This window comes from Salmo salar, chromosome 15 (genome assembly GCF_965601325.2).
Source record: "Salmo salar chromosome 15, fSalSal1, whole genome shotgun sequence".
NCBI lineage: Eukaryota > Metazoa > Chordata > Actinopteri > Salmoniformes > Salmonidae > Salmo > Salmo salar.
The window spans coordinates 86,638,158-86,782,336 of record NC_138305.1 but is presented as its reverse complement, the minus strand read 5'-3'; the positions used below and the strand labels follow the sequence as shown (position 1 = coordinate 86,782,336).

Sequence of the window (144,179 nt, the reverse complement as noted above, 5' to 3'; positions counted from 1 at the left end):
ATGAATTGATTCCTAATCAGACACGACTAATCTTGGCTCGTCCCTGTCTCCGTTGAAATACTGAAATGCATTCCAGTGGCTTTCCTTTGTTTACCAACCAGTCTAGCAGGGCCCCCGATAATGAGTCAAACCCAAGCCAGCTCACAGTGAGGAACAAATCCCAACTCAAATCTCATAACCTGACGTGGGCACCGGCTATTGATTCCTTTCATAACCCCTGTATCATCATAACAGTGTCTTCCCGTCCCCCATACCGCCTCTGTAGAGTAATTACTAAGTATTTTATTTTCTCTTGCATCCTCTGTATCGGGGTCCTCATATTTGACAGAAGTGGCTCAAATTAAATTATACCATCTGATAATGAAACCAATTAGGTCCCACTGGAGATCTCTGGACTGGCAAACAATGATCCATACAAGCCCTGGTTATAACCAGGAACAATGGAACCTGTTTGGTTTAGCAGCAGAAATAATAAGTCTTCCGAACACTCTGACTAATTCAAACACTTCAAAGTTTGATCTATATATAACAACATCCTTATACTTGTTCTTTGGAATTCCACTTCGGAAATGTCTCCTGCTTCTTGGTCTCCCGACTTAACATCCTTACTGTAATGTGGCTGTCAAACCATGTGGCAAGACCACTATAACAGCACAAGGCCCTCTAGGAATAACCTCAGGAGAGAATGTGTGTGTTAAATAGGTGGTCTTCCAACAGAATGCATACAGAGGGGATCAAATCTTCAGGTTCATTTGCAAAAAAATTATAAATTCATAAATTTGCTCTTAAAATGGCAATTGCTGAGCTGTGCCTAAGGCCCTGTCAGCCTTAAGTGCTTTGTAACATTGTTTAATTGGTCTCAGCCTTTCGCTCTGTTGATTACTGGATTCCAGGGAGGGAGGAAGCAGAATGCAGAGATGCAGCCAGCTAAAAGCCCTGGAATGGAGAAAAGAGAAGAATTAAAGTGTAGCTCTAAGAGAAAAGGTCACGGTAATCGCCATAAAGGGCACTGCATAAATGATTAAAAAATAATAATTTGCTGGAGTTGTTTGTCTAATGCAGTGCTTCTTAAAGTGCGAGGTACTGCCAGAAATAAACAAAATAAAAAAAACATATATATACAGTACCAGTCAAAGGTTTGGACACACCTACTCATTGAAGGATTTTTCTTAATTTGTACAATTTTCTACATTGTAGAAAAATAGTGAAGACGTCAAAACTATGAAATAGCACATATGGAATCATGAAGTAACCAAAAAAGTGTTAAACAATCCAAATATATTTTATATTTGAGATTCTTTAAAGTAGCCACCCTTGGCTTTGATGACAGCTCTGCACACTCTTGGCATTCTCTCAACCAGCTTCATGAGGTAGTCACTTGGAATCCATTTCAATGAACAGGTGTGCCTTTTTAAAAGTTAATTTTTGGAAATTCTTTCCTTCTTAAAACCTGTTGGGGCTACAGGTTAGCAATGAACCCTGAGTCGGGATTGCTAACAAGGCTGGAAATTCAAAACATCAAAAATCTAATAATTTCAATTTCTCAAACAATCAACTATTTTACACAATTTAAAAGATAAACATCTCCTTAATCTAACCACATTGTTCGATTTTCAAAGAGGCTTTACGGCAAAAGCATAAAGTTAGATTATGTTAGGACAGTACATAGCCACAAAAGTACAAACATCCATTTTCAATTCAAGGTCAGGCGTCACCAAAAGCAGAAACCAGCTAGAATTATGCACTAACCTTTGTCAATCTCCATCAGATGACACTCCTAGGACATTATGTTATACAATACATGCATTTTTTTTCCCATCAAGTTCATATTTATATCCAAAAACAGCATTTTACAGTAGCGTGAAATTCAGATTTTTTTTTTCTCTGAAATGCTTCCGGTGAACATAACAAAATTACTATTCGAAAACATTGGTAAATTATAATATTGTCATTCAAAGAATAATATATTATCATCTCGTAATTGCTACCGAATGGCCAGATCTCAAAATAACTTTACTGGGAAATCACATTTTGCAATAAACGGGGTGCTATGCTAAGAACAATAAGCTATGCTATACAGTTAGCATCATCTAATATCGATAATAACATTGTAAATATCCCCTTACCTTTGATTATCTCCATCAGAAGGCACTGCCAGGAATCCCAGGTCCGGAACAAATGTGGTTTCTTTTGACAAAGTTCATAATTTATGTCCAAATAACACCAAGTAGTTAGCGTTCATTATGCTCCCACAAAACGTGGTGGGGGGTTGTAAAATCAATTCAGAGTGTTTTCTATCCGAATGTGTTAATAATATGCATATCCTAGCTTCTGAGTTGGTGTAGGAGGCAGTTAAAAATGGGCACATATTTTTTTCAAAATTTCTCAATACTGCCCCCGAGCCCCAACAGGTTTTAAAGCGTTTGAGACAATCAGTTGTGGTATGACAAGGTAGGGGTGGTGTCCAGAAGATAGCACCATCTGGTAAAAGACCAAGTCCCTATTATGGAAAGAACAGCTCAAATAAGCAAAGAGAAACAACAGTCCATCATCACTTTAAGACATGAAAGTCAGTCAATCCGGAAAATTTCAAGAACTTTGAAAGTTTCTTCAAGTACAGTCGAAAAAAACCATCAAGCGCTATGATGAAACTGTCTCTCACGAGGACCGCCAAATGAAAGGAAGAGCCAGAGTTACATCTGCTGCAGAGGATAAGTTCATTAGAGTTAACTGCACCTCAGATTGCAGCCCAAATAAATGCTTCACAGAGTTCAAGTAACAGACACATCTCAACATCAACTGTTCAGAGGAGGCTGCGTCAATCCGGCCTTCGTGGTCGAATTGCTGCAAAGAAACCACTACTAAAGGACACCAATAAGAAGAAGAGACTTGCTGGGGCCAAGAAACACGAGCATTGTACATTAGACAGGTGGAAATCTGTCCTTTGGTCTGATGAGTCCAAATTTTAGATTTTTGGTTGCAACCGCCGTGTCTTTGTGAGACGCAGAGTAGGTGAATGGATGATCTCCGCATGTGTGGTTCCCATCATGAAGCATGGAGGAGGAGGTGTGGGGAGCTTTGCTGGTGACACTGTCAGTGATTTATTTAGAATTCAAGGCACACTTAACCAGCATGGGTACCACAGCATTCTGCAGCAATGTGCCATCCCATCTGGTTTGCGCTTAGCGGGACTCTAATTTGTTTTTCAACAGGACAATGACCCCAACACACCTCCAGGCTGTGTAAGGGTTATTTGACCAAGAAGGGGATTGATGGAGTGCTGTATCAGATGACCTGGCCTCCACAATCCCCCAACCTCAAGCCAATTGAAATGGTTTGGGATGAGTTGGACTGCAGAGTGAAGGAAAAGCAGCCAACAAGTGCTCAGCATATTTAGGAAATCCTTCAAGACTGTTGGAAAAGCATTCCACGTGAAGCTGGTTGAGAGAATGCCAAGAGTGTGCAAAGCTGTCATCAAGGCAAAGGGTGGTTACTTTGAAGAATCTCAAATATGAAATATATTTTCATTTGTTTAACACTTTTTTGGTTACTACATGATTTCATATGTGTTATTTCATAGTTTTGATGTCTTCACTACTATTCTACAATGTAGAAAATAGTACAAAGATAAAGAAAAACCCTTGAATGAGTAGGTGTGTCCAAACTTTTGACTGGTATTGTATATATATATATACTGCTCAAAAAAATAAAGGGAACACTTAAACAACACATCCTAGATCTGAATGAAAGAAATAATCTTATTAAATACTTTTTTCTTTACATAGTTGAATGTGCTGACAACAAAATCACACAAAAAGAATCAATGGAAATCCAATTTATCAACCCATGGAGGTCTGGATTTGGAGTCACACTAAAAATTAAAGTGGAAAACCACACTACAGGCTGATCCAACTTTGATGTAATGTCCTTAAAACAAGTCAAAATGAGGTTCAGTAGTGTGTGTGGCCTCCACGTGCCTGTATGACCTCCCTACAACGCCTGGGCATGCTCCTGATGAGGTGGCGGATGGTCTCCTGAGGGATCTCCTCCCAGACCTGGACTAAAGCATCCGCCAACTCCTGGACAGTCTGTGGTGCAACATGGCGTTGGTGGATGTAGCGAGACATGATGTCCCAGATGTGCTCAATTGGATTCAGGTCTGGGGAACGGGCAGGCCAGTCCATAGCATCAATGCCTTCCTCTTGCAGGAACTGCTGACACACTCCAGCCACATGAGGTCTAGCATTGTCTTGCATTAGGAGGAACCCAGGGCCAACCGCACCAGCATATGGTCTCACAAGGGGTCTGAGGATCTCATCTCGGTACCTAATGGCAGTCAGGCTACCTCTGGCGAGCCCATGGAGGGCTGTGTGGCCCCCCAAAGAAATGCCACCCCACACCATGACTGACCCACCGCCAAACCGGTCATGCTGGAGGATGTTGCAGGCAGCAGAACGTTCTCCACGGCGTCTCCAGACTCTGTCACGTCTGTCACGTGCTCAGTGTGAACTTGCTTTCATCTGTGAAGAGCACAGGGCGCCAGTGGCGAATTTGCCAATCTTGATGTTCTCTGGCAAATGCCAAACGTCCTGCACGGTGTTGGGCTGTAAGCACAACCCCCACCTGTGGATGTCGGGCCCTCATACCACCCTCATGGAGTCTGTTTCTGACCGTTTGAGCAGACACATGCACGTTTGTGGCCTGCTGGAGGTCATTTTGCAGGGCTCTGGCAGTGCTCCTCCTGCTCCTCCTTGCACAAAGGCGGAGGTAGCGGTCTTGTTGCTGTGTTGTTGCCCTCCTACGGCCTCCTCCACGTCTCCTGATGTACTGGCCTGTCTCCTGGTAGCGCCTCCATGCTCTGGACACTACGCTGACAGACACAGCAAACCTTCTTGCCACAGCTCGCATTGATGTGCCATCCTGGATGAGCTGCACTACCTGAGCCACTTGTGTGGGTTGTAGACTCCGTCTCATGCTACCACTAGAGTGAAAGCACCGCCAGCATTCAAAAGTGACCAAAACATCAGCCAGGAAGCATAGGAACTGAAAAGTGGTCTCCGGTCCCCACCTGCAGAACCACTCCTTTATTGGGGGTGTCTTGCTAATTGCCTATAATTTCCACCTGTTGTCTATTCCATTTGCACAACAGCATGTGAAATGTACTGTCAATCAGTGTTGCTTCCTAAGTGGACAGTTTGATTTCACAGAAGTGTGATTGACTTGGACTTACATTGTGTTGTTTAAGTGTTCCCTTTATTTTTTGGAGCAGTGTATATATATATATATATATATATATATATATATGTATATATATATATATATATATATATATATATATATATATATATATATATATATACACACACAACCATTCAAAGTTTGGGGTCAGTTAGAAATGTCCTTGTTTTCCATGCTTCCTGAAGCACCTCCCACAAATTGGATTGGCTTGATGGGCACTTCTTACGTACCATACGGTCAAGCTGCTCCCACAACAGCTCAATAGGGTTGAGATCCAGTGACTGAGCTGGCCACTACATTATAGACAGAATCCCAGCTGACTGCTTCTTCCCTAAATAGTTCTTGCATAGTTTGGAGCTGTGCTTTGGGTCATTGTCGTAGGAGGAAATTGGCTCCAATTAAACGCCGTCCACAGGGTATGGCATTGCATTGCAAAATGGAGAGATAGCCTTCCTTCTTCAAGATCAGCCGTTTACAGTTACAATAGTCATTTACAACATTAACAATGTCTTCACTGTATTTCTGATAAATTTGATGTTATTTTAATGGACAAAAAATGTACTTATCTTTCAAAAACATGGATATTTCTAACTGACCCCAAACTTTTGAACGGTATTGTATATGAGTATGAATATTACAAACAACAGATTAGACAAATCTGTAGAATAAGTTTAGAGGGTGTAATACAATGCAATACAATGTAATATTATTAATCTACAATTTATGTTCTTAAAGGGATACTTTTTGGTTTTTCTTACAAAGCTATATATAGTAATCAATATTTTATAAATCCGGTAATTTGACAAATAATTGTAAGAAACGTGTGCTCACAGACACCATAATGGGACAGATACAACGTTGCGATCTCTATGAGTCTCTATGCAATCTGTTTTTAAATGATTATCAGTAAAATTAACAAATGTATAAAATATTGATTAATATGTATAGCTTTGTAAGACAATACATGACCATCCAACCAGCTTTGGTGTAGTTAGCAGGTCTATTTCCCTGCTTTGGTGTAGTTAGCAGGTCTATTTCCCTGCTTTTGAGAGGAGCTGGCTAATAGTTCCTGGAGACTTCCAGCACTGAGCTAACGATTTGATATCTTCAACTTCCTTCAAACTGCACGCAGAGACATAAAAATGGTATCCATGAGTTTGTCTGACTCTGGGTAAGTATTGCCTAAGATTGTCTATTATTTTGACAAGATAGTAAAGTTACCGCTCTAACAATGGAAAAACATGTCCTCAAAGATGGAAGGCAGGCGGGAGGAGGCGAGATCAACTGGGACCATTCTAGCCAATGAGAGGGCAGTTACGAGTGTGAACAACAGGCCATAGAGATAGATAGAGGACACATCTTTGTATCTGTGGCATTATAGCATCCGTGGCGGCATGGGCAGCGCCATGGGCAGCACCATACGCGGCACGTCCATAACTAAAGTAAATTGATTTCAATTGCCAAAATTATATAGCTGAATTAGCCTACTCCTGTCTATACAGATTACAGAAATAAATACAATAATTTAAAATAGGCTACTACACTAGAAAGCAGGATTTGGCCACAGAGGATCATTATCATTATTATATTATCATTATTATTATCATTGTTATACATTACATGACTGCTGTATATCATTACTATAAACTGGGGATTGTTTTAAATCACAATACCTACTGTCGGAAAGGCCTGAAAGTTGGTGCATTGCACACGGCAAATACCAAAACTGGTAGATGATTGTTGAGTTGCAACTGTCAGTGAGAAGTAGATAGGGCCAGCCAGGCATAACGCAATATTTCAAAATACAATCGCGGGAAAACATAGTTTGGAAAATAAATGGCTATTGCTGTAAAGAATGTGCATATTGACTGTTTATCATTGTTGGGTTAGTGCCACTTGAAAGTTTGTTTTGGACAAGTATTTTCTCCTCCATTGTATTTCTTGTTGGCCTATTATATTGATCAGACAATGTCGTCAGTGCCAGCAGAGTAGGCTACCCTATCGTTTTTGTTGTATTTAAAACTATTCTGCTAATGTCTCAAGTCATATAAAATGTAGTAGAATTGCATGACGTGTTTATAAAAGGCCACATTTTTCCTGTGCAAAGAAATGAAAAGAAACACATCTGATATAGCCTATTGCACTACTACTACTCTACGCACTAGCCCAGCCATGCATTGAACTGTCTTTATTGCAAACAGTGATTGAGTTTTATTACTAGCCTAAATTATGACTATCCAATGTACTCATCACATTATGAATAGTTGGCTATCTTACATAAGTATGCAAATGCGATGATGCTTCTACTTATATCAGTGCATTCATAACAACCTAACCGTTCTGAAACTTCTAGTCGATCAAAAAAGGTAGCAAATTAGAAGAAAAAAAATTGGGGACCAAATCCAACTCTCCTTCATTGACTTCCATAGAAAAATTCCTCACTTCATGGGCTTATTTTTGTAGACAGATTTTGGGCGGAGTAAAACCTTGCACGTCGCCTTTTGCTTTGCCTCTTCCTCTCTGGTATTGCCTAGATCCCAAAGTATCCCTTTAACCCTGGACAACATGGGCCTGGGAGGCTCACAGGATATTGGTATCCACAGTACACAGTGGTAAGTACACAGTGGTAAAAACTCAATACTTCTTGCATTACCCCAAAATGTTAGATTTTTACATAAATGCACTGTAATTTTTGAAACGAATAAGTTTTCTCTCTGCCTCATGGCAAAATGTGTAGAATTGCTGGATATTGGCTTTAAAGCTGCAACAACAAAATGTGTAGAATTGCAGGAAATGTACTTGAAAACTGCAAAATTGTCTTGCCGATGCCAAGAAGTGCGCCTTTAAAATGTTCCTTCCCACTCGAGTTGTGTTCTGATTTTGAGGGGGCCCTTGGTGAATTTGCTATCACAAAAGGCATCCCCGGCCCCAAAAATGTTGAGAACTCCTGGTCTCATGCTCACTGCAGGAGGAATGTTGCCTATTGATACTGGCCTGCTGTCTGACGGAATGTGTAGGGCAATTAATGGATCATGGGATGGAAGACATGAGAGATTTGTATGTTATTTTGAGAGAATCTAACAGTGTTTTTTGAAAGATTGAAATACTTTCGGTGTATGAATTATGGGAGAAATGGTAAATATCGAAGCTCTCTGGCGTGGACTAACAAAGTACAGTATATCTCTTTATCTCTCTCTGATAATATCTGGTAATTACAGCAGATGCACAGCGAAACATACTATATCATCAGAGATAATGAGTTTAGTAGTGGTTTGTTTTTACTTTAGGGAAGGAAGTTGTCACGCCCTGATCTGTTTCACCTGTTCCTGTGATTGTCTCCACCCCCTCCAGGTGTCGCTTATTTTCCCCAGTGTATTTATCCCTGTGTTTCCGGTCTCTCTGTGCCAGTTTGTCTTGTATGTTTAGTCAAGTGAACCAGTGTGTTTTTCCCATACTCCTTTTGCTATTCTCCTGTTTCTAGTCCTCCTGGTTTTGACCCTTGCCTGTTTCTGGACTCTGTACCCGCCTGCCTGACCATTATGCCTGCCTTGACCATGAGCCTGTCGACCACGAGCCTGTCTGCCACTCTGTACCTCCTGGACTCTGATCTGGTTTTGACCTTTTGCCTGTCCACGACCTGTCTCTTGCCTACCCCTTTGGATTATTAAACATTGTAAGACTCCAACCATCTGCCTCCTGTGTCTGCATCTGGGTCTCACCTTGTGCCTTGATAGAAGTGATACATTATCCTTGGAGAAGTAGGAGACTGCTTATTCCACTACACTAACACAGTATCATCACATCTATATTCAAACAAGGAGCAGAGTGGAACCCTTAGAATGTAAACATAAAATATCCAAAGGTATGAGCAACAGGAAAATCACAGGAAGCCTAATGGTTAGAAAAGATCAATACATGTTACACACACTAGAATGGCATTTAGTCAATGCCTAACAATATGAGGTGGATTATGTTAAATGCGTAGGAACACATCGGTGAGTTAATTCTCTGTATATTCCTCATGTTTCTTTGATAGCTAATTAGAGGATTGTACTTGTTAGGGGTCGGTAGCTGAATACATTTTAAAAAACCAAGGTGTATTTAAAATAAATGTTAAAGCTATTGTTAGGCTACAAATAGGTAAATAAGACTCCCTGGTTTTTACATATAGAGAAACGTCTAAACTGTTTAAACACTATAATGGCCCTGGTTAAATCCAGACAGGTTTTTATTTTAAACATTGCCCGATTTCATAATTCCTCAGAAGTGTGAGAATGTAAGTGAATTTCAGAAGGGTTGTAACATCGAGGCAGTGAAGCCTTATTGAATCATTGAAACAATGGGTGGCACTTAAAGATAATGCATCATAATAAGCTTTTTAATGCCTTCATTCAGTTGTAGCAAAGTGGAAGCCAGAAAACACATGACAGATCTGTATTCACATTTTAAACACAACCTTATAGTATTAAGATTTGGGACTAGATTGGGACTGTTTTTCGGTATATCACCTTCTTGCATAGAGATTCACCTTCAGTCTTGTGTGAGATAACATACAGAAAAGACATTAGCCAGTTGTGAGACATATAATATAGGGGGCTCTACTTTTATTTTAATTTGATTTATTTAACCCTTATTTTGCCAGGTAAGATGACTGAGAACACATTCTCATGTACAGCAACGACCTGGGGAATAGTTACAGGGGAGAGGAGAGGGGATGAATGAGCCAATTTTAAATTGAGGATGATGCCTTTCTAGAAGTGGGATACATTCCCAAGTGATGTCCCTGATGTTTCTACTCTCATTCAAATGTGTTCTACAGAACGATGGTCTGGAAAAGTGTGTGTTAGCAGAGTATTTGTCAAACTAACAAACACATTTTTTTCATATGTCGTCTTTTCAGAGAGAACGAGAAGAAGAAAAAAAATGTCAGAGAGAAAGAATGCCTGAGAAGAAAAATAATAGAGACTAGAGTGAGGATCCCAGGAGTATGATAATGCAGGAGAATCCGTTTCCCTCTTGGTGGTGGAGGACGAGTCGTATGTCCAATGGAGCGTCACAATGCATTTTGAGGCTCCCACTGTTTGTAGATGACTGGCTCACTCCAGTGCCTTCTGCAAACTCAGATCAGACCCCCACAGTGAACAGTGTTTTAAGGCTTGGGGTCCTGGTGGGATGCAGTTATTAACCCACACCCTCTGAAACACAAAATCCTCCTGTCACACTGTGCTATAGCCACAATCATTCCCTCCCACCAAAACAATCACATCTCTCCACGTATCACTCAGTTACTGTTGTTTGCATACAGCCTAAAGAATAGCTGTATCATTCTGTTCAATCTGCATTATTCACCGTTCCACAGAAAGCCATTGACAGCATCAGTGGCACAGTGCTAACAAAATGAAGAGAACAAAACAGAAACAGCATAGGCCTACAGCCCTTAGCTCAGTACCTCGGGGTCTAGCATTAGACCACAACGTCCTCCAGAACCTCTTCAGATTCAGACATAGCCCTACATGAGCACATCCACCTGCATCCTCAGAGCAGAGATTTTGTGTTTTCCATATGGTGCAAGTGTGTGGGGGATACATCCACATAGTGGTACAGGCAACCTGTCATTGAAAATGTCCTTTCTTTTGATGAGCCGTCATTTACAATGCATCAGAGACAAGAAGATGATGGCAATTTCATTCAGCTTCACCATTCATGCAAGGAGAAACCCCATTCTAATTAACATCCCCACTGACCCGATAATAAACATTTATTTATCCCCATCTTCTGCACACGGCAGGGTTTTTTGACATTGTCCTTTCATAGCTTCTGATTTACATTTCTCCTTTTGCAACATTCCACACTCCGTAATGTATTCATCAAATTCATGCATAATTAATTTTGAATTTGCCATTAAGTATTAAAATACCAAAACAAATTCTCTAATAATAGACAAGTGTACGTCTCCCTTATTAGAAATTAATGCCATTTTTTTTTTACTTTTTGGTGCGGGATGGAAAGTACAATACAACATTGGCACAGTGCACGCTGACAATTGTTCATTTCCAGTGACAAGACTCCGTGAACTATACGCTTGATTATTTAACATTTAGGAAGGCGCTAGTTCAGCCAAGTGTCAGACAACAAACTGTCTCAACACTCAGCGGCAATCCAATTTAAAAAGGCCAATTCCGTCAGTTGTATTGTGCTCTCTTCCATTCTAAAGTGAGCACACGATTATGTAAATGAATTATGATTTATAATAGAAGACAAAGTTTCCTTTTAAAGGAAAAAGAACTGACAAGAAAGAAAATAGGTAGACACATGTTACCAGGATGTTGCTGCAAACACCTTTGTAAAAAATGCATTGCTTTATTTTAGCTAACAGTTTGGGTCAGAAAAATCTCAAGAGGATATCTAGGATCTCTGGACTTCCACAGGTGTTTATTATAGAGCTAGTGGCTGTCATGTTCTCTGTTTAGGTTACTAAACAATTGCGGTCACAATCTCCTCTGATCTAAACCCATATGTTAAATGTGAACTTATGCAAATCGTCCCAGGAAAGCTGTTAGTGTACGGAAATCCTTAAAGGGCTATTTTCAGAGATTTTCCTTAAAGGACAGTAATCCAAGAGTTTTAGAGAGGAATGGTACTCTCAGTGATACAGAGAAGAGAGTGAGACCAGCATCTTAATGAGACTGAATGCTCTAGAAAACAAACTGGGAGTGGTAATCAGATGGTAATTTCTGTTCTAAAATAATGTACTATATACAATACTCCACATATCACTGACAAAGGAGATGATTGTGGACTACAGGAAAAGGAGGAACGAGTATGCCCCCATTCTCATCGACGGAGCTGTTGTCACGGCTGTCGAAAGGATCGGACCAAAGTGCAGCGTGGTTGTAGTTCCACATTTTATTAAATCCGTGAAACTTTGCAAAACATAAATAACTGAATTTACAAAACAACAAACCGTGACACAGAGAGAAACAAACACTACTCAAAATATAATCACCCACAAAACCCAGGAAGAAAAACCCCTACTTAAATATGATCTCCAATCAGAGGTAACGAGGACCAGCTGCCTCCAATTGGAGATCAACCCAAAAAACAACAACATAGAAATAGAAAAACTAGAACTTAAACATAGAAATAGAAAACATAGGACAAAACAAAACACCCCCTGTCACGCCTTGACCTACTCTACCATAGAAAATCACATCTTACTATGGTCAGGACGTGACAGCTGTTGTGGAGCATGTTGAGAGCTTCGAGTTTCTTGGTATCCAAATCACCAACAAACTAACATGGTCCAAGCACACAAAAAGCACTCAAAAAATTTAGAACTAGGAATAGATATAGTCCTTGGTTCACTCCAGACCTGTCTGCCCTTGACCAGGACAAACACCTTCCTGTGGCGTTCTGCATTAGCATCGAATAGCCCCCGCGATATGCAACTTTTCAGGGAAGTTAGGAATAAATATACACAGGCAGTTAGAAAAGCTAAGGCTAGCTTATTCAAACAGAAATTTGCATCCTGTAGTACTGACTCCAAAAAGTTCTGGGACACTGTAAAGTCATCTCCTCCCAGCTGCCTACTGCTCTGAGGCTAGGAAACACTGTTACCACTGATAAATCCACTATAATTGAGAATTTCAATAAGCATTTCTCTACGGCTGGCTATGCTTTCCACCTGGCTACCCTTACCCCGGTCAACTGCCTGGCACCCTCCACAGCAACCAGCCAAAGCCCCCACCATTTCTCCTTCACCCAAATCCAGATAGCTGATGTTCTGAAAGAGCTGCAAAATCTGGACCCATACAAATCAGCCAGGCTAGACAATCTGGACCCTCTCTTTCTAAAATTATCTGCCCCTATTACTAGCCTGTTCAACCTCTCTTTCGAATTGTCTGAGATTCCCAAAGATTGGAAAGCTGCCGCGGTCATCCCCCTCTTCAAAGGGGGTGACACACTAGACCCAAACTGTTACAGACCTATATCTATCCTACCCTGTCTTTCTAAGGTCTTCGAAAGCCAAGTTAACAAACAGATTACCGACCATTTCGAATCCCACCGTACCTTCTCCGCTATGCAATCTGGTTTCAGAGCTGGTCATGGGTGCACCTCAGCCACGCTCAAGGTCCTAAACGACATCATAACCACCATCGATAAGAAACATTACTGTGCAGCCGTATTCATCGACCTGGCCAAGGCTTTTGACTCTGTCAATCACCACATTCTTATTGGCAGACTCGACAGCCTTGGTTTCTCAAATGATTGCCTCGCCTGGTTTACCAACTACTTCTCTGATAGTGTTCAGGGTGTCAAATCGGAGGGCCTGTTGTTCGCACCTCTGGCAGTCTCTATGGGTGTGCCACAGGGTTCAATTCTCGGGCCGACTCTCTTCTCTGTATACATCAATGATGTTGCTCTTGCTTGCTGCTGGTGATTCTCTGATCCACCTCTACGCAGACGACACCATTCTGTATACTTCTGGCCCCTCTTTGGACACTGTGTTAACTAACCTCCAGACGAGCTTCAATGCCAGATGCCTCCAATGCCAGATGCCTCCGACTGCTCTTAAACGCAGGTAAAACTAAATGCATGCTATTCAATCGATCACTGCCCACACCTGCTCGGCCGTCCAGCATCACTACTCTGGACGGCTCTGACTTAGAGTACCTGGACAACTACAAATACCTGGGTGTCTGGTTAGACTGTAAACTCTCCTTCCAGACTCACATTAAGCATCTCCAATCCAAAATGAAATCTAGAATCGGCTTCCTACATCGCAACAAAGCATACTTCCAAACATACCCTCGTAAAACTGACCATCCTACCGATCCTCGACTTCGGTGATGTCATCTATAAAATAGCCTCCAACACTCTACTCAACAAACTGGATGCAGTCTATCACAGTGCCATCAGTTTTGTCACCAAAGCCCCATATACTACCCACCATTGCGACCTGTACGCTCTCGTTGGTTGACCCTCGCTTCATACTCGTCGCCAAACCCACTGGCTACAGGTTATCTACAGTTCTCTGCTGCCAATGACTGGAACGAACTGCAAAAATCTCTGAAGCTGGAGACTCATATCTCCCTCACTAGCTTTAAGCACCAGCTGTCAGAGCAGCTCACAGATCACTGCACCTGTACATAGCCCATCAGTAAACAGCCCATCTATCTACCTACCTCATCCCCATACTGTATTTATTTATTTATCTTGCTCCTTTGCACCCCAGTATCTCTACTTGCAGGTTCATCTTCTGTACATCTACCATTCCAGTGTTTAATTGCTATATTGCAATTACTTTGCTACCATGGCCTATGTATTGCCTTAACTTACCTCATTTGCACTCACTGTATATATACTTTTTGTTTTCTTTTGTTCTACTGTATTATTGACTGTTTGTTTTGTTTATTCCATGTGTAACTCTGTGTTGTTGTATGTGTCGAATTTCTACGCTTTATCTTGGCCAGGTCGCAGTTACAAATGAGAACTTGTTCTCAACTAGCCTACCTGGTTAAATAAAGGTGAAATAAATAAAAAACACCAAGACAGTCGTGAAAAGCCAAAACCTATTCCCCCCCATCAGGAGACTGAAAAGATTTGGCATGGGTCCTCAGATCCTCAAAAGGTTCTACAGCTGCACCGTCGAGGGCATCCTGACTGGTTGCATCACTGCCTGGTATGGCAACTGCTCGGCCTCTGACCGCAAGGCACTACAGAGGGTAGTGCATACTGCCCAGTACATCACTGGGGACAACCTTCCTGCCATCCAGGACCTCTATACCATGCGGTGTCAGAGGAAGGCCCTAAAAATGGTCAAAGACTCTAGCCACCCTAGTCCTTGACTGTTCTCTCGGCTACCGCACGGCAAGCGGTACCGGAGCGCCAAGTCTAGGTCCAAGAGGCTTCTAAACAGCTTCTACCCCCAAGCCATAAGACTCCTGAACATCTAATAAATGGCTACCCAGACTATTTGCATTGCCCCCCACCCTCGTCTTTTACGCTGCTGATACTCTCTGTTTATTATCTATGCATAGTCACTTTAATAACTCTACCTACATGTACATATTACCTCAATTACCTTGACTAACCGGTGTCCCTGCACATTGACTCTGTACTGGTACCCCCTGTATATAGCCTCGCTATTGTTATTTTACTGCTGCTCTTTAATTATTTGTTATTTCTTATTTCTTATTTTTGTAGGTATTTTTCTTAAAACTGCATTGTTGGTTAAAGGCTTGTAAGTAAGCATTTGACAAATACAATTTGATTTGATATGCATGAGTATGTACTGTTGTCTTTGATGACATCCTACCACCATAGCCACTATGAGTGACCGTACCATACCAATATTAAATGTGACCTTGAAAAATGAACTGTAAAAACAATTAGGCTTATTTTTTTACATTTTACCATAGTGATAGCACCAATAAAATAACCCAGCAGTTTAGTCTTTTCATTTTTAGACTGGTTGGGGGGTGGAAGTGAAGGTGAAAGTCAAACTGGCTAGTATTCTGAGCAGGGATGGAATTATCCCTACGAAAACTACGAGTCAAATTAAAGCAGCCATGTGTCATAACCGGGCAATTAATAACCCTTCTTCCTGTGAGGATTTAATGGAGCAGAAGATTTATCAAGCATTAAGAGCTTAACACTTCCTTGCTGGGGCACAGCTATTTGTCAATCACCAAAGCACTTTTGCTCTTGCCAACTTTTGCCACTTGTTTTTTTCCTTGAATGTCACATTAACTTCATTAGGGTTTTAGGTGTACTTGTGTGATCAATCCTTTCATTCTGGCCTGTGTCCGCTGCTGCCCTGACCTCTCTATTTGTCTTCTTGTGTCACGTCTGTCTGAAGAATGGGACCAAAGCGCAGCGTGTTTATCATTCCACATATTATTATAACTGTGAAACTATGCAAGACATACAAATAAACTAATAAACACACCAACACGTGACGAAGAGGTGCAACATACACTTACTCAAAATAATCTCCCACAAACCCAGGTGGGAAAAACAACCACTTAATATGATCCCCAATTAGAGACAACTCAAAACAACTACAACCCCACATAGAAATACATAAACTAGACAAAACCCCCAACATAAAAAAAAATTAACTAGAACCAACATAGACATAAAATAAACTAGACAAAACCCTCTGTCACACCCTGACCTACTCTACCATAGAAAAATAAAAGCTTTCTATGGTCAGGACATGACATCTTGTTTGAAAAGTTGTGGCAGGGGAGAGGATATGAAGCGAAAATTGTGTTTGAATAGGATATTGGACATGTTGTAGTCATGATTGTATTGTAAAACTATTTTACCTTGAGTTGGAATTACTTGAAAATTTGTGCTCATTGTGGAGTTTTTACCGACTGTAAAGCTGAAGTGAGCTACAGTATATTATGTGTTGGATAGGGAGAGGTTACAATTCCATTCAAGGTTAAACAGAACCTGAGTAGAATGATAGAAAAAATATGGCCGCAGATTCTCAACAATGTATATGAAGAAGTGCTGAATAGAGAAAGAAATTGCATTAAAAAACAATATAAGATTTACCTCAGCAGATACATTTTCATGGAACTTTATCTTTCTAATGAGTTGGAATGAACTTGGCAGATATGTGTGGTAATGTATATTTACCGATTGTGAAGAGAGACAGAAACAGATAGTGGGAAAACATAATTTTTCTTCTTTACCGTTACATTGCCTTCTATTTTCCATTAATATGGACGTCTCTGGTGTCAGCAAACAATGTGGAGCAGGGAAATTAATGCAAATATCCCAACAAGGCCGTGCCATGCTTTTCCCTGCATCAGCGTGATGCATTTAATCTTGCGCACAAACTGCCTTCGTGGACCACAGGACCCATTTTCATTTCCCACACAAAAGCAGCAGGTGCTCTGCAGTTGTTTGGCAAGATTACATGGTGCAAGGATCTCGTTTAAACGTTTTATTCATTGTTTTGAGCTGGATGGATGATGAAGAAAGAGGGACAGCAAAAAAGAGATAGGAAATCAGGATAGAAAACATTTGTTTGAAAACAAGTGTCTTAAAATTCAATGTTCAAGACTACATATGTTCCTTTGAAATAAGATGACTGTGGGTCTCATAAGTCTTCAATAAGTGTGTGGTCCTGGTAGTCTAATTATTTCTTATGAAAATAAATAGGTTGATAAAATATTTTTTTAGCCCTCATTCATCATAAGACTGATATAACATGTACACAACTAATTTGGCAGTGAGGGTCATGCTAGTCGTTATAACAGATGACATAACGATGTCACTTGCTAAAATGTAAAGTGGCCCCTTTTATCCGTCATAATGCCCTAGTGAACTCTTAATTACTTAAAGCTAATTAGCAAGCTAGTTAATTTTAGTATGCAGACTCTGAAAGTCAATTGAAAATCAAATGTGAAAGTAATAGTTGATGACTGCCCCCATGTAATATTTATTCAATCAGACCATGTCATGGTCAAGTTGCCAATAAGTTTAGAAATAACATCAATAATTATTTTTCCATTAGGGGAGATTGGGGTAAATTGAGGTAAGGGGTAATTTGAACCCTTGTTTCTAGGAAACCATACACCAAATGAATCACTTGACCAAATATTTAGGAAAAGGTCATTATTTCTATGGCGTCTGTGAAGGAAGAAACCACATGGAAAAAGTGGAAAGCAAGTTAGGTCCAAAAAACAGATTTTCACCAAGTCAAATTAATTTACTGTGTTAGAGGTTTCATAATACTTGTATTTGAACCAAAGTAGATAATTTTAAGATTATTATTATACATCAGTTGGGGTCTCTATTAGCTACAATATGAGGTGCTAAACCTAGCATGAAAGTGCATATTTGTAGCTGAGTGGGCTAATATAGTCAAAATGTTTGCCTTGGGGTAACTTGAGCCATGGCCATGGGGTAAGTTGAGCCAATGTTTGAGCCAATGAGCAAATTGAAGTGTTTTCTTCCCAGGCGTAATGCAAGGCATTATTGCTGGGATATGAGGTTGCATCAGGGGCTGGTCTATGTTAAAAGTGTTTAAAAAAGTACAAAGTGTTTGTTAAGTGTTATAAGCCTGTGTTAAAATATATTTAAAATTATTGAAAGACAAAAAAAATTATTGTGATTCTGTTGAATTGTGTTTGAGAAATAAAGATAGACATGGTTTTAAAACGGTAGTGATAATATTTAATTCAGTACAGACATTTGTAGGCAGCTTAACTTACCTTGTCCCGTGGCTCAACTTACCCCATACCCTGGGTAAGTTGTGCCAAGAGACCACTTTTTTGGGACAAGCTATGTTTTCAAAACTGTAATGCTTACATGAATTCAGATTATTTCCAGGGATACACAACATCCTGAAATATATGTAAGCATCTTTGTTAGAAAGAATACTGTATTTCCTTTGACAGAATTATGCTGAATGTAAAAAATGGCTCAACTTACCCCACTCTCCCCTACTAATTCTTGTCACAAAATTAACTTTTGAGGAAGAGTATGCTGAAACAGATCATAATTAGAGAAAAGCTTAACATGTCAGTTTGGCTAGCTGAAAGTTATCTCCCCACCATGTTATGCAACCTTAGTTGTTAATTCCTACTGACACAAATGCCAATTTTATGCTATGCTATCACTACTTCCAATTATGTTAGTAATGAGGATAAAATAACTGAGCAATTAAGCAATAGTGTTTCAAATGTAATTTTCCAAAATAGTGGCTTTTTTTACCCACTGAACCATGTCAAAAACCATATATTTTGCCCTTTTCCCTCTTTTTAACCTCTCAGACAACATCACATTTGGGACAGTAGGCTATCTGTCCTCTCCTTACCTATACAAAAGCCTTCTCCATTCAACTGTTTTTGCCCCCCCCCCCCCCCCCCCCCCACACACCCACTCTCTCTCCCTCTCCACTAATCTCTCTGTCTTGCCTATAGATTCTCCCTTGGACTTGCCTTCCCCTTCTCCTCTGATAGAAATATATGCCTGAGCAGAGCTCAGTGCCATGTCCGCGTCCTCTTCCATTAACCATCTCCCCTGACACACGGAGGATTAGTGGACGTGTCGCTCCGCCCCCTGCACTGCTATGATATCGATCGGCTTCCTGCCATGTCATCGCTTCTCTTCCAATTAATTATCATTACATTGAGCCACTTTACTTGACTTTTCTTCTTTCATTTTCTAGCCCTGGCATAAGCACAGCTCCGGCAATGTTAATGATCAATCAAAAAACATATATTGACCAACTCAACAGAATTTGGTAATCAAGACGCTTATTGATCCAATGCATTATTTCATACTTTTTGTAACTGCTGTAACAATGGAATTCAATATTGCTTACTGGAGTATACAATCAAAGACAAGATCTACAATGCAGTTTTGCAAAAGAGAGAAAAAACTATATTCTGTACAACCCTTGTCTTTTATTATCTGTGAATAATGAAAGCTATTTAAAACATTTTTATAAACATATGTCAAGTAAAGTCTGTTCTATGAATGAGTATCAAGTGAATGTGAATCTGATAAAATCTGGAATGGTACTTGGCATTGTTTTCTATTACTCATACCTCTCTACCTGCAGGGGATGGAGAGAGATGAAGATCCTGCTGTCATTCCTCCTTCACAAGGACCCGGGGCCCGCTCAACTAAACAAATACAACAAAGCTCAACTCATTAGAGACTGTATCAAAAAGCTAATGGACCATTTACTTTGTTTATATTCACATTAGGGATTTTCTTTTTGCTTGATTTTCCTTGCTGGGTTTGTGGCTGTATGTTTGTGTGTGTGGGGGGAGGACACGTCTTTGTGCGTACGTTTGTGTGTGTGGCACAGTTTGTTCTAAATTGGGCTATCCCACCATCCCTAGTCTCTGTAAAGCTGTGAATGTAAACTTCTCAATCTCCTTCTTCCTACTGTACAGCTTATTGTGGGTCCACACTGAGAGATGGCTCTCTAGGGCTCCTTTGAGGAGGCTAATCCGGTTAGCTTGGCAAAGCCTTTTGTTCCCAAACTCCAATGAGTGCACTCTTCACTCCACCGATCAGATTAGCTGATTTAGGAATGTAATTGAAGTTGGTGAGCCAAACTGTGTCAGATATGTACTTTGTGTCCAGGAAAAGGCGTTATTGTCATTTAACATGTTATTATTCTCACCTTAGGCTGCCAGCTCTGAGGCTGGACCCCCAGTTGACATGAGAGGTGTTTCCTGTTCCGTCTAACTCACTGCTTTGCTGAATACGGAAGAAAGTTAGAGATAGTTCACCCAAATTACATAAAGGGGTATTGGTTTCCTTACCCTGGAAGCAGTCTATGGACAAGGTTAGACATGACAGCAATCCATGCATTGGTTTAGTTTCCCGGGCACTGTTTCCAAATGATAAAGTTTTTGCATTTGTGAAACAAATCCCATCCAAGTCCTAGTACCAAAATGAGCATTTTTCAGACATCATGTCCAAATCCTCCGAAAATATCTAAAATTGATTGTGAAGCTCAACAAAGTCACTTATAGAGGATTTGAACATAATGCGCAAAAAAATGCTAGTATCGGTACCAGATCGTTGATGAATTGCGGTGGGATTGCTGTCATACACTGTCCATAGACTGCTTACAAGCATTTCGCTACACCCGCAATAACATCTGCTATATGACCAATACAATTCGATTTGGTTAAGGAAAACAATGTATAATTTTATAATTTTGGTGAACTATCCCTTTAAGCTTTCAGATTGAAGGGAAGGGAAATTGTGAAAAGGTGCCATAACATACAGTACATCAAATAGGTTTTGTTTCATCAGCTCTCCTCAAATGTAAAAGTACTGATACTGAGTGAAAGGCACCTCTTAGATCCTACACATAATCAACACTTTATAGAACAGCAGTAGTCTCAAGGTCTAATGTTTAAAAAATGAGGAGCGTAAAGTGAACGTCTTTTCTAATCTGCATTAATTACTTTTTAATGTAGTAGGATTCTACCGTGTGTGTGTGTGTGTGTGTGTATGTATGTGTCCTAGGTTGCATCAAATCCCTGTCAAAGGCACAGAGCTTTACCTGTGACTTCAAGAGAAGATGAAAGGAATTTGATAGACTAGCGGTCGGTGTCTTTCATCACACAACTTTCCTAATCTCTTTATGTTAATTCATAAACCTGCTGGAATGAGAGTACATAAAGCAGGCATCAGCGCCAGCGCTTCTAGGTTTGTTTTATAGTGAAATTAAAGTGTAAATAAATAATATTAATGAGCGAGCGTCACCGCTTTAAGCCTGAAAGCTCTTCAGATTGTGACACAACCATAGGCCTCTCTGTTCTCACTTGTCAACCCACAGGCGTAATCCAGCCCCTCCACCTAAGAGCTTAGTTTTAGGTGTGATTCTGCCTCAATGGTTTCGTCTAGGTTTGACTTAGCATACATCAGCCTCATTTTACACTACTCTTTTCTCTCTCTTTTTCACCCTTTCATCTTTTGCTGTAGACCCTGTTTTTCATGTTTTTGACACATTTTTCTTTACATGTCGTTATTTAGACGTGGTACAGTAGGATGTAGTTTGGTTTGACATATGCTTGGCTTTTGGATATGAACTGTTTGACTTGAGGCATAAAAGATTTTGAAATGGATCCCTATAATGCAATGTCCTTTGCCACTCATGTAAAGCAATTGTTTGGCTTAAGAGCTATCTAAGCTCATGGCTCTGGGTTTGAAATCCACCCAGGTGGTGTAACTCTCAGCTCAAGTTAGTGAATCAATTACATGTCAGGTTATCACCATGCAAACACTCAAAAGCCATTTCATATTGTCTTCAAATACCATTCCAAATACCATAACAACCATTTTCTTTGCTCATCCTGTGAAAGAGGTGATGGAGGCAGATGATCTTGCCAAGTGCTTTATTGTCTTCCTCAGAGTGCTAGGAGCGAATGAGTGTTGGGGACACAGTATTGATTTATAAACTCAATGTTCCTGCAGAAATAGAAAAGCTCAGAGTTTAAAAGCCCAAAAGTTTGTACATTTTGGTGTTTTATTATTATGGTATGTCACTACGGTATTAAGCATTTTGGGACAAATAAGTTAATGGTCTATATTGGAATAATCTGTCAACACAACATCCCAAATGTTATAATGTAGACAATTTAGCATTACTGATTGGAATTTAATTACATTTCTATGATTAGCCTACACTAGAGGTCTTCATGGGTCCGGGGGGAACCAATATACCCCAGACCCGACCCGGGTCCGAGCTGACTACACTCTAGCCAACACCAACCTTTTTACTTCTTTAACTGCTGCAATACTTATTTTTCTTCTTCTTTTTTAGAATTATAAACAAATCATATAACACACATTTATGAGACTTAGTTGGAATGACTTCAATACATCAACATGATTGCCCCTAGTCATTTCAGTGAACAGTTATTCTGAAAAGGTCTGATTCGAAGCAAGCAACACCACTGAGAAAATATGTTTCATGGAGCAATGTCACAGCCATGTGGACATGAGTAGTATTGATGAAACAACATCTCCGTCAGAATAGGCCCATGGGAGCTTCTCCAGGTGATAATGAATTAATGAGGAAAAAGACAGACATAGACATCCTCCCAACTTTATGACAAATGTAGTCTAATTACTTGAGCGTCATCAAGAGCGCACTTGACGTCCCTTTTTCAGGACCCTGTCTTTCAAAGATAATTCGTAAAAATCCAAATAACTTCACAGATCTTCATTGTAAAGGATTTTAACACTGTTCCCATGCTTGTTCAATGAACCATAAACAATTAATGAACATGCACCTGTGGAACGTTCGTTAAGACACTAACAGCTTACAGACGGTTTGGCTATTAAGGTCACATTTCTGAAAACTTAGGACATTAAAGAGGCTTTTCTACTGACTCTGAAAAACACCAAAAGAAAGATGCCCAGGGTCCCTGCTCATCTGCGTGAACGTGCCTTAGGCATGCTGCAAGGAGGCATGAAGACTGCAGATGTGGCCAGGGCAATAAATTGCAATGTCCATACTGTGAGACGCCTAAGACAGCACTACAGGGAGACAGGACAGAGGGCTGATCGTCCTCGCAGTGGCATACCACGTGTAACAACACCTGCACAGGATTGGTACAGCCGAACATCACATTTGCGGGACAGGTACAGGATGGCAACCACAACTGCCCGAGTTACACCAGGAATGCACAATCCCTCCATCAGTGCTCAGACTGTCCGCAATAGGCTGAGAGAGGCTGGACTGAGGGCTTGTCGGCCTTTTGTAAGGCAAGTCCTCACTAGACATTGCCGGCAACAACGTCACCTATGGGCACAAACCCACCGTCGCTAGACCAGACAGGACTGGCAAAAAGTGCTCTTCACTGACGAGTCGTGATTTTGTCTCACCAGGGGTGATGGTCGGATTCGCTTTTATCGTCGAAGGAATGAGCATTACACCGAGGCCTGTACTCTGGAGCGGTATCGATTTGGAGGTGGAGGGTCCATCATGGTCTGGGGCGGTGTGTCACCACATCATCGGACTGAGCTTGTTGTCATTGCAGGCAATCTCAAACCTGTGCGTTACAGGGAAGACATCCTCCTCCCTCATGTGGTACACTTCCTGCAAGCTCATCCTGACATGACCCTCCAGCATGACAATGCCACCAGCCATACTGCTTGTTCTCTGCATGATTTCCTGCAAGACAGGAATGTCAGTGCTCTGCCATGACAGCAAAGTGCCCGGATCGCAATTCCATTGAGCACGTCTGGGACCTGTTGGATCGGAGGGTGAGGGCTAGGGCCATTCCCCCCAGAAATGTCCGGGAACCTTGGTGCCTTGGTGGAAGAGTGGCGTAACATCTTACAGCAAGAACTGGCAAATCTGGTGCAGTCCATGAGGAGGAGATGCACTGCAGTACTTAATGCAGCTGGTGGCCACACCAGTTACTGACTGTTACTTTTGATTTTTGACTCCCCGTTTGTTCAGGGACACATTATTCAATTTCTGTTAGTCACATGTCTGTGGAACTTGTTCAGTTTATGTCTCAGTTGTTGAATCTTGTTATGTTCATACAACTACTTACACATGTTAAGTTTCCTGAAAATAAACGCAGTTGACAGTGAGAGGACATTTATTTTTTTGCTGAGTTTAGATATAAACTCTCTCGCTGCTAAAAACACTCGGCCATTCACTACTAAAATGTGGACTTTACAACCGACACTGAGAACATGTTGTTGAGTGTTTTCCAGTGTTTGTTTGCGGCTTGGCGCTACCCACTGGGCACAAACTGGTTCAATCAACACGGTTTCAACGTAATTTGAAACTGTACTGTGACATGGAATATACTTCGAAAATACATTGGATTTGAAAAAAGTACATTTGGTGAAATTTCAACCACAGGATTACAGGGGCTTGTGAAAGTATTCACCGCCCTTGACATTTTTCCTATTTTGTTGCCTTACAATCTGGAATTAAAATAGATTTTGGGGGGGTTTGTATCATTTCATTTACAGAACCTGCCTACCTACCACCTGCCTACCACAGAACCTGCCTACCACAATAAAATATGTTTTATTGTGAAACCAACAAGAAATAAGACAAAAAACAGAAAACTTGAGCGTGCATAACTATTCACCCCCTCAAAGTCAACACCTTTTGCAGCAATTACAACTGCAAGTCTCTTGGGGTATGTCTCTATAAGCTTGGCACATCTAGCCACTGAGATTTTTGCCCATTCTTCAAGGCAAAACTGCTCTGATGAACTTCCTCTGATGAACAGCAATCTTTAAGTCATACCACAGATTCTCAATTGGATTGAGGTCTGGGCTTTGACTAGGCCATTCCAAGACATTTAAATGTTTCCCCTTAAACCACTAGAGTGTTGCTTTAGCAGTATAATTAGGGTCATTGTCCTCCCTCCCAGTCTCAAATCTCTGGAAGACTGAAACAGGTTTCCCTCAAGAATTTCCCTGAATTTAGCATCATTCATCATTCCTTGAATTCTGACCAGTTTCCCAGTCCCTGCCGATGAAAAACATCCTCACAAAATGATGCTGACACCACCATGCTTCACTTTGGGGATGATGTTCTCAGGGTGATGAGAGGTGTTGGGTTTGCCCCAGACAGTGTTTTCCTTGATGGCCAAAAGCAAAATTTTAGTCTCATCTGGCCAGAGTACCTTTTTTCATATGTTTGGGGAGTCTCCCAATTGCCTTTTGGTGAACACCAAACGTGTTTGCTTATTTTTTTCTTTAAGCAATGGCTTTTTTTCTGCCCACTCTTCTGTAAAGCCCAGCTCTGTGGAGTGTCGGCTTAAAGTAGTCATATTGACAGATACTCCAATCTCCGCTGTGGAGCTTTGCAGCTCCTTCAGGGTTATCTTTGGTCTCTTTGTTGCCTCTCTGATTAATGCCCTCCTTGCCTGGTCCATGATTTTTGGTGGCGGCCCTCTCTTGGCAGGTTTGTTGTGGTGCCATATTCTTTCCATTTAAAAAAAATGATTTAATGGTGCTATATATGCACGCACCACTTTTCCGTTTTTCACTTTTTATAATTTTTTTAAACAAGTTATTTTTCTTAAAGGGAGTGCTCCTAACTGCAGCTTGTCACCTGTAAAAAAGACACCTGTCCACAGAAGCAATCAATCAATCAGATTCCAAACTCTCCACCATGGCCAAGACCAAAGAGCTCTCCAAGGATGTCAGGGACAAGATTGTAGACCTACACAAGGCTGGAATGGGCTACAAGACCATCGCCAAGCAGCTTGGTGAGAAGGTGACAACATTTGGTGTGATTATTCGCAAATGGAAGAAACACAAAAGAACTGTCAATATCCCTCGGCCTGGGGCTCCATGCAAGATCTCACCTCGTGGGTTTGCAATGATCATGAGAAAGGTGAGGAATCAGCCCAGAACTACACGGGAGGATCTTGTCAATGATCTCAAGGCAGCTGGGACCATAGTCACCAAGAAAACAATTGGTAACACACTACACCGTGAAGGACTGAAATCCTGCAGCGCCTGCAAGGTCCCCCTGCTCAAGAATACATATACATGCCCGCCTGAAGTTTGTCAATGAACATCTGAATGATTCAGAGGACAACTGGTGAAAGTGTTGTGGTCAGATGAGACCAAAATGGAGGTCTTTGGCATCAACTCAACTCGCCGTGTTTGGAGGAGGAGGAATGCTGCCTATGACCCCAAGAACACCATCTCCACCGTCAAACATGGAGGTGGAAACATTATGCTTTGGGGGTGTTTTTCTGCTAAGGGGACAGGACAACTTCACCGCATCAAAGGGACGATGGACGGGTCATGTACCGTCAAATCTTGGGTGAGAACATCCTTCCCTCAGCCAGGGCATTTAGAATGGGTCGTTGATGGGTATTTCAGCATGACAATGACCCAAAACACACGGGCCAAGGCAACAAAGGAGTGGCTCAAGAAGAAGCACATTAAGGTCCTGGAGTGGCCTAGCCAGTCTCCAGACCTTAATCCCATAGAAAATCTGTGGAGGGAGCTGAAGGTTCGAGTTGCCAAACGTCAGCCTCGAAACCTTAATGACTTGGAGAAGATCTGCAAAGAGGAGTGGGACAAAATCCCTCCTGAGATGTGTGCAAACCTGGTGGCCAACTACAAGAAACGTCTGACCTCTGTGATTGCCAACAAGGGTTTTGCCACCAAGTACTAAGTCATGTTTTGCAGAGGGGTCAATTACATATTTCCCTCATTAAAATGCAAATCATGTTATAATATTTTTGACATGCGTTTTTCTTTTTTTGTTGTTATTCTGTCTCTCACTGTTCAAATAAACCTACCATTAAAATTATAGACTGATCATTTCTTTGTCAGTGGGCAAATGTACAAAATCAGCAGGGGATCAAATACTTTTTTCCCCCACTGTACAGCGCATTCAAAAAGCATTCCTTCCTTTTTCCTACATTTTGTTACATTACAACCTTATTCTAAAATTGATTAAATAAAACAAATTCCTCATCAATCTACACACTATAACCTACAATGACAAAGGGACAACAGCTTTTTAGAAATGTTTGCAAATTAATAAAAAAACAAAAACAGAAATACCTTATTTATATAACTATTCAGACCCTTTGCTATGAGACTCCAAATTGAGCTCAGATGCATCCTATTTCCATTGCTCATCCTTGAGATGTTTCTACAACTTGATTGGAGTCCACCAGTGGAAAATGTAATTGACTGGACATGATTTGGAAAGGCACACGCTTGTCTATATAAGGTCCCACAGTTGAGAGTGCATGTCAGAGCAAAAACCAAGCCATGAGGTCGAAGGAATTGTCCGTAGAGCTCCGAGACAGGATTATATTGAGGCACAGATCTGGGGAAGGGTACCAAAAAAATTCTGCAGCATTGAGGGTCCCCAAGAACACAGTGGCCTCCATTATTCTCAAATGGAAGAAGTTTGGAACCACCAAGGCACTTCCTGGATGTAACCAAGACACAGGGAGTCAAGCAGCAGGTGCAGATGGTGAGTTTAATAATAACGAACATGGAGAGTTACAAAACAAGTGAAGCATCTGGACATGAAAACAGAACAAATACTGAGTGATGCTAGGGAGTGCTAGATAAAGGGGGAGAAATCAGGGTAGTAATGAAGTCCAGGTGTGCCTCATGATGGAGTGTAGGTGTGCGTAATGATGGTGTTCCAGGACCGGTGGTTAGTAAACCGGCAACGTTGAGCACCGGAGCGGGAGTAGACGTGACAATAGAGCTGGCCGCTGGCCAAACTAAGCAATCAGGGGAGAAGGGACTTGGTCGGGGAGGTGACCAAGAACCAGATGGTTACTCTGACAGAGCTCCAGAGTTCCTCTGTCGAGATGGAAGAACCTTCCAGAAGGACAACCATCTCTGCAGCACTCCACCAATCAGGCCTTTATGGTAGAGTGGCCAGACAGAAGCCACTCCTAGTAAAAGGCACATGACAGCCCGCTTGGAGTTTGCCAAAAGGCACCTAAAGGCCTCTTCAACCATGAGAAAAAGATTCTCTGGTCTGATGAAACTAAGATTGAACTCTTTGGCCAAGCATCATGTCTGGAGGAAATCTGGCACCATCCTTATGATGAAGCATGGTGGTGGCAGCATCATGCTGTGGGGATGTTTTTCAGCGGCAGGGACTGGGAGACTAGTCAGGATTGAGGGAAAGATGAACGGAGCAAAGTACAGAGAGGTCCTTGATGAAAACCTACTCCAGAGAGCTTTTAACAGGACAACAACCCTAAGCACACAGCCAAGATAACACAGGAGTGGATTAGGGACAAGTCTCTGAATGTCCTTGAGTGGCGCAGCCAGAGCCCAGACTTGAACCCGATCAAACATTTCTGGAGAGACCTGAAAATAGCTGTGCAGCGACTCTCCCCATCCAAACTGACAGAGCTTGAGAGGATCTGCCGAGAAGAATTGGAGAAACTCCCCAAATACAGGTGTACCAAGCTTGTAGCGTCATACCCAAGAAGACTTGAGGCTGTAATCACTGCCAAAGGTGCTTCAACAAACTACTGAGTAAAGGGTGTGAATATTTATGTAAATGTAATATCTCATTTTTTACATTTGCAAAAATGTCTAAAAACCTGATTTTGCTTTGTCATTATGGGGTATTGTCTGTAGATTGATGAGAGAATTTTTTTTTTTTAATCCGTTTCAGAAAAAGGCTGTAATGTAACAAAATGTGTAAAAAGTCAAGGGGTCTGTATACTTTCCTAATGGACTGTACATTGGGGTGGCAGGTAGCCCAGTGTGGTTAGAGCGTTGGGCCAGTATTGAAATTTTGCTAGATCAAATCCCCGAGCTGACAAGGTAGAATCTGTCATTCTGTCCCTGAACAAGGCAGTGCTTCTAGGCTGTCATTGTAAATAAGAATTTGTTTGACTTGCCTAGTTAAATAAAGGTTAAATAAAAACATTGAAGTATTATTTGCAATTGTCAGTATGACATACAACGTGTGGGTATAATCCTGAATGCTGATTGGTTAAAGCCGGTGTCTATTCCATGTTACCACTGGCTAAATCTATGACCTTAAACTGCCTATTTACTCTGTTCTATCTGATTGAGCAATCCACGGTCTCATCAGCCCAGACAGGCAATTTATTAACTTGATTTTAACTATAAAAAGACATTATCTCACATTTCTTTTACACTAACATTTAGTTTTAAACAACCAAAATTGTATAAACATTGCTGTCTCTTTCTCTGACATTTGCAACATTGTTTCAATATTCAAATTCAATCTCCAGCTGTCCCATAGTAATTAATGTGTCGGGATGAGGCAGACTGGCAGGCAGCTTTTCTCAGCCAGTCAAAATTATGAATCGAGCATGTTTTCTATGCTAGGAAAAATCGTGTATCATTAGCTCATTGTTATAGATGTATCCAAATAAATGTCACTGGAAAAGTGTAAACAAATGCAGCTACTTTGCTGTTGTTCTTCCTGCACTGTTTGACGTGATTGTAACTTAGCCGTAGTTGGTTAGCTAGCAAGCAAGGGATAAGAATGTTGCCAGCCAGCATGGAAAATGAACATTTAGAACAATATAGAGCAGAAAGACTAGGACTGGGTCGTGTCTCTGGCAACTGAACCGATAGAACAAACGACCAGCCGGCTTGGGTAGCGACCCTAGATTTGTGTCGGAACTATATCTTGTGGAAGGATAAAATAGTCTGAATAAATTAATCAAAATAACATTAATGAAAATATGAAAATGTGTCAACCATTATTTGAATATATTTGTAACCCGTTGTATAAATTGATAACAGCTTCGAAGTTGGTGTCTTATACTTTTATACTCTATAAGTTTGACACCGGCGCGCTGCAAGTAAAGGGAAGTAAAGCGGAATTCGAAACCATCACCTCCATTGTTTGGCTGTGCCCATAGCAATGTTCTAAAATGAGGTGAACAGATAGTGGGGTGAAACTCACCTCAACTCCTCTAGGCTAACTTTGACACACATTCAAACCGACTAGACTAAATTAGGTTTATACTAGGGATACAAAATGGTTTGAACCAACCAATTCCAGTCCCGTTAAGTATTTCTGTAGCCTAATAACTGAGTAGCATTTGAACATCCTGACATGTGCATCATTGAACCAACAGCTGGAGGCAAATGATGGAACACCTGTTGCTAAGCAACAACCAGTCCGTTCTTCAGAGAGGGCCACATATTTGACCACATATCTGGTTGAGAACCTAGACCCCGGCTTTGAAGCCAACCCACCCCTCGCTCACATTAATTTTGTCGACTGTAAGGTGTGTAAATAACACAAATATTTTGTTTAACCAGTCCAGCGAGTTCAGCTAGTAGCCTAGATCCATAGATAGCTATATCCAGCTTTGTGTCTGGGTTTGCTATGGATGTCAGAGATGTATACAGTCCTGGAATCGAGGGGCCTCATTCCAACACTAGGTCTCAAGACTGCGCCAATGTAACAGTATAGCTTCCGTCCCTCTCCACGCCCCTACCTGGGCTCGAACCAGGGACCCTCTGCACATATTGACAACAGCCACCCTCGAAGCATCATTACCCATCGCACCACAAAAGCTGCGGCCCTTGCAGAGCAAGGGAAACAACTACTTCAAGGTCTCAGAGCGAGTGACGTCACCGATTGAAACGCTATTAGAAACGCTATAACTAGCTAACTATTTCACACCAGTTACACCAACAAGTTTCAATCAGCCTAAGCACCGGACAGAGATCAGAGGAGGTGAGTTTGTTGCCTGCGACCTTGCATGCACCACAGACAGATCACTAGTGATGGGTCTGCTTTTTTGAACGGATCTTTTTGGTGAACGTCCGGAACCGAATCGCATCAGCCGTTAATTTGTCTCCCTGATTTGCATAGCCTACTGCTACTACATTTTTGTTGTTGTTTCTAAAAGCTACGTTTTTCTACAGATAAGTTACAACATAATCATTTTAAGAGGGTCCTCACTGTAGAAACAATAAATAGGCCTAGTGGGGAGAGCGCGTCAATCTGGTCCATGCTGATATTTTCAGTGCAGGCCATCTAATAATTTGGCCAGGTAAAAAATGATTTGAACTCACATTTCACGATCTGATGTAATGGTAGCCTACATTTAGGGCTTTACGTTGTAGAGTAGCATTTTTTTTAATGGTTCTAGGTAGTTTTTTAGGCATTTTGAACGAACAACTATTTGGGAGCCAAATAAGCCGGGTCTTTTAAGTGAATGAAGCAAAATGAGCCGGCTCACCGGAAAAAATCAGAATGCCCATCACTACAGACATCTGAAATTCAAACTTGTGTTGCTGGAGCGTGCTTTTTGCATAATGCGCATTGAGCAATGTGGTGATTTTCATTGTGACTGTCCAGTTTCACATTCCTAACGTATCTGATATGATTGATTAAGTACAGTAACTTACAATGGCAGAAGCCAAAGGGTTATCATCCTGGACTCACGTGGATTCTCTAGCTGGTCTGTGTCTTGCAGTTGTCATTCATGTAAGTGGCTTATGCAATGGTCATCATAATCATCATCATCATCATTTAGAAATGTGCCAGAGGTGACCAGTATCTGCCCTTTACTGTTATTCTCCACTGTATAACATTGTCTTACTAACTTTTTCAGTGAAGAGAGAGTTAGCCTTCCCCAAGTACCACTTCAACATTATCATCATAATCCTCTACTATAAGAAAATGAATGTCTATTTTGGACTGGGAAAGGATTATGCACTCAGGGTAGGTTTAACATCTTCAGCTAGAGTAGGAATGTGGTATTGAAACTACCTGACAGTAGTGAAACTACCTGACAGAGATTTACTACAGTGCATTTTCCTCATCCATGGTAAATGACAGGTGTACAACAAGGACTTTGAGGAGACGGAGAGGGCGACCATGGAGAGCTGCAGTCTGGTCACTCACCTGCTCTTCAACCCGGTCAAGAATGAGCTCATCACATGTGGTGACTGTGTCAGGGTAAACAAATCAGCTTTCTCTGTGTTCAGTTAGAGTTGAGTACAGAGACTTGGCCAGAATCACTGAATTATTGTATAGATAGCACCAGGGGCTGCATTCATAACCACAGATAACGTGAATACCATTTTTCCCATCTGTATTTTTCATTCTAGTTCTGGAGTTACCAGCAAATGGAGACTGATATGTTCAATCAACATGTATCAATGGCAAATTATGACCTCATTCTCACTACTCGCTTAACACAGAAGCCAGCCGCACCAATGTGTCAGAGGAAACACAGTACAACTGGCGACAGTGTCAGCGTGCATGCGCCCGGCCCGCCAAGGAGTCGCTAGAGGGCAATAGGACAAGGGCATCCTGGCCGACCAAACCCTCTCCTGACCTGGACGACGCCAATTGTGCGCCGCCTCATGGGTGTCTTCTGGTCGCGGCCGGCTGCGTCATAGCCCGGGATCAAACCCGGGTCTGTAGTGATGCCGTAAGCCCTGCAAAACAGTGCCTTAGACTGCTGCGCCATTCGGGAGGCCCTCCCATCCCTTTCTGACCTCTGATTCCTGCAGGCAGGACTTTCTGCTGGCCCAGGGGTTCTGGTGTACCCGTATGGACCTGGACAAGCACCTCTACTGCTTCTCAGACCTCGGTCTACTGTGCTAAGAAATGGAGAGCACCCTGGTGTCCCAGCTGAAGAACACCCAGCAGGGCATGGTACTGGCCTAAATCTTCGCCCCTTATTCCAGGATGCTGCTCACTGCATCCGTTGGCTTTGAGAGTGGGTGACCAGCAGCATCAGTAGCCTGATCCCAGATCTGTTTGTGCTGTCTTGTCATCTCTTATTGCCATTGTCAGACGACAATTAACATAGGAGTTGGAAAGACAGCACAAACACAATCTGTGGTTTGTAATCCATCCCTCTCCCATCCTGTTCTCTCTGTAGTCAAAGCGTAGAGCGAGGCGGCCCATCTCCTCCATGTGTTTGAGGGCCATAACCGACCTGTCACCAACCTGGTCCTGCACCCTGACACCCCCTCCATCTTCATCTCTGGCTCTCTGAACGGTACCATCCGCCTCTGGTGCCTGGACACCCTGACCCAGCTCTGCAGGTGACCCCCTGCTCCCTCTACCCTGATACTCTAACTCATATGGACTCTGAATTGTAGTTCATTGAAAGGTTGACATGCAGTATATTTTGTGAACACTTGAGGGCGGACATTCATAAATGGACACAGTCTGATTAGTGAAGTCCCTTCAGCCTTCACTTTCTCTTCTCTTTCCCTCCACTCTCCCCCACATTGTTTTCACATTACTTTCTATTTTCCATATCCCTCATCTTAATTTCTTTACTTCATGTTATCACCCCTCCATCTGCAGTGTAACATGTGTGGAGGGGGTTCTAGGACTGGGGCTAACAGAGGAGGGGCTGCTGAATGCCTGGTCTCTGAGGAACATGCAGCTCTACCAACCTAACCACTTCCTGGACATCTGGAGCCACCTGCGCTGCCCAGCCCTCTCCTTCACACTGTGCAAGGCCCTGGACAAGACCACACACCTTCTCACCCTGGGGGAGGGCAACAGGTCCGCTATGTTCACCAGGTTTTATCATCATCTTCAATCTTCTTCATACAGAGTGTATTGAAATGACATCTGTTTCCTTGTAAAGTGTTCCATTCCTGTATTTCATGTTTAGATGTCAGGCTTTCTGTTCAAATGGCAATTATGGTCTTTTGATTGGCAAGGAAATTGCCTCGAATCACAATTGCAGCATTTTATAGAACATAATAGTGCGATATATATTTTATTGAAGCCTTCCATAGATCTGCCTCTGTCTACTATACAACCTCCACATCTTCTCCCGTACGGATGGTAAGAAGCTGTGCATGATGCCCCCACATCCCTTCCACTCACTGCTGAAAGTCCTGCCTAACTTTGCCTATGGCCGGGCCAGTGGGGTCATCGCCCTCCTGCTCAGCTCCTGGGAGATCTGGGTCTACACAGGTAGGTCAGAACAGGTGCTGCTGGGAGTGGGTTGAGTCATTGTAGTTCATCAATACTGTGTGATCCTTATTTACAAACTGAAGTTATTGAGGTTCGATGCAGTAAGATATAAGAGTTGGAATCCCTGTACGTGTGAGATAGTTATGTTTGTGTGATATTTGTGTAACCAAGGCAATGGAGGAATGGAGAGCTCTGAGGCCAAACATGATCACCAAGGCGCTGTACTCTCTGTGGACCCCTACTCTGCCCTGCTCATCTTTCTCATCTGTGGGTAAGAATTATACTGTATCACACACACACACACACACACACACACACACACACACACACACACACACACACACACACACACACACACACACACACACACACACACAGGACTGACATATTCCTTTTTATGACACTACTGCTGTCACTATCCCGTCCTACTCCTCCCTGTCTGTTTCAGAGCTGACTCCCTGATCAAGCTGTGGGATGAACAGCGCTCCCTGCTGGCTGAGGTACAGCTGTACTCCTCTTTGAGCTGTGCCTGTTTCCTCAACCCCCTGGGAGACCTGCTGGTGGGCTTCAGACTCAACGTCTTCAGACTGTCCCACCACCACCTGCTGCCCTCCGCCCTCAACAAGTCCAGGCCTCGCTCACAGGTGAACAGGGGGAAAAACCAAGGGAACAGTCTTCTGCTTTGGTTTTGACTTCTATAGGCCTACTCACTGATGGCAACATCCACCATCTTTGTTAGGTTCATCAAATTATTATTTTCTATTTGAATACAACCATTGTTTTCTACATCAACTCGTTGTTTTCCTATTGCAGAATCCTACATCTATGAGAATCCCTGCTTGAACTTTGATAATAAGAAGTTCAGGAAGGAGATGGATCCCATTGACATGGAAATTTACATTGTATTAATGAATCTCAGTATGACTGAATTATTTTACAAAAATTATTATATTTATTATGTTTCCATGTCTTTATTCATGATATTTTGCCTTTTCAGGAGCCTTACCAGGGGGTTGACTTCACTAGCCAGTTCACTCTTCAGCCACTAAAGGGCCTATATTTCTCTGAGGAGGATGGGCAGGAGGTGGGGGAACTCGCTCTCTCTCTCTCAATTCAGTTTCAATTTAAGCAGCTTTATAGGTATGGGAAACATATGTTTACATTGCCAAAGCAATTTAAATAGATAATAAACAAAAGTGAAATAAACAATATCAAATGAAAAGTTAACATTACACTCACAAAAGTTCAAAAATAATAAAGATATTTCAAATGTCATATTATGTCTATATACAGTGTTGTAATGACGTGCAAATAAGTGTCTCTCTCTCTCTCTCTCTCTCTCTCTCTCTCTCCCTCAGCTATCTGTGTGTGTACACATTTATTTTTGTTTTTCTCTCTAGGACTCCAGTGTGGATGAGATGATACCTGCTCCCTGACCTACCAGTCCCTGCCCAGTCCCATCTCCTCTCTGTCTGCCCTGTCCTTCAGAACCCTGCTTCTCACACCTGGACAGTCCACCACTGACCTCATACAGACCCTGGGTGAGACATAAGCCAAGGAGATAGTTCAATCATACTTTTGTTTTTATTTATTTTTACATTTTAGTAATTTAGCAGACGCTCTTATCCAGGGCGACTTACAGTTATTGCATTTATCTAAAGATAGCTAGGTGGGACAACCACATATCACAGTCGTAGTAAGTACACTTCTCAATAAAGTCAGAGTTGGTAAGAAAAAAAAAGAAGAAAGAAAATAAAAATAATTGTGAGTGTTAGTTCACAAAAGGGTTGGTTCGAAGAGGTAGGGTTTCAGATGTTTTTGGAAGATGGACAGGGACTCTGCTGTCCTACCTTCAGGGGAAGCTGGTTCCACCATTGGGGTGCCAGGACAGAGAACAGCTTGGACCTGGCTGAGTGGGAGCTGTCCTTCCATAGGGGTGGGAGGGCCAAGAGACCAGAGGTGACAGAATGGAGTGCTCAGGTTGGGGTGTAGGGTTTGAGCATTGCCTGAAGGTAGGTAGGGGCAGTTTCTCTTGCTGTTCCGTAGGCATGTACCATGGTTTTGTAGTGAAGTCGAGCTTTGACTGGAAGCCAGTGGAGTGTGCGGAGGAGCGGGGTGACATAGATAGTGTTTTACATGTGTACTTGTATTACATTTAGCTTCAATTCTCTTTCAGTAGTTTATTTAAAGGTACGCTTTAAAGCCGTGTTTCATCGTCAGACACTATGGTCCAAAACATGAGCGCCAGTCCAATGCTGTCATTACAGTAAACCTCAGGAAGCCTTCCCAGACCTCCAGCATGTGAAACTACTCACTGACAGCACAACCATCTCTCCATCTGCAACACACCAATTAGATAGTTAAAGATGGGTGTTTGAGCAGGCTCAGCTGTGTACGGTATGCACGACTGTGTAGCTACAAACTTTTGAGTTGAGCACACCAATCCCTCATTCGAGCTGTGGAAGACAGCAGCAGTCATTTCACTATGTTGTCAGACACTTTGATGTTGTGTAAGATAATGATGAGAATGATGAATTGTTATTTACTATAACTTTGCAGTGTTTTCCCCCTATGCAGCACAAGATCAGTTATTGAGGCAGCAGTCTCCCCAACCTGCTGAGTCCAACCCAGAGATGGTCCAATCAGAGGAAAACGAATCCTGAGAGGTCCAATCAGACATACTAGAGATCGCATTACAATAGCGTGTCCAGACTCTCCGAAAGAGGAACACCTTCCCACATTCCTTCAACCACCAGTCACAGTACTAACACTATTTCCTTTTTACTCAGGATAATAGTCATTACCAAAACTACAGAATTTCTTAATGAAGGAGTGTTGTGTAATCAGATGTGTCAGATTCCTTGTACTCCGTGTTACATTTCTTTGGCACTGTTAGATTGTTAGATCCTAGCCTCAAGGACATTGGCCTGTGTGTGTGTGTGTGACGCAGAATTGAGGTAATGTTAGGCCTAACTTGTCACAACATTTGACAGATATCCCCACCACCAGTTGCAGTGGAGAACATTGTGTCAATCTTTGTGCTGACCAGCATCGTGATGGAGCCGCCTGCCTCGCGCTTAGCCAACATTTTCATCACCATCCCCGACATCCACAGACCCACCGTGAAGCTAGATCGCTGTCTGCCCTCTTCAGTTCAAGGTTGTCCATCAATATTATGTCCTAAATGTTTTAATTGCAAAACTGAAATCGGAACAATGCTTTGTTTGTTCCCACAGCTGTTTCCAGACCACCTCCTCTTCCTGCTCCAGCTCCCCCAGCTGCAGAGGCCAGACAGCAGCAGAGCCCTGAGTCACAGGCTCCCCCTCCCCTCAGAGGCCACAAAAGCTTCCCCTACACAGGTCATGTCCGCTCCATACCCTGGTTCTTTGTTATGGCTATTACACTCTACTACAGTCATTCAGTGTATACCTTATCACTGACATTGTGTTTAAGGTTTAAGGCAGGTATTAAGATTTTCAAATTAGTTTTGAAATCGCTATCATCTGGTCAGGTTCCTCAGAAAGCTTGGCAGCCTGTGGTCTCCTGCCCACGTTCCTCACCAGGGACTGGCAGAGGGAGGCAGCCTGCTGTTGTCTCTAAGAGCAGGCCCGGAGAGAGCACATCTGGCCTGAGACAGCCCTCTCAGGGGCCTCAGAGGAGAGCAAGCTCTCATAGGCCACCTGCAGTCAAAGGTCAAAAGGTCAAGGTAGATAATATAGCACAACCTTTAATAATGCTTACATTACATTAGTTAATTGTTGTGATGACTTAAAAGTAATAGATACGCTTGCAGGGTGTACCTAATCAACTATAAATATCCATTTATTTTCCAGGATAAGCCACAGCATCATTCTTCTTGTGCTGCAGAAAATGCTTGTTAGATGTACTGTATGTGCCTGTTACCTTGATGTAAATGTTGTTTTGTGAGCAGCAGAAGGAAAGTGAGGATAGGACTCCCAAAAAGACAACCTCTCCATCTAGAAGGGAGTCCAGCCACACCCCCAGCTCTGTACCTGACAGAAGACCCATCACTGTGACCAATAGATTACCCAGCCCTGTGACTGACCCAGCCCCAAGCCACACCTTTACCTCAGGTAAAGCACCCATCAAAGCTCACACTGACTCAGATAACATACACTTTATATATACAAAAGTATGTAGACACCCCTTCAAATTAGTGGATTTGGCTATTTCAGCTACACCCGTTCTTGACAGGTGTATAAAATCGAGCGCACAGCTATCTCCATAGACAAACATTGGCAGTAGAATGGGCTTATTGAAGAGCTCGGTGACATTCAACATGGGACCGTCATAGGACGCCACCTTTCCAACAAGTCAGTTCATCAAATTTCTGCCCTGCTAGAGCCGCTCAGGTAAGTGCTGTTATTGTGAAGTGGAAACGTCTAGGAGCAACAACGGCTCAGCCGCAAAGTGGTAGGCCACACAAGCTCACAGAACGGGACCGCCGAGTGCTGAAGCACGTAGCGTGTAAAAATCGTCTGTCCTCAGTTGCAACACTCACTACAGAATTCCAAACTGCCTCTGGAAGCAACGTCAGCACAAGAACTGTTCGTCGGGAGCTTCATGAAATGGGTATCCATGGCTGAGCAGCTTCACACAAGCCTAAGATCACCATGCGCAATGCTAAGCATCGGCTGGAATGGTGTAAAGCTTGGAGCCATTGGACTCTGGAGCAGTGGAATCGTGTTCTCTGTAGTGATGAATCAAGCTTCACCATCTGGCAGTCTGACGGAAGAATCTGGGTTTGGCGGATGCCAGAAAAATGCTACCTGCCCCAATGCATAGTGCCAACTGTTTGGTGGAGGAGGAAAAATGGTCTGGGGCTGTTTTCATGGTTCAGCTATGCCCATTAGTTCCAGGGTAGGGAAATCTTAACACTACAGCATACAATGACATTCGAGACGATTCTGTGCTTCCAACTTTGTGGAAACAGTTTGGGGAAGGCCCTTTCCTGTTTCAGCATGACAATGCCCCTGGGCACAAAGCGAGGTCTATACAGAAATGGGTTGTCAAGATCAGTGTGGAAGAACTTGACTGGTCTGCACAGAGCCCTGACCTCAACCCCATCAAACACTTTTGGGATTTTTTATTTATTTTTTAATTCACCTTTATTTAACCAGGTAGGCTAGTTGAAAACAAGTTCTCATTTGCAACTGCGACCTGGCCAAGATAAAGCATAGCAATTCGACACATACAACAACACAGAGTTACACATGGAATAAACAAAACAAACAGTCAATAATACAGTAGAACAAAAGAAAACAAAAAGTCTATATACAGTGAGTGCAAATGAGGTAAGTTAAGGCAATAAATAGGCCATGGTGGCGAAGTAATTACAATATAGCAATTAAACACTGGAATGGTAGATGTGCAGAAGATGAATGTGCAAGTAGAGATACTGGGGTGCAAAGGAGCAAGATAAATAAATACAGTATGGGGATGAGGTAGGTAGATAGATGGGCTGTTAACAGATGGGCTATGTACAGGTGCAGTGATCTGTGAGCTGCTCTGACAGCTGGTGCTTAAAGCTAGTGAGGGAGATATGAGTCTCCAGCTTCAGAGATTTTTGCAGTTTGTTCCAGTCATTGGCAGCAGAGAACTGGAAGGAAAGACGACCAAAGGAGGAATTGGCTTTGGGGTTACCAGTCAGATATACCCGCTGGAGCGAGTGCTACGAGTGGGTGCTGCTATGGTGACCAGTGAACTGAGATAAGGTGGGGCTTTACCTAGCAGAGACTTGTAGATAACCTGTAGCCAGTGGGTTTAGCGACGGGTATGAAGCGAGGGCCAGCCAATGAGAGCGTACAGATCACAATGGTGGGTAGTGTATGGGGCTTTGGTGACAAAACGGATGGCACTGTGATAGACTGCATCCAGTTTGTTGAGTAGACTGTTGGAGGATATTTTATAGATGACATCACCGAAGTCGAGGATCGGTAGGATGGTCAGTTTTACAAGGGTGTGTTTGGCAGCATGAGTGAAGGATGCTTTGTTGCGATATAGGAAGCCGATTCTAGATTTAATTTTGGATTGGAGATGCTTAATGTGAGTCTGGAAGGAGAGTTTACAGTCTAACCAGACACCCAGGTATTTTTAGTTGTCCACGTATTCTAAGTCAGAGCCGTCCAGAGTAGTGATGCTGGACGGGCGAGCAGGTGCGGGCAGTGATTGATTGAATAGCATGCATTTAGTTTTACTTGCGTTTAACAGCAGTTGGAGGCCACGGGAGGAGAGTTGTATGGCAATGAAGCTCGTCTGGAGGTTAGTTAACACAGTGTCCAAAGAGGGGGCAGAAGTATACAGAATGGTGTCGTCTGCGTAGAGGTGGATCAGAGAATCACCAGCAGCAAGAGCAACATCGTTGATGTATACAGAGAAGCGAGTCGGCCCGAGAATTGAACCCTGTGGCACACCCATAGAAACTGCCAGATCTCCGGACAACAGGCCCTCCGATTTGACACACTGAACTCTATCAGAGAAGTAGTTGGTAAACCAGGCGACGCAATCATTTGAGAAACCAAGGCTGTCGAGTCTGCCAATAAGAATGTGGTGATTGACAGAGTCGAAAGCCTTGGCCAGGTCGATGAATACGGCTGCACAGTAATGTCTCTTATTGATGGCGGTTATGATGTCGTTAAGGACCTTGAGCGTGGCTGAGATGCACCCATGACCAGCTCTGAAACCAGATTGCATAGCGGAGAAGTTACGGTGGGATTCGAAATGGTCGGTAATCTGTTTGTTAACTTGGCTTTCGAAGACCTTAGAAAGACAGGGTAGGATAGATATAGGTCTGTAGCAGTTTGGGTCGAGAGTGTCTCCCCCTTTGAAGAGGGGGATGACCGCAGCAACTTTCCAATCTTTGGGAATCTCAGACGATATGAAAGAGAGTTTGAACAGGCTAGTAATAGAGGTTGCAACAATTTCGGCAGATAATTTTAGAAAGAGAGGGTCCAGATTGTCTAGCCCTTTTACGCTCGTTGATGGAAGGATTGGACCAAGGTGCAGCGTGGTAGGCGTACATTTTTTAATTTATTAAATGAGCACCCCGAAAACAAAACAATTACAAACGAAAACGTAACGTTCAGTAAGGCATACAGCACAGTACCAAAAACAAGATCCCACAAACTAAGGTGGGAAAAAGGCTGCCTAAGTTTGATCCCCAATCAGAGACAACGATAGACAGCTGCCTCTGATTGGGATCCATACCCGGCCAACAAAGAAATAGAAAAACTAGAATGCCCACCCAAATCACACCCTGACCTAACCAAATAGAGAAATGAAAAGGCTCTCTAAGGTCAGGGTGTGACAAGCCCGGCTGATTTGTATGGGTCCAGATTTTGCAGCTCTTTCAAAACACCAGCTATCTGGATTTGGGTGAAGGAGAAATGGTGGGGGCTTTGGCGTGTTGCTGTGGAGGGTGCCGGGCAGTTGACCGGGGTAGGGGTAGCCAGGTGGAAAGCATGGCCAGCCGTAGAGAAATGCTTATTGAAATTCTCAATTATAGTGGATTTATCGGTGGTAACAGTGTTTCCTAGCCTCAGAGCAGTGGGCAGCTGGGAGGAGGTGCTCTTATTCTCCATGGACTTTACAGTGTCCCAGAACTTTTTTGAGTTAGTACTACAGGATGCAAATTTCTGTTTGAAAAAGCTAGCATTAGCTTTTCTAACTGCCTGTGTATATTTGTTCCTAACTTCCCTGAAAAGTTGCATGTCACGGGGGCTATTCGATGCTAATGCAGAACGCCACAGGAATGTTTTTGTGCTGGTCAAGGGCAGACAGGTCTGGAGTGAACCAAGGACTATATCTATTCCTAGTTCTAAATTTGTTGAGTGGGGCATGCTTATTGAAGTTGGTGAGGAAGGCACTTTTAAAGAATAGCCAGGCATCATCTACTGACGGGATGAGGTCAATGTCATTCCAGGATACCCCGTCCAGGTCGATTAGAAAGGCCTGCTCACAGAAGTGTTTTAGTGAGCGTTTGACAGTGATGAGGGGTGGTCATTTGGTCGCAGACCCATAACGGATGCCTGCAATGAGGCAGTGATCTCTGAGATCTTAATTGAAAACAGCAGAGGTGTATTTGGAGGGCGAGTTAGTTTGGATGACATCTATGAGGGTGCCCGTGTTTACGGATTTGGGGTTGTACCTGGTAGGTTCATTGATAATTTGTGTGAGATTGAGGGCATCAAGTTTAGATTGTAGGATGGCCGGGGTGTTAAGCATGTCCCAGTTTAGGTCACCTAGTAGCACGAGCTCAGAAGATAGATGGGGGGCAATCAATTCACATATGGTATTGAGGGCACAGCTGGGGGCAGAGGGAGGTCTTTAGCAAGCGGAAACAGTGAGAGACTTGTTTCTGGAAAGGGGAATTTCAAAAGCATGGATTAATTTTTCTGCATTATTTTTGGACAGATGATGGAAAAAAGCCATCCTTGAAATATTCTTGATATGTTCATCAAAAAAGAGATCAGGGTCCAGAGTAACGCCAATGTCTTTCACAGTTTTATTTCAGATGACTACTACCATCAAGATTAATTGTCAGATCCAACTAAAGATATTTTTGTTTCTTGGGACCTAGAACTAGCATCTCTGTTTTGTCCGAGTTTAAAAGTAAAACATTTGCCGCCATCCACTTAGTTATGTCTGAGACATAGGCTCCAGGGAGGGCAATTTTGGGGCTTCACCATGTTTCATCGAAATGTACAGCTGTGTATTGTCCACATAGCAGTGAAAGTTAACATTGTTTCCGAATGACATCACCATGAGGTAAAATATATAGTGAAAACAATAGTGGACCTAAAACGGAACCTCGAGGAACACCGAAATTGACAGTTGATTTGTCAGAAGACAAACCATCCACAGTCAAACTGATATTTTTCCGACAGATAAGATCTAAACCAGGCCAGAACTTGTCTGTGTAGACCAATTTGGGTTTCCAATCTCTCCAAAAGAATGTGATGATCGATGGTAGCAAAAGCAGCACTAAGGTCTAGGAGCACGAGGATCGATGCAGAGCCTTGGTCTGATGCATTTAAAAGGTAATTTACCACCTTAACGAGTGCAGTCTCAGTGCTATGATGTGCGTTTCGTATACATTGTCTTCATGAAAGCAGTGAGTTGCTGCGCAGCAGATTTTTCTAAAATTTTTGAGAGGAATGGGAGATTTGATATAAGCCGTTAGTGTTTTATTACTGCCACTTTTAGTGAGTTTGGTACACATCCGATGGATAGGGAGCCGTTTATTATATTTAACATAAGTTTATTAATTACCCATTCTGATACTGACTGTGACTCCTGGCTAAGAGTCTCAGTGAGCTCTCTAGCTGTAGGTGCTGAAGTGCTGATGTGTAGAGTGTGCATACGCGGTCATTTTAGTTTCTTGTTGTAAGACAAGTGGCAAATCATTTGTAAAAATAGAGAAGAGTAACGGCCCCAAGGCAACTGAGGGAGACCGAACTGTACATACAGTATCTGATGTTAGAGAAGCTTCCATTGAAGAATACTCTGAGTTCTATTGGATAAGTAACTCTCCAACCATTTGATGGCATGTGATGTAAAGCCATAACAAGTTAGTTCTTTCAATAACAAATTATGATTAACAACATCAAAGGCTGCACTGAAATCTAACAATACAGCTCCAACTATCATCTTATTATCCATGTATTTTAGCCAATCATCAGACATCTGAGTCAGTGCAGTACAAGTTGAGCGCCCTTCACTATATGCATGCTGAAAGTCAGTAGTTAGTTTGTTCTTTGAAAAATAGCATGGTATTTGTTCAAACACAATTTGGGGCTTTAGTTTACTAAGAACATGCAGCAAACTGATTGATCGGCTCTTAGAGCCAGCAAAGGGTGCTTTACTATTTTTAGGTAGTGGAATTACTTTTGCTTTTGGACACACACTCCTTGAGGCATAGTGACCTAGGTACTGTATGTATAACAACACATTGTACTTCAAAGCATTGACACACCCGCTAGTATTTCGCTACACCCGCAATAACATCTGCTAAATATTTGTGTGACCAATAAAATGTGATTTGATTTGGTTTAAATCCACACACAGAATGTAGCCAAGAGGTGGAGGAGCAGAAGAAGAACAAAGAACAACATCTAGTTCTTCTTCTTGCGACACTTGACAGGAAGAGTTTGAGGCATGGAGGACAAGTGTCCAGCAGAGGAATTGTGATTGTCTCGACAGCCTCATTCAAGCAAGAAGAACAGAGGGACAGAAAGACACTTGGAAAAGCTGAGGATGGAGGGAGTGGAGAGGAAGAGGTAGAGAGAGTGGAAGAAGAATGTGATGGGAGGAATGAGGATGGGGTTAGGGTAGAGGAGGACATGAATGGGAGGGACAAAGAAGAGGACAAGGTATATGGAAAACCTGAAGAAGCATTGGCGAACGATGAAGTACAAGAAGAAGAATGGAAAGGAGAGGATATGTTTTACAATGGTGATGAGGGAGAGGGGAACAAAGCTGAAGAGTGGGATGGTAGACCTAAGGGAGAGGGCAAGATAGAAGAAAGGCCCAAAGATGGAGTGAAGAGAGAGGACAGATCAGATTAAACAAAAGCATTGTCAACAGAGGGGGAAGAAGCTTGGAGCACAGACGCTTAGCCTGATGTAAGTTCACAAACTTAGTGGAAGATGTAAGTTCAGAAACAACCATTAGAGAGATTTGCTTTAGAAAGTAGATATAGTCAAACAGATTCAGTCAAAACACTCATATTGACTATTCAACACCAAAACATGATTTGTCACATTTCAGTGAAATACGTCAGTGGAGAATTCATGGGGATATAAAGCCTGTCTTGGGAATTGTATGCATGATACAGTATGTTTTAGTGCAGAGTTTAGTTGGCATCATTAGATGCTTAACAGCAGAAAGGGAGAATGATTCATTCTTGGTGCTGGGTCAATAAAACTATTTTCACACTCCAGCAATCTATTGGTGGTTTACACTATAAAATGACTAATCACGCTAAACAAGTGCCTCAGCTGTAACATTGAAACAAATGACAAAACTTTGTGTAAATATTCGAAAAGGCTATCATAGAAATGAACTATTTATCATGATCTTTATTATGCTGGATTATATATGAGATGTGTTTTCTGTTTTCCTCCAGCATGCTGAAGTTTCCTCAGTCCAAGAGTCAGAGGATGTCAAAGCTCAGGACAGTTACAGTAATCTTCATAACGTGATCCATAAACATACTACCTCTGTCCATCATTTACTTAAAGAGATACTTCAGAATTTAGGCGATGAGGCCCTTTATCTACTTCACCAAAGTCAGATGAACTTGTGGATACCATTTGTATGTCTCTGTGTCCAGTATGAAGGAAGTTAGAGGTAGTTTCCCATAGACCGGAAGTCATTGCGCTGACGCTAGTTAGCATTGGCTCGCGAAACTACCTCAAACTTTCATACTGTACAGACATATAAATGGTATCCACAAGTTCATCTGACTTTGGGGAAGTAGATAAAGGACCTAATTTCCAAAGTCCCAAAGTTTCCCTTTGAATATTGGGATATTAAACACAACAAATTTGTAACATATTGCACACATTGGATTCGTACCATATAACAAGAATTGCACAATTCGTATGATATCATACAAATTGCAAGAATCGTAACATATCACACAAAATGGATGATATAGTACACAATTGGATGATGTAGTACACAAAAAACAGGGACCCCTTCTGGCTTGTGAGCACCACTTTCAAAACTAATGGCTGAAATTATACAACAGTTAGAGAGTGCATCTTTAACACTAAAGTATGTATTTGGTATTAGGCAGGAGTATCCGGTTCCCAAGTACCTCTGAAGGCCCAGATATGACCATAGCGGATGAGTCTTTACTCCCATCAATCACACAACATCAGTTGTCCTTTACTTTGGTGAAAGTCAACACAGATAAGGTTGGTGTCAAAAACAATAGCTTTTACCACTATAATTATATCCAGGGGCGAAAATCTGATATCAACTTTGGAGGGGACAATTACATGAAATTTTCTCAAGAGCAATTCCTGAGGGGGACACCAAACGTAGTGCTGTAACACATAGCCTACATTGTAATATGGTAAATGTATATTGAGGAACCAAAGAAATAAGGTGTTTGCCATACTCCTAACTACCGGTACCCAAAACTACACAACTAATCACAACAGCAATACCATTACCTTTAACCTCTCTAGGGTATGTGGGACGAAATCTAGTCAACAGCCAGTGGAATCCCGTGACGCGATATTCAAATACCTTAGAAATGCTATTACTTCAATTTCTCAAACATATGACTATTTTACACCATTTTAAAGACAAGACTCTCGTTAATCTAACCACACTGTCCGATTTCAAAAAGGCTTTACAATGAAAGCAAAACATTAGATTATGTCAGCAGAGTACCCAGCCAGAAATAATCAGACACCCATTTTTCAAGCTAGCATATAATGTCACATAAACCCAAACCACAGCTAAATGTAGCACTAACCTTTGATGATCTTCATCAGATGACACTCCTAGGACATTATGTTATACAATACATGCATGTTTTGTTCAATCAAGTTCATATTTATATCAAAAACCAGCTTTTTACATTAGCATGTGACGTTCAGAACTAGCATACCCACCGCAAACTTCCGGTGAATTTACTAAATTACTCACGATAAACGTTCACAAAAAACATAAGAATTATTTTAAGAATTATAGATACAGAACTCTTTTATGCAATCGCTATGTCCGATTTTAAAATAGCTTTTCGGCAAAAGCACATTTTGCAATATTCTGAGTAGATAGCTAGCCCGTGATGGCGAGCTATTTTGACACCCACCAAGTTTGGCCCTCACCAAACTCAGATTTACTATAAGAAAAATTGGATTACCTTTGCTATTCTTAGTCAGAATGCACTCCCAAGACTTCTACTTCAATAACAAATGTTGGTTTGGTTCAAAATAATCCATAGTTATGTTCAAATATCCTCTGTTTTGTTCGTGCGTTCAAGACACTATCCGAAGGGTGACGAAGGGTGACGCGCCCGACACGTTTCGTGACAAAAAAAATCTAAATATTCCATTACCGTACTTCGAAGCATGTCAACCGCTGTTTAAAATCAATTTTTAGGCGATTTTTCTCGTAAAAAAGCGATAATATTCCGACCGGGAAACCCTGTTTTTGTTCAAAGACAGAAAATCTAAATTGGACTCTTCTCGTGATCGCAAGCCCCAGTCTCATTGTTCTCTGATCAACCACTATCCAAATGCGCTACTGTTTTTCAGCCATGGCCTGCAAAGTCATCATTCAATGTTCTGCCGCCTTCTGAGAGCCTATGGGAGCCGTAGGAAGTGTCACGTTACAGCAGAGATCCTCAGTTTTCAATAAAGAGAGTGTAGAAGGCCAAGAAATGGTCAGAGAGGGCACTTCCTGTAAGGAATCTTCTCAGGTTTTTGCCTGCCATATGAGTTCTGTTATACTCACAGACACCATTCAAACAGTTTTAGAAACTTTAGGGTGTTTTCTATCCAAATCAAACAATTATATGCATATTCTAGTTTCTGGGCAGTAGTAATAACCAGATTAAATCGGGTACGTTTTTTATCCGGCCGTGCAAATACTGCCCCCTACCCTAGAGAGGTTAACAAATCTTAGTTCAGTCACCAGTTTAAGTTGAGAGTGGGGGTATCCATGGCATTTTCCAATTATGTTCCTATTTTACAAGTAAAACAAATTGAGAACCTTTCATAATGTTGCCAAACAAAGACTCAACAAACTTACCTGAGACTCCCTGTCTCTGCCAGTCTGTCCCTGCATATCTGTCCCCAACTCTGCTGTCTGTGTGCCATCTGTTGCCTGCTCTGCCTAATGACATCATTGTGAAACATTTCCATTAGAATTTCATTTCTTTCTTATGAACATTTTATCAGCTAGTCTTTGAGATAATAGGCTACTAGGGTTCTTACTTTGCGTTTTGGTGTACTGAAAAATACTCTGATATCCGTCTTTCATTTTTCTGCCATTTTTCTACCTGGCTGGCTGGCTACACACACACACAGTGTGTAGGTTATTTACAGTAGGAGATGGGCTTCTATCATCTTATCTTTTATCATTCTATTTGGGCTTCGATCTAAAAGGTAGCTAGCAAATGTGAAACGGATTAAAAAGGACAAGAGTTGACAGCTGTATGAGTTCACCATTTACACAACATATGCTGCAACCTTTTGTTATTTTAATAATTTGTTTCATATTGGCTGGCTTCCAACAATAGCTGAATTTGCAAAGCTAGCGAGCACCAATTCCGTTTCAGTGGTGTTTGCTATAATCTTTGCTACCCGGGTTAAATAAAGGTGAAATAAAATAAATAAATAAAAGTTCCCTTGCGACAATTTAGCTTTTGTAACGAGACCATTGAATATATTTAAGACAATGGTAGAAGAGAGTGTAGTTCTGTTCAGTTTGGACTTCAGTTTATCGCTAACCTTATCACAGGGACTTTGAAGCACTAATTTACATAATCTGCATGCTGATCTTGGAATAAATTGACGATAGCAAAGATTCCATCTTTGACGAGGCCACATAAATGGAATAGGTACTAGCTAGCTTAATAGTTAATATTTGCGCGCTAGCTCTGCATATTCAGCTAGTGTGTGCGCGATTGAGTGGATTAACCTCACGTCATTGAGTGCCTTTCAGACAGTAGATACGACCCCTCTGTTACCTTGCCAACTAAGGAACTGGCAGTGGATCAAACCATTGTGAGGCAAAGGGTGGGGGGGTCGCAATCTTTTGAAACTTAAAAACGCGCTATTAAGTGTCTATTATCAGCACAATTGCTTTCATTGCGTATTATTAATATTATCTAAATTACATAGTTATGTTTCAGTGATATATTGGGGGGGACAAATCATATTTTTCCCAGGATGTGGGGGTCGTGTCCCCCCCGGCCCCCCGGGATTTCCGCCCCTGATTATATCATAGATGTCTATTCTATATGTAATACATACTATTTCTCACCCTCAGAGTTCTGCCAAAGACCCAGCCAAGAAAGGCAGGAGGACACGGAGGAAGGACAGTGTTGAGGACAGTGTTGAGAGCCGGGTGGAAAAGGAGCTCCTGGGGTGAGGAGGCTGATGCATGTATTACAGTATTGTGTTTGTACAGTACATATCTCACAACAATTTAAATCAGATACATGTACTAATCATTTACAAATATATACTATATTTCGCTTTATTAATTTGTTCCCCTGCTTAGCCAATCCTAGACATGAGTACCTGCAGAAGGTGCGGAGAGAGAGAACCCGGCGGGCCGATGAGAGGAGAGTGGACCTGGAGCTCCAGCGCCTCCAGCAGTGGGTCAACCAGCCCCACTACACCTGCTGTTGGAGTGTCCACCCTGGGGGCCACGGTGAGACAACTGCTGAACCATGGTGCCTTTACAGCACTCCCACTTACAGTATTGCTCACATTTACACAGTGGCCCAACACTGGCCTTTATGATTATCATGCAATATAGTTATTCTAGCACTATTATAAACACTCTCACATTCATTCTCCTAACATATGTATTGTTTGGGTGTCCTGTCTACCATTTTTTGTCAGACAGGCATATATTTGACACTAGAATCTAGGCAATGTGAGCAGGGTAGGTACCTGACGACATGCCCCACCATCCAGCTCTATAATGGGGGAACCCCCCACAGTCACCTGTCTCCACCCAGTCATGCTGCATCTCCACCCCTGGTCTCACCCTGCCACCCCACAGCCAAAACCCTGCGTCAGGCCTGGGACTCAGAGGAAGATCGGCCTTACAGGTAAGAGCTGTGACTATGAAACACATTTCCTTCCATATGGGCATGTGTTTAGCTCAGTAGGTGATGCAATGTGTATCATAGGCCTTGTGGCCAACGTCTCTTATGCTCATTGTTATTTTATTAAGTAATGTACAGTGTGTGAGTACAGTAGCCTTCCCTGTGGCTCAGTTGGTAGAGCATGGTGTTTGCAACGCCAGCATGGTGTGTGCAACGCCAGGGTTGTGGGTTCGATTCCCACGGGGGGCCAGTACAACAAAAGAAAAATGCATGAAATGAAATGTATGCATTCACTACTGTAAGTCGCTCTGGATAAAAGCGTCTGCTAAAATGTAAATGTACAGTAATGTCACATCAGTGTTGGTGTGTGCTGAAATCTGCTGTGGTCTACCTCTAGCTCCTGATGTCTCATTTCTCTCTGCCATGGAGCCCAAGCCTGTGACTAGGGAGGAGCTATGCGAGGTGGACAGAAAGGCAGGCATTCTCCTGCTCCAGAGACCCAACTCTGGCACTTCCATCCCCAGCAAAGGGTGAGGGCAAAGAAATGAGACAATTAGTAAACACTTTTTGTTACATTGATGTGTGTTGCCAATTTGTGTGTTCCATCGTCCCTGCAGACAGTACATCATAGCCAAGGCACTCCCTATACTTGTCAAGCATCCCAACTCACAAATTGAAGAAAGGCTACTGAGGGACCGCTTCCCTAAACATTACCATGCTCTATTGGTGTCATAATCTTCGTTGTCTGAGGAGGAAGAATCATCGGACCAAAATGCAGCGGGTAAAGTGCTCATCTTCGTATTTATTAAAGAACCACACTTAAACAACGACAAAAACAGTCCCGTATGGTGCAATGACTATACAAGGAAACAACTACCCACAAAACCCATGAAAAAAAACCTACTTAAATATGATCTCTAATCAGAGGCAACGAGGATCAGCTGCCTCCAATTAGAGATCAACCCAAACATACACAACATAGAAATAGAACTAGAAAGGAAAACATAGAAATAGATAACATAGATCAAACCCAAAATCCCAAAACACACAAAAACAAACACCCCCCTGCCACGCCCTGACCATACTATAATAACAAAATAACCTCTTTACTGGTCAGGACGTGACAGTACCCCCCCCCCCCCCCCCCCACCCAAAGCTGCAGACCCCGAATGCACCTCAAAAACAACAACCCACAAAAAGAAACCCAAACATAAAGGGAGGGAAGGGAGGGTGGCCACCGTCACCGATGGTTCTTGTGCTACACCCCCCCCCCCCTTCCCAATACTCCCCCCTACGGAGGTGGCTCTGGCTCCGGGCTTAGTCCCCAATCTAACCTGCCCACGCCCGCAGAAGACTCTGGGTTGCATACCACTTCGGTAGGCTCCGGGTCGGAGGGCGACTCTGGCAGCTCCGGACCGGAGGGCGACTCTGGCAGCTCCGGACCGGAGGGCGACTCTGGCAGCTCCGGACCGGAGGGCGACTCTGGCAGCTCCGGGTCGGAGGGCGACTCTGGCAGCTCCGGGTCGGAGGGCGACTCTGGCAGCTCCGGGTCGGAGGGCGACTCTGGCAGCTCCGGACCGGAGGGCGACTCTGGCAGCTCCGGGTCGGAGGGCGACTCTGGCAGCTCCGGGTCGGAGGGCGACTCTGGCAGCTCCGGGTCGGAGGGCGACTCTGGCAGCTCCGGACCGGAGGGCGACTCTGGCAGCTCCGGGTCGGAGGGCGACTCTGGCAGCTCCGGGTCGGAGGGCGACTCTGGCAGCTCCGGGTCGGAGGGCGACTCTGGCAGCTCCGGGTCGGAGGGCGACTCTGGCAGCTCCGGGTCGGAGGGCGACTCTGGCAGCTCCGGACCGGAGGGCGACTCTGGCAGCTCCGGGTCGGAGGGCGACTCTGGCAGCTCCGGGTCGGAGGGCGACTCTGGCAGCTCCGGGTCAGAGGGCGACTCTGGCAGCTCCGGGTCGGAGGGCGACTCTGGCAGCTCCGGACTGGAGGGCGACTCTGGCAGCTCCAGACTGGAGGGCGACTCTGGCAGCTCCAGACTGGAGGGCGACTCTGGCAGCTCCAGACTGGAGGGTGACTCTGGCAGCTCCGGACTGGGCAGGCGCACTCGATGCCTGATGCGTGGGGCTGGCTTTGGAGGCGCCAGACTAGTAACACGCACCTTATGGCTAGTGTGGGGAGCAGGAACAGGACGTAGTGAACTGGGCAGGCGCACTAGAGGCCTGATGCGTGGGGCTGGCTTTGGAGGTGCCAGACTAGTGACATGCACCTCAGGGCTAGTGCGAGGAGCAGGAACAGGACGTACTGGACTGGGCAGGCACACTAGAGGCCTGATGCGTGGGGCTGGCTTTGGGGTCGCCAGACTAGTGACACGCACCTCAGGGCTAGTGCGAGAAGCAGGAACAGGACGTACTGGACTGGGCGGGCGCACTAGAGGCCTGATGCGTGGGGCTGGCTTTGGGGGCGCCAGACTAGTGACACGCACCTCAGGGCTAGTGCGAGGAGCAGGAACAGGACGTACTGGACTGGGCAGGCGCACTAGAGGCCTGATGCGTGGGGCTATTTTTGGAGGCGCCAGCCTAGTAACATGGACCTCAGGGCTAGTGCGGGAAGCAGGAACAGGGTACACTGGGTCCTGGAGACGCACTGGAGGTCTGGAGCGTACGGCCTGCACAACCCTTCCTGGCTGAGTGCTCAACCTAGCCTGGCAACGCTGAGGAGCTTTCACCGATCGCACCGGGCTTTGAATGCATCTGGGCAATACAGTGCGCATTTCCGCATAGCTCGGTGCTTTCTTGATCCGTCGCTCCCCATAATAAGCACGGGAAGTTGGCTCAGGACTCCGACCTTCCTTAGCCACACTCCCCGTGTGGGGGGGAGGGGGGGGGGGGGGGGGGCTGCCTCTCGCACTTGCCAATCGGTGTGTATAACGCCTCGTAATGGCGCCGCTGACCTGCCTCCAGGGTCCTTTCCCGTCCAATATTTCCTCCCATGTCCACGACTCCAGATACCTCTCTCGCTGCTCCCTCTTCCGCTGCTTGGTCCCTGGTTGGTGGGTAGTTCTGTCATAATCTTCGTCGTCTGAGGAGGAAGAATCATCGGACCAAAATGCAGCGGGTAAAGTGCTCATCTTCGTATTTATAAGAACCACACTTAAACACAAATACAACGACGAAAAACAGTCCTGTAAGGTGCACTGACTATACAAGGAAACAACTACCCACAAAACCCATGAGGAAAAAGCCCTACTTAAATATGATCTCTAATCAGAGGCAACGAGGATCAGCTGCCTCCAATTAGAGATCAACCCAAACATACACAACATAGAAATAGAAGAACTAGAAAGGAAAACATAGAAATAGATAACATAGATCAAACCTAAAATCCCAAAACACACAAAAACAAACACCCTGCCACGCCCTGACCATACTATAATAACAAAATAACCTCTTTACTGGTCAGGACGTGACAATTGGCCAGATCTACTTCCCTCACACTACTACTGTGAAGACTCTGCACACTATCAGCCAAACCTACCTCACCTACATTATATGCCCCCAAAATATACACTGGATGCTTTCACCCAAACATGGTTAACACTTTATAATAATAAACCATCTACATTTTAGTAATTTAGCAGACGCTCTTATCCAAAGCGACTTACAGTTAGTGCATTCATCTTAAGATAGCTAGGTGGAACAACCACATATCACAGGCCATAGTACGTACATTTTTCTTCAATAAAGTAGCTATCAGCAAAGTCAGAGCTAGTAAGGGGGAAAAGAGTCAAGTACGAGCATTAGTTCACGAAAGGCAAAAAAAGGCATTTACAATAATAAGGCATTTACAAAAAGTATTTTCCAAATCAATTCCTCAACTAGTGGATTCCTGTGGCAGCTGCAGTGCAAATGATTGCCATCAAGCTTGGTCTATGAAGCCTCCAGTGCCCTCTCCTCCACATACAGCTGCATCTAAACAAAGACAATATGTTGTTACATACGTGTTATAATATACACAACATAAAATTATTCACATTTAATCAATATTACTGTCTATTACTATGGGCTTTCATACAACTGTTGTAATCTTCACAAAGCACTATGCCATTGTTGACCCCTGGCTTACCTTCACAACGTCTGATGTAATGGTCTTCAGGGGTATGAGTCTGGGCTCCTGCATGTGTCCTTCCTGCTCATCTGCAACTATCATGGAAAATCCTGGATAGAAAATGACAACATCACATGTAGCCCACTCATAGAAATATATTCATTCATTAATAGATTCACTCTATTTCTATGAACCCACACACTAGAATACAACAGATGTGATTGAAAGTAGGTACACAAACAAGTCAGTGTATTACAATCAGCAGATATACAGTATTGAAATGTCAGGTTTTACATCCTGGGAAAATGGAGACTACATAGATGTGTGAGTGTACTATGACCCCTGCTGGACAACAAGTTAATAGCCCCTATTGGACATTACGTCTCACCTTTTGTTGTGGCCAGAGTAATTCATTTCCAGCATCAAATAACATGAGTAGATGGGATTAATCCAGAATCGTGCTGTTTCTTTAGTTTGATAGATAACTTGCCCATTACTTAGTGAGAAACATTAAGTTAATTCGGAAAGTATTCAGACCCCTTGACTTTTCCACATTTTGTTTCTTTACAGCCTTATTCTAAAATGAATTAAAATATATTTTCCCTCATAAATCTACACACAATACACCATTATAACAAAGCAAAAACAGGTTTTTAGATTTTTTGGCAAATTTATAAAATAAAAAAACGGAAATATCACAAGTATTCAGACCCTTTAGTCAGTATTTTGTTGAAGCACCTTTGGCAGTGATTACAGCCTCAAGTCTTCTTGGGTAAGACACTACAAGCTTGGCACACCTGTATTTTCGGGAGTTTCTCCCATTCTTCTCTGCAGATCCTCTCAAGCTCTGTCAGGTTGAATGGGGAGTGTCGCTACACAGCTACAGTGGCTTGCGAAAGTATTCAACCCACTTGGCATTTTTCCTATTTTGTTGCCTTACAACCTGGAATTAAAATAGATTTTTGGGGGGTTTGTATCATTTGATGTACACAACATGCCTACCACTTTGAAGATGCAAAATATTTTTTATTGTGAAACAAACAAGAAATAAGAGAAAAAAACAGACCCTGAGCGTGCATAACTATTCACACCCCTAAGTCAATACTTTGTAGAGCTACTGTTTGCAGCAATTATAGCTGCAAGTCTCTTGGGATATGTCTCTATAAGCTTGGCACATCTAGCCCATCTAGCCCATTCTTCAAGGCAAAACTGCTCCAGCTCCTTCAAGTGGGATGAGTTCCTCTGGTGTACAGCAATCTTTAAGTCACACCACAGATTCTCAATTGGATTGAAGTCTGGGCTTTGACTAGGCCATTCCAAGACATTTAAATGTTTCCCCTTAAACCACTAGAGTTTTGCTTTAGCAGTATGCTTAGGGTCATTGTCCTGCTGGAAGGTGAACCTCCATCCCAGTCTCAAATCTCTTGAAGACTGAAACAGGTTTCCCTCAATAATTACTCTGTATTTAGCGCCATCCATCATTCCTTCAATTCTGACCAGTTTCCCAGTCCCTGCCGATGAAAAACATCCCCACAGCATAATGCTGCCACCACCATGCTTCACTGTGGGGATGGCGTTCTCGGGGTGATGAGAGGTGTTGGGTTTGCCTCAGACATAGCGTTTTCCTTGATGTCCAAAAGCTACATTTTAGTCCTATCTGGCCAGAGTACATTCTTCCATATGTTTGGGGAGTCTCCCACATGCCTTTCGGCGAACACCAAACGTGTTTGCTTATTTTTTTCTTTAAGCATTGGCTTTTTTTCTGGCCACTCTTCCGCAAAGCCCAGCTCTGTGGAGTGTGGTCCTATGGGCAGATACTCCAATCTCCGCTGTGGAGCTTTGCAGCTCCTTCAGGGTTATCTGTGGTCTCTTTGTTGCCTCTCTGATTAATGCCCTCCTTGCCTGGTCTGTGAGTTTTGGTGGCTCTTCTCTCTTGGTAGGTTTGTTGTGGTGCCATATTCTTTCCATTTTATAATAATGGATTTAATGGTGCTCAGTGGGATGTTCAAAGTTTCAGTTATTTTTTTAGAACCCAACCTTGATCTGTACTTCTCCACAACTTTGTCCCTGACCTGTTTGGAGAGCTCCTTGTTCTTCATAGTGCCGCTTGCTTGGTGGTACCCCTTGCTTAGTGGTGTTGCAGACTTTGGGGCCTTTCAGAACAGGTATATATATACTGAGATCATTTGACAGATCATGTGACACTTAGATTGCACACAGGTGGACTTTATTTAACTAATTATGTGACTTCTGAAGGTAATTGGTTGCACCAGATCTTATTTAGGGGCTTCATAGCAAAGGGGGTGAATACATATGCGCGCACCACTTTTCCGGGGTTTTAAAAATGTTTTTTTTTTAACAAAATAGGAAAAACGCCATGTCATGTAGTTAATATACTTTTGGGGGGGAAATTGATCAAAAGGTCAAATCTGACGTTTAATCTTCTAGCCATGACCGTCCCGCTCAGCGGCTTGTGTTCGCATCAGTGAACTGTAAAGGTCATATCCAAGCGACGACAAAAAACAGTGGATGTAAACAAATATACAGACAGGGGAGGTATAATTAGCATGTGAAGCATGGAGGAGGAGGTGTGATGAGGTGGCAGGGTAGCCTACTGGTTAGAGCGTTGGACTAGTAAATGAAGCGAGATCGAATCCCCGAGCTGACAAGGTAAAAATCTGTTGTTCTGCCCCTGAACAAGGCAGTTAACCCACTAGGCCATCATTGAAAATAAGAATTTGTTCCTAACTGACTTGCATAGTTAAATAAAGGTAAAATAAAAATGGTGCTTTGCTGGTGACACTGTCAGTAAACATTTTTTTATTTTTTATTCAAGGCACACTTAACCAGCATGGCTACCTCAGAATTCTGCAGGGATATGCCATCCCATCTGGTCTGCGCTTAGTGGGACTATCATTTGTTTTTCAACAGGACAATGACCCAGCACACCTCCAGGCTCTAAGGGCTTTTTGACCAAGAACAAGAAGGAGAGTGATGGAGTGCTGCATCAGATGACCTGGCCTCCACAATCACCCGACCTCAACCCAATTCAGATGGTTTGGGATGAGTTGGACCGCAGAGTGAAGGAAAAGCAGCCAACAAGGGCTCAGCATATGTGGGAACTCCTTCAAGACTGTTGGAAAAGCATTCCTCATGAAGCTGGTTGAGAGTCGGAGTGTGCAAAGAGTGTGCAAAGCTGTCAAGGCAAAGGGTGGCTACTTTGAAGAATCTAAAATATATTTAGATTTGTTAAACACTTTTTTTGCTTACTACATGATTCCAAATGTGTTATTCCATAGTTTATGTCTTCGCTATTATTCTACAATGTAGAAAATATTACAAATAAAGAAAAACCCTTGAATGAGTAGGTGTTCAAACTTTTGACTGGTCCTGTATATATATCTACAGACAATTCCTTCAACCTCATGGCTTGGTTTTTGCTCTGACATGCAATGTCAACAGTGGGACCTTATATAGACAGCTGTATGCCTTTCCAAATGATGTCCAATCAATTGAATTTACCACAGGTGGACTCCAACCAAGTTGTAAAAACATCTCAATGATGATCAATGGAAACAGGAGGAACCTGAGCTCAATTTTGAGTCTCATAGCAAAGGGTCTGATACTTATGTGAATAAGGTATTTCTGTTTTAAAATGTTAATAAATTAGTAGAATTGCAGGAAATTAGCTGTTGCACTGCAAATGTTTCTCTCTGCTTCATGGCAGAATTTGTAGAATTGCATGAAATTAGTTAACAAATTGCAAAATCTTCTCTTGCCCCATGGGAAAATGTATAATTTTTTTCCCTCTCCGCTGTCAAGAGGGTGGTCATTAAAAGGATTTGCTTGCAACAAAATATCACTTATGGTCCTCTGACTGCATGTGTCAATATGGATTTGGGTATTCACAGCCGCGAGCCACAGCAGCCTCATGATGAGTTCAGATTTTCTTTCCAATCAAAGTTGTCCATCCCTGGGTTAAGGTTAGCTAAAATGCAAAAATTCTCAAATTTGGACATTCATTTGACAAAAGCTAGATCCCTTCTGTTTAAATTAATCTAACCTGCTACTAAAAAGTGACTTCCGGTCGTAGCTGTATACCACCTAGTCGAAACAAGCCACTTCGATACGCTACAACCGGAAGTCACTTTTCGTAGCAGGTTAGGAGAGCATTTTTGCTAACCCTAACCCTTTTCCTAACCTTACCTAATTCCCCTAACTTGCTGGGGAAGTTCTCTTAACCTGTAACAAAAAAGTCACTTCCGGTCGTAGCTGTATTGAAGTGGCGTGTTTTTAGGGAATATCGTCGCAGGTTTTGACTAGTGGTATATACGTACAGCTACGACCAAAGTTACTTTTTCGTAGCAGGTTAGATTAATTTAAGCAGCAGGTTAGGAGAATTTTCGCAGCAGGTTAAGATAATTAGGAAAAAGGTTAGTGTTAGCTAAAATGCTCTCCTAACCTGCTACGAAATGTCACTTCCACCCGTAGCTGTACTCAATCTAGTTACAACTATGATCGCAGGCTGGTTAGTGCTATCTGGATTCCGTGGGACGTCCCTACCCATAACACTAACCTTACCTAACCCTTACCTTAACCATTTTAAAATTCAACTTCAATGGGGTAACGTCAGAGTTGGGACGTCCCAAGGATCCTGTCGCAGGCCTGGTCACAGGTCAAGTAATCAATCCGTCGATGACATCGATAGGTGTCCAATACAGGCATACAAAATGGAATCTGTCAAAAGGATAAATGCATCCTCTCTTCGACTGTAGCCTGCTACATAAGAGTTGAATTGGGCCAGTTGGCCCACAGTAAAAGTCTACAACAAAAGTAAAAAAAGCACAAAATATTCAGCAAACATTGCATGGAATGGTGTTGATGAATGCATGACGCATAGCCTTTGTCTGGCAATTGCAGTTAGCACTGTAGGCTATTTCAAAACAGCCAAAATAGCTAAGTAGGGAAATGTATGTAAACATAAGGTTTTAACATTGTTTTTTTTTTTCTTCATTTCACCACATGGCTATGAGCAAACATGTAATTGCCTGTTGAATTATTGACCTTTGCCTTTGTGATGTGAATAATCTGTATGCAGTTATCAAGAAAAATCTGCAGTTATTGTATCTGTAACCGGCGGCAATCACAGAGCACATAATTTGAATTGGGCTTTTATCATTGGAAAGAGCCATAAAACTACTATGGCCTTCTCAATTTATGACCAGGGATAAATGCTGACTGTGATAAACTCATATATAGAGCAAGAGGCATGCCTTCTTCAACACAATCAGTCTTCAGTCCTCGAAAGAACAGTGGTGAGTAAACTGGCAGTTATTTTTTGGTTTAGTTGGGTGATTAGCAATAGGATTTGTTTATAGTTTGAGCCAGTAGGTTTGGGCAAGCTGATCAATGTCCTACAGCTCTAGCCACCTGTTTTATGTTAATATGTATTTATAATTTATGTTTGAGTTTTAATGTGTCATACAAAGACTCATTGAATGATACAATGAGATATAATCAAATAAAACAAATTCAATCATTTATTGAAATTTAAGTTAGCCTAAATGTGGTAAGAAAGTCCAAATGTCTTTTCACAATATTACCTATTCTATATCCATATTGTGCAACTCCATCTCTATAGGTTGTTGAAGGAGTAAGTGGTATTTGCAGTAAATAAAATTCAGGGAAGAATGGCTTCTGACATGGACTCCAATACTGCTGGTGTGCAATACAATCGCTGGAATGAAGACAACATCAATCTGAATGTGGCTGGAACAGGTGTAAGGGGGTAAGCTCTGAGGAAGACTCATGACTGGGTGACAGTAGATACAATCAGTGTTCTTACTATTATAGGGTACCCGTTGTTTATCACAGGGGATAGGCAATATAAATTATAGTGAAGGACAATGTTTTAGGCAGTTCAAGAAACACTTTACATTCAATTAAGGTATATGAAGTTGAAAATTGTATTCAGTGCAGTGTTTCCTACCTTTAATCCTAGTTTATTAACTTTTCCAAATGATGACTCCTTGAGTTTACTGATCGTGTATGGACTGACCCCAACTGTAATCTGTGGCCATATTATGACATGACATGTTCTGTTCCCCAAAGGCTCTACAACAGAGTCTGCACTGGCACCTTGGGCATAGCTATGAAGGTGGCCGGAGCTTTGGCTGCACTGGTGGTTGTTTACATCATAGGATACGCCACTGGATATTACGTCCACACATGCTGACCGGCCACTGACCGAAGGACCCTCAACAGATGGGATTATGTTATGTAGGGATTGTGTTGGGATTGCAGTTTGCTTGTTGTAAAGTAATTGTACAGCTTCCCACAGCTTTGTCTTATATGTGAAAAGTCATTGCAATTAAGTCCAAAAACATGAACATAATGTTTGACTTACAGTGCTTGGTATTCAATATGTTCTTGTCACTAAGTGATATTATCTATTTCAATTGTTTTTTCAAGATTGTGCTACAGGGCTTGTTATGTTAGCCTATTCAACTGTATATCAAGGCCCTGTGGATTTAATATTTTAATGAAAGGACACAGGCAATACTAATAGTAATAAAAAAGCTGTTGAAAATATGTTAATTACCTGTGTTATTTAACAAACAAGGTGTGGTAAATATGCTGTCAAACAAGAGGTTTGCCTCTCTTGACAAGGACTGGATTTCTTTTTATTTAGGTGTTATCTGCAAATATATCAAACCTAATCATCATTACAAAAATACACTTAAATATTTATTGTCTCACCTCAAATCCATCAAGTCTGTAACGAGAAATAGCTTTATAATCAAACTGTCATTGAGCTTAAAAAAGTCTGTACATTTGAGCCCTGGACCGGGGTGTAATTTATAGCGGGAAAGGGGGGACATGGCCCCCGCTCCCAATATTAGAGGCAAATGTTGTCCTCTGCAATGTCCATAAATTAGGGCCTAATGAATTTCAGTTGACTGATTTCCATATATGAACTATAACTCAGTAAAATGTTTGAAATTGTTGCATGTTGCATTTATATTTTTGTTCAGTATAAATGACAGTGAAAAAGAAAATCTCACCTCATTGCTCTACTTCATCAAATCAGCTTTTATTACTCTCCCTCATAGATTATTTTTATGGTAGCAATATCTTGCTCCTCAACAGAATTTACGCTATGCATTTCATCATCTGATGAGGAAAATAGGGTGGAGTTGACTTTCAAGACCCATTCTGCAATTCTCTGGTCCGTATAATAATCTGCATCATTGGGACAAAGAGAGTCTATGCCAGTCTTGATGGTATCTTTGTCTTCAGAGTACTGGGATTCTGTTTTAATAGCCGAGTCATCAGAGTAGAAATCTCTCTGCTGTTTTGTTTCACATAGACTGGCATCATGTTTAAGTCTCTCCGTCATCACCCCGCTGTAGTTGGCACTAGGGTTACTCACATCATTTCTCCGTTGCCTTACTAACGGGTTTGTTGGTGAGAAACTTGATGCCACAGCTGGCTGGGCCCCAAAGGTCCCCTTGGTGCAATCTAGTCTGGAGCGAGTGTCTGGGTTCTGGATGGTATCTTTTGTAGACCTATTCAACATGGTTAGACTACCACTATCTAACCCAGCTTTGTTTGACATTTGACAATCCTGCGCACGTTTAGCAACCAGTACCCGAAATACTGTATTTACACTCCTGACACCAGACGTGTGTGTGTCTCCGTTGTCTTGTAGTGACCCGGCTGGTCTTGCAGAGAGAAACGGCACATTTGCGGCCTCCGCTTTACCAGCAATGATTCTTGATCCAGTGATGGGCGGCAGAAGGATACTCTGGGTGATAGAGGTTGTGCTTGCACATCCTAGTTTATTTTGAATCATTAAATGCCTAGGACAAGTAAGATATTCAATTGGGTTTGTTATCTTTGGAGCTGGTCTCAGTTTAGCATTCGCTTGAACAGGGTCTCCTCGTGGAACATTCGGCCTGTCAATCCGTTGCACATTAATCTCCAAGTACTGCATGTCCTTTTCACTAATGCTTCTCCACCGTGACTTTTTCTCCCTGTTTGTATCCGACCAGGCTTGCTTCTTCTGTACTCTGTAAGTACTTTTCATAGTTCCAATGAATGGGTTGCCTTAAATGGAAGCTTGCATCTTGTGTCGAGTAGTCCGACTCGGTCATTGACGTATAGGACACCTAACTGCAACTCTCTGGCTATTCTTTTATACTGTGTGTGAGTGTGTCTGAGACACAGCCCTTTACACACTCCCCCCAACCCTTACTGGACACTTGATATGTAACAGTACCCCACACTTTAGTTAACCTGTTAATACCCAAGCAGTTTTACAATTCAGTCAAAGGGCCGTTCACCATGCATGCACATTAATTGACCAATCTCTTTTTGGGGTTTCCTGTGTCATTGAGGCCAAGCATTCCTGAAATGATCAAGAAAATAGGAGAAATGTTTCTACCCAGAACAAAGCATTGGCTTTCAACATGTGCAAAGAAATACATAACCACTGCTGCCCTCAAGGTTCAATTTATTTTAGAGATCTTTTAAAATATTAGACATTATACACATTCCCTGCTCTTAATTAATTAAAGCGGGTAATGGAAAAAGGTTTTATACTTGTTTCAGTTCACAAATGCTAAAATGTTGTCATTAACTATGTCTACACTCTACAGACCACACAGGCTTGCTACAGACTTTACAGTTATTGTGAGTTGCCTTTAGCGTGTAGCAATATAAAAATAAGTATACAAAAACTGCAATATTTTAGGTTTGGTAGGTAGGTAGTTGAATTATTCTATGCCTTAATACAGCAGAAGCTGTTTGTACGTGCCAAATAGTAATCAAGAACCTTAAGCAAGGCTATAATTACACTATTTCCATGTTTGAGAAATTAGTGGATGTAATCAGCTTTGCTTACCAAGGGAACCCGGCAAACCAAATACATTGAACAGTGGCAATTCATATACAGTATTGTGATTAACTGTGTGAGACTAAGTGTATAAATCAAAAGGCTGGTTGTTGCGCAACTACCAAATGACGTTCAGGTCGCCAACGTCGGTGCAGAGGTCCGTTTTGGACGGGTAGACGACCTTGAGGTTTCCATCAGGGTCCACGGTGCGAACCTGCTGGATGACCAGCTCTCCTGAAGTGGTACCATCTGAGGCAGGTACTGGGGGTGAATCCGACTCTCCCTCTGACCCGGCCTCCTCTCTGTGCTCAAACGTGAACTTGTTCAGCTCCGCCATTTTCTGAGAAGGAAACAGAGAGATGTGTTAATTGCTGACCATTGGGACCATATGGATGAAGTCTATTTGAGAAAGTAAACTAGAGCAGGGGTCGGCCGCAAATGAGTCATTTTTTTAAATGAAATTTTGGGGGAGTTTAGTGTTTGGTCCAACAACAAAAAAAGAGACTAAAATCACCAGGAATTCCGCAAAAATAAAATCTAAATAGAAAATCTGTTCACCAAGTATTCCCCCCCCCCCCAAAAAAGATTGTCTCAATGTAATCAAGGTATGAAATTGTTATTATTTCCTCAATCTTTACATTCTCCTAATTTTATTTCTTAAGCAATGGCGGCAAATTTTGTTGAAGGTATTGTAAACTTCTCACTATCTTGCCCCACTCGACTCACGTTTGTTGACACAGTAAAATATATAGGGAGAGGTATACGATCTGTCAGTGCGATTGTGGAAATATAGGACAAGCACTTCCAGAACAGGAAGTCTCATCAACAGTGCAACCTACACTGTGTACAAAACATTAGGAGTGCTATTTCCATGACATAGACAGACCAGGTGAAAGATATGATCCCTTATTGATATCACCTGTTAAATCCATTTCAAATCAGTGTAGGTGAAGGGGAGGAGACAGGTTAAAGAAGGATTTTTAAGCCTTGAGACATGGATTGTTGAGGTGTGCCAAATCGAACAGGAATTAAATCAACCCCAAACTCTCATGACCTGACCTCAAATCACTCCTTCAATCACCACACCCAATCAAAACCGTACCCTCTCTCAATAATGGCTATTTTGGGGCAGGAATCAGAGTGTGGATTAAACCCTTATCGGCTGCTATGTTTCGACAAGGCTGTTATTGAAACGCGTCTGCTGCTGTGTGTACTGATGGGTGTAGGCAGCTCTAGGGTTGCAGTCGTATTGTGAGCTGTATGTTTAGGTGGTGACACCGTACACCGCCGAGCCAGTCACCCCGGACAGATGAGCTCACTTATTCCACTGAGGGCCAGAGGGGCCAGGATCCAGACATCAAACCAGCACAACACCCTGAGACTGAGCATGACACCCGGTGTCATGACACTTTTCTGCTCTCGCCAGCCACCGTGTGTCTGACTGAAGCATGCATGTGTAAATGTTTAATTCATGCAATCAACGGCTGTAAGTGTTACGCATGTGCATTGCAATGTAGGATTCAGTCCTACTGCATGTCTCTTTGTATACAGGGAGAGAGCTGAGCTTACCACTATGAGAGCATCCATCACATCTTTACAGATCTGCAGGCTGGTAGAACTGGTCACTTCTAAGAAAAGCTCCTTAGTCGTCTTCCTGATCTATAATACAGGACAAAGACACAGTACATCACTTGCATGTAATATTGTCCCCAGCTAAAGCAGACTGCTATTTTTTATTATCAAATGAGTTCAATCTGTAAAGAGGGATGACAGGATAGAGTTGACAGTACGATATCATATCCATCCGGCATTAGAAAATAAATACATTGAATAAATGCAGTGCATTGCCTGTAAGACTATTCCACTTTCTTATCTATGCATGTCATATTCCCTTGAATGTATAAGCTACTATCTCGAAATTCAGAATAAGGGATCAGAACTACATTTTAGAATCAGGAAATGTCAGGTAAGACAACACCTGGTTGCGTCATCAACTAATAGTCTTAAAAAGTCAGCGTTTGATTTCAAGGCAAAGTACTATACTCAAGATGAATTTATTGCAAACCGGATACAAGCATGTCTGCAATTAAGCAAGCAATAAAGATACAGATTTATTTCTTTATCTGGTGTGGCTGCAATTTAAAGTTTCCAAAGTCAAAGTGCTGAAGGTGTGCAAAGTCTAAGGGAAAGTACAACTCAGCAAGGTTTTATTCTGCATTCTACACTGCTGGGCCTCTATAGGCAGGCTAAATGTAGATATTGAGAACAAAGATTTATTATAAACCATAACATTTCTATTGGTAGCTGTATTGTGAATGCACCGCTGGATCAGCAAGTGATAAGCGTATGAGTGTGAGAAAGGCACCCGTCTTTGGTCTGATAAAGATCACACACACCTTGGTTCTCTCGCTGTTGGTGATTGGTGGAAATGAGATCACATGATCCTCTGCATCCACCAGACATGGGTAGAGTTCTTTTCCATCAAGAAGCTGCAGGTATCTGAGTAAAATAAAAAAAGTCAAATAACTTTAGCTGAGAAACAATGGCTAAAGTGTAATATTACCCTCATGCCAACGATGGCTACAATAGCCAACATAACCCTTTCATAAGAGCTCATTGAAAGGTCTACACCCATACTCATGGTGAAGATTGAAGTGACATTTGAGCTCTTTGAAAACTCCCCAAAATACTGTGTCATGGTATTTAGGTTTACCTTAAAGTAAATTAAAATTAGGTCATTTATCTAACCTAATCTTGTCAATAATAATGTCATCTTTATCACTTGCCTATATCGTGGCAATATCTTTACAGAAAATGGGTGAACAAAACTCAGCTGGGCTCAAGCATGGCAGGTCCTAAAAACAACAGTCCACAAATTGTCATACACAAATAACGGAGGTCTATTTACTTCAACATGGTGGCAACATGGTTTCTGTATCAAAAAGCCTTATGGCGCCCTCATGTGTTGAATGAGCAACCTAATAATTCTGCCTTTGTTTTGAGCTCCTGAAACTACTTACAAGTGCTACTTGCTACTAAGTGCTTGATAAAAACAATGCATTATTGCATAGGACACCACACCAACATACTGTAAATGGAAAATTAAATAGGAATTCATTTATTACTACACCATAACATTTAAAGGGGCAATCAGCAGTTGCGACATACATTTTTGACCAATATGTACCCATTGATACATAAAGAATATAAGTTATAAATGGCTCATTTTTTCTTTTATTTCACCTTTGTTTAACCAGGTAGGCCAGTTGAGAACAAGTTCTCATTTACAACTGCGACCTGGCCAAGATAAAGCAAAGCAGTGCGACACAAACAACACATGGGATAAACAAACGTACAGTCAATAACACAATAGAAAAATCTATATACAGTGTGTGCAAATGTAGTAAGATTAGGGAGGTAAGGCAATAAATAGGCCATAGTGGCAAAATAATTACAATTTAGCATTAACACTGGAGTGATAGATGTGCAGAAGATAATGTGCAAGTAGAGATCCTGGGGTGCAAAGGAGCAAAAAAAAAAAAAAAATAATAATAATAATAATAAGGGTATGAGGTAGTTGGGTGGGATATTTACAGATGGGCTGTGTACAGGTGCAATGAGCAGTAAGCTGCTCTGACAGCTTATGCTTAAAGATATAAGTCTCCAGCTTTAGTGATTTTTGCAATTCATTCCAGTCATTGGCAGCAGAGAACTGGAAGGAAAGGCAGCCAAAGTAGGAGTTGGCTTTGGGGATGACCAGTGAAATATACCTGCTGGAGTGTGTACTACGGGTGGGTGTTGCTATGGTGACCAGTAAGCTGAGATAAGGCACTTAATTTGCTTGTCGTACCCCATTAGAAACCAAAACATAAACTTGTTTTAGTCCAATGTTTGTAAACAAAGTGTAAACAAACACTGTATATCATCAAAAAATTGATAACTACACCGAACAAAAATATAAAATGCAACAATTTCCAAGATTTTACTGAGTTACAGTACATAAGGAAATCAGTCAATTTAAATAAATTCATTAGGGTCTAATCTATGGATTTCACATGATTGGGAATACAAGAATATCTGTTGGTCACAGATACCCCCCCCCCCCAAAAAAAGGTAGGGACGTGGATCAGAAAACCAGTCAGTATCTGGTGACCACCATTTGCCTCATGCAGCGCAACACATTTCCTTCGCATAGAGTCGATCAGGCTATTGATTGTGGCATGTGGAATGTTGCCCCACTCTTCAATTGCTGTGCGAAGTTGCAGGATGTTGGCAGGAACGTGCTGTCGTACACGTCGATCCAGAGCATCCCAAACATGCTCAATGGGTGACGTTTCTGCTGAGTATGCAGGCCATGGAAGAACTGGGACATTTTCAGCTTCCAGGAATTGTACACAGATCCTTGCAACATGGGGCCATGCATTATCATGCTGAAACATGAGGTGATGAATGGCAGAACAATGAGCAGTGGATGAATGGCAGAACAATGGGCCTCAGGACCTCATCACGGTATTTCTGTGCATTCAAATTATCATCGATAAAATGCTATTGGGTTCGTTGTCCGTAACTTATACCTGCCCATACCATAACCCCACTGTTCACAATGTTGACACCATACGCGCTGTCTGCCTTCTGCCCAGTACAGTTAAAAACCGGGATTTATCCATACCAGTGGCCATCGAAGGTGAGCATTTGCCCACTGATGACATATTGCAGTCAGGTCAAGAACCTGGTGAGGATGACCAGCAGGCAGCTTCCCGGAGACGGTTTCTGCTAGTTTGTGCAGAAATCTCTGGTTGTGCAAACCTAAGGTTTGACCAGCTGTCCAGGTGGCTGGTCTCAGACGATTCCGCAGGTGAAGAAGTCGGATGTGGAGGTCCTGTGCTGGCGTGGTTACAGGTGATCTGTGGTTGTGAGGCCGGTTGGACGTACTGCCAAATTCTCTAAAATGACCTCGGGGGCGGCTTATGGTAGAGGAATTAACATAAAATTCCCTGGCAACAGCTCTGGTGGACATTCCTGCAGTCAGCATGCCAATTGCACGCTCCCTCAAAACTTGAGACATCTATGGCATTGTGTTGTGTGACAAGACTGCACATTTTAGAGTGGCCTTTTATTGTCCCCAGCACAAGGTGCATCTGTGTAATGATCATGCTGTTTAATCAGCTTCTTGATATGCCACACCTGATGGATTAACATTATGAGAGAAATAAGCTTTTTGTGCATATAGACAATATCAGGGATCTTTTAATTTCAGCTCATGAAACCAACACTTTACATGTTGCATTTATATTTTTGTTCAGTATATCATTTTGATATCATGGATAGTCAGTCCTTGCATCCATAGCTCTGTCTATGAACTTGAGAGGGATTACATTTTACAATTGCCATCCCTTAGTTTTTTACCCAAAAATCACTTTGTTATTGTTTCAACTGCTGATTGGCCCTTTAAAATGACATTTCACGAGCAGCCCCACATATCAAATCAAATGTATTTATATAGCCCTTCTTACATCAGCTGATATCTCAAAGTGCTGTACAGAAACCCAGCCTAAAACCCCAAACAGCAAGCAATGCACGTGTAGAAGCACAGTGGCTAGGAAAAACTCCCTAGAAAGGCCAAAACCTAGGAAGAAACCTAGAGAGGAACCAGGCTATGAGGGGTGGCCAGTCCTCTTCTGGCTGTGCCGGGTGGAGATTATAACAGAACATGGCCAAGATGTTCAAATGTTCATAAATGACCAGCATGGTCAAATAATAATAATCATCACAGTTGTCGAGTGTGCAGCAAGTCAGCACCTCAAGAGTAAATGTCAGTTGGCTTTTCATAGCCGATCATTGAGAGTATCTCTACCGCTCCTGCTGTCTCTAGAGAGTTGAAAACAGCAGGTCTGGGACAGGTAGCACGTCCGGTGAACAGGTCAGGGTTCCATATATTGCGATGAACATGATGCAAGACTTTGCTCTCACACAGTCATACAACGTGGTAGCCACTAGGGGTGTAACGGTTTCACAAACCCACGGTTCAGTAGTATTGCGGTTTGGGGTCACCGTTCGGGAAAATTAAATGCCATTCACAATGTTCCTGGAATTGTCTGTTGTGACCGGATTGTTATGTTGGGCCTCTCAAGTTTTCACTCTGATGCTGCGTTTGTAACCATGTGGGAGGTGGGAATTTACCAGTTGTGAAGTCGTAAATACCAGTTGGATAGATTAATGTGATTTGAACTGGTTGATTAACGCAGATTGGCTAATGGCCAACAAGATGCATCCACCATAAACTAAAAGTACATCTATCATGCTTGTATACAAATGACAGTTCAGAAACCACATTAACAGACTGCTTTTTATAAATAATGTGTCGTTGCATTCAATTGCCAAAAGTGCTGTGATAGAGGACATTTCCTTAGTAGGTGATGTCAGATGTCACCGTGTGGGAGAAGTGGGTGCTCTCGATGATAGACGAGTTTCCCACTAATAATTACCAGTTGGAGGGCCGTTCAAGTGGATTTTTCTTAGTCGTATGTGATAAATTCCAACTTCCATCTTGGTTACAAACACATGACACGGTTTCCTTCAGTGCCATATGAGCACTTGTGACTCTCATAAAGGGGGCGTGTCTGCAGCACGATACATCCCCCCCTCTGGGGAAATGTGATGGGCTGTCACTTAAGTAAGCGCAACACAGGGTGCATTGGCCTATTCATTGAAAACTTTGGCTTGGCTTATTTAGAGCGGGTATGCTGAAATGGGTGCAAGAGGGAAGTTCGTAACGTGATTTGAGCAGTTTCACGAGGTGCTCCCTGAAACCCCCCCATTTTTAACCACAGAATGGATGCACATCCACAGCTATAAACCAACAACTCTAAGAGCCTACTTATCGCTCTTGTAATTTATTTGGTCCAGTCAGAATCAGCTGCCAAGGGCCGCTTGAATGCAGAGGGGAGACATGTTGTGTTGTTGTTTCTTTGCGTTTCCGTCTTGCTCCGGTATACTGGGGTGATGTCGGCTTAAATGTGTCAACATATTTGAGGTGTTGGCAGCTGCATAGGCTATTCTCGTTGAGTGTGGCGATATACTGTCAACGTTTTATCCACAACGCTCTGTCCATCGCCATTGTTATCTACTGGGAAGCCAAAATGTTCCCAAACTGGAAATTTAAACGATGATGGAGGATCTTTCAATTCTGGTTTATTGACCCCACCACTCACCATCTTACAGAACTAGTTCCTGGCTGTGTCTCATAAAGGACAGTTTGAAATGCGCCAATTAAGATTCTAATTTTATTACAATGTGCGCATAGGCTCTAGTTGCCTTAACGCAATAGCCTGAAATGATTTTTTTGTTGCTCAGATTTACTCAAGAGGCATAGGTCTACAAAGCAGCGTAGGCTTAGCCTATAGGCCTAGATTTAATTGTGTTTTTTGTTTTGTTTTCATTCAGATTCACAGTGCGGACCGAACCGAGGTCCCCGTACAAAACGGTTTGGTACGAATAAGTGTACCGTTACACTCCTAGTAGCCACAGGACCAAAACAGTGGAGAAGTTTAGCCTCGCGCTCTTAGTTGTTGCGGAAATTGACTCACTATGCTGTTTATTTGTGCATCTACGTCATATCGCTGACTCTACCTTTAAGAATGCTGGCATCAACCCAGAGGCCACTTTGTGATTCCCCCCCCCCCTTCCTTTTAATGACAAAACAAAAAAAGAATGGGCATCAGGCCGACTGCAGCTTTGAGCTGCGTTTCCGATTCTACATCCTCCAGAAGTGTGCACTTTTATACTTCCTGTCATGGATTTATAAACATTGAATTGGTGTAATCATTTGCTGTATAGAGTTTCCATCATTGTTAAATCCATGAAGGGAAGTCTGCAAACATACACTTTGGGAGAAGAGTGCAGAATCTGGATTCACCTATACTTTCAGCTCTGCTTTAAAGACAGGTGTTAATACTCACTTGTGGAGGCCAGACACATTCTGCCTCTTCCTCTGTTTCCTCTGGTCCTCTGCCTCCAGCTGCAACTGCCTCATCAGCTCCACCGCAGTCATCTCCTTACGGCCCAGGGGGACTATCTAGTAAACAACATTTTATGAGAGATTTATGCTCCTTTCAAAAGATAATTTGCTTGTTTAAATAACCGCGAATGGGACCGAAATGCATTGACACAAACCTGAATGCAATTTATGAATATAATGATTTGTTCATATGCCAATAGCGACAGGCAACAACCAGCAACAATTATTTTGTGTTCAAACTGTTGAGGTGAAGCCGCATGAAGGTCTTTCAATAACAGACTGATGTCACTATAACAGGCTTGTTGCCTGGCTTTGGCGTAAAATATGTTTAAAAGGATCATGAATTATTAATGGTATAATGTTATGGCTCACAACTACTGATTAAAACTGTCCTTCAAAATACTGGATTCTACTCAAGAAAACAGAGGTATTATGTTCAATAGAAAAAGAGCCTTGTTATATTCACCAGAAACATTTGTGAGACTGCCTGCATAAACTACTTGAACAATGACATGGAACAAGGTCCTGAGAAATGTCATCGTAAACCAATCAAATGAGAAGAGTTTAAAATACCTTGGAAAACACATAGAAGCTAGGAATGGGGGCGGGGTAGCTAACGTTAACTAGCGCTATAGTAGGCTGTACCTGTGGCAAAACTCAGGCATTTCTCATCCTATTGCTTGTTCTCCATCTTCTTTTTAAAATTGTGAGCCAACATGTTTTGGGCCCTTTTATCTCAAAATTCTCATGGCTCTCTTGTCCTTCTTCAGCAGACATACTGTAGTGAGCAATACATTTGAAATGTATATCGAATCGCAATACATATTGTGTCAGCACCTAAGTATCATGAGGTCCCTGACAATTCCCAGCCCTAATATAAGCTCAAGAAGTAAGTCATAGTAAATGTGTCAGATGTAAACGTGTTTTTTAATTTTATCTCAGAGCGACTTACATTTGAGAATTTGTGGCTGTCTAACATTGTATGAGCAAAATGTCATGCAATGTGTCATACCTTTAACATAGGAGGTGTTCTGGCATCATACATGAGAGGTCCCTTGAGTAGCTGCATGTCGTGTGTTGCGATGGTCGCAGTTGTCCTTTTACCACATAGGTCATCGTGAAGTTTGGTCTAAAATACAACAGGTAAGAGAAAGAGTGGTGAAAACGGAATAACGCGAAAGAGACTTAACGATCATATATTATGTTACATAGCCTATCGAGGATGGTGTCAATTTATGAGCTTGCACAGTGGTGTAAAGTACTTAAGTAAAAATACTTTAAAGTACTAATTAAGTAGTTTTTGGGGTTATCTGTACTTCACTTTTTATATTTTTTGCCAACTTTTACTTCACTACATTCCTAAAGAAAATAATGTAGTTTTACTCCATACATTTTCCCTGACACCGAAAAATACTCGTTAAATTTTGACAGGAAAAAGGACCAATTCATGCACTTATCAAGAGAACATCCCTGGTCATCCCTACTGTCTCTGATCTGGCAGACTCACTAAACACAAATGCTTAGTTTGTAAATTATGTTGGAGTGTGCCTCTTGCTATATGTAAATAAAACATTTAAACATTGTGCCATCTGGTTTGCTTAATATAAGGAATTTGAATTGATTTATACTTTTATTTTTACTCTTGATACTTAAGTCAATTTAAAACCAAATACCCAGTAAAAGTTTAAAAGTAACTTTCACTTGAGTCATTTTCTATTAAGGCATCTTTACTTTTACTCAAGTATGACAATTGAGTACTTTTTCCACCACTGAAGCTTGAGTTTATTTTGTAGCCTGTTTAGTCTGTTTCTGCATTCACAAACTACTAGCCTACAAAGTTTGCTTGCCAAATATGACTGTCAAAGACCGCAACATAGGAGTTGACTAACGCAGAAACAGACTGGTACCAAGACTAAAGTGTTCTCATCTCTGAACAGCATTACCTGTGCAACCAGGAATCTCTTTAGCGCATTCCCGGACCTGAAGTTCATGCCTCTGACCACACAGCACACCAAGTACGGCCTCACGTCCTTCAGTTCATTGGCCACCTTTACAGTGAATGCCCCTGGGTTGTCAGACACATGAAGCACTTTCACCACCAGCCGGTTCAACTCATCCACCTCATCCTCCTCGGTCTTCTTTTTCTGCTTGCGCTGCTTTTTGGTCTGGGTCTTCTCTGCGTTCCGGCCCCCGTCGGCCTTATCCCCATCCCCGTCGGCCTGCTTACTGCCTTTGCCTTTCCCTCTGCCACCGGCCCGAAGGTAGTCCAGGATGGACTTGGTCTGGCAACCGTTGACCATCTTCTCCAGTCGCTTGTCTTTAAGTTTGTTTCCTTTGAAGTTGATCTCCTTCAGTTTGGAGCAGTCGCTCAGCTCGTAGGGGATGTCACTGAGCTTGTTGTTGGATAGGTCCAAAACCTGAGGAAAATTTTAGATTTGTTATCATCGTTGAATGTAATAAGATGAATTAAGATTAATAACCAAACGGGGGTTTATCCTGGTCTCAGGTGTCTCACCATCGGCGAGGCCTTGTGCCAGGAAAATGTTAAGACAGTCTCAGGTTTAATACAATGTTGATAAGATGAACTGAGAGCTACCCTGTCAACCATGACCATAATTCAGTAGGAATAGACAAGAGGTATTTATGAAGTCATGCACATTTTAGGTAGCAGTGGAGTTATGGATTATTTCAGCTACAAACCTTTAGAGCAGAGAGCTTGAGAACATCTCCACTCAGCTCTTCTATGGCATTCTCAGAGGCGATGACAGTGCTGAGGAGATCCAGGCGATAGAAGTCATCAGGGAACCGAGTGATGTCATTTTTGGAGATGTTGATGGTAGAGAGTTTCGTGCAATGACACAGTCCATCTGGTAGTGACTCGATGTTGTTGCAGCTCACGTTGAGTGTATTGAGATCGCTTAGCTGGGTTATCTCTTCAGGCAAAGCATTCAGGTTGTTGACTGAAATGTCGAGGACTTTCAGGGACTTCAGATTTCCAATGGTTTTTGGAATAGAGGAGAGCTTATTCCTACAAAGAATCAAGCTGGTAAGGGTGGTCAGATTTTGTATGTCTCCATGAATCTCTGTCAAACTCGGACATTGGATGATTTCTAGGTAATTTAGGAGCTTGAGAGAATAGATTGCGGAACACAGACCTCCATTCGAGGATATCTTTTCATCGATAACTGCACCTTGCAGGACCAGTTCGCGTCTTTTCTCTTTTGAGGCTTTCTCAATTTCTGGCCAACTCTCTTGACCATCCATGCTGCTACACCAGACCCGGAAAAGGAAAACTCATGCCACCCGGTAACACTTGAGCACAGACGCTTTAAGTCACCCGGTAACACTTGAGCACACACACTTTAAAATGTCTATCTGCCGAATGGAAGACGCAGTGAAATATGCATCGAGCAGTGGAGATGATATGCGCAGTGCACGTGCAGACTGGATACTCAAAAATATTTTTGAATTGATTAAAAACTTCATGGACCACAGTCCTTCGCGGTGACACGATGATCCTGCACATGCGCACCTTAGCTTACTAGTTGTTGTCAGCGGTGGTTATGGAGATGAAATGGGACTTGGGCAAGCTGTCAACATTTTTGTAATGTTCATGGTAAGATATCTTTGATATATTTGTAGTAACATTATACTTCAATAGGAAATACGTTGTATTCAAACGGTGGTTTTATTGTGCATCAGGTGTCACTATATTTATATGAATTCAAGGTGTTTTACGTTACCATTCTAAATAGGAACGAGTTAGCTAACGTTAGCTAGCTACAACAAGCTAGCTAACCTGTCTTTAACTCGCGCTGTCATCAGCTCCAAGTTCATTCCTTCCCACCCCAGGGACGTCAGAAGCAAGCAAGCAAGCAAGCAATGCAATACCATATAGCTAACACGGAGTATTGAAATGTATGCTATTGAACTAATTTGTTTAGGGGCATAAATTTGATATTACATGGCAGAATGATATGAAAATTAAATGGCAGAATGAAATCCCAAATTCACCTACACACCTAATCTTGTGTCCATTGTAGAGTAGTGTAGCTGTCAAGGTTTATCTCAATCCCAGGGTGAAGATTGCTGTCAGTCTTCCATGGTTTACGAGTATAGGTAGCTAGCTAATTACTGTGCCAATCTATTTGATAGTGAACGGTGCTTCAGATGATATTCCGTTTTAGATTATGTTATGTTTCTCCATATTTGATAGTGTGCAGTAGCAGGATGCCCAGGAAGATAGGATTCACCCTGGTCAGTTCCTCTGGTCACGAAGATAACTTCAGTGCCAAGGAGCTGATGGTCCATGCACCAACGGTCAATGGCTGGAGATCTGCCAGGTAGACACTCTTTCTCACTCACACACTCTCTCATGTGCGCCTCCGCCATATGCAAGTGTCCCAAAGCCTCCGAAAGCCACTTCGACCAAGCCAGCAAGGCTGCAGGCTCCAGAGCGAAGTGCTATCCCAACACACACTGCAATATGTTTGGAGTTTGTGCAATTTCATACAAAAAATTGCAAGGGCTGCCAAATTATATGACAAGTGCGTTTGTTTGTCTGATTTTGAGGCTTGACACATGAAACAAATGAAATACCTCCCAAATTAAATGTTTAACTGTTACTGAACTTTATATTTTGTTAAACAACAGGGGGAATTTCATGCTTGTTTTATTATTTAAATGCAGAACATGAATTGCGCCATTCAAGTCATGAGTGTGTCCTGAAGTTGATGGGTTTATTGATCCCCTCTCCACTCTATTGAAATCACCTTCTGAGTTTCGTCACCAACACGTGACAACGGAGGGCCCTCCAAACGAATTTGTTGGGGCGAGGGGCTGATTTGGGATTCACACACACACACACACACACACACACACACACACTGCTTTTAGATCTGTTTTTCAGTAATGTACTGTAAGTGCAGTACTAGAAGTACCAACCTCACTGTTTCTTTCCACAGGTTCTGTCCATACCCTCAGCAGATCACTTTGCAGTTGCCAGAGCGGAGTCGGGTCCGTAAGCTGCAGCTGCTTGCCCACCAGTACCTGATCTCAGGCAAAATAGAGTTCCACATCGGGGACCGACTACTAGAGGCCGACTCACCTGGTCTCTCTGGGCACCTCCGCAGGCTAGGGTGAGTCAGTAGAACCAGCGAAAAGAGATGTCTGACCGACACAGACAAGGCACCAAAAGCAAGAAACTGAGCTGAAACAGGGAGGGAGTATCTGAACTCGTCTGATAGAAAATGTGTTTTTTCTGTTGCAAAACATTTTGCTATGGTGTACCCTAATGTATATGAGTCTGGCTTAGTTGGTTGTCATGTTTCTATGGAGCATGGTGCTGTGAACAGAAAGGTTGTTGGTTCAATTTCTACCTGACACACATATAGTAGTGAATATACATGCTGAACTTCAACATCTGTTATTTCTAAGTAACTATATTACTATTATGATATATAGGCCTACATTTTCACCGTATTTACTGCTTTGTCGTTACAAGAAAGGTGCACAGTAATTGAAATTGATATGCAACTTTTGCCGTAGGTATGTTTCTCTATCGGACAATGAGAAAACAGGCTTCAAAGCCCGGGAGCTGAAGTCTGTTCACGTGGACGCCATTGGAACTTACCTCCGTATAACCTTTCACAGAAACCATGTCAACCGCTACAACCTTTACAACCAGGTACTCCACTATGAAGTCATAAAGACATAAAGTCATTCCCCTTAACCTGTTGATTTAACTTATATACTACCACATTCATATCATTTTATAGTTTATTTGATTTATTTTTTCATCGACTTTTGTTTATCATTTCAGGTTGCATTGGTTGCCATTAATGTTTTGGGAGATTCTGTGGATGGCACTGCTGTTGACACAATTGTAAGTGGTCGCTCTTAAACGTGTGTGACTGTTCTGTCATGTTTATGTTACTGTATATTTAAGGCGCAGTACTACTGTGAAACACCAGAATGCGCTGCTGTGCTAGTATTTGTGTGAGCCTGCCAACCTGAAGTAAATTTCTTGATAGGCTGCGCTAATAAAAACATCTATTTGATTTCATTACTTTTCCATAAGCATTTAACCCACAACGGTGAGTATGGCTACTGTAGAACCATATACACATTATATACCTACATTGTTCTGCAGATAATCATGGTCGATATTTCTGAATATTGTGGACTTGCCAAGTTAAATAAAGGTAAAATAATGGATAAAAGCATCTGCTAAATGGCATATATATTTTATTGGTGTTATGTGTTTCCATAATATGTATTTACGTATAGAGAAAACCCTTTTCCACTGTTTATGTATGCAAGCTATGTGTCAGTGTATGTTTACAAAATGCACACAGACTACAGTTTGCACACAAACACAGTGTTTCTGTTGCATGGTGGTCACTGTGTGTGCCTGTATTGGCATCTGTATTGGTGTGTGCGCTGCTTGCCCTGACAGGCATGGGGAAGGAATGTGGTAATCCGACTCCGAGGGCAGAGTAATCACAGAGGAGGCCTTAGCCACTGTAATCAGATAGACCTGCGGACGGACAGCCCCTGGAAGAGAGTGGCCCAGCTCCGAGGGGAAGTTTCCCCTAGCTGCAGATATAAGATCAGCTTCCCATCCCCAGTCCTAACCTTAACCATTCATGTGGAAAATGCAAAGCTGACCAAAGATCAGCGTCTAGGGGCAACTTTCCCCTACACCAAGTGGCCCAGCCTTACCTCTCCAACACACAGATAGGCAGATTCCACGGTACAAGCTTCACATTGTCACTCTCTAATCCCACTCTTAGGCACCTCCACCCGGCCACAGTGTTAGCTTGCCTGGTTATCTCTCAGGGAGTTTAGTGTTCTTACTGCTGCATGTATGTTGTGATTGTACAGGTAAAGCCTATAGAGTGACTTTGAAGTATGTGGAGTGAGAGCTGGTCGTATAATTGACATACTACTTGTGGTAGATCACCTAACTCTGGTGTTGTGGCACTGATGACTTGCCTCATCAAGTATTATACAGAGTTGAGTAGTCCCCTTATCAAGTCCATGTTACTGTAAACTCGCTTGTTTACCACTAGACTATGCTCCATTCCTGTATCCATAATAATGACTCCGTTAACAGTGGTTGTGTGTTTTACTGAGCAGATGACCTGTCTGAGACTTATGGCTGTGTGTTTTGCAGCCTGTCATTGAGAGAGGTTAATTGTATCTCTGTTTGCCCTCAGCCTAGCAGAGAGCAACTGATTGAGCACTACCTCAACAGTCAGCACGAGACCGCCTTGGATGGAACATACATGGGGTAAGGGTTGAAGGCTCATGGCGCATTGTACTGTGAAGTGCTCTGTGACAATGCTGTTTAAACAAAACATTAACCTTGAAGTTTATGTATGATCACCACTCAATTTGCCATTTCCATTTTACAGTTTTTCTCTTTACCTTGGACTATAGTCTGTTAACAATAGATCTGGCTAATGTAGAACCCAGGAACTGATGCGTCAAGTGGAATAGTTGTCAATTTGTCACTCTGAGACTCCAAGATGTCATTCACATTTTTAGAAAAACAAAAGAATATCCCATACATCAGGGGTAAGCATCTAGATTCAGCCTCGGGACAATTTTTTTCTTGGAGCAGATGGTCGGGGGGCCGGAACATAATTATAATATTTTGTACACTGTAAATTGACCACAACTACTGTAAGCCCAAAAATAGATAATTTCATACCTTGATTACATTAAGACAATCTTTTTTTTTTTTGGTGGGAATACTTGGTGAACAGATTTCCTAAATTAAATATTTTTTTTTGCTGAATTCCTAGTGATTTTAGTTTTTGAACAAAAACCCCAAATATACTTACTGACTTTATTGTCCCCATGTTGCAGTGTCATGTACACGGTTAAAGTGGCGTTTAAATACACAACAAAATTGACAATACAACTTTCATAACAGTTACATACCAATAAAACATATATTTTTTAAAGACTAGCCTGCTGGCCTTACTGAGTCGATAGGAACATTAGCCCGAGCTATTTAGGAGGGATATCACACCTAGCACAAATGATTGTCTAGTTCTGTTTTTCCTGCTGAGGGGTGCCCTATACCTGCGCCCAGAGGGGAGTAGTTCAATGTCCGGGTACAGGGGGTGGCTTGGGTCTAAAATTATTTTGTGAGCCTTGCGGAGGGCCCTGACCTTAAAAATCTCATCCAGGCCTGTCTGTTTGACTCCAAGTACCTTGCTTGCTGTGGTGATAATCCTTCTCAGCATATTTCTCTGGCTGACAGTGGCATTGCCAAACTAACAAACAATACAAAAAGTTAAAATACTCTCAATGAAGGATTTGTAAAACAGAGTCCGTATAGTACAGTCTACATTAAAAGATCCCAGCTTTTTGAGAAAGTACAGTCTCTCTTGGCTCTTTTTGTAGATCAGGTCTGTACATTTACTCCACTGAAGCTTATTGTCCAAGAGGACACCCAGGTATTTGTATTCCTCTACAATCTCTATATTCTGACCTCTGATAGATGTTGCAGAGGTAGGTGTTGTACACTTCCTGAAGTCTATGCACATGTCTTTGGTCTATATATATACAGTACCAGTCAAAAGTTTGGACACACATACTCATTCAAGGGTTTTTCTTTATTTGACTATTTTCTACATTGTAGAATAACTATAAAATAACACATATGGAATCATGTAGTAACCAAAAAAGGAGCCACCCTTTGCCTTGATGAAAGCTTTGCACACTCTTGGCATTCTCTCAACAAGCTTCATGAGGAATGCTTTTCCAACAGTCTTGAAGGTGTTCCCACATATGCTGAGCATTTGTTGGCTGCTTTTCCTTCACTCTGCGGTCCAACTCATCCGCCAAACCATCTCAATTAGGTTGAGGTCGGGTGATTGTGGAGGCCTGGTCATCTGATGCAGCACTCCATCACTATCCTTCTTGGTCAAATAGCCCTTATACAGCCTGGAGGTGTGCTGGGTCATTGTCCTGTTGAAAAACAAATGATAGTCCCACTAAGCGCAAACCAGATGGGATGGCGTATCGCTGCAGAATGCTGTGGTAGCCATGCTGGTTAAGTGTGCCTTGAATTCTAAATAAATCACAGACAGTGTCACCAGCAAAGCATCATCACACCTCCTCCTCTATGCTTCACGGTGAGAACCACACATGTCGAGATCATCCGGGCTTCCCTGTGGCTCAGTTGGTAGAGCATGGTGTTTGCAACGCCAGCATGGTGTGTGCAACGCCAGGGTTGTGGGTTCGATTCCCACGGGGCTCAGTACAAAAAAAAAATGCATGAAATGAAATGTATGTGTAACAGTGTAGGTTCCGTCCCTCTCTTCGCCTCAACCCGGGCTCGAACCAGGGACCCTTGCACACATCAACAACTGACACCCACCGAAGCATCGTTACCCATCGCGCCACAAGAGCCACGCCTCTTGCAACGCAAGGGGCAACCCTACTTCAAGTCTCAGAGCGAGTGACGTCACCAATTGAAACGCTATTAGCGCGCACCACCGCTAACTAACTAGCCATTTCACATCGGTTACACTCACCCCCCCTTTGACCTCCTCCTTTTCCGCAGCAACCAATGATCCGGGTCAACAGCATCAATGTAACAGTGTAGGTTCCGTCCCTCTCTTCGCCCCAACCTGGGCTCGAACCAGGGACCCTTGCACACATCAACAACTGACACCCCACGAAGCATCGTTACCCATCGCGCCACAAAAGCCGCGGCCCTTGCAACGCAAGGGGCAACCCTACTTCAAGTCTCAGAGCGGGTGAAGTCACCGATTGAAACGCTATTAGCGCGCACCACCGCTAACTAACTAGCCATTTCACATCGGTTACACTCACCCCCCCTTTGACCTCCTCCTTTTCCGCAGCAACCAACGATCCGGGTCACGGCACCAATGTACCAGTGTAGGTTCCGTCCCTCTCTTCGCCTCAACCCGGGCTCGAACCAGGGACCCTTGCACACATCAACAACTGACACCCACCGAAGCATCGTTACCCATCGCGCCACAAGAGCCACGGCTCTTGCAACGCAAGGGGCAACCCTACTTCAAGTCTCAGAGCGAGTGACGTCACCGATTGAAACGATATTAGCGCGCACCACCGCTAACTAACTAGCCATTTCACATCGGTTACATATGCAATCACTACTGTAAGTCGCTCTGGATAAGAAAATCTGCTAAATGACTAATAATGTTTTAAACAATCCGTTCACCTACTCTGCGTCTCACAAACACACAGTGGTTGCAACCAAAAATTGCAAATTTGGATTCATCAGACCAATGGACAGATTTCCACCGGTCTAATGTACATTTCTCATCTTTCTTGGCCCAAGCAAGTCTTTTCTTCTTATTGGTGTCCTTTAATAGTGGGCTTGAGTTTATTTTGGGATGCAAAGAAATCAATACTAAAGGACACCAATAATAAGAAGGGACTTGCTTGGGTCATGAAACCCGAGCAATGGACATTTAGACCAGTGGAAATTTGGTTCCAACCGCCGTTTCTTTGTGAGACGCGGTGTAGGTGAAGGAAAAACAGCCAACAAGTGCTCAGCATATGTGGGAACTCATTCAGAGAATGCCAAGAGTGTGCAGAGCTGTCATCAAGGCAAAGGGTGGCTATTTGAAGAATCTCAAATAATTTATTTTGCAACCAAAAATCGAAAATTTGGACAGATTTCCACCGGTCTAATGTACAATGCTCGTGTTTCTTGGCCCCAGCAAGTCTCTTCTTCTTATTGGTGTCCTTTAGTAGTGGTTTCTTTGCAGCAATTCGACCACGAAGGCTGGATTGACGCAGTCTCCTCTGAACAGTTGATGTTGAGATGTCTGTTACTTGAACTCTGTGAAGCATTTATTTGGGCTGCAATCTGAGGTGCAGTTAACTCTAATGAACTTATCCTCTGCAGCAGATGTAACTCTGGGTCCGCCTTTCATTTGGCGGTCCTCATGAGAGCCAGTTTCATCATAGCGCTTGATGGTTTTTTCCACTGCACTTGAAGAAACTTTCAAAGTTCTTGAAATTTTCTGGATTGACTGACTTTCATGTCTTAAAGTGATGATGGACGGTTGTTTCTCACTGCTTATTTGAGCTGTTCTTTCCATAATATGGACTTGGTCTTTTACCAAATGGGGCTATCTTCTGGACACCACCCCTACCTTGTCATACCACAACTGATTGTCTCAAACGCATTAAGAAGGAAAGAAATTCCAAAAATTAACTTTTAAAAAGGCACACCTGTTCATTGAAATGGATTCCAAGTGACTACCTCATGAAGCTGGTTGAGAGAATGCCAAGAGTGTGCAAAGCTGTTTTCAAAGCCAAGGGTGGCTACATTGAAGAATCTCAAATATAAAATATATTTTGATTGTTTAACACTTTTTTGGTTACTTCATGATTCCATTTGTGTTATTTCATAGTTTTTATGTCTTCACTATTATTCTACAATGTAGAAAATTGTAAAAATTAAGAAAAACCCTTGAATGAGTAGGTGTTCTAAAACTTTTGAGCAGTAGTGTGTGTATATACACTACTGTTCAAAAGTTTGGGGTCACTTACAAATGTCCTTGTTTTTTAAAGAAAAGCAAAAACATTTTGTCCATTTAAAATAACATCAAATTGATCAGAAATACAGTGTAGATATTGTTAATGTTGTAAATGACTATTGTAGCTGGAAACGGCTGATTTTTAATCGAATATCTACATAGGCGTACAGAGGCCCATTATCAGCAACCATCACTCCTGTGTTCCAGTGGCATTAGAAAACAATTTTGCAATTATGTTAGCACAGCTGAAAACTGTGGCGCTGATTAAAGAAGCAATTCTGGCCTTCTTTAGACTAGTTGAGTATCTGGAGCATCAGCATTTGTGGGTTCGATTACAGGCTCAAAATGGCCAGAAACAAAGGACATTTTGAAACTCGTCAGTCTATTCTTGTTCTGAGAAATGAAGGCTATTCCATGTGAGAAATGACCAAGAAACTGAAGATCTCGTACAACGCTGTGTACTACTCCCTTCACAGAACAGAGTAAACTGGCTCTAACAAGAATAGAAAGAGTGGGAGGCCCCGGCGCACAACTGAGCAAGAGGACAAGTACATTAGAGTGTCTAGTTTGAGAAACTGACACCTCACAAGTCCTCAACTGACAGCTTCATTAAATAGTACCCGCAAAACACCAGTCTCAACGTCATCAGTGAAGAAGCGACTCCGGGATGCTGGCCTTCTAGTCAGAGTTCCTCTGTCCAGTGTCTGTGTTCTTTTGCCCATCTTAATCTTTTATTTTTATTGGCCAGTCTGAGATATGGCTTTTTATTTGCAACTCTGCCTAGAAGACCAGCATCCCGGAGTCGCCTTCACTGTTGACACACACACAAACGGCTTCCTGCCATAGATGTTAAAAATCATATTTTTTTAACAATACTGATGATACTTGGGAGTCGTGTTGTGACTCAACAAATGTAAAGAATGTGTTTAACTAATCACTCACTTTCAGATAACATTTTGAATACCTAATTGGGGTACATTGTTATCTGAAAGTGTGAAATTAAGCTCTGGTCTCTGCATTAAAAGTGTCTCTATCCCATTGTCTTTTTCAGTAAGTGTGAGTCCATCTCTCCTCTGGATGACCTGGCTTTTGACATGTACCAGGACCCCGAGGTAGCCCACATCATCCACCTGCTGGATGACAAGAAGCAGGAGATGGTCCGTCAGGAGAGATACGAGTTCGCCAAAACACTCAAGCAGGCTATCGCTGACCTGCAGAAGGTACTTCTAGGGTCTTCTGTGTGAAAATTGAACAAAATATCCAATAGCCTGTCGTCGTCGTCCCCCCCCCGTTGGCCCTTGTGTAGATCTGAAAATATGTATTGCATAGTTAGATTCAAGTAATATGACGGAAATTCCACCTAGCCTATTAGAGGATAAGGTGGAGCTAGTGCCATATTGCTTATACAGTACCTATCTATCCATCTACATGAAGTGCCTAGGGTAGTGGAAAAAAGTGTTGTTAGAGTTTGACATTGACACAGTACACAGATATGTTATCTTTGCATTACAAATGGACACATAAAGTATACTCCATATCATATCTTGTGAGTGAATTCAGACACCACCCCGTAGCAAAATAACTTCCCAAACCCAATTCCAATCCACTTGTTTGCCTGGCCAATTAGCATTGCATGCGCTGCTGTTGCTAAGGTGGTCAAACCGAAACACTTCCACCATAGCCTCTTGGGGGCATAACTCACACCAATGTAGGATTGATAGAAAAGGCAATTACTTCATATTGTGCTCCCGAGTGGCGCAGCGGTCTAAGGCACTGCATCTCAATGCAAGAGGCGTCACTACAGTCCCTGGCTCGAATCCAGGCTGAATCACATCCGGCTGTGATTGCGCGTCCCATAGGGCGGCACACAATTGGCCCAGCGTCGTCCGGGTTTGGCCGGGGTAGGCCGTCATTGGAAATAAGAATTTGTTCTTAACTGGCTTGCCTACTTAAATAAAGGTTGAGTATTGTCACATACTTCAAATATATCTACTACTAATTGTCTTTCACATCAGTAGCTAATGCTGTGTTACCCATAGTCTTATATATGTGTTACCTGGCACCGTACTAGCAAACTTGCTCAGTTCTATGGAATTTCCCTGTAAAATGATGCATTGGACTGGAACCTCTGGTCTCCGTCCTAAGTGGCACCCTATTCCCTATGTAGTGCACAACTTCCCTATGGGCCCTGGTCATAAATAGTGCACTATATAGTGATTTAGGGTACCATTTTGGATATTGACAATGGTAAAATATCCAGTTCGTAAACGTTAACGATTCCGTCCATGGAATACCATGATGCCCTGTGGGCATGGCAATGCCCCGTTGCATACTAACCACAATGTTGAACAATAATGGATAGTTTGCCACTTCCTTCCAACATCGAGGCCTTTAGTTGCCCATTCATGGACATTAAAATATTTAATCACAAAAAAAAGAAAAAAACATACTCTGTTTCTCTTTCTCCATCCTCTTTCCTCTTTCTTCCTTCTGTCCCCCTGTGTGACTGTGGGCTAGGTAGGAGAACGTCTGGGCCGATATGACGTGGAGAAATGCTGTGCCATAGAAAAGGAGGACTATGACACAGCCAAGAAGAAGAAGGAGCAAATGGAGGAGTACAGGATGACGGTGTACCATCAACTAGAGGTCCACAACCTACTGGACATGGGTATGGTGAGTGGCTCAATGTGGCTTCTTCAGTCATTTGAATTGTTGTGACTGGGAATGTACACTATATATACAAAAGTATGTGGACACCCCATACCCGTTGCTGACAGGTGTATAGAATTGAGCACACAGACATGCAATCTCCATAGACAAACATTGGCAGTAGAATGGCCTTACTGAAGAGCTCAGTGAATTTCAACGTGGCACCGTCATAGGATGCCACCTTTCCAACAAGTCAGCTCGTTAAAAATCGTCTGTCCTCGGTTGCAACACGCACTACCAAGTTCCAAACTGCCTCTTCCAAGCACAAGCTTAAGATCACCATGCACAATGCCAAGCGTCGGCTGGAGTGGTGTAATGCTTGCTGTCATTGGACTCTGGAGCAGTGGAAACGCGTTATCTGGAGTGATGAATCACGCTTCATCATCTGGCAGTCCGACGGACGAATCTGGTTTTGGCGGATGCCAGGAGAACACTACCTGTCTGAATTCCTGGTGCCAACTGTACATTTTGGTGGAGGAGGAATAAGGGTCTAGGGCTGTTTTTCATGGTTTGGGCTATGTCCCTTAGTTCCAGTGAAGGGAAATCTTAATGCTACAGCATACAATGACTTTTTAGACGATTCTGTGCTTCCAACTTTGTGGGAACAGTTTGGCGAAGACCCTTTCCTGTTTCAGCACGACATAGTCCCCATGCTCAAAGTGAGGTCCATACAGAAATGGTTTGTTGAGATCGGTGTGGAAGAACTTGACTGGCCTGCACAGAGCCCTGACCTCAACCCCATCGAACACCTTTGGGATAAATTAAAACACCGACTGCGAGCCAGGCCTAATTTCCCAACATCAATGTCTGACCTCACTAAAGCTCTTGTGGAAGCAGGTCCCCGCAGCAAAGTTCCAACATCTAGTGGAAAGCCTCCAGAAGAGTGGAGTCTGTTATAGCAGCAAAGGTGGGACCAACTCCATATTCATGCCCATGATTTCGGATTGAGATGTTTGACGAGCAGGTGTCCAAATACTTTTGGTCATGTAGTGTATCTTAATGCCTTCATTTAACTATTTTAATTGGGTTTTTGGATAAAACAGCATATAAACAGTGCTGTAACAACATATCAACTGAAAACAAACATGACCTTATAATGGAAAAATACATTACAAGTTCGTTCACTATGGCAGCGGTTCCCAAACTTTTCCTTTCCGGGGACGACCAAGTCACAGTCAAGGGCTATTGAGGTCCACCATTCGCAGAGGCGCAGCATTATTTTACATAAAATATCTATCTTACCTGTCAATTTGTCTATTTTATCAGTGAATGTAACAGATTAAAGGCCTATTATGTTTGTTATACAATTGTTATACAATTTGCATTGTGAAAAGTAATGTAAAATTGCTTACAACATCATTATAGTCCCAACTGTTATTATTTTTCACACAAAAAAAGAAACAGGTTGAAAACCACTGCATTATGGTAATTAATGGTATTTTTATTATTTTGTAACCTAATTAACTAGCATGTCTACAAATATTCATATTTTTGGTCCTTTTAGCAGACACACTTATCCAGAGCAATTACGGTTAACTGCCTTGCTGAAGGGCACATTGACAGATTTTTCACCTCGTCTACTCGGGGATTTGAACCAGTGACCTTTCGATTACTGGCCCATTGTGCTAAACACTAGGCTACCTGGCTTCCCATATATCCAATCTTCCATCATCTTGCATTAAATGACATTTGGTCATCTTTCAACCTTGACACCCACCAACATTGCAAAGCCAAGCAGTTTGACGAGGAAAGCCCTCCGTCTTCTCTCCTCATGTTGACTTTAGATAAGGGAGATGACGGAGTCACCATCCGAGGACTCTCCCGATGTGCCTTCCCCACGCCGCCACCAAGTAGGACACAAGATGAGGGTTGTCACGGAAACAAGGAGGAGAAACCAGGAACCTGTGATCACGGAGACTGTGGGACCTTTCCCCCCCAAACCTGTCAGTCCCCCCCAAACCCTGCTGCGCTCCCTCTCTCTGACACCACGCTCCTACCCAGCAGTGCCCAGGATAGACGTGAGTCCCACACTGAATCACACTATGTAGCACTGTTGTTTCACTTGTGAAACAAAGCATGATTCTGTTTGGATTTCCAGGCTAGCAAAGACTTAACGTGACAATTTAAAAAGCTCTGATTGATGCCCAGTTATAGGTGTTATACGTTTTCTTATGCTATTCACTACTTTTTCCTTTTTTCCATGTTATACCAAACCCCACAAGTTATTGAAGAAGAGTTATAGCCACAATGTCGTGACAAGAAACGCACTGAGCCCCTCCTTATAATCTGCAGGGGTGTTTGAAACATGGTGTACGGTGTACTCACCAGTGTGACTGCAGACAGGTTCAGTTTCACAATTTAATTAAAAGTGAAACAGTTGAGTGACTTTAGCACGAGCCAACCTGGCTGGAAGGCCCTGCTTTTGGCCTTTTACAGGACGGGAGTATTGTGCCAGTTGGCTGGCAGTTAAACTTGGATTAGATATTATACCTGGGTTCTAAAACTCATTATACATACAACGACAGCATAGTCAATGAAAGCAACATTTGTTTTAGTAGATAATCTGATCAATCAATCTTTTCACTAGTCTGTCTAGCTCGGTCTGTTTGGTTGGTTACATGGTCTTTTTCTCTTGAACACTGAACATTTCAGTGTATCTCAACACTTGCGATATCTGGGTGTAAGAAATGTAAACCTGCTTAAATCTTCACTCATCAAGTCCAAACTCTTAACCACCTGAACAGGTAACTTTTTTTGTTTATTTCAATCCTCAGTTAGTGTTTCTGCAAGCAAAGTAATATTAGGGTCATGTGAGGTTATCTTAAAGAAATGAATTGATCTATATAGAAACATGTTCTAACCACAATAATGAAACAATAGTTTGATGTCCCATTGATCTCCCATTGAATGACTGTATGCACAGGTCACCACCCTGCCTTATGACGAGAGACCCCTACCTGCCCTGCAGAGAAAGGGGGAGATGCCCCAGAGCCACCCTGAGGAGTCCAGTCTCCCCCCCTCTCCCCTGGCCACCATCATCCCCTGTAGCCCTGGTGTGACTGGGGAGCCTGAGCCCCTGACAGAGAGTGCCCAGAGAGAGGCCAGTTTCCCTATCGAGGTGTATGGAGACGGACTGGTGAGATAAATACACGCAAGCATGTATGCACGCACACACACACACATACACAGGAAAAACCCAGACTTTACATGATGTATCTCTCATAGTCAGTCATCCTCTGGACAGTTTGACTTTCTAATCCTCTCATCTGTCCTAGGTGGCTGGAGCTTATTCAAAAACTTGGTCCTACCGGGAAGATGCCCTGCTGGCTGTCTACAAGAAGCTGACGGAAGTATCAGCCGGGACGCCCAAGGAGAAACTGAGGAACATGATGAGGGCTGCAGTGTTTCTGGTCAAGAAGGCCCTCAAGGATAAAGTATCATCTGTGAGTTTTAAATGGTATCGTATTCCCTATATAGTGCACTACTTTTTACCAGATCCCAATGGGACCTAGTCAAAAGTAGTGCACTATATAGGGAATAGGGTGTCATTTTGGACACAGACACTCCCTATTTAGCCTAGGTATGATGATTTACAGGTAGCTGTGATGCCAGGGGATCTTTTTGGGGGTTGTGTACTTTATTACTCAGAACAGTAGGTTAACATGTTTACCTTTTAGTGCCTTTAACCACACTTGGCCCAGATTGAAGTTACAAACAACATGTAGAACATAAAAAGAGCTAGCTACATGCCTTATGCCACAATGACTAACCACTCTTGTTGCCTGGGGCTGATTTATGGAGGCCAACATTCATTCTAACCCACGCTTGGGAAACCTGCACTGGGGGAAGTGATATGGTACCGTTTCACAGTAGTGTGTTGCACTGAGAAGTTTGTGAACAGAGTAAATATTGATCATGCCGTTTTAGAGGGTGGTTTGCACACAAAAATAGACAACTTCAGAAATAAATATATACATTTTTTGGCTTAGCCTACACAGCAGGCAGCGGGGACATTTTTGGTAAATGTTTGTCTATTTTTGTGTTCGAACCATGCTCTTATTTGTGGACTTCCTTGTTTAGGCATTATTTAACATGGGATGATGTTATTTGTGACACTTTTCTCCCTGTGTTTGATGAACAAGTTCACAGGGTTTTTCCCTTAAAAGTCTATACAATCAGCGTAATATAGAATGATTAAGTGAAAGGCATTGTCCATGTTTTGAAGGCAGTAGCGGTGCGTGGGTAAAATCACTGGGTAAGCCAAGCAACAAAAAAAAGGTATACTACAACTTATGAGTTGTAATAATTGCGTTGTTTGCTCTAACCTGTTAGTTCATATGCGTTGACACTGTGATATTTTTGGAGGCTCCTGAGTGGCGAAACGGTCTAAGGCACTGCTCAGTGCAGACTACAGACTCTGGTTCGATCCCGGGCTGTATCACAACCATCCGTGATTGGGAGTCCCATAGGGCGGTGCACACTTTGCCCAGCGTCATCCGTGTTAGGGAAGGGTTTGGCCGGGGTAGGACATCATTGTAAAATAAGAATTTGTTTTTAACTGACTTGCCTAGTTAAATAAAGGTTAAATTAATATATATATATATATATATATATCTATATACAGTTGAAGTCGGAAGTTTACATACACTTAGGTTGAAGTCATTAAAACTCGTTTTTCAACCACTCCACAATTTTCTTGTTAACAAACTATAGTTTTGGCAAGTCGGTTAGGACATCTACTTTGTGCATGACACAAGTAATCTTTCCAACAATTGTTTAGAGACGGATTATTTCACTTATAATTCACTGTATCACAATTCCAGTGGGTCAGAAGTTTACATACACTAAGTTGACTGTGCCTTTTAAACAGCTTGGAAAATTCCAGAAAACGATGTCATGGCTTTAGAAGCTTCTGATAGGCTAGTTGACATCATTTGAGTCAATTGGAGGTGTACCTGTGGATGTATTTCAAGGCCTACCTTCAAACTCAGTGCCTCTTTGCTTGACATCATGGGAAAATCAAAAGAAATCAGCCAAGACCTCAGAAAATAAATTGTAGACCTCCACAAGTCTGGTTCATCCTTTGCAGCAATTTCCAAATGCCTGAAGGTACCACGTTCATCCGTACAAACAATAGTACGCAAGTATAAACACCATGGGACCACGCAGCCGTCATACTGCTCAGGAAGGAGACGCGTTCTGTCTCCTAGAGATGAACGTACTTTGGTGCGAAAAGTGCAAATCAATCCCAGAACAACAGCAAAGGACCTTGTGAAGATGCTGGAGGAAACAGGTAGAAAAGTATCAATATCCACAGTAAAACGAGTCCTATATCGACATAACCTGAAAGGCTGCTCAGCAAGGAAGAAGTCACTGCTCCATTAAAAAAGACAGACTACGGTTTGCAACTGCACATGGGGACAAAGATCGTACTTTTTGGAGACATTTCCTCTGGTCTGATGAAACAAAAATAGAACTGTTTGGCCATAATGACCATCGTTATGTTTGGAGGAAAAAGGGGGAGGCTTGCAAGCCAAAGAACACCATCCCAACCGTGAAGCACGGGGGTGGCAGCATCATGTTGTGGGGCTGCTTTGCTACAGGAGGGACTGGTGCACTTCACAAAATAGATGGCATCATAAGGTAAGGACATGATGTGGATATATTGAAGCAACATCTCAAGACATCAGTCAGGAAGTTAAAGTTTGGTCACAAATGGGTCTTCCAAGTGGACAATGACCCCAAGCATACTTCCAAATCAAATCAAATGTATTTATATAGCCCTTCGTACATCAGCTGATATCTCAAAGTGCTGTACAGAAACCCAGCCTAAAACCCCAAACAGCAAGCAATGCATGTGAAAGAAGCACGGTGGCTAGGAAAAACTCCCTAGGAAAAACTCCCTAGAAAGGCCAAAAACCTAGGAAGAAACCTAGAGAGGAACCAGGCTATGAGGGGTGGCCAGTCCTCTTCTGGCTGTGCCGGGTGGATATTATAACAGAACATGGTCAAGATGTTAAATTGTTCATAAATGACCAGCATGGTCAAATAATAATAATCATAGTAGTTGTCGAGGGTGCAACAAGCACGTCCGGTGAACAGGTCAGGGTTCCATAGCCGCAGGCAGAACAGTTGAAACTGGAGCAGCAGCACGGCCAGGTGGACTGGGGACAGCAAGGAGTCATCATGCCAGGTAGTCCTGAGGCATGGTCCTAGGGCTCAGGTCCTCCGAGAGAAAGAAAGAAAGAGAGAATTAGAGAGGGCATATTTAAATTCACACAGGACACCGGATAAGACAAGAGAAATACTCCAGATGTAACAGACTGACCCTAGCCCCCCGACACAAACTACTGCAGCATAAATACTGGAGGCTGAGACAGGAGGGATCAGAAGACGCTGTGGCCCCATCCGATGATACCCCCGGACAGAGCCAAACAGGCAGGATATAACCCCACCCACTTTGCCAAAGCACAGCCCCCACACCACTAGAGGGATGTCTCCAACCACCAACTTACCGTCCTGAGACAACAAAGTTGTGGTAAAATGGCTTATGGACAACAAAGTCAAGGTATTGGAGTGGCCATCACAAAGCCCTGACCTCAACCCTATAGAAAATGTGGGCAGAATTGAAAAAGCGTTTGCGAACAAGGAGGCCTACAAACCTGACTCAGTTACACCAGCTTTGTCAGGGGGAATGGCCCCAATTCACCCAACTTATTGTGGGATGCTTGTGGAAGGCTACCCGACACGTTTGACCCAAGTTAAACAATTTAAAGGCATCGACCCACTGGGAATGTGATGAAAGAAATAAAAGCTGAAATAAATCACTCTCTACTATTATTCTGACATTTCACATTCTTAAAATAAAGTGGTGATTCTAACTGACCTAAGACAGGGAATTTTTACTCGGATTAAATGTCAGGAATTTTGAAAAACTGAGTTTAAATGTATTTGGCTAAGGAGCATGTAAACTTCCGACTTCAAGTGTGTGTGTGTATGATGTCCACAAAACATATTACATGTAACAAACCGTTACATGACCTACTACAGCATGGTCAAGCAAGTTAATGATTCCGTAATTTTCGGGCTACTAAACAACTATTGATTTAGAACCACGGAGAGTTGCCTCAAGTCTCAAAGAAAACCGGCGCTGCTTCCACTATTCCAGCACCATTCAACTTCAACATCATCTAATCACCTATGCTAGTCCAATACAGTGACAACTAAAAAATACAAAAAACGATTTAGTCCAATCAACGTCAGCTAAATATGATGTGGCTGTCCATTGTACTGATATCTGTGTTTTTGCAAGTAGAAAAAACATGTTGACTCACTCTACTTGTAGAGAAACGCCTATGCCATCCTCCTCTTTCATGTTGCCTAAACGGTCTATGATTCTGTCATGATACAGTACACACTTTATGTTTTTGTTGTCCTAAGCTACCTGGCTAAAATGTCATTCAAGCTAGTTAACATTAGCATACTACATCTAGCTACATGTTGAACTTCCATCCTCTCAGGCCAGGGGCACAATGTCTGAATTTATAGTTGGATCAGAATCGGCGTTATAATCATTGGCCAGTACGGAGAATTCAGTAAACCCACAAGTCCAAATCACTTTTTCCATCTCTGGCTAATTTAGGAAAGTGCCAATGCTCGCTGTCTTCTCTTGTATTCAATGCTACGGGCGGCAACAATATCATATTATTTTTGACCAGACCACATCGGATAGATGAGCTTCACATACAGAGACAGAGGGGCGCTGTTTCGCTCGCTCAGAATACTTTCTCTACGAATTGAAGGAAAATTATGAAGCACAGAGACGAAAGATGCATTATTTAATGTGTTTTTTTCCTCCTTTTCTTTCCTTCTTTTTTTTGGGGGGCTTCCCCCCAAAAAAAAGAAGGAAAAAAAAATAGTTTCGTCTCTGTGCTCTCTTGGCACACATGAATAGACACCACTGGAATGTGTAAGGTTTTGTTGTCAATTGGAAAGCTTTAGGCTGTGTAAATTGAATTGAAAATGGATAATTTGTTAGCAGTGACAGACACACATGAAGGCCAGATATGTTTATTCACTCTCTGAGTGCTATACACACACATTCTACCCCCCCCCCCCCCAACAATGCTGTCCCAGTCTCACTCACTGCTCACTGCTAGAGGTCTCTCCTTAAGCAAATATTAGAGAGGATTGGTGAGTTGTAAGTTGCAACTTGTAAGTTGCAACCACTTTCCCTGACTTGTCCTGCAATGAGAAAGATGGTCCTGAGGCATTGGGTCCACTGTTTCCAACCCCCAAAACTTCCAATCTCAGGGAGGACACTCAGCTGCTGAGTTGACTAATGTTATACAAACAAAAATAAAACTAGAGTAAGTAACCATGTTTAATAGGACATTCCAGAATGTTGGAAATGAGATTACTCTTTGGTTACTTCTAATGTATGTGTGTGTTGTTGATGGTCCTGTCCTGTAGGTGTTTCAGGCATCTCTGAAGCTGCTGCGGCTGCTGCTGACCCAGTTGATCCCAGGCCAGGCCTTGGGCAGAGCCGAGGTGGTCCACTGCGTGGAGCAGACCTGGCCCAACCTACTCTCCAGGACCGGGGACTCGGCCACCAGACTACGGGCCATGGCCACAGCTTTCATCCAGGTGGGTAGAGTTAGATCAGGGATGGGCAACTTTGATGGGGGTGGGGGCCACAGAGAAATCTGAACTCCTCATGAGGGGCCACAGTTGCTCGCGGGTCTGTGTACCCACATGCCGAGGGCATTCAAAAGGGGAGCTGCTGGCCGCATGCCCCCCTTTTGCCACAAAGCCTATTTTAGCATGGGCAGCATCATTGAGGACTTCAGCCAAGTGGGTTGCTGCTCTATGGATGCACTTATCGTGCTCTGGCCAAATTCCCAACCTGGTCCCCTTCATTTGTTGACCTGATTTCTTGCTAGGCCTATATTGCTATTGTAGTACGTTCTTAACCTACACTGTGATAGCAGGCCATTGTGTGGCAGACGTTTGGCCACAAAATGTCTGCTGCCGATCACCCAGGTGGGAACTACATGTTGGTAGTTGTGGATGAGATTAATTAGAGAATATTGCTGTACAATACATCACCATTCCATTACAAACGTCTCATTGACTGCATGCCATCGAGGCCTGCGCCCGATCTAGAACGTTTAGACATGTAGCTAACATTTACTGTAGCTCTGTTTGGATGAAGAGCTGGAGGTGTTGCAGCTGATTTCAAACTCCCCAATAAGCCCCATGTTGTACTAGGAATGGTGGGGCCCTACAGAGAAACGGAGGGACTGTGTGTGTGTGTGTGTGTGTGTGTGTGGTGTGTGTGTGTGTGTGTGTGTGTGTGTGTGTGTGTGTGTGTGTGTGTGTGTGTGGTGGGGGGGGGGGGGGGGGGGGGGGGGCGTGCGTGCGTGGCGGCGGCACAAAACATTATTGGCCTTGGTCTATATAAACAGCAATGGACACACAAATGAAACTTAACATTTTTAGTAGTACCATAAAAATACACATAGCATGAAAGGGTCTTCTGGTCCATTCTAGGAGCAATAATACGTCCTTATTCATTATGCATTCATCTCACTTTCCCAGAACATTCTTGTGAGCAAAACATTAGTAGGGTACTGTAGGTTAGCATGCAATGACCTTTAAAGGCCATTTACACATTATAGAACTTTAGCACAATGTTTCTTTAAAGGCTCTTGACTATGCACCTCTTAAAGATATTAGCGAATAGCGAACAAGCTTGTATTGTAGCTTTTCATGAATGGGCTTTGCCAACATAAAAATGATGCTTATGATTTAAGCATATGAACTTTAGATGGTGCCCAAATTGATGGTGTTCCTACATATCTGGATAGATGATAAGCTGTCTTTTTAAAAAGTATATTGATGAGTTAGGTTATTTAATTAACTCCAGTACTTTTCTATGGTGCAATTGTTGTGCCTAAGGTCTGCATTCTAGAAAATGTTAAATGTATCAATATCATGTTTGTATAGAGAAAGAAATGTTGATGTTTTTCAGCGTGAAACATGATTTGAAGGGTCATCCTGAACCTTTTTATATTCACTTCTGTCATCTCCAAGGACTGAGCACCCATTCTGGGGTTTATTCAATCTTTAGATTCCTGGTCGTAGCTCCCTCTCCAGCATTACTGCTTCTCCACTACTACCTCCTGGGTTCAAAATGGCTGCCTTGCCTCTTCCTCTCGCTCCTGTGCAGGATATGGCCCTGTTTAAAGAGGTGCAGGCCCTGCAGTTGGTGCCTGGGGAGCTGGTGAAGCCCATTAAATCCAACATCCCCACACGGCAGGCCCTGAGCAGGGCTGAGCTACTGGAGAAGCTGCTGGGAGAACTGGGTACAGACAACTCAGGCTTCACTCTGGACAACGTCATGAAGGTAAACACCTAAGGCAACCATGATTTCTTTTACTCCCACTCCTGGAGGGTTGCAGTGTGTGCAGGCTTTTTTTTAAGAACAGTGGACGTCCACTCCCCTTTCATATTTGTTTATTTATTGTGTCATTCAGAATGACATGGAGAGACAAAATAGAAAGTTGCAGGGCGGGTTTTGAACCCATGTGTGGTCTAGAGTCAGCAACACTACCACTGCACCAGACTCCGGCACGTTTTTGCAGGCTTTTGAGCGTTGTCGTTACCCTAGTGCCACTTGCTGTCGCACGTTTCTGGGCTCAGACATAGATGGGAAGAAGAATCTGCAGTTTCACTATCCGGGCTCTTGAGAAGCAGTGAATGAAGACACCCCAGAAGTCAGTCAACACACTCTAGAGTAAAGATAGGCTTTAGGCCTCCACTTATCTTGACTTGTCCATTTCCATGTAGTTCTATATCATAAGTTGATCAGTGGAATTGAAGGATGAGAGAGGATGGCCAAATAGATGATGTCTGTGTTTTGAATCAGTCATCCTAATTCACTCAACTCAAATAGGCGTTAGTCACCTCTGGTCAGCTGGGGGCATGCTGCCATTGGTGAATGCCACAGCACACCCCAACTCTCTCTCTCTCTCAGGACAGAAGATAATATTTTAGCTAAGATATACAATATAGCCTTCACATAAGGCTCAGAAGCATACGTACATATGCATAAATGTGTTCCAAAAATTAAACCACCAAATAAATAAACAATAAATAACAAGCATATTGTGGCATATACAGTACATTGCTTGAAATGCAAGAAGCAGTACCCAGTGAACATAGGGAATCGTTTATGTTTCCTCCATATAGACCAGGGCTCTCCAATCCTGTTTCTGGAGAGCTACTGTCCTGTAGATTTTCACTCCAACCCTAATCTAGTGGACCTGGTTCTAATAATTAGCTCGTTGATAAGCTAAATCGGGTTAGTTAGAACTGGGGTTGGAGCGAAAACCTACAGGAGGGTAGCTCTCCAGGAAAATGGTTGGAGAGCCATGATATAGACAAATGTTAATGAGACATGTTCATTATCTTCTTTCTTGCATGCATCAAAGGTTACTGTATCACATTTTATTTTCCCTCTCTTTTTTCATATTTAGGGAAGTATAGCTATGTTTGGTAGGAATCCAGGAGCCAGGTTTTCTGAGTGAGTAGGCCTCATTCCCTACATTCCACCTCAGTGCAGGGATGTACAGTACTTAGAGAGCAATAACAGGCCTAGGAAGAAGACAAACCCAGATGCTAGGATGAACAACACTGTCCCACGCATTTGTCTGTGTGGCAAAGTTCAGCAGGTAATCTGGTCTTTGAGATTTCCCTCCACTATCGAGATTCTGCAGTTGAGTCAGTGGCCTGTCACCTCATTTCCTGGAGAAAGTGATTAGCAAAGTCCCGGGGGTGCCCACTTTGATGTATTCTCTCTCTGTCTCTGTATCTCTCTCTATGTCTGTCTCTCTATATCTCTGTCTGTCTGTCTGTCTGTCTGTCTGTCTGTCTGTCTGTCTGTCTGTCTGTCTGTCTGTCTGTCTGTCTGTCTGTCTGTCTGTCTGTCTGTCTGTCTGTCTGTCTGTCTGTCTGTCTGTCTGTCTGTCTGTCTGTCTGTCTGTCTGTCTGTCTCTGTCTCTGTCTCTGTCTCTGTCTCTCTTTGTCTCTCTTTGTCTCTCTTTCTCTCTCTCTTTGTCTCTCTTTCTCTCTCTCTTTGTCTCTCTCTGTCTCTGTGTCTCTTTCTCTCTCTGTCTCTTTCTCTCTCTGTCTCTTTCTCTCTCTCTCTTTCTCTCTCTATCTCTATCTCTTTCTCTCTCTGTCTCTTTCTCTCTTTGTCTCTCTGTGTCTCTTTCTCTCTCTCTCTCTCTGTCTCTTTCTCTCTCTGTGTCTCTTTCTCTCTCTGTCTCTTTCTCTCTCTGTCTTTCTCTCTCTGTCTCTTTCTCTCTCTCTTTCTCTCTGTGTCTCTTTCTCTCTCTGTCTCTTTCTCTCTCTGTCTTTCTCTCTCTGTCTCTTTCTCTCTCTCTTTCTCTCTGTGTCTCTTTCTCTCTGTGTCTCTCTCTTCTCTCTCTCTCTTTCGCTCTGTCTCTCTTTCGCTCTGTCTCTCTCTCTCTTTCGCTCTGTCTCTCTCTCTCTCTTTCTCTCTCTCTCTCTCTCTCTGTGTGTCTGTCTCTCTGTGTGTGTCTCTCTGTCTTCACTTCCAACAGTGACCTAGTATCTATGTGTCAACTATCCAAGTGTTGACAAAGTGGGCAGTGTGATTGCCTGTCCTCTCTAGTTGACGTCAGACTTCTTTTGGCCGGCCTCTGCTTCACCGCTGGGTTTATGGGAGGCGGGAGCAAATTGTTAAATTCTGCACCGGAGTCCCTCAAGTTGAAGAGCCCCAGACGGTACTCTCCTCGGTGGCCTGTGTTTGCATGTTTGTTTGTGTGTGCTTGCAGACAGCTAGCACATGCACCAACTCCTTTATGTCAGCTCCTTTCAATGTTTGCTGAAAACTTTTGGGGTAAGCGTTGCATTCGGAGGCAATAGTGGGAGGGCATTTCCCTATAATGCTTTCTCGCTGCCTAAGATTGGAATTGGTTTCAGTTGAAAACTGTTGGTGTTCATTGACAGCCCTTCAGGAGTCTTGGCGCACCACTTGTCCTAAAAACACATAATATGTAAACCCTGTGGGTTCAGTCAGTGAGGTGTTGTATGAAAATCGGTCTCACGGTCATAAACGTGAATTCCCAGACCCAGTTTTCCAGTTTTGTCAACACACCTGATTGCTATTGTGAGATGATGGCTTCATGTCCATCCTCAGGTCTGTGTCGTCTCACTGAACAATGGGGGTTTATGCAACTGAGCCGTACTGCTTGAGTTTCACACCTTCCTCCTCGGGCTCCCAAAAATCTCTGAGGCCTCCCTCCCGGCAGTAGTCAGTAGCACCACCTTGTTAAAAAATCATTGGGAGAACCCTGCTAGGTTGCTCTTTGCTCAGTGCAGGGTCAGCCGGGTTATTTCCCCCTGGTCCGAGGACTGATACATTTCTCCCTTTCCCCTCCGGTTACCTGGGAGATGGGCCGGGAGCCGGAGCAAAGAGGTGATTGAATTTCCTGTAATTAAAATGAGAAGCAGCGAGAGACAACATAGAATAATGGCTGCCTGTCCCCAGCCCATTGACTCAGGGAGAGTATAGGTGCCCTTTGTACACAGTTTACCTTTTGAGGTAAATGCTCTCTCTGAATGTTCTCTAGCTGATATGCTATGATGGCTATTGAGCTATCATTCTCACCAGACTATCGTAATATAATGACTGTTGGTTTAAACAAGCATTGATTAGTATCATGTTTCAATGAACTCTGTAGAATTTCTACATATCAATCACATATGCAGGCTTTTTCATTCAGTCAATAACTGTAATTTATACATTTAGTTGTTTCATTCACTATCTGAGTGGTGCTTGCATGCTTGCTTCTTTTTGGACATGCAACCTCCTTTTGTATTTCATCCTCTGTACAGGTACATCATGCTAAACTCAGTATGTTGTAGCTTTTTTAACCTGCTACTGTATCCTCTTTGTTTTTGTTTAATTTCTGTTAAGGCTCTTATAGGCGGTTTCCCAGACTACAAATGAAGCCTTGTTCTGGACTAAAAAGCACTTTCAATGGAGATTCTCCATTAAGCAGGAGTTTTTTTGTCCAGGATTAGACTTAATCTGTCTCTGGTAAACCAGTCTTTTTGTTTCCGTTTCAGCTTTCTAAAAGCTCTTGTTCTCTTGTTTATCACCTCTGTGCCTCTGTGTCAGTTCTGTACAGGTGCGCTGCAGCACAGCGCGTCAGAGGTGAGAGAGACGGTCGTGCTCATCATCCTGGCTATGTACCGCCTGCACAAGACCGCCATCCTCAGCTACCTCCCGGCCAACTATGCCGCCACTCGCAAGAACGTCCTCTATAAAAACATATTTGACGGCTTCGCCAGGATCGATGGGCGGCCGGTGGAGTCCCAGGCAAGGCTCGGCCCATCTGTGTGCTTGAATGAGTCATGACTTGACGTTGGACACGATGTGATTCTGAACAAGTTCACACAGTTCTTTGGGATGGGTGACAAGCTGCTTCTTTTCTGTTGCTTGGGTTCTCTCACCCCATTAGTCCCATTAAGTAATGACCGTGCTACTATTAAGTAATGTTCCACTGCTAAAATTCTGGCTGTGTCTCCTTGTGTAAGTTTAAGGACACATCGTCATCACTGCAGTAGAGTCTGTCTGGAAGGCTTCCAGACATGACTGGGTTGTTAGAGAAGCATGGGCAAACAGAGAGGGAGAGGAAGAGCGATAGAGGAAAAGAAGAACGACAGAGGGAGAGGAGAAAAGGAATGAGTTTGTGAGAGAGAGACTTATACAGTACCATGGCATTAAGTGTGTCACTATACTTCTTTCATTTTGTTTCAGACGTCAAAGAAGGGAGGCACACAGCAGGAGGGGGAGAAGGAGGAGATCCGTAGTCTTCAGGAGCAGCTGGCTGCCTTGAATGAGATCAGTGTAGGTGGAGCTGTCATCACTGCAATATTACCTAATTTCCTTCAACAGGCCAGCTTGTCTGTGTCACTCCTCCTTGTTGTGCACTCATTCCACTGTACTGTATGTCCACAGTATAGACCACTGAAGTAAATAGAACACACACGTAATAGTCTCTATGGTATTGATTATTTCCAAAAGACACTTAATCATATGTACCATTGGTATGGATATAAGCACAGGTATATGGTTTTACAACACTTTTTAGACTGTATGTCTGCAAGATGTTGATTTGTGTTTTTATTTTTATTTTTAAGAAGGGCAATTTCAAAGTGGAAAACGAGAAGGGAAATACCAAAGGACAGAAGAAAGAGGCAGTTAAAGTTGTAAAAACAGGTCTGTATGAACCCTATCCTCAAACACTGTATACTGACTTTGATAAACCCACCTCAAATACCACAAAAGGTTTTGGCCAAAGCCATTGTGGTTCACATTTTTGTTTTTACGGTGGAATGCTGGTTGCACCACTGAGACATTATTTTAGGGACTACAGTACACTGTCCCTCTAGTTTGTAGTGACAGGTGAAAAATCCCTGTTGCTTTCCAGGTGTCAAAACTGCACCCCAAAGCAACCCGGAAGATGCAGGAGATAACCAGTCTTCAGTTGTCAACAACTTGGACAAGTGAGTGTTGATGCCCAGCAAAATCAGAAAGGAATCTACAAAGCTGACTGAAATGCTGTAAAAAATTGTCTAATACATAAGAGTGGAAAACAGCTAATTGGCAACATGGAATGCCTTTGAATTTTATTTTCCAGCCTGTATTTATTCATAATGTGTTTCAGTCTGTGTATTCTTAATGTTATAGCGTATGTATATTCTGAATTGGTTTCAGCCTGTGTATATTCTCAATGTGTTTCGGTCGGTGTGTATATTCTCAATGTGTTTCAGCCTCTGTATATTCTGCGGTGAAAAAGATGAGTCCTTCACTGAGGATGGATTGGACCTGCACTATTGGAAGCACTGTCCTATGTTGCATTGCTGTGACAAATGTAGACAGGTATGCAAAGGCCAGTAGGGCCACTTCAAGTAACTCCTATCAATAAAATGACAAAATGACCCATTGCGGAAGGACCATAGGGTGGAGAACCAGCAGGAGCTTTGGGTGGAGTAAGCTTTGGGTGGAGTAAGGATATGACAGTGTAGTGCGTAGACACAAAGTGTGGTTTTGTGTGTCCTTGTGTTGGAGACCAGTGTCTTTTTGTGACTGATGTTGTCTCTCTCAGGTGGTTGAGATAGCCAGCCTCACAGAGCACCTGTTGGGGGAGTGTGAGAACAGGGCCAGGTTCAGTCAGTGCCCTCGCTGCTCAGAGGCCGTGCCCACTGACGAGGTCACCCACCACACCCAGAGCCCTGCCTGCAACCGTAAGTCTCAACATTCCTCTAGCACTAGCGAACTGCTAACTTTGCTAATAGCTAACTTTGCTAACTGCTTACCCTGCTAACCTTGCCAAACGCTTGATCCCTTCTTTTAGTCTTTGTAAGCAAGTATATTCTTACAAGAATCCAACACAGCCAAAGATATTGAGTCTTTTGTGCTTGTTACTATATACACTCATCTACTCTTTCATTCATGCCTGTCCATTAACCCTCAGGGGCTCTTAACAGTTGGTTTGTCAAGTAAGCTCATTAAAACAGTACTTGTGTAAATGACTGATAGAAAGGAAACATTATCACTGAGAGGTAACATTTTTATTTTATTTGTATTTATTTTATTTTGCCTTTATTTAACCAGGTAGGCAAGGTGAGAACAAGTTCTCATTTACAATTGCGACCTGGCCAAGATAAAGCAAAGCAGTTCGACAACATACAAAAACACAGAGTTACACATGGAGTAAAACTACATACAATCAATGATACAGTAGAACAAATAAGACTATATACAATGTGAGCAAATGATGTGAGATAAGGGAGGTAAAGGCAAAAAAGGCCATGGTGGCAGAGTAAATACAGTATAGCAAGTAAAACACTGGAATGGTAGATTTGTTATTTGAAGAAAGTTCAAAGTTAAAATATAAATAATATGGTGCAAAGGAGCAAAATAAATAAAATAAATAAATACAGTAGGGAAGAGGTAGTAGTTTGGGCTAAATTATAGATGGGCTATGTACAGGTGCAGTGATCTGTGAGCTGCTCTGACAGCTGGTGCTTAAAGCTAGTGAGGGAGATAAGTGTTTCCAGTTTCAGAGATTTTTGTAGTTCGTTCCAGTCATTGGCAGCAGAGAACTGGAAGGAGAGATGACCAAAGGAGGAGTTGGCTTTAGGGGTGACCAGAGAGATATACCTGCTGGAGCGCGTGCTACAGGTGGGTGCTGCTATGGTGACCAGTGAGCGGAGATAAGGGGGGACTTTACCTAGCAGGGTCTTGTAGATGACCTGGAGCCAATGTGTTTGGCGACGATTATGAAGTGAAGGCCAGCCAACGAGAGCGTACAGGTCGCAGTGGTGGGTAGTATATGGGGCTTTGGTGACAAAACGGATGGCACTGTGATAGACTGCATCCAGCTTGTTGAGTAGGGTATTGGAGGCTATTTTGTAAATGACATCGCCGAAGTCGAGGATTGGTAGGATGGTCAGTTTTACGAGGGTATGTTTGGCAGCATGAGTGAAGGATGCTTTGTTGCGAAATAGGAAGCCAATTCTAGATTTAACTTTGGATTGGAGATGTTTGATGTGAGTCTGGAAGGAGAGATTACAGTCTAACCAGACACCTAGGTATTTGTAGTTGTCCACAAATTCTAAGACAGAACCGTCCAGAGAAGTGATGCTGGACAGGCGGGCAGGTGCAGGCAGCGATCGGTTGAAGAGCATGTATTTAGTTTTACTTGTATTTAGGAGCAGTTAGAGACCACGGAAGGAGAGTTGTATGGCATTGAAGCTCATCTGGAGGGTTGTTAACACAGTGTCCAAAGAAGGGCCAGAAGTATACAGAATGGTGTCGTCTGCGTAGAGGTGGATCAGAGATTCACCAGCAGCAAGAGCGACATCATTGATGTATACAGAGAAAAGAGTTGGCCCAAGAATTGAACCCTGTGGTACCTCCAACATCACTGCATGGAGTATATACATTGGCGCTCAACCAAAATGTGGCCAATCAGTTTAATCTATAGCTTCAATAGTGCTGAATAAAATGTATAGACAACATCCTTTCAGTTTGTGGGAGAATGGGAACATTTTTGTAAAACAATACCATGGCAGTGTTATTATTAGGGCTAGCACGGTAAATGTATAACCGTGTAACCAATGATTATGGATAAAGGTCATGAATAAAATATTCGTCGTAACTGTTCTAATACTTTCATTTTATTGTATTTTTAAGAGGTCCGTGTGGTGTAATGACTCTGAATGGTCAGACAGCTACCAACAATGACACGAAGCTGCCATGTGGGGATTCGTAGGTGGCTTGTTTTAGCTAAACAACCAACCCGTCTATACGTTTTGTCCGGTTTGTAAAGATTCAAAAACTATACTAAAAGCCACCATCTCTGCTGAAATGAACTACCAAATGTAATTCTTGGTGAGTATGGAAATGTATATACTGGTTGGTTGTTTAGCAACAAAACCGACGCGTATTTGCAACAATGCGGCAAAACAGACTGGGTTGGCTTAGATTGTTGACAACATGTAAACTATATTTTGTGTCTGTTTATTGAAGTCATAAATACATTTGCACAATGAGCACTTGTTGTCTCTCAAATACATTGTTACAGTTGTTGGTTAGCTAGCAAGCACATTTGAGCCACATTAGCATAAACGTGACATCAGTCAAAACACCTCAAAACAAGACATGGTATCAATAACAAGATACACTGAGTTGAAACAAGCCATCTATGATTCCCCACATGGTAGCTTCTTGTCATTGTTGCTAGCTATCTGGCCATCCAGAATCACAACAACACACAGACTTCTGCCTCATTGAAGCGTGTGCATTGTTTTCGTGACATTGGCAGCTAACCCATCTATAAGTGAATGTAAATCCGAGACAAAGCAAACATTGCTAGCAAACATTGCAAACAAAGATTTGTATAACTAACCCAAGACCACAGCCTGTCTTTTCCAATGGGAACAAATGAGTCATAGTGGGCAGAAGAAGCAAGGAGGTCGGCAGAGCCAAGCACAAGCTAGAGATGATAATCCTAACAGGGTGGAACCTAACAGGGTGAACATTTGGAGCCTAAATTAGCCATAGCTCTGTGGGTTAAGGTTAGAATAATGGTAAACACTTGAAGATTTTAACATTAGAAATGTCATCATGGTGGCAATGTAGGAGTGAGACAGACTAACATAATGAAACATGGAAAAATAGATAAAACCAAGTGTTTATATTTATTTAGCTTTGCACCATTGTTTTCCCACCAAACAAATGACGACACTTCATGAACATGATGTCATTGTGGGAAGGGGCTGTTTTCTTAAAGGACTATTACTGCAAACTAACAGGGTGGAAAGTGATATCAGGGACACACAATGTTAAATACAATAATAATAAATACAATCATGAAAAAAAAGTTATTAAGTAATGAAGAAAGATATTAAATGTATTATTATTTTATGGCTTCTATTTCTCGTAGAAGTTGATGAATAACACCCGAGGACATGGTAGAAATGCCTATGTCCACTGGAGAAAAAAGTTTTCAAAATGCATAGATTCTCTTTCAAGATCCATATTTTTGTGTTTTTAAGGTAAAGAACACGTGACCTTTTATATTTAAAGCCTTTTGCGATCTACATTTTACCCTACAAAGTGATATTTCCTGGGGACAGAAAAGGCACCGCATTGTAGTAATGACACAGCTAACTAATTCAGAACATCAACACATCACAAGCAGATGCAGAAAGGAAATCATTTCGGACAATTTAGCTTTTGATGTGATTTGATTGGTGTGATGACAAATCCAAACTGGCCTCCCTTGGGGGGCGTTTTGGTGCGCAAGGACCACCCACAGTTGTGCTCAGCTCAACGCTGATTGGCTAATTATTTTCTTTTTATGCTCACTGGGAACAATCAATCAAATGCTACGGCGGCAACATGTCATACATGTTGTCCATTTGTCCAGACAGCATTAGATACATTGGCTACACATACTGAGACAGAGGGGCGCTGTTTCCCTCGCTCTGAAGATTTCTCCGTTGAGATAGGTACAGCCAATTGCGAATTGAAGGGAAATTATAAAAACACAGAGATGAAAGAGATATAATTTTATACTAAATTATTGGTCCATTTTTGGGGGGAAGCCTGGCTTCTCTTGGCATTCATGAATACATGCCACTGGTGATGTCATTTTCTGTGGGCATTTTGGGGTTCTGTGCAGGGCGGTGCTATTCATGTTTCTCTTTGTTTTCAGCTCCTGGCTCAGTCAAAGGCTCCAACCACTGTCCTTTGTGTCACAACAACTTCGTGTCCGGAGAGGAGGTGAGATTCTGTTGCACTCCCACAGATTATATAATAACGGACCGCAAATACTGGCCTTGGTCCTTTTCACTGTAGCCAGTCACTGTCAGGCCAAGCATTTGGAAGGGCCACCTAAGCATTTTTGGGGGATGACTAAGTTCAAACAGTAAAAAAATGTGTGTGTGTGTGTGTGTGTGTGTGTGTGTGTGTGTGTGTGTGTGTGTGTGTGTGTGTGTGTGTGTGTGTGTGTGTGTGTGTGTGTGTGAAATATACAGTTGAACTCATTTAAACTCAGTTTTTCACAATTCCTGACATTTAATCCTAGTAAAAATTCACAATTAGTGTTTGGTAGCATTGCCTTTAAATTGTTTAACTTGGGTCAAATGTTTCGGGTAGCCTTCCACAAGCAATTTTGGTCCATTCCTCCTGACAGATCTGATGTAACTGAGTCAGGTTTGTATGTCTCCTTGCTCGCACACGCTTTTTCAGTTCTGCCCACAAATTTCCGAGGTCAGGGCTTTGTGATGACCACTCCAATACCTTGACTTTGTTGTCCTTAAGCCATTTTGACATAACTTTGGAAGTATGCTTGGGGTCATTGTCCATTTGGAAGACCCATTTGCGACCAAGCTTTAACTTCCTGACTGATGTCTTGAGATGTTGCTTCAATATATCTACATAATTTTCCTTTCTCATGACGCCATCTATTTTGTGAAGTGCACCAGTCCCTCCTGCAGCAAAGCACCCCCACATGATGCTGATGCTGCCACCCCCGTGCTTCACGGTTGGGATGGTGTTCTTCGGCTTGCAAGCCTCCCCCTTTTTCCTCCAAACATAACGATGGTCATTATGGCCAAACAGTTCTATTTTTGTTTCATCAGACCAGAGGAAATTTCTCCAAAAAGTACGATCTTTCTCCCCATGTGCAGTTGTAAACCATAGTCTGTTTTTTTATGGCGGTTTTGGAGCAGTGGCTTCTTCCTTGCTGAGTGGCCTTTCAGGTTATGTCGATATAGGACTCGTTTTACTGTGGAACTATAGGTAATTTTGTACCCGTTTCCTCCAGCATCTTCACAAGGTCCTTTGCTGTTGTTCTGGGATTGATTTACAACAAAGTACGTTCATCTCTAGGAGACAGAATGTGTCTCCTTCCTTATGCGTCTCCTTATTTTTTATAATATAATCTTTGAGAACTAACAATCACCAAAATAAAAGCTAGACTGTCAGGGAGAATAGAAAATACCCAAAATAATTCATTTAGCAGTATTGATTTTGTTATAATTTTTTTGCAAAAGAACACATCATTAGGCATGGCAGGAAATTCACTTTAAAACTGCAACATTTTCTCTCAGCTCCATTGCAAAATGTGTAGAATTTGCCGAAAATGTACTTTAAAACTGAAAGAAATGCCTTGCTAAAATCAAGCAGTGCCGACAGGCCAACCACTCCCATTGCCACACTCCATGTCACGCCCACCACCTAAGCCTCTTTTCGATCCAGAAAAAAAACTGATTTAAACAGTACTTCTTGTCAAAACACAAAATATGCCTGCAGTATTACAAAAATTGTATTCAAATGATCACCTGGCATGAGTTTTCATCAAATGTAGCAATTTCAACTAAGGCAAGTGCATGTTGTTTTAGGCTGGGATTTAATCCGATCGTGCTTTGTCGGCTATGCACCTTTTCAAAGGGAATGTTCCCTTCTTCGCTAAGACCACATTCACGGCAAACTCTGCATATGTGGGCTCAATCGGAAATTACCTTTAAATGGCGCCTAGCCGACAAAGCTTGATTTGGATTCAAACCTGGCCTTAAGTTTAGCTTGTCACCTTTTGAGATTAGGGAAAAAAAGTGACACATGTTTAAAGTGGAACTGACAGCATTTTAACTACTTTGCAGATATGAAATAAACAGACCATCATAATATCAGTAAAGAATATCAAATTCCCAGTTTATGCAACAAGAAAAAAATACTTTAAAAATAGGTTCTGTTTGACCCAACATTCCATGATGTTGGCAGAATAGATGGATTCAGTTCAATGCGTGATTAATATAATTCACCAATACATTTATTCGTAGTCCAAAAAATATTGCTATCAGGTTGTAAATCACAGCTGGCCTGGTACATTGTTTGCTGCCTCTATTCGGGATGCACTGTTTCAGTGTCAATGACTCATTATTTTGGACAAAAACTGACAAATGTAACTAAGGCTGGGCATGTCAATACAACCAAACTAGTGTGGGCAATGATCACAAGTCAGTCATAACGTGGCTAATATGCTAGCGTATCTATTTATGTAGCAAGCTAAAAACACTAGCTAGCTAACTGCTAGGAGAACGTCATGTCATTGGAGGAGTGGTTGAGTGCCTAACTTTTTCCCCTTGTATCATTTTTTGGTGGTTACACAGCTACGGTAGAGATGCACGTGTCATTTGGTTTGAAAGTGAATCGCTTTGCTAGCTATGTTACCATATCTCTTGCGTTCGTGAATTCACTGTGGCTAGCTACCTACTCCGATTTCAGAGCACACTTGTGTGAGTGTGTCAGAGCGCAGAATAACTGAATTTACGAACGCGCAACACCTGCTGAATTTGTGCCACTTTGTGCAACTTCTGGTGCGCTTTTATTGTGAACACTGAGGCTTTACCTGCTTTAATTACAATTATAACAGTGGCCAAGTAGGCTACTGTGGCTATTTGAAAATAATGCCTATCAGTGGCCTAACATCAAACCAGCCAGCTAACGTTAGCTACTTAAACAACAATGAACATAGTGCCAAATCAGGTCGTTACTACACTGCATGAATATGCTGGGTGCTAACCAACCAGGTTCAATGTTAGCTAGCTAACATTAGACTCTAACTAGCAAAGCAAACAACTCTGGGATACAAATAACAACGTCCGCTACAGAGCCAGCCAGCTAACGCTAGCTAGCTAACAGTACACTTTAGCTTGAAATGAAACCACTTTCTGTCAAAATTAGAAATGTGTAATATCTGAAAGTCCAGCGTTAGCTAGCTACAATCTTACCTGTATACATCATCATGCGTGATGGACATGTCTCCCTGTCATGAATGCCATGCCACAGTTGCTCTTTGTTTGAAGATGTAATCCGGAGACAGGTGTTTTGTCCATCTCTTTAGCTATCATACTCTAATGCCATCATACTCTAATGCCACTGATTTCAAAACTTGATCCGCCAGACAGTGGAGAGCAACACTTAGCAATGCAACTCCGCTACACAATGCATTTTAAAAAAGCCGTGTTCGACAGGATTACCAACACAGACTGACAGCTCAAATAGGCAGAAGCCTTCTATATGGCAGACCAATCCGAACTCCTCTCTCAGCATGTCCAGCCACTCATTATCTCAGCCAATCATGGCTAGTGGGAAGGTTGCTGACTTTTTCTGTGGTTTAACCAACAAGGCTCATAATTTAACAATTTTATTCGTATTTACAGATGGCATACACGTTTGTTATTAAGGTACATGAAAGTTAACATGTTCGAGAAGGCATTTCTGCAAAACAAAACACATTTTGATAAAATATTTTTGACGTTCAAATAGCTCTCCTGTGAAGTTGTGAATTGCGACATACACCCAATTTCCTGAATCGGGTCACATATAGAGATACTGCAGCTCTGATTGGTTATGCCGCACCGATCTGGTCTGTAGAGTATGGGCTGAGTTGTGCCTGCCAATGCAATAGAATCCTACTCCGTTGTGTTCCTGCCTACAAGAAAATCACTTGCATATTTAGTTTTGTATGTTGCAATGAAAGTGGCTAATATTGGCAATTCCCACAGTAGAGGGAAATATTGATAGTGTTAACTAAAGGGGAAAACTAGAAAGTTGAGTGAAGTTCAATCTCATGCTTCTCTGCGCAGGCTAATATTTAATCTGTGTGACAGTCCCAGGGGAGCTGCGTATAGTTTAGAGGGAACATTGCTCATGAACGCTCTATATAACATGTAAACAGCCTAACCAGGTTAGTGAGGTGTTCTCTCATTTGTGTCTGGAAGTAGCTAGCTAGCAAGCTAGCCAACTTTAGCCAGTTAGCTTGGGTGCTTGGTTGGGACAACGCATGCAATGGCAGGCAAGCTGCAGAAGGACGAGCAGGCTATTCCCCATCATTTATCAGTGCAATTTTAACGGCCAACCAGCTGGAAAAAGTTTGAAAGGGTTTATCTAATGTTCCTTCGTTAGAGTTTAGCGCATCTTTTTCTGACTTGCATTAGTTGTTGATCTTGTTGTTGTTGAGATGCATATAGGGAAAGATAGCCAACCTTTTTATGATTGTATGATAACTGTAACGTTCCCAAAATGTAAGAGGACTCCCATGGTATTTAGGTACATATTTGCAGAAATCCATTCAAGTGTATTTTGAGGCTTTTGCTGAAATGCGTTCTAATCTAAAGTTGCGCTGTTGCAACTGCCTGTAAACACAGTCCAGTTCAAAGTGAATGATGGCAGGCCCTTTGTTTGCATATAGGTCTACTGTACGAGACAGATGTTTTTATTTGATTTTATTTACTGCAATGTCTAATTGTGCAAACACTTGCCGCTTTCCCACTCTACATTGCTATAGAATTTTCATAAATGCTTTAGTATACGTAATTCCCAAACATTTTAAGAATTCATGAAAACTTGAAAATGACCATATCTAAGCGCTCGTTTGTCAGAAAATGTATAAAAAAGTGTCATTCTTCCTGGGGGTGTATATTAACAGATTTTAATAAGATTTCATGTTGCTAAAAATGCTGTCAGTTCCACTTTAAGGTGAATGAGACAGTAGGCTAAAATACTAAGTAGATAGATATAAAGGTGGTTTAGGACTTGTAAGGGCATTCACAACCACTAGCACACGTGCCTCTCTCTTTTCCTCCCTCTGTCAATCTGCCACCACCCAGAGTGCTGCTAATGTTAGGCTTAAGGACCAAACAGCTGTGTGGAAAACATTGTCTGTCTTTAAAGTCACAGTGGACTCCAAAGCCCTCACTTCAAAAGATAAATGTTATTAATCCAAAGGAAAATAAAATGTGACAACTGTTCTTGCATTATGATTTCTTTTGGGCATGGCATTTTAGAAAAAAATGTAATGGTTAAAGATGTAATCGCCTTTCAGTTTCTTTCTCCGATGTTCATTTGTCTTTTTTCCCCTAATCAATCATACAGCATAGCTCACGACAAAGCATCTCCTTCCTTTACTTAATTCCATCGTTTGATACTTGGGCTTTCCATGTTGCCTGGCCACTTAAGTCAGGGAGGGGCAACTCCAGTCCTCTGGGGCCTGATTGGTGTCACACCTTTCCCCCAGCCTTAAAGCTAACACACTTGATTAAACTGAATACCATGATTAGTTGATTATTGGAGTCCAGTGTGTTAGCTGGGGCAAAAGTGTGTCACCAATCCAGGCCCCCGAGGACTGGAGTTGCCCATCCCTGACTAAAGTATTGAAATGCTCTTGTGTCCACGGGGCAAAAAAAACACTGGCAGCACCTCAAACCTTCATCCTTCTGATGAAATGGCTCAAAACAAGGCTGACACGTTACAATACAATACTATTCAACTTTATTGTCCATATGTTACAGCGAACAACGTAAGTTCGTCTTCTGCTCTGTACTAAATTATAACATTTCTGCTTATGCTTCTGTTTTTCAATGCCTTACCCACCACTAGTGTGTGTGGCCAAAGAGGTCTATTTTCATGTCATCTGACCATAGCACCGGTTCCAATCCAAGTGCCAATGCTGTTTAGGGCTGCGGGTAGCACTCCCACCTCTCTACTTTCTCTTCCTCTGTATCTGCTGCTAAAGACATTTTCTGTCACTCTAAATGTCAAGCTTCTGCCTCTAACCCTATGAAACTTTTTTTTACACATTCTCCCTCTCTGCGGATGACTTTGTCAACCACTTTGAAGAAAAAAAGGTTAACGACATCTGCTCCTCATTCACTCAGCTTATTGAGTCCACTGGTCCCACTCACACAGAACTACCCTCCGCCTTGACCTCTTTCTCCCCACTCTCCAGATGAAATCCAGTGACTAGTGGGGTCAGGCCACTCGACAACCTGCCTGCTCAACCCCATCCCCTCCTCCCTTCTCCAGACCAGCTCTGAAGACCTTCTCCCATTCTTCACTCCCCTCCTCCCTCACTTGACTCCGCTCACGTCAAAAATTACAGACACTTGAGCGTGCTGTTTGTGACCAACTCTCGCTATCTCTCTCAGAATGATCTTCTTAACCGAGACAGGTCACTTAACCGAGACTGCTCTTCTCTGTGTCACGGAGGCTCTCCACACTGCCAAAGCTGCCTCTCTCTCCTCTGTTCTCATCCTCCTAGATCTATCCGCTGCCATCAACACCGTGAACCATCAGACCCTCCTCTCCACCCTCTTTGGGCTGTGGGCGTCTCACCTACCAGGGGACGTGGAGAGGATCTGTGTCAGCACCACTTACTCTCACTACTGGTGTCCCCCAGGGCTCAGTTCTATGCCCTCTTCTCTCTATACACCAGTCGTTCAACTCCAACACATCCTCACATGGTCTCTCCTATCATTGCTATGCGGATGACACTCAACTACTTTTCTCCTTTCCCCCCTTCTGACACCCAGGTGGCGACACGCATCTCTGCGTGCCTGGCAGATATCTCAGCTTGGATGTCGGTCCACCAGCTCAACCTCAACAGGATGGAGCTGCTCAGTCTGCTCCAAGACCTCTCCATCACGGTTGACAACTCCATGGTTTCTCCCTCTGACCCTTGGCGTGACACTGGACACCCTGTCGTTCTCTGCAAACATCAAAGCAGTGACTCTGTCCTGCAGGTTCATGCTACAACATCTGTAGAGCACAACCCTACCTCACACAGGAAGTGGCGCAGGTCCTATTCCAGATACTTGTCATCTCCCGTCTGGACTACTGCAACTCTGTTGGCTGGGCTTCACACTTGTGTCATCAAACACCTACAACTTATCCAGAACGTTGCAGCCCGCCTGGTGTTCAACCTTCCCAATTTCTCCCATGTCACCCTGCTCCCCGAACACTCCACTGGCTTCCAGTCGAAGCTCGCAGCCACTACAAGACCATGGTACTTGCCTACGGAGTAGCAAGAGGAACTGCCCTTCCCTACTTTCAAGCTATGCTCAAACCCTACACCCCAACCTGAGCACTCCGTTCTGCCACCTCTGGTCTCTTGGCTCTCCCACCCCTATGGGAAGGCCGCTCCCGCTCAGCCCAGTCCAAGCTTCTCCATCCTGGTACCCCAATGGTGGAACTAGCTTCCACCTGGACAGCAGAGTTTCTGCCCATCTTCCAAAAACATTTGAAACCCTACCTTTTATTCAAATAATCCCCCAAATGCCTTTCATGAACTAACATTCATACTTGACTTTTTTTTTCACTCACACTTGACTTTTCTGATAGCCCCCTATTGAGGAAAAATGTAGTTGCTATGACTGTGTTATGTAGTTGTTCCACCTAGCTATATGAATGCACTAACTGTAAATCGTTCTGGATAAGAGTGTCTGCTAAATGACTAAAATGTAAATGTTTATCAAATTCCAGGAGGTGGTATGGTCAGATGACATGCAAATAGAGATATTTGGCCACCACACCAGTGGAGGGTTTGGCATTGAAAAACTGAAGCATATGCAGAAAAGTACCTCATAGTGGTGGCTCTTTGATGTTATGGGGCTATTTTGCTTCCACTGGACTTTACATTTGACATTTTAGTCATTTAGCAGACGCTCTTATCCAGAGCGACTTACAGTAGTGAATGCATACATTTCACACATTTAGTTTTTTTGTACTGGCCCCCCGTGGGAATCGAACCCACAACCCTGGCGTTGCACACACCATGCTCTACCAACTGAGCCACAGGGAAGACCAAGGACCAGGACATTTTAGCCAAAAACCTGGTTGCATCTGGCATGAGGCTGACACTTGACCGCAAGTGGATCTTCCAGAAAGACAATAACCCTATGCACTAATCAAAAGCCACAAAGAAATGGTTAATTTACCACAAAATCAACATTTTGCAATGGAAAAGTATAAAATAATGTAATTTCCAACTTTTTGGAGCATACAATATAGCTCAGTATTTGTATTATTTATTTTGGTTGTTTTTGCTCACCTTTATCAAGGATGCAAATAATTATGGGCCTGAGTATATATCATGATATTAAAAGTTCCAAAATGTATATAGCAATGGCAGATTGCCCCTTTTTTAAATAGTAAGAAACATTTTCTTTATCAGGGCTGTTAAGTATCAGTCCTGGAGGGCTGAAACACTTCTGGTTTTCATCCTCTCCTAATAAGGGACTAATTCACAACTGGGATACCAGGTAAGCGCAATTAACTACCAGGTAGAAAAAAAAACTCCAGGACCAGAATTGAACAGCCCTGCTCTTTTAAAGATGATGAGTATTATACAGTGGCAAGAAAAAGTATGTGAACCCTTTGGAATTACCTGGATTTCTGCATAAATTGGTCATCAAATTTGATCTGATCTTCATCTAAGTCACAACAATAGACAAACATAGTGTGCTTAAACTAATAACACACAAATTATTGTATTTTTCTTGTCTATATTGAATACATCATTTAAACAGTCACAGTGTAGGTTGGAAAAAGTATGTGAACCCCTAGCCTAATGACTTCTCCAAAAAGCTAATTGGTGTCAGGAGTCAGCTAACCTGGAGTCCAATCAATGAGACGAGATTGGAGATGTGGGTTAGAGCTGCCTTGCCCTATAAAAAACACTCACAAAATTAGAATTTGCTATTCACAAGAAGCATTGCCTGATGTGAACCATGCCTCGAACAAAAGAGATCTCAGAAGACCTAAGACTAAGAATTGTTGACTTGCATAAAGCTGGAAAGGGTTACAAAAGTATCTCTAAAAGCCTTGATGTTCATCAGTCCACGGTAAGCCAAATTGTCTATAAATGGAGAAAGTTCAGCACTGTTGCTACTCTTCCTAGGAGTGGCCGTCCTGCAATGATGACTGCAAGAGCACTGCGCAGTATGCTCAATGAGGTTAAGAAGAATCCTAGAGTGACAACTAAAGACTTACAGAAATCTCTGGAACATGCTAACATCTCTGTTGACGAGTCTACGATACATAAAACACTAAACGAGAATGGTGTTCATAGGAGGACGCCATGGAAGCCACTGCAGTCCAAAAAAAACATTGCTGCACGTCTGAAATTTGCAAAAGTGCACCTGGATGTTCCTCAGCACTACTGGCAAAATATTTTGTGGACAGATTAAACTAAAGTTTAGTTGTTTGGAAGGAACACACAACACTATGTGTGGAGAAACGCCAGACATCCCAAGAATATTGGAGAAACGCCAGACATCCCAAGAATATTGCTGAACTGAAACAGTTTTGTAAAGAGGAATGGTCCAAAATTCCTCCTGACTGTTGTGCAGGTCTGATCTGCAACAACAGAAAACGTTTTGTTAAGGTTATTGCTACCAAAGGAGGGTCAACCAGTTATTAAATCCAAGGGTTCACATTGTTCCCACGCTGCACTGTGAATGTTTACAAGGTATGTTCAATAAAGACATAAAATTATGTTTTCCTGTTTTATTAGTTTAAGCAGACTTTGTTTGTCTATTGTTGTGACCTAGAGGAAGATCAGATCAAATTTCATGACCGAATTATGCTGAAATCCAGGGTTCACATACTTTTTCTTGGCACTGTAAATAGAAATATTAGCATAGAATGTAAATGCTCTACTTGAGCTGCGTTGTCAATGCATGTCGACACTAAGCCTCCTTTTTTGGGGAAATTTGACAGTGTGTGACTCTTCTATAAATCACATCCGGAACCTGTTTGTGTGTCAGACAGTCAGGCAAAGATTGAAAACGTCTTCCAGAGACTATGGAGCTGTTGTCTGTGCCAAATAATGTTAGTATCATGCTTTGTGCTGCTGCCATTTTGTGTTGCTACTGTGTTGTTGTGTTGCTGCCATGCTGTGTTGTCTTATGTCTCTCTTTATGTACATTTACATTACATTTACGTCATTTAGCAGACGCTCTTATCCAGAGCGACTTACAAATTGGTGCATTCACCTTATGATATCCAGTGGAACAACCACTTTACAATAGTACATCAAAATCTTTTTTTTGGGGGGGGGGGGGTTAGAAGGATTACTTTATCCTATCCCAGGTATTCCTTAAAGAGGTGGGGTTTCAGGTGTCTCCGGAAGGTGGTGATTGACTCCGTCAATCGTGACTCCGAGCAGCGAACAGTTTTGACTAGGCTGAGCGGGAACTGTGCTTCCGCAGAGGTAGGGAGGTGAGCAGGCCAGAGGTGGATGAACGCAGTGCCCTTCTTTGGGTGTAGAGACTAATCAGAGCCTGAAGGTACGGAGGTGCCGTTCCCCTCACAGCTCCGTAGGCAAGCACCATGGTCTTGTAGCAGATGCGAGCTTCAACTGAAAGCCAGTGGAGTGTGCGGAGGAGCAGGGTAACGTGAGAGAACTTGGGAAGGTTGAACACCAGAGGGGCTGCGGCGTTCTGGATGAGTTGTAGGGGTTTAATGGCACAGGCAGGGAGCCCCGCCAGCAGCGAGTTGCAGTAATCCAGACGGGAGATGACAAGTGCCTGGATTAGGACCTGCGCCGCTTCCTGTGTAAAGCAGGGTCGTACTCTGCGAATGTTGTAGAGCATGAACCTACAGGATCGGTTCACCGCCTTGATGTTAGCGGAGAACGACAGGGTGTTGTCCAGGGTCACGCCAAGGCTCTTAGCACTCTGGGAGGAGGACACAATGGAGTTGTCAACCGTGATGGCGAGATCATGGAACGGGCAGTCCTTCCCCGGGAGGAAGAGCAGCTCCGTCTTGCCGAGGTTCAGCTTGAGGTGGTGATCTGTCATCCACACTGATATGTCTGCCAGAGATGCGATTTGCCACCTGGTTATCAGAAGGGGGAAAGGAGAAGATTAATTGTGTGTCTGCGTAGCAATGATAGGAGAGACCATGTGAGGATATGACAGAGCCAAGTGACTTGGTGTATAGCGAGAATAGGAGAGGGCCTAGAACTGAGCCCTGGGGGACACCAGTGGTGAGAGCACGTGGTGCGGAGACGGATTCTCGCCACGCCACCTGGTAGGAGCGACCTGTCAGGCAGGACGCAATCCAAGAGTGAGCCGCGCCGGACATGCCCAACTCGGAGAGGAGGATCTGATGGTTCACAGTATCAAAGGCAGCAGATAGGTCTAGAAGGATGAGAGCAGAGGAGAGAGAGTTAGCTTTAGCAGTGCGGAGAGCCTCCGTGACACAGACAAGAGCAGTCTCAGTTGAATGACCAGTCTTGAAACCTGACTGATTTGGATCAAGAAGGTCATTCTGAGAGAGATAGCAAGAGAGCTGGCCAAGGACGGCACGCTCAAGAGGTTATTGAGAGAAAAGAAAGAAGGGATACTGGTCTGTAGTTGTTGACATCGGAGGGATCGAGTGTAGGTTTTTTGAGAAGGGGTGCAACTCTCGCTCTCTTGAAGACGGAAGAGGGGAGAAAGAGGTCAAAGCATAGGGTAGGGCAACGTGAGCAGGACCAGCGGTGTCGTTTGACTTAACAAACGAGGATCGGATGTCGTCAACCTTCTTTTCAAAATGGTTGACGAAGTCATCCGCAGAGAGGGAGGAGGGGGGGAGGATTCAGGAGGGAGGAGAAGGTGGCAAAGAGCTTCCTATGGTTAGAGGCAGATGCTTGGAATTTAGAGTGGTAGAAAGTGGCTTTAGCAGCAGAAACAGAGGAAGAAAATGTAGAGAGGAGGGAGTGAAAAGATTCCAGGTCCGCAGGGAGGCTAGTTTTCCTCCATTTCCGCTCGGCTGCCCGGAGCCCTGTTCTGTGAGCTCGCAATGAGTCGTCAAGCCACGGAGCAGGAGGGGAGGACCGAGCCGGCCGGGAGGATAGGGGACATAGAGAGTCAAAGGATGCAGAAAGGGAGGAGAGGAGGGTTGAGGAAGCAGAATCAGGAGATAGGTTGGAGAAGGTTTGAGCAGAGGGAAGAGATGATAGGATGGAAGAGGAGAGATTAGCGGGAGAGAGCGAAGGTTGCGACAGCGCAATACCATCTGAGTAGGGGCAGAGTGAATAGTGTTGGAGGAGAGCGAGAGGGAAAAGGATACAAGGTAGTGGTCGGAGACTTGGAGGGGAGTTGCAGTGAGATTAGTAGAATCAAATCAAATGTATTTATATAGCCCTTCGTACATCAGCTGATATCTCAAAGTGCTGTACAGAAACCCAGCCTAAAACCCCAAACAGCAAGCAATGCATGTGAAAGAAGCACGGTGGCTAGGAAAAACTCCCTAGGAAAAACTCCCTAGAAAGGCCAAAAACCTAGGAAGAAACCTAGAGAGGAACCAGGCTATGAGGGGTGGCCAGTCCTCTTCTGGCTGTGCTGGGTGGATATTATAACAGAACATGGTCAAGATGTTAAAATGTTCATAAATGACCAGTATGGTCAAATAATAATAATTATAGTAGTTGTCGAGGGTGCAACAAGCACGTCCGGTGAACAGGTCAGGGTTCCATAGCCGCAGGCAGAACAGTTGAAACTGGAGCAGCAGCACGGCCAGGTGGACTGGGGACAGCAAGGAGTCATTATGCCAGGTAGTCCTGAGGCATGGTCCTAGGGCTCAGGTCCTCAGAGAGAAAGAAAGAAAGAGAGAATTAGAGGGAGCATATTTAAATTCACACAGGACACCGGATAAGACAAGAGAAATACTCCAGATATAACAGACTGACCCTAGCCCCCCCGACACATAAACTACTGCAGCATAAATACTGGAGGCTGAGACAGGAGGGATCAGAAGACACTGTGGCCCCATCCGATGATACCCCCGGACAGGGCCAAACAGGCAGGATATAACCCCACCCACTTTGCCAAAGCACAGCCCCCACACCACTAGAGGGATGTCTCCAACCACCAACTTACCGTCCTAAGACAAGGCCGCGTATAGACCACAAATATCTCCGCCACGGCACAACCCAAGGGGGGGGGGGGGGGGGGGGCGCCAACCCAGACAGGAAGACCACGTCAGTGACTCAACCCACTCAAGTGACGCACCCCTCCCATGGACAGCATGGAAGAACACCAGTAAGCCAGTGACTCAGAAGAACAGCATCTAGTAAAGATGAGGTCAAGCGTATTGCCTGCCTTGTGAGTAGGGGGGGACAGTGAGAGGGTGAGGTCAAAAGAGGAGAGGAGTGGAAAGAAGGAGGCAGAGAGAAATGAGTCAAAGGTAGACGTAGGGAGGTTAAAGTCACCCAGAACTGTGAGGGGTGAGCCATCCTCAGGAAAGGAACTTATCAAGGCGTCAAGCTCATTGATGAACTCTCCAAGGGAACCTGGAGGGCGATAAATTATAAGGATGTTAAGCTTGAATGGGCTAGTGACTGTGACAGCATGGAATTCAAAGGAGATAGACAGACAGATGGGTCAGGGGAGAAAGAGAGAATGTCCACTTGGGAGACATGAGGATTCCAGTGCCACCACCCCGCTGACCAGATGCTCTCGGGGTATGTGAGAACACGTGGTCAGATGAGGAGAGAGCAGTAGGAGTAGCAGTGTTATCTGTGGTAATCCATGTTTCCGTCAGCGCCAAGAAGTCGAGGGACTGGAGGGTAGCATAGGCTGAGATGAACTCTGCCTTGTTGGCCGCAGACCGGCAGTTCCAGAGGCTGCCGGAGACCTGGAACTCCACGTGGGTCGTGCGCGCTGGGACCACCAGGTTAGAGTGGCAGCAGCCACGCGGTGTGAAGTGTTTGTATGGCCTGTGCAGAGAGGAGAGAACAGGGATAGACAGACACATAGTTGACAGGCTACAGGAGAGGCAACGCTAATGCAACGGAGATTGGAATGAAAATTAACTAAACAACTGGGGAAGCGAGAGAGCAGGGCCTCCCTCACTAACCATTCACTGAAACACTCAAATATAACTTTTCCAAATTCCACTTTAGAAATTAGAATTGATGTAAACTACAGTGGTTCAATGTTTCCAGGAATAGGCTCAAACTTAGTTTATTCAGCTAGATAACTTGGTACAGTATTCTTCCGTGAAACCCACCCAGTGCACCGTATCCTATGACGCCGTAGCTAACTAGCATGCTAGCATCCAATAACACACGGTTAGCACCAATACTTGGTTACAACAAACTACCAATGGATCATTCGTGTCCGTGTCTAGTTCCTTTCATAACGCAGAAGTAATTAAACGTTGGCTAGCTAACACAAAGTCAGTCCTGCTAGCCACACAAGTGGACTACATGTCTCGAAAGTTCAGAAAGTTAAGCTTACGTTGCAACAATTTTATTGACTAAAAATGATACAGTACTGCTAGCTGGTAGAGTTGGCTAGCTTGCAATGGCTGCGTTTACCTTTATCTTACCTTTTATCTTTGATACAAAGACAACTATGTAGCTAGCTAACATTACACTAATCAAAAGGTTCCGTTGTAATGTATTTAGTTTCTACAGTACTGCTAGTTGGTAAAGTTGGCTAGCTAGCAGTGGCTGTGGTGTTGACGCTGTTTGGAAAACGGCGTCGCTGCGTCGCTGCGACCGAATACAGCTGGCTAGCTAACCTTGTTAGTTTCTCAAAGCTATACCTTTATCCTTGATATAAAGACAGCAAAGACAACTATGTAGCTAGCTAGCTAGCTAATCAAATCAAATCGTTCCGTTGTAATGTAATGAAATGTAATATTACCCGCGGAGCGAAGTACAGCACGACTACTCACTCCAGCATCCGGTCCAGTGTTGTGGGGTCTCTCTTGTTGTGATGTATGTTTTGTTCTACATTTTTAATCCCCCATCCCCGCAGGAGGCCTTTTGGTAGACCGTCATTGTAAATAAAAATGTGTTCTTAACTGACTTGCTTTTTTAAATTCATAAAAACACACATGCAGTGTTCTTCTTAAGATGAACTGAGGAGGCACATTTTCTGGAAGCCCTCAAGCAGCGCTGCCGCATTCATTCTCCCTCACACTTCTCCTTCTTACCTTCAACAAGGAAAACTCTCAGTAGCAGTTGAACCTCTGCGGCCCAAACCCTTGCCTGGTGTGCCAGATGAAAAGCCCCTGTGTTGGAGCCAAGTCAGCCATTAGCCAGGCACTGACACTGGCCCACAGTGGTGCTGCACAACAAAGGCATGCATGGAGTAAGAGGGAGAGAGTACATTTTATAGGGCAGCAGCAGACTGACTTGCTCTTTGTCTTCCAGACCTGGAAGGCACACCTCATGGGCCGAGAGGGCTGTAAACAGAACTCACGGAGGACTGCGGTATCGCTGAGAGCCCAGCTGGCACAAGGTAAGTCATTCATACACCCACTTAACACCCACTTTTTCCTCTGTCCTTAGTGTGCGCATACATGCATGCCCGTCAGTGGAGGCTGCTTAGGGGAGGACGGCTCATAATAATGACTGGAATGGAGTAAATGGAATGGCATCAAACGTTTGCTGTATTTGATACTATTCCACTCCAGCCATTACCACGAGCCCGTCCTACCCAATTAAGGTGCCATCAATCTCCTGTGATGCACATTCTGGAAACATGTGTATACACACACACACACACACACACACACACACACACACACACACACACCGCACTCAAACACTGTACAACCTTCTTGCCTTGCAGGTTACCTGTATACAGTACACACAAGGCAATTCCAGACTGAAAATATTTTGGCTATCAGATTGTTCTGGCAATTCTCACATAGAAACTTCATTGGGAGGAAAGATGTTTGGCATGCTTTTACATTTGTATCACTTTTTTAAAAAAAAGATGAAAAGTGGCCATTTTAGGCCCTTTTTAGACCTACCGTGCATTCGGAAAGTATTCAGACCCCTTGACTTTTTCCACATTTTGTAACGTTACAGCCTTATTCTAAAATTGGTTCATTTTTTTCCCTCAATCTACACACAGTACCCCATAATGACAAATCAAAAACAGGTTTTCAGAAATGTTTGCAAATTTATAAAACAATGTACAAACATTGTATAAAACAATGTATTCAGACCCTTTACTCAGTACTTTGTTGTAGCACCTTTTGGCAGCAATTACAACCTCAAGTCTTCTTGGTTATGACGCTACAAGCTTGGCACACCTGTATTTGGGGAGTTTCTCCCATTCTTCTCTGTAGATCCTGTCAAGCTCTGACAGGTTGGATGGGGAGCATCGCTGCACAGCTATTTTCAGGTCTCTCCAGAGATGTTTGATTGGGTTCAAGTCCGGGCTCTGGCTGGGCCACTCAAGGACATTCAGAGACTTGTCCCAAAGCCACTCCGGCGTTGTCTTGGGGGTGTGCTTAGGGTCGTTGTCCTGTTGGAAGGTGAACCTTTGTCCCAGTCTGAGGTCCTGAGCTCTCTGGAGTAGGTTTTCATCAAGGATCTCTCTGTACTTTGCTCCGTTCATCTTTTCCTCGATCCTGACTAGTCTCCCAGTCCCTGCCGCTGAAAAACATCCCCACAGCATGATGCTGCCACCATGCTTCACCGTAAGGATGATGCCAGGTTTCCTCCAGATGAGACACTTGGCATTCAGGACAAAGAGTTCAATCTTGGTTTCATCAGACCAGAGAATCATGTTTCTCATAGTCAAGAGTCCTTTAGGTGCCTTTTTGCAAACTCCAAGTGGGCTGTCATGTGCCTTTTACTGAGGAGGGGCTTCCGTCTGAACACTCTACCATAAAGGCCTGATTGGTGGAGTGCTGCAGAGATGGGAGAACCTTCCAGAAGGACAACCATCTCCACAGAGGAATTCTGGAACTCTGTCAGTGACCATCCCTTCTCACCCCGATTGCTCAGTTTGGCCGGGCGGCCAGCTCGAGGAAGAGTCTTGGTGGTTCCAAACTTCTTCCATTTAAGAATGATGTAGGCCACTGCATTCTTGGGGACCTTCAATGCTGCAGAATTTTTTTGGTACCCTTCCCCAGATCTGTGCCTCGACACAATCCTGTCTCGGCGCTCTACGGATAATTCCTTCGAACTCATGGCTTGGTTTTTGCTCCGACATGCACTGTCAACTGTGGAACCTTATATAGACAGGTGTTTTCTTTCCAAATCACGTCCAATCAATTTGATTTACCACAGGTGGACTCCAATCAAGTTGTAGAAACATCTCAAGGATGATCAATGAAAACAGGATGCACCTGAGCTCAATTTTGAGTTTCATAGCAAAGGGTCTGAATACTACATTAAATAAGATATTTCTGTTTTATTTTTGTTACATTTACAAACATTTCTACAAACCTGTTTTCAATTTGTCATTATGGGGTATTTTTTGTGTGTGCATGTGTGTGTGTGGTTGAGGGGGGGAAAAAGTATTTTAGAATAACACTCAGTACTTCCTAATGGTGGAGGAAGTCATTCTCTTCTTTTTCTCTTGTGTTCAGGGAAGCCTGGCAGTGTGGCTAAGCTTAAGCAGGTGTGGTCAGTGGGAAGTAGGGGCAGGGCAATGGGCAAAGGGAGCAGGATTCCGGCCTTGGCACCCAGAGCTAGCCGAACCCACACCAGCCGCCTCACCCCAGTCAAACGGTGAACCCACACCCAACCGTCTCTGCCCCAGTCTTCTCACACAAGAGCACCCTAGATTGTCCAAATGCTTGGAATGAGGAAGAACCATGGTACTGTCTCAACAGTATAAAATACCTTCCTTTACAATCACTGATCTAAAATGACATGATAGGTTTCAATCATATGGCTTTATCCCAACCTATGTAGTCGCCTTACACCAATGGGAGAGGAAATGAGGGAAGAACATTTGTCTGTTTTGGGCTACAGTTTCATGTTGACACCCTGACTAGGGGGGACTGGATTAATTTCCCTTGCAACTGAGTCCGTCAGAACAGGGACCAAAATCTGGCTAAAATCAAAAGAGAGGGATACTGAATGATATTGCAATATATTATATATTAGTATACTACATACTAAGTTATTATAATATAGTAATAATACTATTCTAAGCTGTTTATTGATTACTCCAAATCCAATAACAGCCTGTGTAGCTTTACAACAAGCTTCATGCAGGGCATCTGTTTACATTTCTCTTTATGTCTCTTTATGTATCTCTGTGTGACTTGTAATCTAATCAAATATGTTTTACATTGATACAGTAGTTGTGTAAATGTGTGTCTTTGTTTCTTACTGTAATTACTTTCCCTACATAGTTATTATATAGCACATTTTGCTTGCCAATGGAATTTATCATGCTTTTCACATTGTCACACTATTTATTGTCTCAATCTGTGTTTTTATATTTTGAGTGTTTAGACAATCAACACAAAGCACAGATATTTAGCCTAGCCAAAAAGCCATTTAAGGTGAAATAGAAAATAAATGAGAGCAAACGTTCTCTTTTTTCTTTAGGAGTAATGTACGTTAGTGGTAATTTTCCCAAACATCTAAGATTTGAGAATGGTCCCACTTGATGAAACATCTTAGGCACTTAGTTCACTGTAATACTTTCTAGGGTAAGATGCACCCTTTTATAGGTTTGCATTTGTTTCCCATATGTTACTTAACATGCTATTGCATTTTGTATAGGTAGCCTAAATCAGAGGGATTTTATACCAAATGTGTGAATCTTGACCTAAAACTTCAAGTCATAATTATCTCCAAGGTACACCCTACATCAGTACAATGTGGACTGGAACTAATATAAAGTGTCCACTTAGCAGACAATACTATTTTACTGCTTCATATGTTATATGGTGTGTTTCATTGTTATCTGCTGGTCCTTTGCCTTGAGTTACCAATCTTGATCAAATTATAGGACGTTTTGACATTTTCTTACATCCCAATCTTTTTGTCTCTTTCAGCTTTTTCATATTTAGGAAATTACATAGGTGTATATCACAGGAGGCTGGTGGCACCTTAATTGGGGAGGACAGGCTCGTGGTAATGGATGGAGCGGAATCAGTGGAATGGTATCAAATACATCAAACACATGGTTTACATGTATTTGATGCCATTCCATTTGCCCTGTTCCAGCAATTATTACGAGCCGTCCTCCTCTCAGCAGCCTCCACTGATGTATATATTTTCCTTGTGGATTTTCAGTACATATCAATCAGTATTGACTGTACATATTTGATTTACAACCATTTTGTGCAGAGATTGAAACATCTATGTTTGATGAAATAAAGTTAAATGAATCTATACAGTGCTGTTGTCTCTTACTGTGCTGAGTTTGAGTTGCCAAATATGTATTTCAAAGACACCTGTTGCAATATTTTACACCAACAATTACAGTATCTGTTATCCACCCAGCAGCCCTCAACTCTTACCCAGCACTCAGCCACATTAAAACACTGATATAACAATACATATTTAATGAATCTGTTACAAACATCAACACAAAAACTAGTTGTGACTCTTAAAATGTCATTACATATTTGTTCTAGAATATATGGCAAACATTTACCAAATTATATTTTCATGTAACCTTTTTAGTTACTAAAACATCCCTAATCTCAAAAAATCAAAGGCACTAAACTGGCATGAAAAAGGCTTTTCAGTGTTAAATGCTGCCATATATTTACAGTTTGCTGAAAAAGTGGTTAATTTTGTATAGACATAAGTCATGTACACTTACTAATTTGGTTTTCCTACCTATGGACATTACATTAAACATTACAAAAGTGAAACATTAAACAGGTCAGTGAGAATGAATGTAATTCTTTTCACATTGTCTTTCTTAGTTGGATATTTTAGTGACAGCAATGTGTCCTACTAGGCCTACATACACATATTATAAATAACAATCATGGTGCAGTGTATTTGGCACAAACCAGCTCCTTATTTTCCACTACACTCCACATCCTGAGTAGCTCCTGAGGACTCAATTTATGGACTACGATGAGGTTTTTGAAAAAGCAAGGTTCTCTGTTCATTGGACTCACTCTGCGTTTCATGATGCCAAAGGTCCTGAAACCTATGTGCATCTCCGGAGTCAAGTGTAGCTTCTGGAGGCACATTCCCAAAAACACATCATCAATGGGATAGAGCTCCAAGTCCTCTGAAACCACAAACAGTCTCTGAGCTAATTGTGAGGACATTAAAAACCCACCACCACCAACATAAGGTGGGTACGGTTTGTCAAACAGCTCTTTGGGGATGTAGTATTTACTTTGATGGTTTCTGATGGGGATGGCTTTGGATATGGTGTCCCCAACAAATAAGTTCAGCACTTTGCGGTCCTCAGTCTTGAAACCAATAAGTTCCAGTAAGTTCTTTGTATTCACGAAAACGTCGTCATCCCCTTTGAATATAAACTTGGCACTGGAGCAGTGAATATCAAACCATTTTAGAAAATTCACCTCTTTCAAGGTGAGGTTGAAAAATGTGTCCATAAAATCCCATTGAAGAATATCTCCATATATAATGTCCTCATACTCAATCAACTTTTGAAGGTTTTTCGTGTCTTTACCATTTGTCGGGCTTCCTAGAAGAAACAGCGTTTTTATTCTCTTACCATCAATTGCCTGTTCCCTACCCCAGGTATTACGCACGGCCTCTCGCCTATCATGCTGCTCTATAACGGATTTTACAACCATGAGCAAGTGTACGTCTCCATTCCTGCATTTATCCGGGTGATTTATTAACATTGGGAAATACCGACAATGTCTGTGTAACACAAATTGGTGGAATCTCGGATCCAAACGTCGAAACCAATCATTCTTCCTCACGGCTGAATCTTCACTGCAGTTCATAACGTGTACATCCCATGTAGACGGAGTATCGTTGGACATCTTCACCCGTGGCGCATCCAGATCATCACCAAGAACAGGCGGCGAGTAGTTTCCCAAACTGCTTTTCAATAGGTCTTTTCCTTTGTAGAAATCACACTCAGGTCCACACCAACCGGCGTCTTCCAGGCGTTTAACCTCCATATCATCCTTGATGCTGTTATCCACAAGCTTGAACTTTTGGATCATCAATAAAGACGCAAAGACTAGAGACAAGCTCAGGAGAGTTTTCAATGCCCTCTTTCTCCTGAAAAAAAAATCCATAGCTATGGGGCAAAACGTGTAATGAATAAGAAATCCTGCAATTGAATAGGTACCCCTATTGTTAAAGCATCTCATCATTAGTGTCAATTTTGAAAAATTGAAAGCTGCGCATAAATTACAGTTTGGCTACATCTTAGTGAGTCTATTCATTGTCCCGTGACCAGCTACCTTGAAAGTCGGTAGCTGGACGCCACCATGCTATTCCTTTAGCGTTCAAAAAGACGAATCTATATTTCTTGGAAAGTAATCTCTGTTATATCATACAAAAAAAAACTTGTTCGATGAGATTGTGGACTGGTCTTGAAAAGTGACTGTTGCCTACAAGCTTCTCCCCTTACTCAGTTCCCACTAAGCATGGACTGACTTCTTTTGTACATATTTTTGGGGGTCCTGTCCAGACCGGCCTTCTTTGTTTGGTATTTTTTTTGGTGTGGTCTGGACCAGCCACTGATTGTTGGTTTTTGATCCGGTCCGAACTAACATAGATGTCTATATTTGGTTCAGATTTCGTCCGGTCCGGGAAAATATATATTTTGAACTTTCATTCATAACCTAAAATTAACCTAACTTCGACGTCAGAAAAATACGTATTTTCAACATGATTTTACTTACTGAGTTTTTTATCATCTCCCCAATACACCTATCTGTGACAATATGCAGGTTTCTTATTTCACATCACAGGTGGCTCACTAGACTTCGTCTCCGGTTGGCTCACTCATCTTTTAGGCTTTAAATTAGATATCTAATGGCATAAGCTTGAAAAACTAAGGCTGAGGCTATATTGTCCATTTGATTGCACCTACTATTTATTTATCAGCCATCAAGCAATACAGTGTATTGTCTTATTATAATGATAATAATATTGTAATATATAATAGGTTATTGTGCATGATTATATGCATTATAATATCACAGCCTACATACAATTGCCCATCAACGTAGCTAAGGAACTTAACTTAAGTCCTTTAGCTACCATCAACGTAGCTTCAGAAAACGTAATTATAAACAATAGGGTACATTTGTTTTGCAGCAATCATCCATTAACACAAAAATATATTTAACACACACATACACACAGAGAGAAAGAGAGATCCACAGGGACAAAATCTGTGTAACTAGACACAGATGAAAGGGGAAACCGGTGTCTTTGGGCTGTATGAGGAAATACATTACAAGCTTTTACCACCCCCGTGTGTCGGTTTTGGAAATTGTCAAATGTGTCGTGTTTTTCCACCTCAAACAACGAGCTTATTTATGCCGTGTATAAACATGTAATAAGTGCAGTAAGACACGACACTCAAGTTTTTGTCGAAATAACAAAGACAAACAGTAGCTAGTAGGCACCATTGACTGGCACAAGGAATCAATTGTTTCTTGATCAGTCAACATCAAAGAGACCTCGACCTCTGATTGAACTGCACGTGACTTCTAGACGTAGCTACATTTTTCGGAATTCGAACACTGTCTCGGTTCACCACTCGGATCAGAAAACAAAACGGTGTATTTTTATCAGAACGACGATTTTACCGTTTGCTGACGACCTGTATTTAGAACGAAATTGCTTTTGGTTGAATTAGCTAGCTACGTCCACAGACATTTGTGCAAAAGCGACTGTTAACTAGATTGCAATCCAGTGACTTAACATGTAGCTAACTTCCGAAAATGAGGAAGAAACAGGTGAGTTTGTCCGAGTTAGTAGCTAGCAAACGTTAGCTAGTTAACCTCCCACAATATATGCTATTATTTAACACTATTTAGCTATCGATTAAATTGTCCTACCTAGCAAAAATAATTGCTACGTAGCTAGCGATTCAATTGTCCATTGTTTTTTGGGAAACCTGTTTAGTCCTTCTTTCATCGACTAACTAACGGTAGTCTGTTAGCTAGCGGGGCAGTAGTTAGCTAGCTAACTATCTATTGGTTACGGTAGCCAGCTAAGAAGTGTTAGTTACTTAGCTAGTTCATGTCTGTGCAACTATGTTGATTAACAAAATGTGTGAACTCATTTCAGATGTCGAGTCGAGTTTGCAACTTGAAGCGGCGAAAGGAGAAGTGCGCTGTTGCCTCAAGCGACCTAAACCTCAAGGTGAAGAGTTCAGATAAGGTGAATGTTGTTTTTAGTTCTCGGTTTAGATACGTGTTAAATTATGGCTGGTCCATCAGTGTTATGGAAGCCTTTTAGTATTTTTAATAATCTCTTTTGTCTTCATAGAGTTCAGCGAAGAAGATGGATGTTAAAAAAACGAAAATGGAAGACTCAAAAACCGAAATTGCCCAGAATGACTGTATGGTTGCCGGTTGTAGGGAGTCAACTACTTCTGAGAGGCTCATCTGTGAAGGTTATAAATGGGATGAAAAGACACGGTGTGGCGCACCACCAGACATGGATGAATTGTGGGAGGGTAAAGAGAACGGTCTGAGATTTGAGTTGAGCAGAACAAACGTATTACCAGAGAATATGGAGGGTGACGAAACTGAAGAGGGTGTTGTGATTGACAAGAGCATCTTCCTTGATGATGACAGTAACCAGGTTCTTCCTGTGGAAAAGTTCTTTGGAAACATGGAAGTTGTACAGGTGAGAGGAGATCTTTATAAGATGTCCCAATGTGCTTGGTGTGATGGGTGAAATAATGGTCTGCTGTTTGGAGTATGATGTGGCCTAATTTCAAATACTGTTATTTCCATTTGCCTTGTAGGATTGTCCACAGAGATCTGCAGCTTCCTCGACCTTCAGCAGGAGGGAGCTCCGGAGACGACAGTACTACGCCAAAGAGGACAGTGATGAAGAAGAGGGCACAGACATGCAGCAAGAGGACATAGGTGGCACTTAGTTTATAGAAGTAACTAAATCCTATCAATGGGATGGATTAAAACCTCTGTCCTTTTACTAGCCTAATGGCAGACAAGCCTGGGAGAGTGGATTTGTTCAATGGAACGAGGGTATCAAGTTATCTTTTTGCCAGCATGTACCCCAAAGTTTTTACATTTGTATTGATATTTAAAAAGCTATTTGCACTAACAAAGTAACTTCTTGCTTTTCAATTATCAGGACCTATAGTTTATAGTGTGTGTGTATATATTGTTTAATTGGTACAGGGTAAGTGCTCGTTCTATTTTTATTGAATGTGTGTTACTATGTTACTGGTTGCCTTGTCAGTATGTATGTATGCACAGTAATATCTTTTTATTTGGCGTTTTTATATTGCCTTGTAATAGCACGACTGAATGAATGCAACATATAAATCATGTAGCCTTTAGGCAGGTTTCCATTGATCCGGGTTTATTAGACAAAAGCAATGTAGCGACAAAAAAAATGGTGATGTGTAATGGAAACGGCAGATATAGGAAACACTTTCTAAAGACATTTATAAATGATATACATTTTATAAGTTATAAATTACAACATTTATCTGTTTGATGGGTGGGATTATACTTTCTTTGTGACAAATGGTGTTTCTCGAATAAATGATTTCTGAAAACTTTGGAAGGTACACGGGGAAAGTGATGTCATCATTTAACTATAAGCTCCATGCTACATTTAATTCTAAATGCCTACTGCTTGCAAAATCAATTTATTCAACTGGTTGCCTGGCAAGTTTCACCATTTAATTATTTCTGATCTGCAAGTTTCACAGTGGCACAATATTTGTCAATTATTGCATTATATCCATTCTGGCTTTCTCGGACAACCTGAGACATGAAACCGATAGGTGGGAGAGAATACAGTCTGTTGCCAGTTTGCCTAAACGGGTAATGGAAACTCATTCTGATTGGCTGGGCCTGGCTCCCCAGTGGGTAGGCATGGCTGCACACCTGCCCAGTCATATGACTAGACATGAATTTATTTCAATTGACTGATTTCCTTATATGAACTGTTACTCTTTGAAAATGTTGCATGTTGTGTTCTATATTTTTGTTCAGTATATTTTCAATGCCAACTTTGTAAATGTTGACAAAAATCACTGTAGAAGTTAAACATAGGTAATGTTACACTTCCAATACAAGGACCAAGTAAACTTTTTTGAATTTTCAATGACCTGTGTCTGTATTGTTCCACAAACACATTTACACTTGCCCAAATGAAAGCATAACTTTAAAACATAATTATCTAATGACGCTTACAGGCCATGGAGCTGCAATCAGATCTCAAATCAAATTTTATTTGTCAAATGCGCAAAATACAACAGGTGTAGACCTTAGTGAAATGCTTACTTACAAGCCCTTAACCAACAATGCTTTGAGAAGTTAAGAAAAATAAGTGTTAAGTAAAAAAGAGAAAAATAAAAGTTACAAAAATGTAAACAGTAGCAGTAAAATAACAATAGCGAGGCTATATACAGGGGGTACCGGTACAGAGTCAATCTGCGAGGGCAACGGTTAGTCGAGGTAAAAGAGGGGTCTGTTCAGGAGCTGTTCAGGAGTCATGGCTTGGGTGTAGAAGCTGTTAATAAGCCTTTTGGACCTAGACTTGGCACTCTGGTACAGCTTTCCGTGAGGTAGCAGAGAGAACAGTCTATGACTAGGGTGGCTGGAGTCTGACAATTTTTAGGGCCTTCCAATGACACCGCCTGGTATAGAGGTCCTGGATGGCAGGAAGCTTGGCCCCAGTGATGTACTGGGCCGTATCCACTACCCTCTGTAGTGCCTTGCGGTCGGAGGCCGAGCAGTTGCTATACCAGGCAGTGATGCAACCAGTCAAGACGCTCTCGATGGTGCAGCTGTAGAACCTTTTGAGGATCTGACGACCCATGCTGAATCTTTTCAGTCTCCTGATGGGGAATAGGTTTTGTCGTGCCCTCTTCATGACTGTCTTAGTGTGTTTGGACCATGATAGTTTGTTGGTGATGTGGATACCAACCTGCTCCACTACAGCCCCGATGATGAGAATGGGAGTGTGCTCGCTCCTCCTTTTCCTGTAGTCCACCATCATCTCCTTTGTCTTGATCACGATGAGGGAGAGGCTGTTGTCCTGGCACCACACAGCCAGGTCTCTGACCTCCTCCCTTAGGCTGTGTCATCGTTGTCGGTGATCAGGCCTACCACTGTTGTGTCATCTGCAAACTTGATGATGGTGTTGGAGTTGTGCCTGGCTATGCAGTCATGAGTGAACAGGGAGTACAGGAGGGAACTGAGGACGCACCCCTGAGGGGCCCCCCGTGTTGAGGATCAGCGAGGCGGATGTGTTGTTACCTACCCTTACCACCTGGGGGCAGCCCGTCAGGTAGTCCAGGATCCAGTTGCAGAGGGAGGTGTTTTGTCCCAGGGTCCTTAGCTTAGTGATAAGCTTTGAGGGCACGATGGTGTTGAATGCTGAGCTGCAGTCAATGAATAGCATTCTCAAATAGGTGTTCCTTTTGTCCAGATGGGAAAGGGCAGTGTTGAGTGCAATAGAGATTGCATCATCTGTGGATCTGTTGGGGTGGTATGCAAATTGGAGTGGGTCAAGGGTTTCTGGGATAATGGTGTTGTGAGCCATGACCAGCCTTTCAAAGCACTTTACGGCTACAGACATGAGTGCTATGGGTCGGTATTCAATTAGGCATGATATTTTAGTGTTCTTACGGAGAGCGTGATCACACAGTCGTCCGGAGAGCGTGATAACACAGTCGTGCTCTCATGCATGTTTCAGTGTTACTTGCCTCAAAGTGAGCATAGAAGTAATTTAGCTCCCCTGGTATGCTCGTGTCCCTGGGCAGCTCGTGGCTGTGCTTCCCTTTGTAGTCTGTAAAAGTTTGCAAGTCCTGCCACATCTGACGAGTGTCAGAGCCGGTGTAGTACGATTCAATCATAGTCCTGTATTGACGCTTTGCTCTTACAAGCTTCCGGGTTAGAGTCACGCTCCTTGAAAGCGGCAGCTCTAACCTTTAGCTCAGTGCGGATGATGCCTGTAATCCATGGCTTCTGGTTGGGGTATGTACGTACGGTCACTGTGGGGACGACATCATCGATGCACTTACTGATGAAGCCAGTGACTGATGTGGTGTACTCAATGCCATCGAAAGAATCCCGGAACATATTCCAGTCTGTGCTAGGAAAACATATATAAACAAATCAATCATTCTCTATGCATTGGGTTAGCCTAGTGGTTAGAGCATTAGACTAGTAACCAAAAGGTTGCAAGATCAAATCCCTGAGCTGACAAGGTACAAATCGGTCATTCTGCCCCTGAACAAGGCAGTTAACCCACTGTTCCTAGGCCATCATTGAAAATAATAATTTGTTCTTAACTGACTTGCCTAGTTAAATAAAAAATGAGGATTTGACAGGTGTAATCAATCTGGTAATAGCTCCACCTTGCCCTCGAGGAGGGTACAACAGAACAGTGTTTTGCATTTTAAATTCAATGGAAAAAGGTAGTGAACGACCAGTTGAAGAACAGTGTGATTATGGCAGCCCAGAAGAAGATTGTATGGTGTGTGCTTCACGTGTTTTCAAATGTTAAATAGTCACATCCATATTGATCAGGCCACAACCACCAAACAGGCACAAATTTACCTCAAAGGCTGTTGAAGAATGGTGCGCACCATTTTGGGGACACGTGTCTTTCAGTACAAACCATCACACAATGTAGCAAGCATTGAATCGCACTGAATTCACCCTGTGAATAGGGATTAGGGGACGATTTGGGATTGGCCCATTGACTACTACCCAATCAGTGGCTCATAATGGAGTGCTTTTTAATATCACTAGCACAAAATGATCAACAAATCAGCTGTTCTGAGAGCAGCAGAAAACAAATGTTCCCTACCCAGAATTACATTTAGTTCAATTTACCAGTAGTCATAAATCTTGTACTTTATCCGTTTAAGAATAACCAACAAACACTACAAAAAGCATCTGCCCTGAAATGTAAAAAGCGTTTTCCCTTTATAGATAATCATTTTCGTTTGCCCCATTTGTACATGTTTCTTTTATCACACAGCAAGTCATGGGCACTTTTCTTGTGGCATACAATATGCACCAGCTTTAGATTCTCCCGAGTGAACAGCAGTTTATAAAAATAGTCCAGGTTTATGTTTCTGCTCTTGCGGTTCTGTAGTGCTTCCACCAGGGCAGGAATGACCGTCCTCTTCTTCTCAATCCTGGGACAGAGATTTCTACAGATTTTGTAGTACTGTTTCAAACATGATTGTGAGCCTGACATTCTGAATGATATTAATAACCGTTATTCACTAAACCCACCTGTGGTCCAAGTTCCAGGTGCTAAAGACAATCCTGCTCTCTCGGTTGCCATAGGGGTTGATGGAGTGGAGGGAAATGCATTCATCCTGGTCAAATGCACCCTGAGGAAATGACAGGGATGGGGGAAGGACACAGGCTATAAGACAGGATGCTATGGAGCCAAACATGATCTGGTACTGTTGGTAACCATTCATATCTCCATAATGACTGTGACCATTGTACATCACATAATTAATTATGTTGTATTTATGCTTTATTATAGTCAAATTCTACATTACTAGCCACTTTCAGGTTCATAAATGTTACCTGACAGGAGAACCATCCATCCTTGGTGCATAGTCGATTGAGTTCCTTCTCTGTCCTGTTGAAGTAGCAGCCATTGTACTTGTCAGACTTCAGCTGCATCACCAAGGACTCTGCAGTCTTCTTGTATTCAGCCTTGAGTTTAGGCTTTTGGATTGTTTGAGCATAACTATCCACCTGTGAATAAGCAAACTATAAAATCAGTCATGAGTAAGTATATTCTTTCCCCTCAGAAAATAGAAGGGCAGATAACAATTTGGAGTAGATTTGTTATAATGAGATAGCACTTCTTGACAGTCCCAACCACTTTCAGTGTCAAACCAAAGCATCAGTAATTCAGTTTTACCTCCTTCATGTATCCACGAATCCTGCTCTCACAGTTGTACTTCATGTAGGCCGATTTGGTCTTAAATCTGACATCAATTCCTGAAAGCACAGAAATGGAAGAGTGCAACGTTAAAAGGCACAGTTTGTTTCAGCTAAATATAAAAAGTGTCTTATACTTTGCTCCATCTTGCTTTTGGCCATCACATTGTTTCCTGCAGGATTTCTTTCCATCCCAAGATAGAGGACTTTTTACCTTGGAACCAGTCTTCATCGTCTTCTCTGTTTTCAGTCTCAGAGCTGTCCTTCAAATGCAGCAGCAGTTCCCCCAGGAGTTTGCGTCTCTTTGGAGACCGCTCGTCAGTGAGAAGCCCCTTAGCCGCATCAATCAGAAGATCTGAGTTCCTGTCGGTGTCCAGCAACCGGCCTATGTCACAGACAACTGGAATAATAACAAATCATACCTGTTATTTAAATTGATTCACAGAACAACTTTTGTTAGCTACACATCTAAGCCATGGCACCAATGTGACCAACTGGGTTTGAAGCCCAGACAGCCTAACTGGCCAACCTGGACTCTGAGGTAGACGTAACATAGTAAATGTAAGTCTGGAACACTCCAATTAGTATGATATGTTGCATTTCTTATGGTATGTATTAATTTGTGGATGTCCATCATCCATTTCGTATGATAAGTTATGAATTAAAATTCATATTAATACTGTATGTAACAAATTGCATTTCGTACAATATGTTTCTAATTCCAATTTGTTGTGGCTAACGTTGGCTAGGTGGCTAACGTTAGCTAGGTTAGGGGTTAGAATTAAGATGAGTAGTTAGGTTAAAGGGTTATGGTTAGGGCAGTGTTTCCCATGACCAAGTTTGGGAAACACTGGGTTTGGGGAAGGGTTAGCTTACATGCTAAGTAATTGTAAAGTAGAAGGGAGTCGCAAAGTTGCTAAAGCTGTCCATGATGAGATTGAAACACGCAACCTTTACGTTGCTAGATGTTAGCGTTATCCACCCTACTTTTTGCTTAAGTAACCTTCTGTCTTATGCAACCATACCAAACATATCATACTAATTTGGGTGTCCCGGATTTACACTTTCTATGTTACGTCTAGTCTATGAGATCACGCTGCACTGGCAAGCATCACTGGCAGGTAAAGTTAAGCTACACATTAGAGAGTGTGGTTAACCGCTCTTCCTACAAATTAAAGCATGGCTAATCCATCCTTTTCAAATTCATTAACTAAATTATTTGCCTACATAAAGTATTTGAAGTGCATATTTAAATTAGTATTGTTAACATATATTTACCATGCAGAGCTACATAAAGTAGGTCTCGTCATTATATTAATGTGCATGCAACCAAGTCTAAGGTGGTTGGTTGGCTTGTTGTTTGTTTTAACTGTTTTTTACAGTCACAGTTACAATGTTTAACTCACATCCGCTCCAGCTCTCATCCATGGCAAGAAGGACAAGTTCAGCATGGTCTGGAAGACTTCGGAAATAGTCCTCTGACAATTCTGTTCCATCTTCATACAAGCAAATATGCGAACCGACGAGTGGAACCTATAAGAAAAGGATTCACATAATAATTTAAACAAAAGAACAACGTAACTTTCATTATCGCCACTTCCTTATTGCAGGTCTAGACCAGCTGTTTCGGTCTGGTAGCAATAGAATGTGCTAAATATTGCTAAACTACTGGGCGAAATCGTACCTGTAGAAGTTTACTCCCCTTTTTGAGAAGCTCTTTCAGACTTGTTGCAGCCACCCCATGTTTTGTAGTTTCATTCAGACTTCTTATTTTGACAAGTTTGTTTTTTCTGAAAAGTCCAAACATCGCGCCTTTTCTTCTATGAAGACCATTGTGCAGAAACACGCAAAGAAAGGACTCATACTGCCAACTACTGGACAGGCTGTAAAATTATCAAATATTCTTCTTCTATAGTATATTGGCGATCACACAATTAAATGTGATTTCCGGATGGAACCAGGATTCCCCAAAAAACGTACAAATTACCATAATTTAAAACATAATACCGATCTGGTCACTACACAGGGGAGCCTGGGTCTTCCGGCACCAGTACCCGTTGCAAGTCTTCAGATGAAAAATCCTTAAGTCCTGAAAACGTTTCTGCTGCAGCCACAATAATGTCCAGTTTCTTAGACTTCTTTGAGAATTGTGGTGTATAGTTGATAACTGTGGCAATGAACGCAACAAAATCCACCTTTTTAACACACAGGGTGTCTTTTGTCTGGCAGCAAACATTTACTACAGGCTATGGTGTATCCACTACCATATCTTCACTAGCATAACGTTTTCACAATTATTTTAATCGCCTCTGCATAGGATATTTGATTGACAGCTCTAACTTTTGCCATCTCAATATCCTTCACCCTTAAAGGGCACTTCAGGAACTCAGGATCATGATCCCCACCACAATTGCAACACTGTCGTCCTTCTACACACCGTTCTTCAGTATACTCTGTTCGTCTGCACACACTTGAAAGATGGCCAAATCCTTTACAAGTCTTACACTACAGTGGTTTGGGGACGAAAGGTCTTACGGCTTATCTTACATAACCAAGCTTCACATGCGTAGGTATTTAATCTTTATTAAAAAACAACAGGACCAACAGACTTACTTATTTTTCCCCATTCACCCAGCGGGTCAGACGCCGGGCACCAATCACACCAGGAATTCTCTTCATGTATTCAACCTGAACATCCGTCATCACCCCTGAGATGACTCCGTTGACCGGTGCTCTACTCCGAAGTTCAAAACACAAAACTTCTGTTGCCCGGATTCTTCTGAGGACCACTGCTCTTCAGAAATACATTTAATCAAAATAAGACCACTCCTGGTCACTCTAGACTCCACTTTTCCAAGCGCATTCTTCACCATTTTCGACACCTCAAATGGGTTTCCCACATATGCATCCTTACTCAACAAACTAATCTCAACAAGATGCGATTCATTATCATTCACACACATATAACACACACACTCTAATTTTAGACAATTTCCTTTTTGTTCCAGTTTTTGATACTACTGTTATCCATTCAGAACATTCATCTCTTATGCAATTTTCAATTCAAAAGCTTTATTAGCATGAGAAACATACACCATTTATACAAAAGTATGGGGATACCCCGTCAAATGAGTGGATTCGGTTATTTCAGCAACACCCATTGCTGACAGGTGTATAGAATTGACCACTCAGCCATGCAATCTCCATAGACAAACATTGGCAGTAGACTGGCCTTACAGAAACATACACCATTTATACAAAAGTATGGGGATACCCCTTCAAATGAGTGGATTCGGTTATTTCAGCAACATCCATTGCTGACAAGTGTATAAAATTGAGCACTCAGCCATGCAATCTCCATAGACAAACATTGGCAGTAGAATGGCCTTACTGAAGAACTCAGTGGCTTTCAATGTGGCACCGTTATAGCATGCCACCTTTCCAACAAGTCAGTTTATCAAATTTCTGCCCTGCTAGAGCTGCCCTGGTCAACTGTAAGTGCTTTTATTGTGAAGTGTAAACATCTAGGAGCAACAACAGCTCAGCCGCGAAGTGAAAGGCCACACAAGCTCACCGCTGAGTGCGTAGCGCGTAGCACAAACTGCCTCTGGTAGCAACATCAGCACAATAACTGTTCGTCGGGAGCTTCATGAAATGTGTTTCCATTGCCGAGCAGCTGCACACAAGCCTAAAATCACCATGCGCAATGCCAAGCGCCGGCTGGAGTGGTGTAAAGCTTGTCGCCATTGGACTCTGGAAAGTGGAAACACATTCTCTGGAGTGATGAATCAAGCTGGCAGTCCGACAGACAAATCTGTTTGGCGGATGCCAGGAGAATGCTACCTGCCAAAATGAATAGTGCCAACTGTAAAGTTTGGTGGAGGAGGAATAATGGTTTGGGGCTATTTTTCATGGTTCGGGCTAAACCTCTTAGTTCCAGTGAAGGCAAATCAAATTGTATTGGTCACATACACGTGTTTAGAAGATGTTATTTCGGGTGTAGCAAAATGCTTGTGTATCGTGCCTTTTCTTCTATGAAGACCATTGTGCAGAAACATGCAAAGAAAGGACACGCTACAGCATAGAGTACAATAACATTCTAGACGATTCTGTGCTTACAACTTTGTGGCAACAGTTTGGGAAAGGCCCTTTCCTGTTTCAGAATGGCAATGCTCCTGTGCACAAAGCGAAGTCCATATAGAAATGGTTTGTCGAGATCAGTGTGGAAGAAGTTGACGGCCTGCACAGAGCCCTGACCTCAACCCCATCGAACAACTTTGGGATGAATTGGAACGCCGACTGCGAGCCAGGCCTAATCGCCCAACATCAGTGCCCGACCTCACAATTGCTCTTGTGGCTGAATGGAAGTAAGTCCCCACAGCAATTCCAACATCTTGTGGAAAGCCTTCCCAAAAGAGTGGTGGCTGTTATAGCGGCAAAAGGGGGGACAAACTCAATTTGAATGCCCATGAATTTGGAATGAAATGTTCAACGAGCAGGTGTCCACTTACTTTTGGTCATGTAGTGTATGTTTACATTGCCAAAGTAAGTTAAATAGATAAGTGAAATAAACAAACAATCAAAAATGATCAGTCAACATTACACTCACAAAAGTTTCAAAGGAATAGAGACATTTGAAATGTCATATTATGGCTATGTGCAGTGCTATAACGATGTACAAATAGTTAAAGTACAAAAGGGAAAATAAATAAACATAAATATAGTTGTAGAACAAAAGAAGGAAGGGAAGCGCTGCTAAGGTATACAGTTGTGGCAAAAAGTTTTGAGAATGACACAAATATTAATTTTCACAAAGTCTGCTGCCTCAGTTTGTATGATGGCAATTTGCATATACTCCAGAATGTTATGAAGAGTGATCAGATGAATTGCAATTAATTGCAAATTCCCTCTTTGCCATGCAAATGAACTGAATCCCCCAAAAACATTTCCACTGCATTTCAGCCCTGCCACAAAAGGACCAGCTGACACCATGTCAGTGATTCTCTCATTAACACAGGTGTGAGTGTTGATGAGGACAAGGCTGGAGATCACTCTGTCATGCTGATTGAGTTCAAATAGCAGACTGGAAGCTTCAAAAGGAGGGTGGTGCTTGGAATCATTGTTCTTCCTCTATCAACCATGGTTACCTGCAAGGAAACACATGCCGTCATCATTGATTTGCACAAAAAGGGCTTCACAGGCAAGGATATTGCTGCCAGTAAGATTGCACCTAAATCAACCATTTATCGGATCATAAAGAACTTCAAGGAGAGCGGTTCATTTGTTGTGAAGAAGGCTTCAGGGCGCCCAAGAAAGTCCAGCAAGCGCCAGGACCATCTCCTCAAGTTGATTCAGCTGTGGGATCGGGGCACCACCAGTAAAGAGCTTGCTCAGGAATGGCAGCAGGCAGGTGTGAGTGCATCTGCACGCACAGTGAGGCAAAGACTTTTGGAGGATGGCCTGGTGTCAAGAAGGGCAGCAAAGAAGCCACTTCTCTCCAGGAAAAACATCAGGGACAGACTGATATTCTGCAAACGGTACAGCGATAGGACTGCTGAGGACTTCGGTAAAGTAATTTTCTCTGATGAATCCCCTTTCCGATTGTTTGGGGCTTCCGGAAAAAAGCTTTTCCGGAGACGACAAGGTGAGCGCTACCATCAGTCCTGTGTCATGCCAACAGTAAAGCATCCTGAGACCATTCATGTGTGGGGTTTCTTCTCAGCCAAGGGAGTGGGCTCACTCACAATTTTGCCTAAGAACACAGCCATGAATAAAGAATGGTACCAACACATCCTTCGAAAGCAACTTCTCCCAACCATCCAGGAACAGTTTGGTGACGAACAATGCCTTTTCCAGCTTGATGGAGCACCTTGCCATAAGGCAAAAGTGATAACTAAGTGGCTCGGTAACAAAACATCGATATTTTGGGTCCATGGCCAGGAAACTCCCCAGACCTTAATCCCATTGAGAACTTGTGGTCAATCCTCAAGAGGCGGGCGGACAAACAAAAGCCCACAAATTCTGACAAACTCCAAGCATTGATTATGCAAGAATGGGCTGCCATCAGTCAGGTTGTGGCCCAGAAGTTAATTGACAGCATGCCAGGGCAGATTGCAGAGGTCTTGAAAAAGAAGGGTCAACACTGCAAATATTGACTCTGCATCAACTTCATGTAATTGTCAATAAAAGCCTTTGACACTTATGAAATGCTTGTAATTATACTTCAGTATTCCATAGTAACATCTGACAAAAATATCTAAAGACACTGAAGCAGCAAACTTTGTGGAAATTAATATTTGTGTCATTCTCAAACTTTTGGCCACGACTGTACAATAGCAGATTTTGATAGACAGAAGGTGCTCTTTGGTTAAAGGGTTAAATTGGTCATCAAAACGAAAGGAGGACCAAGGCACTCTTCATATAATTATTTAAAATGCCTTTATTTGTATGGCATGTTCAATGGAAATAAAGTTTAAAAATAAAATATGGGTTGTATTTACATTGGTGTTTGTTCTTCACTGGTTGCCCTTTTCCTGTGGTAACAAGTCACAAATATGGCACACTGTGGTATTTCACCCAATATATTTGGGAATTTGTCAACATTGGATTTGTTTTCGAAATCTTTGTGGGTCTGAAGGAAATATGTGTCTCTAATATGGTCATACATTTGGCAGGAGGTTAGGAAGTGCAGCTCAGTTTCCATCTCATTGTGTGGCCTGTGTGCAATATACTGCTATCTAGTGTTTCAGAACAGCACGTGCACACAGCTGACTTCTAAATTATAAACTGTCCGGCAGTGTGAGAAGATGGAGCGAGATGGATTTTGGTCGACACACTGCTAATTTTGTTATCGATTAAACATTTGATATCCATACAGTTTTTCTATTTCCAAAACTAAAATCTGTAGCAAACAGAGTGGACTACATTTTATAGACTTTACCCTTTGCCAAAGTAAACAAAAAAACAAGCGTTATTTAGAAGAAGCGCAAGGGCAAATTGAATTATTGCACACGCGCACTCACAGAGTAAGAACGCGTCAATAGGATCTCACTAGCGTGTGCTTGGCTCTGTCCACCTCCTTGCTTTTTCTGCCCACTATGATTAATTTGCTCCCTTCGGAAACGACAGGCTCTGGTCTATCTTGGGTTAGTTATAAAACATCTTTGGTACAGCCGTAGGGTACTCCCGTTACTCAAATTGCCTACTTTATGCATAACCCGACAACGGCTGTATTTTTTATATTTTTTATAATTATATAAACATTTTAGATATGCTTGGTTGGTCATTTTTAATCAACAAACTACGTCATATTTAAAAACACTTAAATTCGAAACATACATTTTTTGCATGAACAACCCCGTACAGTAGGTGGCGGCAATACACCAATTTGTGTAATCTGCCATTAAACCTTAAAGAAGAAGGCGTTAGCACGAACACAGTCATATGCGGAGGCAGTAAAACAGATTGGTAGAACTACAGTGCAGACTGATTAAGCTTACATGGATGTACCTGTAGTAAGTGGACCTACTGTCTGGGCTGGCAAGGTTTCGAGGCCTGTTAAGAAATATTGTGTTCATGAATGTGTGGTGTCAATAGACACTTTGATAATGAATTAAGTTGACTTCATAGCTTTTATTGGTAAGGTTATCAATATGACTCAAGGGCAGGGGCGGAAATCCCGGGGGGGACGGGGGGGACACGACCCCCCCATCCTGGGAAAAATATGATTTGTCCCCCCCAATATATCACTGAAACATAACTATGTAATTTAAATAATACGCAATGAAAGCAATTGTGCTGATTATAGACACTTAATAGCGCGTTTTTAAGTTTCAAAAGATTGCGACCCCCCCACCCTTTGCCTCACAATGGTTTGATCCACTGCCAGTTCCTTAGTTGGCAAGGTAACAGAGGGGTAATATCCACTGTCTGAAAGGCACTCAATGAACGTAACTGACGTGAGGTTAATCCAGTCAATCGCGCACACACACACTAGCTGAATATGCAGAGCTAGCGCGCAAATATTAACTATTAAGCTAGCTAGTACCTATTCCATTTATGTGGCCTCGTCAAAGATGGAATCTTTGCTATCGTCAATTTATTCCAAGATCAGCATGCAGATGATGTAAGTTAGTGCTTCAAAGTCCCTGTGATAAGGTTAGCGATAAACTGGAGTCCAAACTGAACAGAACTACACTCTCTTCTACCATTGTCTTAAATATATTTAATGGTCTCGTTGCAAAAGCTAAATTGTCGCAAGGGAACTTTTATTTATTTATTTTATTTCACCTTTATTTAACCCGGGTAGCAAAGATTATAGCAAACACCACTGAAACGGAATTGGTGCTCGCTAGCTTTGCAAATTCAGCTATTGTTGGAAGCCAGCCAATATGAAACAAACTATTAAAATTACAAAAGGTTGCAGCATATGTTGTGTAAATGGTGAACTCATACAGCTGTCAACTCTTGTCATTTTAATCCGTTTCACATTTGCTAGCTACCTTTTAGATCGAAGCCCAAATAGAATGATAAAAGATAAGATGATAGAAGCCCATCTCCTACTGTAAATAACCTACACACTGTGTGTGTGTGTAGCCAGCCAGCCAGGTAGAAAAATGGCAGAAAAATAAAAGACGGACATCAGAGTATTTTTCAGTACACCAAAACGCAAAGTAAGAACCCTAGTAGCCTAATATCTCAAAGACTAGTTGATAAAATGTTCATAAGAAAGAAATGAAATTCTAATGGAAATGTTTCACAGTGATGTCATTAGGCAGAGCAGGCAACAGATGGCACACAGACAGCATAGTTGGGGACAGATATGCAGGGACAGACTGGCAGAGACAGGGAGTCTCAGGTAAGTTTGTTGAGTCTTTGTTTGGCAACATTATGAAAGGTTCTCAATTTTTTTAACTTGTAAAATAGGAACATAATTGGAAAATGCCATGGATACCCCCACTCTCAACTTAAACTGGTGACTGAACTAAGATTTGTTAAAGGCAATGGTATTGCTGTTGTGATTAGTTGTGTAGTTTTGGGTACCGGTAGTTAGGAGTACGGCAAACACCTTATTTCTTTGGTTCCTCAATATACATTTACCATATTACAATGTAGGCTATGTGTTACAGCACTACTTTTGGTGTCCCCTCAGGAATTGCTCTTGAGAAAATTTCATGTAATTGTCCCCTCCAAAGTTAATATCAGATTTTCGCCCTTGCTCAAGGGTGGAGTGTTTCAGCATGATGCAGATAAAGCTTAATGGGGTTAGGAAGTTTCTTTGGTGTGGTATATATTAAGGATTTATTTGGTTTAGAATTTTATTTTCATGGTAGTACAGAATTTGTCAGATCATGGTTGATAGTACATTCCAACACAGTAGGTGGCGGCATGCACTTTAAACATTTATTTGCGGACCACCATGATATCATAGAAGAATAACTTTGTTCAGTTCAATTCAAAAGACACACCCTCGCGTTATGCCCTTGGGGGAATCCCCGTCACCATTTTGGTGGGTGGTCCAAATGATTAACCAAGCAAGGGAAGTTTACAACATAAGCCCCTTAGCCCTTGTTTTTAGTCGAGTTTGTGAGTGTAGAATTATGTTCACTCCGGGGCTTGAAACTCCCCACAATTCAAATCGCGACGATTG

At 42.6% G+C, this 144,179-nt stretch overlaps 5 protein-coding genes and 1 pseudogene across 7 annotated transcripts; 3 read left to right on the top strand and 3 right to left on the bottom strand.

Moving 5' to 3' along the window:
• Nucleotides 1–59,215: 59,215 nt before the first annotated feature.
• smim1 (small integral membrane protein 1) lies at nucleotides 59,216–60,692 on the top strand. The gene is made up of 3 exons (XM_014145666.3): nucleotides 59,216–59,416; nucleotides 59,743–59,889; nucleotides 60,213–60,692. The coding sequence occupies exons 2-3, from the start codon at nucleotides 59,792–59,794 to the stop codon at nucleotides 60,334–60,336; spliced, it is 222 nt and encodes a 73-aa protein (XP_014001141.1). The 5' UTR covers nucleotides 59,216–59,416; nucleotides 59,743–59,791; the 3' UTR covers nucleotides 60,337–60,692.
• Nucleotides 60,693–62,599: 1,907 nt separating this feature from the next.
• Nucleotides 62,600–74,321, bottom strand: LOC106571990 (leucine-rich repeat-containing protein 47). Its single transcript, XM_014145664.3, has 7 exons — nucleotides 73,715–74,321; nucleotides 72,958–73,431; nucleotides 72,027–72,143; nucleotides 70,956–71,071; nucleotides 65,394–65,496; nucleotides 64,567–64,656; nucleotides 62,600–63,337 (listed from the first exon to the last, which is right to left on the bottom strand). The coding sequence occupies exons 1-7, from the start codon at nucleotides 74,276–74,278 to the stop codon at nucleotides 63,116–63,118; spliced, it is 1,686 nt and encodes a 561-aa protein (XP_014001139.1). The 5' UTR covers nucleotides 74,279–74,321; the 3' UTR covers nucleotides 62,600–63,115.
• Nucleotides 74,322–74,524: 203 nt separating this feature from the next.
• LOC106571987 (centrosomal protein of 104 kDa) lies at nucleotides 74,525–124,826 on the top strand. 3 transcript variants are annotated; one of them, XM_014145662.3, is made up of 22 exons: nucleotides 74,525–74,630; nucleotides 75,231–75,357; nucleotides 75,979–76,152; nucleotides 76,562–76,700; nucleotides 76,836–76,898; nucleotides 78,235–78,308; nucleotides 83,624–83,792; nucleotides 85,090–85,245; nucleotides 87,066–87,299; nucleotides 88,205–88,417; nucleotides 88,557–88,724; nucleotides 93,754–93,927; nucleotides 95,513–95,689; nucleotides 99,494–99,694; nucleotides 100,136–100,225; nucleotides 100,522–100,597; nucleotides 100,809–100,884; nucleotides 101,152–101,260; nucleotides 101,487–101,625; nucleotides 105,606–105,673; nucleotides 120,885–120,972; nucleotides 123,062–124,826. In XM_014145662.3, exons 2-22 carry the CDS (start codon nucleotides 75,245–75,247, stop codon nucleotides 123,205–123,207), a joined length of 2,847 nt encoding a protein of 948 aa, XP_014001137.1. In that variant the 5' UTR covers nucleotides 74,525–74,630; nucleotides 75,231–75,244; the 3' UTR covers nucleotides 123,208–124,826. The 3 variants fall into 3 exon arrangements, with proteins under 3 accessions (XP_014001137.1, XP_014001136.1, XP_014001138.1); XM_014145661.3 differs by having other exon boundaries at nucleotides 100,519–100,597; XM_014145663.3 differs by lacking the exon at nucleotides 95,513–95,689 and having other exon boundaries at nucleotides 100,519–100,597.
• A 158-nt stretch (nucleotides 124,827–124,984) lies between these two features.
• LOC106571991 (UDP-GlcNAc:betaGal beta-1,3-N-acetylglucosaminyltransferase 7 pseudogene) lies at nucleotides 124,985–127,273 on the bottom strand (annotated as a pseudogene).
• A 719-nt stretch (nucleotides 127,274–127,992) lies between these two features.
• LOC106571994 (uncharacterized) lies at nucleotides 127,993–130,712 on the top strand. The gene is made up of 4 exons (XM_014145667.3): nucleotides 127,993–128,356; nucleotides 128,691–128,783; nucleotides 128,892–129,254; nucleotides 129,376–130,712. Exons 1-4 carry the CDS (start codon nucleotides 128,342–128,344, stop codon nucleotides 129,508–129,510), a joined length of 606 nt encoding a protein of 201 aa, XP_014001142.2. The 5' UTR covers nucleotides 127,993–128,341; the 3' UTR covers nucleotides 129,511–130,712.
• A 106-nt stretch (nucleotides 130,713–130,818) lies between these two features.
• On the bottom strand, nucleotides 130,819–136,385 carry LOC106571995 (DNA fragmentation factor subunit beta). The gene is made up of 7 exons (XM_014145669.3): nucleotides 136,215–136,385; nucleotides 135,937–136,063; nucleotides 134,745–134,930; nucleotides 134,511–134,590; nucleotides 134,168–134,341; nucleotides 133,862–133,962; nucleotides 130,819–133,761 (listed from the first exon to the last, which is right to left on the bottom strand). The coding sequence occupies exons 1-7, from the start codon at nucleotides 136,335–136,337 to the stop codon at nucleotides 133,557–133,559; spliced, it is 996 nt and encodes a 331-aa protein (XP_014001144.1). The 5' UTR covers nucleotides 136,338–136,385; the 3' UTR covers nucleotides 130,819–133,556.
• Between the last annotated feature and the right edge of the window lie 7,794 nt (nucleotides 136,386–144,179).

Excerpts from the sequence above, each read along its gene's own strand:
- smim1 (XM_014145666.3), top strand. The coding sequence starts at position 59,792 with ATGGCTTCTGACATGGACTCCAATACTGCTGGTGTGCAATACAATCGC. Across the intron at positions 59,890-60,212 it reads GCTGGAACAGGTGTAAGGGG|GCTCTACAACAGAGTCTGCA; the intron begins GTAAGCTCTGAG and ends TGTTCCCCAAAG.
- LOC106571990 (XM_014145664.3), bottom strand. The coding sequence starts at position 74,278 with ATGGATGGTCAAGAGAGTTGGCCAGAAATTGAGAAAGCCTCAAAAGAG. Across the intron at positions 73,432-73,714 it reads TCAAGCTCTCTGCTCTAAAG|GTTTTGGACCTATCCAACAA; the intron begins GTTTGTAGCTGA and ends AATTTTCCTCAG. Across the intron at positions 64,657-65,393 it reads CCAACAGCGAGAGAACCAAG|ATCAGGAAGACGACTAAGGA; the intron begins GTGTGTGTGATC and ends CCTGTATTATAG.
- LOC106571987 (XM_014145661.3), top strand. The coding sequence starts at position 75,245 with ATGCCCAGGAAGATAGGATTCACCCTGGTCAGTTCCTCTGGTCACGAA. Across the intron at positions 93,928-95,512 it reads TGGCCACAGCTTTCATCCAG|GATATGGCCCTGTTTAAAGA; the intron begins GTGGGTAGAGTT and ends GCTCCTGTGCAG. Across the intron at positions 100,598-100,808 it reads AGTTAAAGTTGTAAAAACAG|GTGTCAAAACTGCACCCCAA; the intron begins GTCTGTATGAAC and ends GTTGCTTTCCAG.
- LOC106571994 (XM_014145667.3), top strand. Across the intron at positions 128,784-128,891 it reads AGGTGAAGAGTTCAGATAAG|AGTTCAGCGAAGAAGATGGA; the intron begins GTGAATGTTGTT and ends TTGTCTTCATAG. Across the intron at positions 129,255-129,375 it reads GAAACATGGAAGTTGTACAG|GATTGTCCACAGAGATCTGC; the intron begins GTGAGAGGAGAT and ends TTTGCCTTGTAG.
- LOC106571995 (XM_014145669.3), bottom strand. The coding sequence starts at position 136,337 with ATGTTTGGACTTTTCAGAAAAAACAAACTTGTCAAAATAAGAAGTCTG. Across the intron at positions 134,931-135,936 it reads GGATGAGAGCTGGAGCGGAT|TTGTCTGTGACATAGGCCGG; the intron begins GTGAGTTAAACA and ends TTATTATTCCAG. Across the intron at positions 134,591-134,744 it reads CGATGAAGACTGGTTCCAAG|GAATTGATGTCAGATTTAAG; the intron begins GTAAAAAGTCCT and ends CTGTGCTTTCAG.